The sequence below is a fragment of the Psittacula echo genome (assembly GCF_963264785.1).
Source record: "Psittacula echo genome assembly, chromosome: 5".
Taxonomy (NCBI): domain Eukaryota; kingdom Metazoa; phylum Chordata; class Aves; order Psittaciformes; family Psittacidae; genus Psittacula; species Psittacula echo.
Window position 1 is genome coordinate 78,840,928 of NC_137739.1, and position 142,877 is coordinate 78,983,804.

Sequence of the window (142,877 nt, forward strand, 5' to 3'; positions counted from 1 at the left end):
CAAGTGGTACTACAGGTGTTCCTTTCCAAATTAGGCTCCTTTCCAAGTGCAAGTGAACTATGGTGTGGACATCTTCCTTTTGCAGAGAAAGTTCCTCTGTGAAGATCTTCCTTCATCCCTGCCTGCCTCCTCTTAGAAGAGGCCAGATGGTAGGAGGGAGACAGTTCAGGTCAATTAATTTTAAAATTGTCTTTCCGTTCCCAAAAGGAATTCTGAATATCCATAAGGAGCTTTGAAAACTAGCTAATACCCTGCCCCTTACTCCTTATAGGCTGAAATGGTGCCACCACCACCGAGGATGATCACTGCCCATTAGAGTGCCAAGGCCGGCTGCTGAGCTACCAGCAGCCAGTACTGCCATCCTGGCACAATGCCATTCCTCATCGGGGAATAAGGGAACGGGGAGTTCAGCATCTCATGTTTTGGTGGGTCTCAGCAGATGAGAACCCATGTTCATGTTTTGTTCAGCTTTAAGACAAGCTCTGTGTGAATCTGATTAAAACAATTAATTTACTTGCTAACATCAAACTTTAAACCTTAAGTATGGTAAAAGGAGCCAGGAATTGGGGTCTGAGTTTCTCCTGCTAGTTTGTGCATTGCTCAGTCTCCCCGTGCCCTGATGAAGCTCTGTGAGCTCTGCCAAGTGAAGGAGGTTGGGAGCTGACACCTGCAACTGGGAAGTCTCTGCAATAACTGGCCACCAGTCACCATTTACTCAGTTGTCCTGGTCTCCAGAACAAACAAGGACTGGCTTCTGTCACTGCAGTGGACTTGCGCGCCCTGCAAAGGCTGTCCCTGGTGTCCTGTATATTTATAGCTAATGTAATTAATGCTAGCAATAGCTGAATTTTATCTGATACAGCAAAAGTGCTCCTCTGAACTAAGGCATTAGAAAGGCTTGGTATTGTCTCGCTGGAGTACACTGGGCAGGGAAGGCAAAGAGAAAATCAGGATTAGGGTTATATTTCTGGATAACTTTAGTATTACTACTATTTTAATGTTGCTTTGATGGCATACAGCGACCTTGTAATACACCTGAGTACAGCAATCAGGCCACAGCTGAGCACTGGGGAGTGCCATGCTTTGCAGGGTCCCTCAAAACCAGCCAGACCCTGCTCCCTGCCTTGCAACTGCTCTCTGAAGCAGTGCTTATGGATGTTTGCCCAGACAGTGAGCACAGAGAGGTGCTCAGAAAGTCTCTGCTGAGCAGTGCGCAGTTGCTCAGGCAGCTCTGTGCATTGTTTCTGTATTGCTTTTATTCCCTCATGTCTGTCAGCAGTGTGGGTAGAGAGACATGAGCTTGCAGTGCAGCAATGGTTATGCTTCAAAAAGGGGCTTCTGCTGGTTTGGTTCCATAAATTTGTAGGAATGTGCAACACCTACATAAAGGGACTTTTGTCTGGATGCTGCTGCTTCTGAGCTGGGAGAGTTCCTGCTTTCATTATGCCTACTCAAAATGGGAATGATTTAAAACAGTAAAAATGCTATATGTAAACTTAGTCATAAGACTAGATGAAGTCTTCAGTCTGATGTCAAAAGTGAGCAGTCTCTCTGTTTCTCTGACCGCATTTTGAAAAGCAGTGACTTTATAAATTCATGCTGAGATTACTGAGCCTTCATCAGGGTTCAGAGGAAAGAGGAACTTTCACTCCTCCTCCCTTCACATGTGCTTCTCAGCCATACAAAGGGTAACACTGTGATGTTTGCCATAGTCATGACAGGAGGCGTCACTGCATTTCCGTTCTTCAGAAAGCTTCTGTACTACCTGTGCTGTGCCCAGTGCTCCTGAGGGTTGAGTGAATCCAAGAACTACTGCAGGACCCGCAATCAATTATCTGGATAATTAGTTGCTACCTGTGTTTTACAACCTCAGCCTGTGATGTCCTTGTATCAGCAGAAGGTTTGTACCTAGAAAGCTTTTCTAGGTCTTAGATGCTTCCTCCAGCTTTTTGTCTTCATCAGATGAGGGGTTTTGGCATGTCCTAGTATTTTTTACTCTCCCAATGCATAGCCACTTCACGCTTGGCAGATTTTGCAACAGTAGCCATAGTCAGGAGACTGGTGAGAAATCCAATGCATCACTTATCTCTTTCATAGTGCTATTTATTTCAGTGTCTATCAGCTCCTTGTGAGCAATATTTTAACAAACAGGCTAGAGGGAGGATTGCTGACTTGTGAATTACTTTGATAGTTGTTTCTTTTCTTCTTTTTTGTCTTTTAACTCTGCAGATTCTATTGAGTTTGGAGGCAGTGAGACCCCAGAGATCTATCGGGGTCATCATGCATCAATCTTTTGCCGCCAGAATTGACTGTGAGATACAGATGTTCTGTTGCGTCTTAACTGGTCAAATGCAACACAGACACCATGCTCGAAGCTATTAGATTTTGGTCTCCAGTTCCTGACGGTCCTTAATTTCAAGGATTTCCTTATAGGGAATAGACTGCAAGCCCAAAATGCACCAGTTTGCTGGAAGCCTGAGGTGGGATACTGCTGGCAACAAGGCAGAGGGTAATTAAAGGAAGCGGGGAGCCCCGAGAGAGTCAGGCACCATGTTTGCTCATGCACTGCTCCGCTTGCCTAGGCTAGCAGACCCCTTTCTATGGGGCCACATTTCATTGGTCAAAGTAAGAAGAAGGCAGCATTTATGGCATATGACAGCTTGAAAAGCAATGCTTTTCACCAGACGCTGCCATACAGGGAGACAAGATTGACAACCCAGCTGCTGCATTGCTTTTGAAAGTCAGCTTCTTCCTAGGTGGTCAGTACCAGACCCTGGCTGACTCTTCTCCACTGGGACAGCCTGAATAACACAAGAAGTTTTGCTATAGGACCGAAAAAGAGATGTTTGCAGGAAGTGATGAATTCACATTTAAGAATGGCTATAGCTTTTCCAGTCTTTCAATCTTTAAGTATCTTCCCAGAGACATAAAAAAATGTGTAAGTCAGTCTGCCACCTCCAGTTTTCCCTTTCAGTGCCAACTTCTCAACAAAAGTGTCCATCAAGTCCAACAGCATTTAACACTCTACCATTCATACTGGAGTACTGCATCCAGCTCTGGGGCCCTCAGCATAAAAAGTACATGGAACTGTTGGAGTGAGTCCAGAGGAAGCCATGAAGATGCTCAGAGGGATGGAGCATCTCTGCTACAGAGACAGGCTGAGAGAGCTGGGGCTGTTCAGCCTAGAGAAGAGAAGGCTCTGGGGAGACCTTAGAGCAGCTTCTAGTGCGTCAAGAAAACTGAAGGGCTTTTGACAAGGGCTTGTAGTAATAGGACAAGGGAGAATGGCTTTAAACTGGTGGAGGGGAGATCAGACTAGATATTAGAAGTTCTTCCCTGTGAGGGTGCCGAGGCACTGGCACAGGTTGCCCAGACAAGCTGTGGCTGCCCCATCCCTGGCAGTGTTCAAGGCCAGGTTGGATGGGGCCTGGAGCAACCTGGTCTGGTGGAAGGTGTCCCTGCCCATGGCAGGGGGGTTGGAACTGGATGAGCTTTAAGGTCCCTTCCAACCCAAACCATTCTATGATTAAGAAACCATTTGCTTTTCTCCTGTCCTAAAAAGGGTATTTGATAATAATAAAGGGCTCTTGGTCCTATGACATGTTTTGACGAGGTCATTTATATCCTTCATTTTAGCAACATCTGCCTTGATGTTCTCGCAGTCTAACTGCTGGATATACTTGCAGCAACGCACTAGACACTTATTTCACAGAACCACATGAACTCAGAAATTTGCAGGCTTTGCCGAGCTATACCCTCAGCTTTACTGTGCTGGGCTTCATTTCACTGAGTGTGACAGGCACCTTAGCAATGTGCAGATTGCTCTGCAATTCATCCTGCTTCTGCTTCCAATGACCGCAGCGAGGTGAGACCTCTGCAATGCAGGGCTCCACTAGCCCCCTCTGGATACATCTGCTGTAGCTAACTGGAAGAAATGGATCTCCAGTAGGCCACATTTTCAATAATGAACTTAAATGTTCCTGATTGCTGCATATTAAGTGTTCATTCTTCAAAGATTCCTGTAAAATCCATGTCTTCCAGCACAGCCCCTGTTTCCCTTGTCCCACGTAGTCTGAAGGCTGCTGTAAGAGGTAGTGGGGACAGAATGGTGGCTGGATGCTGGTGAAGTTGGGGACAATCACAGGAAGTGTGACAGCTTGTAAAGCTTTTCCCTGGAGCTAGCAACCAGTTCTAACCACAGCCATCTACACTGGAACATGATCTCGTATGTTAACTATGTGGTAGCCTCTGCTGCAGGGAGCAGGACCAATCCATACAAGGGCAAGGCAAACACAAGATGTATCCGCTGACTTTTGATCAATGTCTTGTTTCTCTGAATGTGCTCCTTAAAACAAGAGTAGGAATGATTTTCAGGTTTTTGCACATCTCTTAGCTGGAGTGACATAATCCTTTGTAACAGGATTTGGAGATGGGCCCTGGTCTGGCTGAGTGATCACACCTGCAAAAATCTGATCTCAGAAGGTGGTTTGATTCCCTTTTTGGGTCTTCTCATTTCCATGAGAATCTTCTCCTTTTCTTCTTTTCTCACCTTTTGCAGAGAAACTTGTTGATACCAATGAAGACAGGAGTGGTAGTTTTGGGGCATTTGGGCAGAGCTGCCAGTTCCCCACTTCCCATGCCATGTTCCTCAGGGAAGCCGTGATCACCACTGTGCTCTGCTGGGTGGTGGCTGGAGCTTAGCTAGGAAAGCTGAGTTTGGTATATATGGAGCAACATTTCATGTTTATTTATTCCTTGATTTCAAGGAAACATATAAAAGACTCTTGGCAGCAATTTAAGCATCTGGCAAAGCGTTGTACAACTGGTCTGGTTCATCGTGGTGTTGGGGCTGGTATTATCCAGTTTGCTTCTAGCCTTTTATAGATGTACCAGCCTTCATTGATGGAGCTCTCCTGAGGACTCTGAGAAACAACCTCTGTAACCAGGCAAGCAGGCAGCATCCTGGGCAAGCGAGTGGCCTGAGATGTGGTGGGATGGAGAGAGACATGAGGACGATGTGCGGGGCATGGCTGAGACTGAATGCTCTCTGCCAAGCCCACCCTACCTCCTCAGCATGTTGTGCCTTTCTTATCAGCTTACTCAGTTTCCATGTCTTGTCCCTGTCTTGTCGCTTCTTGCAATGTCTTCAGAGGACTCAGACAAAATGTAGAATACCCCATAGACGTATCTAAGTGAATCATCTGTGGCTGCCCCATCCCTGGCAGTGTTCAAGGCCATGTTGGACGAGGCTTGGAGCAACCTGGTCTAGCGGAAGGTGTCCCTGCCCATGGCAGAGGGTTGGAACTGGATGATCCTTAAGGTCCCTTCCAACCCAAACCATTCTATGATTCTGTGGTCTCTATTTACATCTATTGTAGCTGTATGCACGCAGGCTTGCTATGTCTGTGCAGCCCTAGATGTTATTTCTGCAAGTCTGGTTGAAAGCTGCATGTTTGGAGCCAGGAGCAGGAGGATCAACGAGAGCTCTTTCCTCCTGTGATTGCCTTTCATGCTTGGGTCCCCTGCCATTTGGTCAGGTGAGAGTGTGAAGGTTTTCCTCCACCCAAAACCCTGGCTGCATCTAAACCCTCACGCAGCCTGGCAAATCTTCCACTCTCCTTTAGGGACATTCTCCTTAAATTACTATAATTTTGTCAGCACCGGGGCATGCTTCATTATTAAGTAGAAAAACTGCCCTAGTATCAGTGCTGCTGATACGTGTCTTGAGTTGTAACCAGGCTTCCAAAGAGAATTGCTTGAGAAGGGGTAGTTAGGGAAGCAATTTCCTCAATGGTGCATGCTAATGCACATCTCCAAGCCTGCCTGGGAGCTGCTGGAGACGGGGAGTCGAGCAGCTCTGTTGAACGGTGCCTCCTTGGGGATCAGTGTCTTGTTTCATCAGGGCCATCTGCTTACAACACAGGCTCAGTCAGCTCCAAGTCCTACAACAAGCTGCTTTCATTGCTGGCTGGAAATGGTTTGAAAAATCTGAGTGTTGTAGGTAAACATGACGTGAAGCTATGGGATACAGCCATCCAGGGAGTTATCTCGCCGGCAGGCATTTATGGGGTGTTAGCACGCATGAAGAGGGGCCCACAGCCACTGAGGCATCTTGCTGCAGATCCATCTGAGGTGTGAGCTGGAGCTGTGCAATGACTGGCCAGAGGGGCTGGGATGGGACCTCTCTTGTGTGCTGCACAAACCTTATAACCAGGCTGCCCCAATGGCCCAGCAGGGCTTAGGTCAGGCTTTGTCCTCACCACACACACACAGATCTCAGTTTTGCAAAGACGAAGTCTTCAAATACTCACTTTTGATGGGACGATCAGGTTTGGCAACACCGCGCAAAAGTATGTGTCTGTATTCAAGGGGCTATTTGAAACTTGAGGAGCCCAGTGAAACATCCTGCCTGCTGGGTTAAATAAATCATTCGCATCCCCTTCTTCCTCAGCTCCTCTTCGTCACCAATTCTCTGGACGTCACTAGGCATGAGAGCAGCCTGTGGTACTTTTGCCAGGGGTGGTTTCTGAGAACCATTAGTTAAGCTGATTTATTCTGTTGCCTCTGTGTCCCCAGGGTCCCTGTGAGTCAACTCACGGAGAGCACAGGGCAGAGCTGGCGAGGCAGCTGCCAGTGCACTCACGGCACAGCACAGCACAGCACAATGATGTTTTCAGAGCTGAAGCAGGGTCTTCTCAAAGCAACTCCTTGACAGTGGCTAAACAAATACAATGTGAGCAGCGCTTCTCACGCTAACCAGTATTTCCCAATGCTTTCACTAGCACCCAGATGCTGCCACTTCTTCTCTTTTCCCTTCAGATGCTCACTGATTCCCTGCTGCAGCTCAAGCCAGAGGTTTAAATGTGCTCTTCCTCCCAGCCCTCATCTCCCACCACTGCCTCCTGCAGCAGGCAGGTCAGCGCACACTTCTCTCACAAGGACTTGGGCTGCAACACCTAACCTAACACTAACTTAAGAAGGAATGGTTGTACATCCAGGCTGAGAGCTGATCCACGTGCTGGCATCATGCATTAAAGGCTGGAAGATGCGCATTTCCCTCCCTGCCCCAGAACGATGCCAGCAGAGTGCAGTGCATGTAGATTAGGTATTCCAGGCCTGGGATTGTCTTTTCTTCTCCCGGGCAGGAGAGATCTGTGACCTCTCATGGTGAATTTAGACCCAAGGTCATCCCTGAACCCCAGACTGGGCACAGGACTGTGAGTATAATAAATACATATTTTTAATGCTGCTGCATTTAATTTGGAAATATGTAGGTTTTCTTGTTTAACTTTTCTTATTTTATTTGTGGTTGCTTTTGGTAGGGCTTATTTGCATGAATAATACAGCTCCCCTTCACTGCCCAAGGTGAGGAAAATGCTAGCTTCCCAGTGCCCAACTCCCTCGCTTTGTTTAGGAACAAATGGAAGGATGTTTACTTACCTCAGCCTGCCTACCACCATATTTTCACTAATATTTGGGTTTCATGAGCTAGGAAATCTGGGCCATTGCATGCCGGTGGATGTACTCATCCTTTCTTCAGCTAAATGTGCTATCAGATAGCTTCCACAGAGATGAGCAACTGCTGCCTTTGAACTCAGGAACCATCAAGATTCACTAATTTGCTTAGACCACCTGCTTGGCTGATATTACCACAGGCCTCTTGTTTTCTCTCTCAAGTGGTAAACAGAAACGTAGAGGATGCCTAGATGTTGCTGTACAAGCTGCCCTGGCATGCTGGCAGTGGAGGCAGGCCAGATCATGCCATCAGTTCTGCCTTGGCCAAATAATGACAGCCCGGACACTGCAAACCCCACTAACAGCCTCTGCTTTTTGCCCTGGGACTTGCAGCCCTGCAGAAATGCTCCAGCTGGGTCTGTGAAGATCCCAAGGTTCCCCAGGAATTGCCATATCAAATAGAATTATCCTGCTTCTCTGCTGCCTCGTGTTTGTGTGGAGCTGGGGCATCTCTGCTCCTAGGACACAGCATCTACACATGGGATGCGCCATCCTTGGGGAAGGGAATTGACCATGGAGGTGTTGATGGGTACCTCTGCCCCAGCATATGAGCCCCAGCAAAGAAGACTGGCTTCCAGCCAGCTTGGAACCCTTGAGTCACATTGATCTGCATGGGCGCCCGCCCCACAATGCACCTACGAATGCAGCTGGGGATGCGGCAGGGTGTTTCTTCCATGGGTTGCAGATACACTATTTGTAATTACCATAGAAACCTCCAAATATCACAGCATATGCTGTTACATCAGGATCTCACTCCTCCACATCTGCTTCCTGGGGACATTAACGGGGGAACGGGTACTGTGGGGTTCTGAGTGGTGGATGATTATTTTGGGGTCTATTATCAGGCAGCTCTCAATGTCTCCAAGGGCACAGGACAAACTCTGTGGCTTCAGCCCTTTTACTCTCGCTCATTCATGACTTCTGCATGTGGAGGGACACCATGTCTCACCGATCCACGTGGCCTTGCAGAGGGCTGCATCTAATGTTTCATCCCTAAATACTCTGCTGTTACCACTTTAGATGTGCAAAATGCAAAACCTGAGAGGCGTTATCGGCAAAGCAAGCTTGGCAACCCTTAAATTAGCAACGTGCAAGTGCACGGAGTTCTGCCCGGAGCTCCTGGTGCTGTTTACACCGATGGTTTAACAAGCCTCGCTCTGCATTCCCATGCCAGACGTGCACGCACAGATGGTGTATCCTCGCAGCTCGGCGGGCTGTCCCTCAGATACCCGGACAGCGGGAGGACTGTCAGCACCGAGGTGAGGGGAAAGGGGCTCTTTGATGGACCATTTATTTGGATGGAGCTGGAGGATAAGGCAGATGGTTGGGTTTGTTGGCAGGGAACTCCACTCCTGTTTGTTTAATTAGTCACCAGACATACTGAAAGCTAAAGCATGTTATGTGCAAACTCTCAAGCAGGGTGAGATAGACCATTTACGCTTGACACATAGGAGGCAACTTGGTGATCCTCGTCCTGTGGTCCTGCTGTGGGAGCGATGCTCCTGGGCACAGGACTGGATATTCCTGGTGCTTCAGGCAGCCTTTATCTTTTCCCCAAAAAAAGTAACAGGTTCAGACATGCGTGTTGCTTTTTTGAGCCAAAGGAGGCCCAAACCTGGAGTTTTCCTCTCCAGCACCCACCAGAGCACATGGCTGTTTTTGGAAAATGGCCTCACCACTGGAGAGGTTCAGCCCCTGGTTTGCCACAATCACATCCCATTTCCCTCCTTCACCACCTCCTGACTCCTCTTACCTCCAAACTTCACTGTCCACAACACACGGGTACCAGGAAATGCTGCAATAGCTCCAGAAGCACAAGCCATACACAGACCCAACATTCGCCACATTCACAAATAAACCCACTTTATGCCTTTATTTGGGCTTTATATGTATTAGAATCTGCTCAATATTTGCTGTCTTCTTACAAATGCTTATTCTTGGTTTTTGGTCCCATCTCCCCTGTATTTCCCTTGGATATACCTGTATCACTCATTCCTTGAATAGCAGGGATATTGAAATAAAATAGAGTACGATAGGATAGAACAGAACAGAATGCAGTAGAATAGAATAACATAGGATAGAAAAATAAAACTAAATAATAAAAAATAAAATAAAATAAAATATCACTGCAGGGGAAATCAGTGGCCCGAAGCACAAATCTTGCCCCTCTTGGGCACCATTGGTGCTCTCAGCCTTAAGCCCATCCATTCCCACCTCCTGCTCCGGGGCAGCATTTACCGCCGAGCATCCCGACGTGCGGAACGCCTCAGCCAAATTCAGTCACGTTTAAAAAGTCCCTTTTTGCCGCTGCGGCACGCCGAAAGTACCGTGTGTGTGTGTGCCCCCCGACGGCGAACGCAGCGCTGCCATTACCCCGCGATCCACTAGATGGTGGCTTCCTCCAGCGGGAAATCCGCCGCCGCCGCCGGGCCCGGGGCCGAGGATAGGGGCTGGGGCTCCCCCCCCGACTCCACCCGCCCCGCCCCGCCCCGCGGGTCCCCCCCAACACCGGAGGGGGGGGGTTGGCTGTACCCTATTGCGGGGGGCTCGCAACCGCCGGGGAGGACGGGGTGCGCGGGGGAACCGGAGCGCGCGGCCCCCCCCCGACCCGCCCCCATGACGTCACCGCTATGCAAATGAGCGGCATGTGGGGAGCGGGGGCTCTCGCGCCGCCGGGCTCAGTCTCTCGCCGCGGAGTCGCCGCCGCTGCTCGCGCCCCGCGCGTCCCCTTCCCCCCCTCCCCTCTCCCCGCCATGGCACGGCCCCCCCCGGCGCCGCGCCGCCCCCCCCCGCGCCCCGGGGCCCCGACGAGCCAGGTGAGTGTCTGTGGGGGGGGGACGGACGGGCTCATTCCTCCCCACCCCCTCCCTTTAGCTGTGCTTTGCTGCAGTGGGGACACCCCCGGTGCTGGAGGCTTCGGCGGGGTTGCTTGTGTGTGCCCCCCCCCCCCCCCCAAATCGGGGTGCTGGATGCATGGGGGGTACTTGTTCCCCTCCCCATGCGGGTCCGTGTGCGGGGGGGGGGGGTGTGCTTATCGCGGGGTGCTGGATGTGTTGCGGGGAGGTGTTTATTCTCTCTCCTCCCCCCCCGGGTGGTGCTGGATGTTTTAGGGGGGCTCCTTCCCCCCTGCCTGGGTGCCGTGGGAGGGGGATTCCCTCTCTCCTCAGGGGTGCTGGGTGCATGGGGGGGTTGCTTATCCCCTGTGGGGTGCCCCCCCCCCCCCAAACCGGGCTGGGGGTGTCACAGGTAGCTCCGTTGAGGAGGAGGGGGAAGGAGCAGTGGGGGGGGGGGGGGGCTGCGGTGCCAGGGCCGAGGGCCAGCCTTCCTCCTCCTCCTCCTGCCGTCCCCCCCTGACGCCCCGCTCTCTGTTTCAGGTGTGAGGCCCTCACCGCCTCGCCAGGGCAGCCTTGACCCTGCCGCTGGGGTTTTCCTAAATTTTTTTTGCCTTTTTTTTTTTTTTTTTGCCTTTTTATTTTTTTTTTTTTTTTTTGGCCTCCCTCCCCTCTCCCTCCCTCCCGTGTCGCCATCAGGGAATCCAGCACCGCACCGAAGCCAGAAGAGAGGGAGCAAAACCCAACCCAGGCCGAAAGCTGCGTCCAAAACAAAACCCACCCTTTTGATTGCCGAGGAGATCCGTTGGTTTTGGTGTATTTTTTATCCTAATTTCGATTATTGTTATTTTTCAACCCTGACCCGGCGCGGAGGGGAGGAAGCGGCGTCGGGGCGGGGAGGCTCTCCCGGTTATTTATTCTGTGCCCCCGCAGAGGTGTCTCCTCCGGCCGCCGGCTCACCATGATGTTTCGAGACCAGGTCGGCGTGTTGGCCGGCTGGTTCAAGGGCTGGAACGAGTGCGAGCAGACTGTTGCGCTGCTCTCGCTGCTGAAACGCGTTAGTCGGACCCAAGCTCGCTTCCTCCAGCTCTGCCTGGAGCACTCCCTGGCAGACTGCACCGAGCTCCACATCCTCGAAGGGGAGGCCAACAACCCCGGTGAGTGTTATTTGCTGCACCTCCGTCTCAAACGATGCTCTCACGCAGGCAAAATTAAACGCAAACCCACGCAAAACCCACCCAAAAATAAACACCCAAGGGACGAGGTCGGGAGCCAGGGCTCCCCAGCCCGATTGGGTTTGCAGCTTCTCTCCTTACATTTTTGTTTTCCAAACGGCTGATGGCTGATTTCAGTTTGGTTTTTCACAGCAAACTACTTCGGTCTATGGCGTGGTGTAACTACGGTAGCATGAATGATTGGACGGTTTTTTTTCTCTTCCCTCTCCCTCCCTTCCCTCTCCCCCCCCTTCCTCCTTCCATGCAGTTTCCTGTGAAATAAGTAAGTCAGGTCACGTAGAGTCTGGATTTTCTAGGCTTCTTTTGGACAACGTGGCTTGCTTTGCTTTCTGCAGTATGCAGAAGCAGCCCATCACTACCTTAGGCGAACTGTTATTTTGTGAAGGTTTGGGCAGCTGGGTTATACTATTCTTATTTAATTTTATTTTTTTTAAGTGTAGCAATTCCTATTTCATCATTCAGATCCTGTTTGGACGCATTTTTTTCCTTGCGGCTCTGAATACCCCCTTGTGTTTCAGTGGAGCGCTAAGAAAATGCGAGTAGCCTGCTCTGTGTTACTGAGCATACAGGGTGCATTACAGAGAACGTGCGTGGCTACGAAAGTGTATTTCGGGTTTATTTATACCCCATTACAAGTGACTCAACTCCGCAGAAGTAATTGGAGTTGGAACAGGATGAAAATGGCACGAGGGATGTGCGAATGGCGCTGTGTGCTAACGCATTTGTTTATGGGTGTGTGTGCGCTGCAAACATGTATGTTCCCAAGTGTGTGTGCGCAGATGTACGTGGGGATGCGAGTTGCTTTAGGCAGTTTCTGAAATGCTGAAATGAAAGTAGGGAAGGCAGAATCTGCCTGGAAGTGCATAGTTCTGTTTCCCCAACCCCTCCAAACAGAACAGCAAAAGAAGGCACAGCAACCCCCCATCCCTGTTGAAAAGCATCCCTTTTGTTTAAAACCCCGGGGGGTGGGGGAGATATGCTGGGAGTTCTCACTTTTGGGGCTGTGTGTGTGAAAGCAGTGCCAGGGAGCATTTTGTGATAGGGGGAAATCTTGTGGGTTTGGAAATCTCATGGGCTGGCGGCAGCGGAGCCCTGGATCCTGAACAGAGCCCCTGGTGTGGATGGGGCGGGAGGAATGCAGGGTTCTTCTCCAGCTGTTCCCTATTAGAGCTCTGAGCCGGCAGGATTTGGCAGCTGCCTTGTGCTGCCATTTGATGACAAGGTCCAGCGCAGTGCCGTGTTCCACTGAGGACAGATTTAAGTCCTTCTGCAGGAAACCAAGCTGGGGGCTGCTCCGGCGCAAAGGGATCGGGGCTGGCTACAGGGGAGCGAGGCTGGAATTGGCCGTTGCCTTATATAGCTCGCAGGAATGAGAAGGAGGAATGCTGCCGAGTGTGTCTGGGCGCAATACTGCTGGTTTTATAAACAGCTGAAGGGCCAAACCTCATCCATTTGGGTGGGGAGGCCCTGGGGGGGGAGCAGGGAGGGAGCATGCTCTCTAAACTCAGCTGCTCCGGGATAGATGTGCAGCTTCCCATTGCTGGCTTTAGCACAGGGTTGCTGCAATTCCTGCTGCAAGTCAGTGTGAGCAGCCCATTTCAAATTTGGTATTTTTTTATCAGTATTGTGATTTCTCATTCATGTTGTGGTTTTGACAGTAGCCGTGTCCCCTAGGTTGGTCAAGTCATCAGAGGGGTGGTTTACCTGCTGACTGCAGAAAAGATGAATTGTGAAGGGAAACAGTGTCTTGAAGCCTTCCCAGATACAAAGTCATGTATGGCTGCCTGCATGGTGGCATTCACTCCATATAAGCCAGGGTGGAAACCAAGGGTTGGGCCCTTTCCATCTCCACTCATGCGAGCAATCCCTGCTTGCCCCTGTAATCCCACTGACCTTACTTGGCACGAGGGTTACTCCTGCAAGCAAAGCTCGGCACCCAGCCTCCTGCCTGTCCCTTAATGTGTTTGCAGAGCTGCCTGCACTTGACCTGATGTTTCTTCCAAAAATGAGATGTTCCTCCGGGGTGTTTGTAACTCTGATAGCAAAACCTGGGTCTGTTGGGTTGTTCTTCTCGCCAGGCAGCCCTCTGTATGGCTTTCCCATGGGACATACCTATGCATCCTGCAGAGAAGGGTGTGCTTTTCTGAGCTGGGCAGTTCTGTTGCAGCGGAGGGAAACGTAGCTGAGATTTGCAACCAAGAACTCTTAGAAAAACTGGCTTTGTCTCCAATGTTAACTCTTCCTTCATGTTAAAACCACCTGTATTTCTCAAATCACTCCTATTTGGCACTCATTTTTGCAGCCTGGCATTTATGGCTTGCCTGGCAGTGGAATCGCACCAAGTTGTTCTGAAAAACAGAGGCATCATCTAACCCTGTGTTACTCTTCACTGTTTTTATCCTGTTGTTTGCATAACTGATTTGGGCTTGATTCCCTCCCAGGCTGGGGGCTGAGGTGGCTTGTGTTACATTTTCCTGGAGTTTGCTGACTTGGAAATGGTGGGTCCCTGCTCGAAGGTACCCCAGCAGTGTCTTCGTAGATGTTAGGGATGCAGCAATGGTGGTGTGCAAGGGACTGTGGGGTGATAGGGTTGTGCAGCCTAAATGGGATGTAGGAGCTGGCTATAAGACATGAGGTCTTCACCTTTAGTGGAGGAATGAGTGAAGTGTTCTGTCTGGCAAGGGGTGTCACTGTGACTTCAGCAACACCAGTTTGAATGCAACGTGCTGGTCTGATTTGCTGGAGGAAGTGTCCAGATTGACTTAACAGTGGGTTAGGTGAGTTGTTTTGTATGTGCAGGACCTGGTGCTTGCCCCAGCCTTGTTGGGGCTTTGGGAAGACTTGAATGTATCATGAGTTCACGGCCATTAGAAGGAGGGAGCAGCCCTGCTGTGTTCGTTGGTGGATGGGTGCCATCCTTGGCAGTATCATTACCAACAAATGGGGTCAAGAGGGGGCCCAAAAGGAGCATGAAATCCCCACTGGCTGGTGGAGCTGGGCTCGTGAGCTATTAGGTATGTGTGGACCAGGCATGGAGCGACATTCTGAACAGAGGTGCCCAGCTCGTTCTTGCCTGGCAGAATCCACGTGAGAGGTCTGCTGTATGGCAGATGAGGTGGGGAGTACAGCAAGGAAGAAAAATAACTCTTTTTAGCAGTTAATTGATGTGGAGAAGCAAGTATATTTTGAGAGAGTTCCATCAGTTTTTTTCCAACAGTGATGCTATTTTTGGTAATGATAGCCCTCCTAGTTAGCATTGAAAACCCAGTGTGGTTCTGCTGTGAACCCTCGGAAAGTCCTGAGGACCCTCCTGCTTCTGTGGTTCTTTGGGTACCTGCTCAGGCATGGAGAGGTGGATATAACCACATTGCCCTCCTCAGATGAGAGACATCTTGCAGAAATCTACACTGGTGTCTTGGAGCACACTGGAGATTTGGTGACTACATGTAGTGTGTGGGGCTGTGCAGATGACTGTGAGACCACCTGCGATCTGTAGTGCACTTAAAGGTTTTGCGTGATTATAAAGGTAAAATAGAAGTGAGAAGCAACCATGGGAAGAAATCTGTATATGTTTTTTCATTAGCTGAGGTGTACAGCTTGTAGTTACTCTATGTGGTGGCTATGAGTAGCCTCACAGAGCTTTAATGGTTTAACTGATGAAGAATGTGGATTGCTGCTAATTCAGTTTGAGCGCGAATGGCTTGGCCTGCCATGCATGGGGAAGAATATGGAAACCATATTATCCCTGCACAGAAATAGAAGTTTCAGGTATTACATAGTGCTATTTAAAAGCCTGCTATAACTTCCTTCCTTCCTTCCAGCCTGGCCTCGCTGGGCAGCTTCGGTCCCAGCTGCTCGGAGCCGTCAGGACTTGGCGACCTTCTCCAAGCCACCAGTAAAGGTCAGGCAGCAGCGTAATGCACCCCGTGGTGGGAGCAGAACCCATGCTGCTCCTGCACCTGCCAGCTGGGCCTGAGGCACCGAGGGGCGCCAGGCATGGCCGCCTCGCAGGGTACAGACCCCATGAAATGTGGGGCTGCTGTGTCCATGAACTGTGGTCCATAGGCTCTTGGTATTGAGTGTAGGATGTGCTTCTGATCTCACCTGCTTGGGCGTCCCCTCTCTGATGGCCAGAGGTGTGACTGGGGATGTTTTTCTGGAGTGGTCCCACGTCCAGACCCACCAGTCCTGGCTTGGGAGCTGCCATGGCTTCCTCACTGCTGTGGTCTCTGCTGGCTGACAGATGCCTGAAGTCTCTTGTGGGTCCTCTGGGCATCCAGACACCCACCTGCACTGATAGTAGCAGAGTGACAGCTTTAAGCTCCTGGCCTTGAAGCTTTCTTTGCCCTGTGCACAGGACATTAACCACTTCACATGTTAAGGCCAAAATCTTTATTTCGTTTCGGCAGGCTGTCAAGTTTCACAATGAGAACATCAAAATGACCTAGATTTCCTGTCCTGGGAAGAACTGGCTGGAGGAAGAGACAAGGGTTGTAGAGAGCTGTAATGTCTTTAATTAGACCAAATGATGCAGCTAGAAAAATGGCCAAGCAGGAAGGTGCACCAGCTCAAAGGAGGGCTTGTGTGGTTGTGATTTCTCTTCTTCTTTTTTTCCCCCAACTGTACCAGCTGGTCTGTTAAAAGGTGTTACATGTTCCTCACTCGTTTTGGGTTGTTGTGGCTCCAGCCTTATTACTGTTGCTGCCACCCTGGTTGCGGATAGTCTCTCAGCTCATTGGGATGCTGCTACCCCTTCACCATGCAGTGACCCCCACTGATGGAAAAGTCATCCCAGTGCCCAGTTTGAAAGTGGTTCCCAGTTTTTAGTTTATTTTCCTTGGCTTGCTGGTGGATTGCAATGCTGAGCTATAGCATAAGTGCCCCTGGGCTGTGCAAGAGCTGGGCTATCCTGTGGCAGGGACCGGAGGGACAAGTAGGTATCCTAGGAGGAGGATGGTGGGATGAGGAGCTAATCCCTTTGCTCAGTGAGAGCAATAGGAAGTTCTGAGTGCAAAGCTGGATGTTGGCATCATGTGGTCCCTTTCCACACTTGTCCCTGCCTGGGGAGGGGTGTGAGCTGCCCTCCCAGCTCCGCACATTAAAAATCATGAGCGGGGACTTTTAAATGGAGAGATAGGCTGAGCTGTTGGACACTGGGTTCTTCTAATCTGCATGCCTTTGCTTGAGCTGCTGCCACGCATCTTGCCCAAGTTTTGTTTGCAGACTTGAGGGCTAAAAGCTCTCTGTCCTGGTACCTTTGGAGAGCAGCAAGGGGACGGATGTAGTCAACAGAGCAGTGTTAGCCAGGGGCTTTGAGCAAGGCTACACACCCAGCATTCTCTTGCAATCCAAAGATAGTTTTGTTTTTAAAGATGCTTTTCAGAGTAGCTGTGGGAAGCACTGCAGGCCAGTATTTGGCTCTCACTCGCCCTGGCTGGAGGCAGGCCTGTGGCACAGCGTGAAGAAGGCTCCCCTTTGCTCTCGCCCTGCTGCTGGAAACCTAGAGGAGACGCCTCTGGGCTTGTGCTTAACTCTTCTGTATCTTCTCCTGTTTGCTTAGAAATGCCTTCCCTCACGGTTCCTGGCACGCGTCCCTCGCAGTCGGAGGAGGAGGGAGAAGCTCCCCATGGCTAACTCCCAAAGCACCAGCAAGTACGAACAGTGAGGTCTCTCCCCTGAGGCAGAGCTAAAAGGGGCTGGGTCATGAGGTGGCTGGTGTGCCTCTTCCCGAAGGGCAGAGCTTGCCGGGGGAAACTGTTTTTAGGTAGCAGTGCTTAAAACGAGATGGAGGGAGAAAAAGGTTAACTAATGAGAGCAGTGTGGTTTGCTGCCTGGAGCATCGTGTGGTGCAAGCGGGTCTGCCCATGGGTGGGCTGCTTTCTCCCAGAGAGTTTTGCATACTTTGTAGTGTCCTTTTAACCATTTTGTCGTATAATGCAGGGCTCAGCAAGGGGCCTGATGCCAGGGTTAATTTCCCCGCTGACTACAGTTTGGAAAAATCCCACTGGTGTGCATGTGAAAGATGCAGAGATCACTTGATGCATCGTCAGACCTGAGCAGGAGTTCTCTGCCTGGACCAGCTTGTTGTCCCCACGGCAGCGAATGCAGGGAGGTTGTATGTGAAGGGGAGGAACGACATGGGGCATTGCTGCCAATGTGTGCAGTCATCAACCTGCCAAGGTACAGATTGATGGTAGAGGTCAACATTAGCCTTAGGTCAGGAGCTGAATAAGAACCAACTGTAGATGATCAGGTAAAATAATCCAGTTTGCAAATACACTTGCTTCAAATGAGATTAAGTGGATGAAGGGGGAAAGTGCTCTGCTCGTAGCTTTGGCCATTGCCAGTGGATGATCATCTGCACAGTTATGTCCTTTGGTGTGCTGGACCTCAGCATCTGAACGAAGCTGCATGCCTGACTTGCCACTTAGATTTTACGTGTTTGCATTTGGGTCGATTGCTTTTAAAACAGTTGATGCTATGGTCAGCCAAAATTTCCTTGAAGCAGTTGATGAAGGTTTCCGTGGACCAGATCTGCCACCCATCTCCTACAATTTCTTGAGCTTTGGTTTTTCTTTTTCTCATCTTCCATTAAAATACACCTTTGCTTTCATGGGCCACAAGTTAAATACCTTTTTACCAAGCTGGGAGTTATGTTTGTGGTCAGCGTAACTGAAATAGTAATTAGCGTGAACACTTGCTTTATTTTAAGATGTAGTCGTCAGTGCTTTAGATCTCCAGCTTCGTGCTTATGTCTAATGTTACTGCAGATAACTGTTTGGAGAAAGGGCACCCCTTGCACTACTGCTGCATCCAAGCCCCAGGGGTCATTGCTGACAGCTCCTCAGGGTTGGGCTGATCAGATGGAAGAGCTGATGTATTACAGTGGCTGCTGGGCTGTGTTTTGGTCTTACCACCTGATCGCTCCAGTCTTCTCCCCACTTCTTGCATGGTGCCAAGTGAGTGTCGGAGTCCATGGAAAAGAATAAGTCATCATGTCATAAGTCATCAACCCTTCCTGTCTGCAGAAATGCAGGAGTGGGCCTTGACAATGATGATTGCAGCTGGGATGAACCATTACATGAATTGTGTGCATGTGCCTTTTGCGTTTTCTTTCTATTTTCACTGAACAAACAAGGCCATTACTGTTTTACGAACTCTTGGTTATGCAGGAGCTGTTAAGCCGCTAGAAGAGGCTGCAAGCCGTCATACAGAGGATGCAGGGGTTCTTATGCTCACCCCTTTTCTCTTAAAAAATGGTGTGCTTATCTTTGCAGTGCTCTGGTCCTAAGACGGAGACCCAGAGATTTGCAGAGGTCACTGCTGAGTGTGAGTTTGGCAGTGGCAAACAGCCAAACTGGTGGCTTTCCATCTTGGCCCCAGTAATTACAAATAAAGTGGAGCGAGCAGATCCATTCCTGACTTTCTGCCTGTGCACCGCTTCCTCTTCTGCAGCAGATGTGTTAAATGGAAGGTCAGGATCTCATCAAAACAAGGTTGGGATTGTTTCCCTGTTGGAGAAGGTGATGCTGGCTTTTCTTTGGAGGGGCTTTTACGAGCAGAGGGAGTTGTGTTTTTGGCACATGGGGATTCCAAGCTGGGTTTCTTTTCCCAGAGCAGAGAGCTGGGGTTGGCTTCACCCACTGTGTGATGGCCGTGCAATTCAGTCTGCTCTGATTCTGAATCAAGAGCAGAAAATGAGCCTGGTCGGTGTGGGAGGACCAGTTCTGGAGGCAGCAACCCCATTTGCTTTGTATGTGGTAGGTGTTACCTGTGTGTGGCCGGGGCTTGGGCTTTTGCTAGCCTTTCTGTGCAGGAGGCAAGCCTCTCTGTCTAAGGCAAGAGATGTAAGCAAAGGATTTATCAGCATTGATGCCTAATTCGCAGCTTGCAGTTTTATTTGTGTGTTTGCATGCAGTGGCTCCATGGTATGGTTGTATCAAAGATTCTGGTGGTGTCAGAGTTCTAGCATGGCTTTATGATCCGGCTTTATGCTTGCAGAGCTGTGCGGATTTGCGATACAGCACCTTCTTCAGAGCTCCTGTCTGGCATAACCAAAGGCTCTGCTTGCTAGTGAAGTCTGTAGACTTCCAATCTCTGAGTTGAAACCAGGGTGATAACCTTGTATTTTGCTACTCTTAATAATGGCTGTTACCCTTTGTAGACTTTTCAGAGCCCTAATGCAGAAAACTTTCTTCTATTATATAAAAATGAGCCATGGGGCAGGAAAAGACTTTCTCCTGTGTGCACTACCACGCTTCAACAAACTCATGGTTGGTTTTGTGTTGTGAGCATGGGACTTTCTGTTCTGGGAGATACAGATGGATAGTGCTGGTGACTCTGTTGCACCAAGGACTGATCCAGCTTGTGCTGCAGTCTCAGCAAGTCTTCCCTGATACTTGCAGGAGCTGGACGTGGCCCAGTGTGTTGAGCTATTGTGCCTGGAGATACTATTTTACTTAAAGTAACGTTAATATTGTGAGTGTTGTCGACAGGATTCAGCAGCTTTGCCCTGCTCTTCGCTTTTGAGCAGGGCAGCCCTGGAGTGGAAGCACAGGGCACTTTAAAAAGCTTTTCTTCTGTTACTGATCCTTGCAAGTAATTAGTTCCAGATTTCTCTTTTCCTTTTCTTGCTCTCTTTTCTTTCTTTTGATAGAACTTACTTCAGACAAACCACAAACCTGCCTTACTTTTAACTACTTATTTCTCCTGCTCTTTGCCTACACTTTTGCCTGGTGAGGGTATGGGCATGGGCTTTAATTGTTGTTGTAATTCAGTGGGTGAATAAAACAGCGTTTGACCAGGTTTAGCTTGAAATGTTTTAAGACTTCCCATGCCACTCCATTTTTTTAGATTTTTTTTTTTTCTTGTTATCTATGTTTTCAGATTAAAACCCCTGAACCTCACAGGTCAGTTCTCCTGATTTCTCAAGTGCTCACGTTTTGCCCATTGTCCCCTTCCTTCTGCCCTCTGTCTGTAATGGGAAATGGAGAAGGAAGAAAATCGGGAGAGAAATGTAGAGGAAAAAACCCACAACTTTTGTTGTGGAGAAACTTGGCTGATCTGACATTTGCAAGCAGAACATAGTGTTTCTGCAGCAGCTGTGGTCTATACTCACACATTTCCTTGGTTTTCATAGTTTTCCTGTTGGGATAGTCCCTTTGTTTCTCATGCAGCGTACATCAGTGTGATTTTTCTGCCTTTTTTCCCTGTCAGTTCCCCTGTGTGTTCAAACTGCTCATGGGCTCAGGTTGGTTCTGGTAGCTTGTATTTCTTTTAAATCTTACAGTTCCAAAGTGGATTATTAAAAAAACCCCAAAAAAACAACCAGCAAAGTTCTCAGGCTGTTTCCCTCCAGATAATACGAATGTAGATGAAATGTAGAGTTAAAACTACCTGAGTGACCTTTTGAGATAAGAATTGTTACTGACTGGCGGAATTATGTTAAACCGATAAGAATTCATTTAAAAAGAGGAGAGGGGAAAAACCAAACCCTTCAGTAACCATAACAACTTACTCAGCAATGCACAGGCAGCACACAGCTCCTTCCTGATGCTGGTGCTGGGGTCTCAAGGATGGCCCCATGGGAATCCCATCCACCAGCCCCTCAGGGAGGACCTGGGAACCTCCCTGGAGCTGCCAGTTGGTGCTGTGAGGAGGGATGCCTGAGGTTATTTGGCTGCTTCTGTTGCTGTCAGCCCTCTGATTTTCATCATCTGTAGGGATTTTTAGCCGAAGAGTTGTGCTGCGGCTCAGTGCTGTGCTGGTGAGTCTGGTGCTTTGGGTTTGGGTGTGGTGGGAGGGATGGGTGCAAGGGGTGAAGGTGCTGGGCACAGGAAGGATGCTTTTGGGAATGAAAGGAGGATGCTTTTGATCAACCTTATTTAAGAAATGAGGAACAGGACAAGGAAGGCTCTTCCTCACCATTTCTGTGATGGCACAACCCTTGGAGCTCCATGGGGAGTTGAGTCCCATCTCTATGCCCTAGCAGAAGTGCCAGCTTCTGTTTCAGATTATAACAGTCAGGAGTCTGCTGTGAACATATGTATACTTAAAAGTCTTCCTTTGCCCAGCTGAGCCCTGCTTGGCATGTTTGCACATGCTGTTCCTGGGGATACTGTCAATGTAAAGCAAAAGTCACACTTTTGCCATGGACTTGGTTACCCTCTGTTATCAGAGGTTGCCACTTAGAGCTGAAGAAGACTAAATGTGAGCAATCGATGTGGTTTTTTTTTAATTGTTACCATCTTCCTCCCCCATCCCTTTGCACTTGTATAACCTGCATGTTCCCACCTTTCATGGAATGTGTGTGCCTATTCTCATGGCTTGCAGGTCAGGGTGAACCTAAAGGTAATTAAGGAAGAAGCAGCAGCTTGGAAAGCACAGAGACCCAGGAGGTCTGAAAGGAGAGGGATAGACTTGATAAACCAAAAAATACTCTAAATGTCTTAGAATTAGGTCTAGGAAAAAAAAAATGTTTATTTGAATACATACAAGTAGAAGAGGCAAAGGTGTGCAGCAGAGTGTGTTCAGGAAATCAATTACTTAAACTTGCTCAGATAAAAGAGTCATCAAGGCAGCATGAATTCTTTTAACAATAGCTCTTAGCACTCTGTAAAGGTGTCTTCTTGGACTGTGCGTGCTAACCTTTCATAACATTATTCTGAAGCAGTCAGTTGGATGCTGAATGCTTTTTGTAGCCGATGTCAAATCTCGGTCAGGCAGAGAGCCTTTATAAATAAAGGTGTCTACTTGTATTCAGGCATACGTGGATAATGGCTGCTGTAATTCAGCTGTCCAGCTCGGCTACATGGCTTTTATAAGTGACTGATGAGAGATCCCACTGAGAATGAGTTATTTAGAGGGATGGAGCTGCCAGAAGTGGTCTCAGTACTGATAAGTATAGCAAGTCTATCCCTGGGACAGGTGACTGGTGTTGCCCTCCTTCCACTGATGTCCCAGGTTTATATTTCACACAAAGCAAATGGTGCATTAATCAAACTTCTGTGTTGCAGTTACATTGCAGGGCTCTGCATTAATTTTCTGCAGGCTGCACTTGAATCTTTCAATTTGTCATTATTTTTTTGGTTTTCTCCCCACGTTTTTTTTTTTACGGGAGCGGGTAAACGCCCAGAGATCTCTCTGGACAAGCGACAGCAGCTGGAAGGTACCGGTTTCTCTATGGAGCGGAGGAATTTCATCAGAGGAGCTATTGTTTGACTTTGTTCTCAGCATTTTGGCAACTGTTCTTTAGATTAACCCTACAGAAAGGGAAGGGTGCTCTTTGCTGGCTCTGAAATAATTGCAAAAATGTGGGCAGATGCTTTTGCATTGTTATAAGTTGATATTGGTTGGTAGTGGGGAAGAGTGGTGTGGGATTAAGCAATGAAGAAGCCCAAGTGCTTTAAATCCCTCGTAAAGACAAACTGGATGTGAGCATTGATGTTCAGTTGTTTTCTGTTTTTAACATAGAAATAGTTCATGTTTTCTATTACATGTGTGTAATACCTGGGGGTCCTGTGGCACCAGGGGCACAGAACCCAGTCTGTGCTGCAGCCCAGCCCTGCTGAGGCTTTGGGCTTCCCGTGCCCTGACTTAGATATGGCAGGTGGGGAAGGAAACCCTCCTTCAGATCTGAAATGCGCCTGGGCTACCTGTGTTCAGGGCCCTTTTAGTATTTATTTATCCCTGCATTTACTTATTCCTATCCTGTTGCTTGAGTCTTGGCAGAGCTGCTTACATTGCTGTATATCCATGTGAGGTGTTCTCCAGCCCTTTCACTGCTTGCATCCCCTGCAGGAAACATCTCAGCAGGATGTGCCTTCTCTGGGGTGACTTTTGTTTGCTTATTTTCTTTTATTTTTAAAAAAAGGAAAAAAAAAAGAGGAAGGTTGCTAAAGCTTTTCTCAGGAGACAGCACTTCTGAGTGACATCTTGCATTCCTGGGCTCTTGTCCCCATCCTGCGTGGGAAAGCAGTGCTGTCCCTGTGCGCAGCTGATGCTCGCATGCTGGATCCTTTTCAGTCTCCCTCAGCATCGTTCAGGCTTGGAACCCTGTGCCTGAATTGCAGTATAAGAGTCCCACCTTGAGGATGGAACAAAGAGGGGTGTAGTCTGCTGCTTGATGAAACACCTTGCTGAAGGTAATGATGCTTTTAGCTGGGTTTAGTTCCAGTGGATGAGTCCAGCTCACTGGTGAAACAGATGAAAGAAAGCCAACTTCTCGAGGTTTTAAATGTAATTATTCTGACTTTATCCTGCTGAATTTGGCCTCTTAGCACTGGTGGAAAATGGGAACAACCTCTCTAATCCTGCTAGGACCATTAAATCTGGGAGCAGTCTCCTCGATGTGGAGAAAACACTTTGTGATACTGAATCTCTGTTTTCTGTGAAGGCAAATCAGGGTAGTCTTGAGTTAACAAATAGATGGTGTTGGCAAAAGTTGTTGGGGAGTAGAGGAGGCATTGTAGGATGGTGTGGCTCCAGAGAGGCAGAGCTCCTTGCTGCAGACTTGCCTGTCTGCAAAAGCTTGACATGTGCACCTTTCTTCCCTGGGCGCATGGTTCTTGGATGGTCCAGGGTTGGTAGAAATAGGGATGATGTGCAGATGTTGAGCCCTGGATGCAGAGCTGCAGCTGTATCTCATCCTGTGATCCCACTGGCTGGGATTTGCTTCCCATGGTCCTGTTGCTGCTGGTGAAAGCCCAGGATTGTGACTCTGAGCAGTGCTCACAGCAGAGTTAAGACAGTGCCCACCTTACCTGGGGATTTCCACAGGTGATCGGTGATTCACAATGTATTTTGCTTTTCGAGTGGGTGTGAGCTTGCGTATGAGGGTGGCAGTGTCCGGTTTACCAGGGTGATGAAATCTGCTGATGGTGGGTAGTGAAGAACCTGTGTAATGGGTTAGGAGGTGGCTTGAGAGAGCCGGACCAGTGTAAATCCAGAGGGATGTGTAGTTCCCATGCACCAAGGGACAACATGAAGTCACTGTGGACAAGCAGTTGCATGGTAGCCTGGGATCTTGCCTGTTCATGCTCTGCAAGCATGAACAAGTGCAAAGACATGTTGCCCATACGTGACCTGGCGTGCTCCCATGCAGGGAACCAGGAGGAGAAACAGGAGCCCATGAGCTGTGGCTGTGGGGTGATGAAGCTCCTCATTTACGATGCAGCACCCCTTCCTCTGCCAGTGCCTGCAGAGCTGAATTCAGCATTGAGTTCCATTAGTTGCCAGCTCTACAAAACATAATCAGGTTGGGTTTTGATTGGTTTTTTTTTCCATCTGGAGTGCATATTTTGGTTCACTTTACCTGTACAATTACACTTCGCTTTATTATACAGAGAGATTGAAAATGCATCTGGCAGAGAGGACTGGAAACTAGTAATCTGGCTGTTAAGAAGCATGCGATGTTTTAGGATTTCCTTCCTAGGTGTAACATAAGCAAATGCGATTCTTTGTAGCTGAAGTTTTCATAGGAAGAGCTCGTTAAATCTAGCGTGATTGTTCAAGTAAATGAGAAATGAATTAACTTAAAATGCAAGGCTAAATCCTACCACATCAAAGCAGTAGTCATGATTTAAGAGCTTGATTTTGGTTTGTTTTGTTGGCTTTTGTTTTGGTTGTTTTTCTGCATGTGAACCTGGAGCGGTAAGGTTGCTTTACCTTTCAAAGGATTTAACAAGTCGCTCTAATTTTCTTTTAGCGTTGCAGCGCTTCAAAATAATGCAAGGTCAGACTGAGCATAACTAATTCCAGTTTGAAAGCAGAGGGTAGCCTGTTTCTCAATAGGCTTACAATTAGTGCAGCAGTACTTCTGCCTTCAAGAGGGATGTAGCAGGAAATGAGGCCGCTGGAATCTCAGTAAATAAAAATATGCTTGGGGATGGTTGTGTGTTTTCTTTCGTATGACAAGAGGGAACCCTATAAAAGCCAAGGTTTAATTTAATTTTGTTTGCTTTCGTGTGTGCTTTTTGCCTGATAGGGACGCATGGCAAGAAGACAGGATGTGGTGAAGGTGCCATTGCATCCTTCGGGTTGGGCAAACCCCTCTGAGGGTCTGTCTTTTGAGTCCTCATCATGTGTTTGCCTGGGCTTACCCATGGCATGGTCCTAAGGATGCCAAGAGCTTTCCTCCCAGGGTCTGAGTTGATCTGATGCTGTTTCGTGAGCCCCGCTGCTCTGTCCCTGATGGGTTTTCAGGGGCCATCACCTTGCTATTTTGCTAACTCTATTTATTGCACCATTAAGGCTTCCTGTTGTGAATACTCGCTTCATCATCTTCATGTCAACAAAACCCTGTGTCTGTTTTCACATAGCTCTTGGTGTGTTACCCCTTCTGGCCTCCCGTGTAACAAGAAGCCAGAGCATCATCCTGATTTTCCTGCAGCAAGCCTCACAGTGTGTATGTGGCCAAAGCGTGTCTTGCTTTAGTCAGGTCACCTCTGGGGATCCTGCAGCCTGTCCTGGCTGCAATGCTGCTCTGATTAATGGTGGAAATAGCAAATAACTGTTGCTCTGTCACCTTATTGTTTCAGGTGATTCCCAGGGTCCTCCACTGCCACCATTAGAGAATGGTTTCACAACTTACCCTTTGCTGCATGTGCTAATTTTGCTTTCAGAGTCTGGACTGCTGCCAGAACCATGTGTATCCCTTTCTGCTGTACATCGTGGTCTCCTGCTGCTGGAGATGGCAGGGAGCCTGGTGACACCGTAAGCACAGGCAGGGAAAGGGGAGCTCCCATGCCCTGGCTCCTATTTATCTTTTCTTCCCTTGTCTAGAGAGACTATTTTCAAGATGTAGAGGTTGCTGGTGGTCACAGTGTTTGCTGCCACATGCCCACAAGAGATGGTGAAGGCACATCCCATTTCCCAGCAAGGGCTGCCTCATCACCTCTGGGATGCAGGTGCTGGTCCCTAAATTGCTCTGGCTCTCCCTTGTGGGATGTAGCCAGCAACCTCCCATCCCCTTGGTGCCAGCTGGAGACCTGCCGACAGCACCACACGTCCCTGGGCATAACCTTCCCACTGGCAGAACCATGGCCAAATAAAAAGCATTTTTCTTTCTCCATCTCCTACCTGCCACCCAACTGCCCAGCCTTGGGAAGGGAGACGGGGCTGTGGGCATCTCTCAAGCCATACTTCAGTCTGCTTTCATCACCCATAAAATGTCTGCACACCATGGTTTCCAAATGCAGTCAGCTCTGCCACAAACCATCGAGGACTTGGGGTTTTTCTTGTTAACTCTTTATGTGCCCCTGGCTGCTATAATTTGGCCCATTGTAGAAATACCAGTGTGTGCTCTGTGTTTGTGTGCTTTTTATTTATTTATTATTTTTCCGCGAAGAGCATATGTTGCAGCTCCTGGGAGGCAGGAAAGCAGCGTTAACTTCTCATCTCTGTCGCTGCTAATTTAAGGGGTGAGAAAGTGGCCTGGGTCTGTTTTTAAAGAACTGGGCATGTACTGATAGTACCAGTGTCAGTACTGAATAACTTGATAAGCTGAAGAATGCAGTAGTATCTAAAATTAAATCTGTTCTTAATTGCTGGGTTATAAATGGCAGAGTTTTCTCCAAATGGAGTTAATTTATTATTTTTCATTTGCCAACATGAGCCGCGGCAGCACAAACCCCACAGTTAGCATTAATACAATAAGGTGCTTCCAAAAGGTGTGTTTGGCAGTTGTAGCACGCAGTACCATCTAACAAACCATAAACTGTGTCAAAATACTGTTAAGGTGGTAATTAGAACTTCTAAAAATATGTAGAATAGATGAGTACATTCCAAATTGTGAGTTTTCAATGAAGCTCTTTCATAAAAAACATTGTTTCGTGCCAAAACAAATTCAAAGGCATTTTTGTAATTTCTGCTGGGGGAAGGAGGAGTGTTTATCCAGCCTTCCATGTTGGCTGGGCTGCTTGACTTTTATTTAGGGGGGAAAAAAAAAAGGCAGTGCAAAAAAGAGGTATTTTTGTCTGAGTGTGCATTAAAAAGTCTTTCTCCTGTCTTCTCCAGAGTGATGTGCAAAGTAGGGTGAAGGCTAGAGAGGGTTACGCCTTGGGGGTGCAAGGCTCTTTAGCATCATAACTGGAATCCAGCAGTGATGGGATCACCTCACACATTGCGTTTGGGGCAAACATAGGGTCCAGAGTGGTTTCTCACAGCACAAGGATGCTGGGGATCCTGCCAGCATCGGTGGCAAAGCTCCCCTTGCCTCTGGTGGCTCCTGGAGGATGAACCCCCTGTGTGTGCTCAGAGTGGGGATAGAGTTCCCCGTTGTTTTGCTGAGCATCTCTGCATCGTCCAACCAGTGCACAAAGCAGCGCTGCTTGAGGAATTTATAGTTCTTCCTTCTGATTTCTTTTTTTTTTTATCCTTCTAATTTTGGACGTGTTTTTGACAGCTTTTACCTGCTGAGTCACCATTCATCCTCTTGCACAGGAGATACTCCTGCCATACCAATTTCCCAAGCAGGTTTGAGCAGCCATCATTTAAAAATAAATCCTGTCAAGGAAGTGTTTCCCCCCTTTTCTTTTTTTTTTCCTCTTCTTTTTTTCCATATCACACACTGCTTTTCCTCCACGTGTTTGCTTTCTTACACAAAATGGCTATTTTATAGATGTGGTGCCTTCGCATTGCTAAGGATGGCTTTACGATTTATCATGTCCTGCCACAGCATACCGCAGCTGTAAGGTGAAAGCAGATAACAGTGTGACTTTTGAAGATAACTCTGTCTGATTCTGCATCAGCTTCTCTGGTTTTCGTAAGATGGATTTTTTCAGTGGTGAACCACAACTTGAGCACAAACTGTGTGATTCTCATAGGTGCGCTTAATACATAACTCCCCATTTGCAGCAGGTCTCCATGGCTGTTATCTCTGGTGGATGGGAAGGGAGGGTTGGTGTTTCCAAAGGTAACCCTGATAATTCAGGCTGGTTATTTTCCCCACTTACCAGGTTCAGATGGCAGGAGCATTTACAGCTAGTTTTGCCATGTCACTTAGTGCTTTATCTGTAACACTTGCAGGATGCCTGTTAGCAGCCAGACTGCGATGGCCACCTCTCTGGAAAGACTTTGGATTCATGCAGTGTTGTTCATTCAAGATACTGAAGCAGTTACTCTTCTGTTGCTTCAAGTGCTTTCTGGCCCCAAAATGCATCTCATATTTATTTGCTTTGCTTTATTAGCTGTGGTTTTGTGCATTGGGTGATGTCAAGAATATTGTTAGCTCCTTCCTATTTCTATGTTCTCACTGACTGGAGCCTGTGTTGGTGCTGCAGATGAAGGGGAATGCTTTATGGCATGCATGGCTGTTCTGCCTGGGTGGTGTATTCTTTATTTTGTGGATGCTCCCACCTTCTTCCTTTCCAGGGGATACATTGCAGAAATTAAGTATTCAGTCTATTTATAAATTTCAGTCTATATGTTAATCCATCTATATATTAATTCTCCAGGTGGTTGCATTTCACTGTAATACAGCTGCTAGTGGGATGATAATCTTAGCGAAGGTCTATTTTAGCTTTCTCTTGGTGGTACAGCCTGCTGTCATCCCGCAGGGCAAATCCTCCCCCAGGAAAGAGGAAGGGAGACTATTTAAGGAGGAACAATTTGGGAGGGAGCAACTGCAGCTGAAACCGAAGCCAGGTTTGGGAGGAGGATGGAATGGAGCTATTTCAGGAGACGGCTTGCCTGGCTACGTTAGTCTTGGGCCCAGAGATGTCTGTCCACCTCCTTTGTGTCTGATGATCAGCACTGGTTTTGACATGAGCAGTTTAATGCGTGACTGTTTCTTGACATACTCGCATGGGGAGACAGAAATGTAGCATGCCATGGCTGGTGTGGGTGCCTTGCGCAGGTCCTTGGTGGTTGGGGGGGTGTCTGGTAGGTTTTGTGGCATCCTTCGGGATTATGCTTGTGTGCAGGTACATCTTGCCTGCAGTGCGGATGTTAAACATCGCATGTGTTTTGTTGTGTGCCTGCTGCTTCCATAAGGGTTTTTATATGTTGTCCTGACGTCTGAGAGGCTCAGATCACAGGCAGCCTCTTGTCCAAATGGGAGTATAATCCCGCTGCAAACATACGCCTTGTTTTCCTTCCTCTGATTTCTTCTAGTGAGTGGCCCATCTTTTCCATAACTAAGCTTCTAATGCACTGGGGATATGGTGAATTGATTGGACAGTAAATCTTTGGCTCAAATTCAGCAGGGCAGCTCGGGTCCCCACGGGAGTGGGGGTTAATCTGAAACCCATGGGATATCTTTTTCAATTCCGGATGCGATGCTCTAACCCTTACCCCTGCAGTTTGTCTTGATGACACAGAAGACGACAAGATTTGTACTTCTGCTGTTTTTAAATCTTGAATGAGTAATTCAGTAATGAATAGCTATCAGTTCATTGCTTTCATGTGAAGGAGGAATCCTATCCTTTTAAAGCCTTTATCTAAAAATTGGATAGTGAGCTAATTTCTAATCTTGTGCAACTAACCAGTACTTGAACATAAGGCTTCCCTTTATCATTGCAGTCTCTTTTGTTATAGCAATCTTCAGCATATGGTTTTTGGAGAATGTAACATCTATCTCAGAGACATGGTGACACACTCTTAGTCCTCCCTGCCTGTGTAAGTCTAAAAATGGGCTCCCCTCCCCCTTTGTTTTTCAAGTTTCCAGGATGCTTGTGAGTACTTAGTGCTAGAAAGGAGAACAAAAGGCCCACCAACAGGTTTTGCAAAAGGAGGTTTCTAAAAATGCCTTGTCTTTCAGTGAGGAGAGCAAGTGTGCCTTGGCTGTGACACAGAAATCGTTGACATGTTTTGCTAAATTTGCTGAGGGTTTTTCAATTATTTTCTTTTTTTTTTCTTTCTTTCCTTTTTTTTTTTTTTTTTTTTCTTAACAGTTGGGAAAACCTTGTAAAACTGGGGGATGTATGGATGCAAGCAGTGGTTTTCCCTGTTTTCTCACCCCTGCTGTTTCTCATTGGGCTCTCCTTAAGTCAGCCAGCTTGCCAGTGTGGCCCATCTGGGGGGTCCTAAATCATCTCCTTGGTGTCTGCGGTAGTCCTTGTGCACCAAACCCAGGCACAAGCTTCCTTCTTCTGTCCTACGTCTTTCTGCTTGTTTAAGGTGGAGATTTTATAAATAGGGTTTTCCTTTCCCTCGCTATCAGCTTGCACAGGGACTTGAGGGCAAGTGGCTCATCATATCCTGCATCCCGGGGAGAGTCCATGGCTGCTGGGGAGGAAGCAGGGATGCTGCAACCCCTCTCTTTTCTACCATTAGGTGCCTTTGGCAGGGTCAAAGCACTAAAATCACAGTAGGGATGTGTTTAGGGGAAAAGGGGCCTTGGTGGCAAAAAGGGATGTGATTACAGGAGAAAAACCATCAGGGTTGTGGGATGGGACTGGATAGTTGGGTCTGGAGCTGCTGCAGTACTTGTCTCTCTGTCCAAAGGATTTCAGTTTCCTCATATATCAAATAGAGGGTGAATTGGGCTGTGCGGTATTTCAGCTATTTTTAACAATCAGTTTTTTTACAGTTACTGTTCATCCTTCTTCTCAGATGTCCTGCTGGCTAGTGACGTGTGGTAAAGAGGAGCAAGAAGAAGAGGAAATCCTACTCAGGATAAAGAAAAGTGGTTTGTGTCTAGTGCTGGAGTCAGGCAGTGAAGTGTGAGAAGGGCTCATACAGGATTCATTGCGGCTGCATGTTTCTCAGCTTCGGTCATTTTCCTCTCAAAGCAGAAGCCACACAGATATCTTGGGTTTTATTATTGCCATGATAACAGGAAGCATTTTCTGTCTGAAAGAAGAGTGGTAGTTTCTTAGGTAGTTTGAAGGGATAGTGGGCCTTTTGACCCAAGCAGAAGCTGCAGGGGCTCTCAGTAACTGAAGGTGATGATGGTGTGCTATGGTATATCTGAACCTTGCTCAAAACACGCTTCACTTTTCTTTTTTGCAGGGGTTTTACATGCACCACTCATTTCCTACATATCTTTTTTTACTAGTGTGTGTTGGTTTGTGTGCAGGCCAAGAGCTGATTCCCGGGGAAGACTCCTTGTTGGCACCCCGGGAGGGGCAGGATACAGGCATGCCAATGCAGCAGGTTGCGGGGGGGCATGCAGGACCCTGAGCTAAGGGATCCCTCAGCAAACTCCACTCTTCCCTCCTCTTGCTCCACAGTGGGCTGCCCTCTGGCTCTGGTGTCCTTTGGAGACCCTCCAGGAGAGCATCAGCTTGGGAAGACCTCATGCAGGCGGAGGGGATGGCTGGATTCCAGCTTCCATCCCTGGAGGTATTTAAAAGACATGTAAATGTAGTGCCTAGGGACATGGTTTAGTGGTGGACTTGGCAGTGTTAGGCTTACGGGTTGAACTCAGTTATCTTAATGGTCTTTTCCAACTTAAACAATTCAATGATTCCACTCTGGGAGGGAGATGGATGGCAATTCCATGTGTGTTAGAAAGAGGAGGTGCCTACCTACCCAGGCTTGCTGCATGGTTGGGAGCAAGGGGACCCGATGGCTCCAGGGAGGATCCTTCATTGCATCCTATGTACCAAAGGATGACTGTGAGTCATGTCCCTAATCCAGACCTCTTAAAGCTGCTGCTGCGCTGCTCTTGGTAGGTAAATGGGAAAGGTTTGGATGAAGGCACTGCGTGGTGGGTGCCCAAGCTGCTTCCCCCATCCAAGACTGCAAGATAAGCCGAAGGGAAGTGTGGGAATGTATTCCCTCCCCTGGCATGCACATAACCCAGAGGCTTGGTGGCTATTTCAAAGCTGCTCTCTGGTGACCAGAGCTGCTTCTGCTTCTCCTCCTCCCACTGGATTCACTGACCTCCCCAGCTCAATTCTGTATTTCCATCTCACCTGTGACATCCTTGCTCCTGCTTCTGAGTCAAGTCATTGGAAGTTAGGGGCTTTGGGGGCAGCTTTTGATGTTGGGGGAAGAGAAGCAGCAGCGAGACTGGCTCTTGTGGGATCTTGAGGTCTGTGCACCCACATCCCTGCATCCCCAGTGTATGACCTCATCCTGTAATTGTGTTTGGGCTATAAAACGTGCTCTTTCTGGCTTGAAAAGTCATGTTGGCAGGGACTTGCACAGCGTACAAGCATGCAGCTCCTGGGTCTGCAGGCATAGGTTGAAGTCAAAGTGTCAGCATCTGTCTTGATGCTTGACCTTTAGTGTTTTCTCTGTTGCAAGCGTACTTTTTTGTATGAAGAATACGTAAAGATCTGTGCAAAAGGCAGTCTTGGTGGGATGGCTTCAACTTTAGTCCCTGTTCGTGTCTTGATCCTCTCCTCTTTCTGGAAGAGGAAGATAATCTACCTGGCAAGGGCACTGGGAAGCTAAATTAATTCACACTGAGGTCTTCAGATAGAAAATGCTGCAGTAAGCACAAAGTGTGGGTGTAGGCACAGTGCTGTATAGCACTTGGATGGTGCCTGTTAACATACGCATAGAAGTGTGCTGATATCTTTCAGCGTGGCTTTAAAAATTGCCTGTGCCATTCAAAGTGTAAATACAGGAAGGATAATAAGCCCAGTGGTGACCTCCAGCTTCCAAAGCAAAGCCTTGTCTTTTCCTTCCTTCTGTACCCACGTCCTCATCTCTCATTACAGGTCCCTACTCAGGACATGCACTTGCAAAGCTTTTTCATTTTTCCTTGTCTGACAGTCACTAAGGATTGCAGCTCTTCATTAGGAGGCCTGACTCCCCTCCTGTCATCAGGTAGCGAGGTTTAAATGAAAGTTTCTTTGAGTAGGAAAAAACAAGGCTCCACCTGAATTTACTGAGTTATTTAGGTTTTTTTTCTTTTGGTGAGAAATAGCCTGGAATGCTCCTTGCTAGAAACAAGTAAGAGCTGAGGTGGCTGAGCTGAGTATAATAATTTATTTGAAGTAATTATAGTAATTTATTTTAAGCACACTGTGGAGGCTGCAGTAGCTTTATGATCCTTCATGCAGGTGAAGGGGGGAGAGATGGAGATAGGGGTTTCTATGTTGGCATGTGCCTGGATGCGGCCATGCACATCTTGATCAAAAAATGTGAGCCACTCCCCACCATCACCGCTCCCAATTCATCCAGCACGCAAGCAGCATTGCTTTGCCTCATCACTGTGCAGATGATGGATAAAGGGGAAATTGCACCGCAGACCCCTCTGCTGCCTTCGCACTGAGATTTCTTTGCATAAGGCTTGGTGCAGCTTCTCAGCAGGGATGGGAGTTTACCTCTGCAGGAATAGAACTCTCCTTCACAGAAGATCTTTCAAAAGAAATGTGTTTGGTCTGGAAAATACTTTCAGATCCTCAGATCCTCCAGCCAGAAGGGAGCATGCTGATCCTCCGGTCTGGCCAGACAATTGCGCTCTGTCATTCGTGCAGCCGAGCTCCTGGTTTTGGGTGAGCTGGGTTTTATTTTGGCATTTTCCATCAGCTCAGTGAAATGGGGTCAGCTCTTTCCTGACGCTCTCTCCAGTGGATGATGTGCTCCTCTGGCAGGAAGTCCTCTTTCCAGTGCCTAACCTTGCTGATGGTACATGTCAGCAGCACGTAGGGCTTTTATCAGGAGATGAAAGCAGATGCTCAGCACTGGGGGAAGAGGATTCCTGCATGTTTGGCTCCTGCCGTCCTTTCTCCCACTCTGGGAAGGCACAGTGGTGGGTAGCAGCATCCCTCCTCCCTTGGTTGCCTGTTTCCAGTGGGTCCCACCTGCATCAGGAGGGGCAAATAAATAAGTGCAGCTGGGGGTATCCCTGCTTGGAGCCACTGGCTGGCTTGGAGCCGATCAGACACACCAGTTGCACAGACTTCAGCCAGAGCCAGCAGGTTTTCTTCTGCCAGGAAGAGCCAGGTTGAGCGATAAAGGCCCCCTTGTTAATGCACATTGCCTTAAGCTGTGTTTCCACAGCTTTCTGTCTGTTTACTGAGAGTATTCAGACATATAATTCCACCGGATCTGGCTGCTTACAGAGAAGGCTGGATTATTTGTGTTTCATAAATAAGGCCAGAAAATGCAAGGTCCAGAGCACTGAAAGCCAGCTCTGCATCACTCCTGGTGCGGTTTCTTTTTTGGTCTCATTTTGTCCTGTTATTTTTGTATATTTTCTTATTTTTACCATAGCCCCTCTTTCCTCTGGACCATGTGTGCCCCATTATCCGTGTTCTCTCCCAAAACTTAGAGAAACTTTGCAAGCCAACCATGTTGCCATAGATTTCTGCCCCCTTTGCAGCCCTTCTGACTTTGCCCCATGTGCTTTGAGCCCCACTGGCTTCAGGACATGGCTGAGCAGACCTCGCTGCTGGCAGGAGAAACAGCACAGAGCTGCTTTTTAAAATCAGGTCCTGCTGCCTTAAACTACTCATGGCTCTGCAGCCAGTTCGTGCCCCTCTGGAGGAGAGTCTTGTATAGGTTCCCTGCTCACCTGGAGGGTTCTTTTTCTGGTTTAATCTTGCTAGTGATTTCTTTCTCTGTATGGTAAAACGTTATTTCAGGAGGAGCCAGGATGATGTGTGATGAGACCTGGGTGCCTTTGAAGAAGGGAGGAGATGGTCTTAATGCATCTCTTGCCAAAACCCTTCCTGGTGTGGCAGGGATGTTGGTGGATCTGCTCTTGTTTCCGTGAGCTTTTGTTTCCTCCACCACCTTTTCCCAGCTGTTCTGTTCATCCTCCTGGCCATAAAACCAGGGGAAGGGCTGTTTTACACTAGCACCTGTACGAGCTGAGATCTCTGTGTCCATCTGCCCCCATGGGGCACAGCATCCCTCCCTCATTACCGGTAGAACCCATGGGAAAAGCAGCTCTGTAAAAGTAAATGAGCAGTTTGGTTAATTAGAGCTCTCTGGACTTTTTCCAGCTTGGATGCCTGAGGAAGCAGGTGCTGGCTTGTGTCCTTGAGCTGGGCACCTCGACCACAGCTCTAGGGCTCATGCCCAGACCCTGCAGTGATAGTTAGGCTCTGGGGGGGCAGGCAGAACACCAGGTCTCTAATTATAGTTAGTGGTCCAGCCTGTCCTTAAAGCACCTTGTAAGAATTATTAAAGCAAAAGCAGTGCTGATACAAATGCAGCCATATGTTCATCTAAACAAGGAGTTATCAATTCAATTAGCAAAAGTGTTAGGAGGAACATCTGTGAAGGAGTAAGAGAGATTTCCCCTACCACCAGCACAGCAAGTCCTGTTCTTGTTGGACCATTGCTCGATCCTCAGAGCTGAACCAGACTCCTCCTGCGAGACTGTCTCACTGAGGTGCTGCTGCCTCCTTCAAAAGGAAGAAAAAAATCATACAAATCAGTGGTTTTGCTGTCTGTCCTGCTGCTCGGGTGGTTTGCAGGGCAACCAACGTGCGCAGCAGTAGCATGGCCTGTTCCTCAGCCAGGCAAGCTTCGGTTTTCCTAAGTTGGAAAGAATTGCGTTGGATAAACTCTGTAAAGTCTGGATTCCTGTCCCTTTGGAGCCAGTGAACAGATGCCTGTTGTTTTGTGGAGCTGTGGATGAAACCCTGAGAGTTTTCCTTTGGTTGTAGCATACAGGGTTAGCAGCTGAGGATGCTGCAGGTATGTGAGAAGCACTGTGCTGGTGTTCGTTACCTGCTCTGTAGTCCATGCCACTGGGACCCTCAGTGCTGAAATTCGGGAGGTTAAAGGTAGCCTGTGTGTGCATCATCAAACTCCGTACCTGCAGGATTAGCTATATCCCTTAGCCTGAAGCCTCCATGGTGCCACATCATCAGCCTGATAGGGGCTTTTGGCTGGGGACATGCTGATGGGATGTGTGGCCAGCCCTATGGATGACTGATGAGCAGATACATAGAGTCATAGAACAGTTAGGGTTGGAAAGGACCTTAAGCTCATCTAGTTCCAACTCCCCTGCCATGGGCAGGGACACCTCACACTAAACCATGCCACCTAAGGCTTTGTCCAACCTGGCCTTGAACACCACCAGAGATGGAGCATTCACAGCCTCTCTGGGCAACCCATTCCAGTGCCTCACCACCCTTACAGTAAAGAATTTCTTCCTTATATCCAATCTAAACTTCCCCTGTTTCAGTTTGAACCCGTTACCTCTTGTCCTGTCACTACAGTCCCTGATGAAGAGTCCATCCTCAGCATCCTTATAGCCCCCCCTTCAGATACTGGAAGGCTGCTATGAGGTCTCCACACAGCCTTCTCTTCTCCAGGCTGAACAGCCCCAACTTCCTCAGCTCATCTTCATACATGGGAAATCCTCCCAGTAGCAAGGCTTATAAAGTGATGCTTTCCCAGTACAAACTCTCATTTTTCAAAAAGCCAGCTTTTCTGGGGAGTTCCTTGGGTTCCATCCTGGGCTGAGATGTATGTTTGGGAAACCAACCCCATAAGCAGAAGAACAATGGGAAGCTGTTCAGACTACTTTTCTAAAGGGACTTTGTTTCTTGTTCTGAGGGAAGTAAATAAGTCTTTGAAGCTTTGCTCCCTCTCTGCCTGACTTTTCACCATAGCAATTAATATAAACATCCATTTTAAATGTATCCTCAGAGAAGAGCATCCATGGTGTTGGACCATAGATTTAGGGATGATTCAGACTGCACTCTGCAACTTCTGTGTTTGCTGGTCAGGGCTGCAGCAGGGAGGAGATGGGGCTAATCCTACCAAATAAAGATGTGGACAGACTTTGCACTTTGTATCTTCAACACATCTTGTGGCTGTGACCTAGTTAATGCTAAACTTTTATCTGCTCAGTTACAAAACTGTGGACCAGATTGTGAACTGTATGTGACCAAATGCAGACCTCGAGTCTTGCCTTGCCTGTCTTTTCCCCTGGCTTGATGTTCAGCTGGCTATCATGTCACATCCCAAGTGCGAGGAGACCTTGAAGACCATAAAATATTTGACACCAGAGATGCGTTTAGGAAGATTTGACCACCCAGGCAGAAGTTTGGTGCTGGTTTGAATTCATGAAGAGCAACATGTGAGCTGTATAACCAGCACAATCTTCAAGCAGGCTACATGCAAGAGACACTAGATGCTGATAATAGCACCAATTAGACTCGTACGGTGTTACATTGGGGTTTCTTTGTTTACTTGATGCCCCATGTGATGTTTCCAATGGCATTTTATGTTTCTGACTTCCTTGGTAGGACAGTGGTAGGATCTAGAAATATCCAAGGCATTAACAGTGCCTCTGTCTCTCTCCCTCTTCTCATCCAAAGATAATAAGAGCTGCAGGGCTTGTTTTGCTTTTCCTTGCATATTTTGGCAGGGAGAAAATAGCCTTGAAGTACAGCAAAAGACAGAAATATGCTGGAGCATCAGGAATCAAACCAGCCTCTTTGAGGATGGAGTCAGAGAATGTAGAGATTTTTCTTTCTGTCTTTCTAAAGATGTTACGACAAAGCCGTCATTTCGGGGGGATGGAGGATCATAAAGTACTTTCCTGGACCGAAGAAATGGTTCAAGCTGACAGATTTCAAAATGAGAACACAGCTGGGGGAAAGCTGAATTTTTAAGAACTGCTTGCATGGATTAAAACCCAGAACACGGCATTTGCTTTGCAGTTTCGCTGACATATTTTTCAGGCTGTGCATTAATGATTTGAAGGTAGTGGTAACTTTTTGACTGGTCCATTAGCTCTTAAGCTCGTTTCTGCTGGACAGGGTGGCTGTTTTGTCTTCCCTTCTGTGCCCGTTCACATCAGAGTGGTCACTGTGAATCTGTGCTGATGGGGGGAGCTGGCAATCCCCTAACATAGGGAGACCAGGAGCTCGGTTTTGGCTGCTACAGAGTGTCAGTGCCCAGAGATACAATACAAAGTCAATGCCCAAGACACCTTGGCCATTGAAAAGCCTTTGGAGCAAGATGTACAGGAAAAGCGTAAACTTCCTGCACTGCATGAACAATTTCAGTCCTTTTTGGCATATGCTGGTGCCAAGAATCTCTCTGCTTCGTGTACAGAAGATACATGCAATTTGAAAGTATGTGTAAGTGATTTTAGACCTGATAGTGTCACTCAGCTGTGAACACAGAGAAGATAAAAACAAACAAGCCAAAAACCCCAAGCAGAATGATGCAGCTTTGCATCTTTATCTTTTAAAGAAGACCTTGTTAGCTGGTAGCACTGGTCCCTGTTGTGGCTTTGCAGAGGGGCAGTCCACGCGGTGGTTCTGGGGGAGGCAGTGTGAAGGGCTCAGGGTGCTCCTCTTCAGCCTGGCATGTCTGCCAGCATGAAGAGAGCTGCCAGGCACAACACCATCATGTGGCATCGAGGATGTCTGACTGCGGTGATGCCTGCTCCCTGTCTGCAGCACTGCCTGCCAAGGTTGGTGCTCCTCGTGTGCCCCTCTTGGGCTCAGTGTGGATGTCTTATTTTCTGTCGTCAGCCACACGTATTCCTGCATGCTCCTGGATAAGTCACTGATGATCTGGCACAGCCACAGCTCCTGCTGCTCCTGCAGTCCTGGCTCAGCTCCACTGGAAGCTGGTCACATTGCCTGGTGCTCTGACCTGGTGCAGCAGCACAGAGTTTAGCTTGGGAAAAATATATAATGGAATGGCACAGAAGAGTCACTTTACTGCATTGTTTAGTGGATATTCATTTTTTCTACAACTGCATCTGTCAGTGGCTGTGTTCAAGCAGTAAGTGCTGTGATGAACATCAGATCCTACAGGAGGAGACATCTTGAAGAAGTGACCCAGGAAGTCTCTATTCATAATAGAAGCAGCTCTCATGTAAACTAGAGCTGGGTTAGGGGTTTTGAGGGGAGAAAGTGGCAAGAAAGAAATACATGCTGTCTCAGTAATCATGGAGTGGTTTGGGTTGGAAGAGACTTTATCTAGTTCCAACCCCCTTGCCATGGACAGAGACACCTTCCACTAGACCAGGTTGCACAAAGCCCCATCCAGCCTGGCCTTGAATGATAGCCATTTAGGAATGTAATGTCTTCAGAAAACAAATTATTCCAGATCACAGGGGCAGGGAATCTGGTGCAGAGCTTTTTGTGGCACTTCTGATGCACTCTGCGAGTTGCTCCTTCTCTGCTGTCACATCTTTTGCTTTAGTATTCCTGCAAGCGGCAGAGCATCCGTGGTGCAGGTTTACCCCTGAGCAGCACTAGATTGCATCTGTCTGCAATTCGTCCTTCTGCAGAAGGATGTTTTTGCCAATTTAAGAACAGATCTACAATCTCTCAAAGATGAGGTGGCTTCAGACGCCCACAGGTTTTGTTGGATTCTTTTTTTCCCTTCCTGGCATACAAGCTTCCAAAACCAAGCAGGAATCCTTCCAGAGGTGAGCACTGCAATTTCAGCTTTTGAAAAGCTGTTGGTTTTCTTCTGATTCTCTACATATTTTAGCTCATTAGTGATGGCAGGGAGCCTGCAGGTATTTATCACAGCATCAGATGTCTGGCTTCTCTGCAGCAGCTCCTAGCCGTTATAGTGCCGGGAAATCCAGACAAGCTACAGGGTGTAAATACAGAACAGGGCAGATAAAACAACTAATAAATAAGAAAGCCCTGTTTGTTTAAAGCATATTTTTTTGTATGAAAAGAGTAAAAATTTAACTTCAATTATGACAGTCTGCATTAAGATAAAAACATACCATGGTATGTTGCCATGCTTCATATTAAATTGTAAAGTGTTGCTTGTTCGCTGCCAGAGTTCAGGTCAAACTGTTGGGGGTGAGGGGTCTGTAGCAAAGTATCTGCAAGGAGGTTACTGAAGAGCTAAGTTTTCTTCTGTTCGGTTGAATTGACCCATTCTGTTCAGTGGCTGGTCCCTTCAAAGCAAAGAAAATCATCAGGGCTGAGATGAGGCTGGGGATGTTTTCCTTTTCAGCTCCAAATTAAGGTGAGATCTGTTACTTCTGAACTCTTGAGACCAACCAGAAAACATGTAAAAAGTAAGAATAAAAATTAAGAAAACATTAAAAAAAGCAGATAATCTGAAATACAGGCAAAATAAGCTTCCATCCTGTTGCTTTCTCGTATGTATTTTACAATGCCAGAGCTACCTTGTCATTCTGCTCTTTTGGTTTCCACTTGAGTGAAGTTTAACACATCGCTACGAAGAATGAGCATGTAGTAAATATAATGATTCATCATTCTTACCATAGTGAAAAAGGGAGGTGGGGAATGTCTGTCAAGTTTTTGTAAGTCCTTGAATTAAATGTGTAGGGATTTTGAATAACCTCCGAGTTGGCAAATAAAAGCACCAATTTTAGTGTCAAGATGATATTTAATTGAAAAGCAACCAAAGGGACATACTCATTTTTAGGCAACTAACAAAAAAAGTATAAATACAAAATAAGTTTAAAATAAAGTAATTAGAAATTAATTGAATTTTAATTTTAATTAGGTGCCTGAAATTGGATCATCTGCATCCCTGGGGTTCCTGTTTCTGTCTCTTCCCTCTTTTTTGTGTCCCCTCTGTAAGGCAAATGCCAATTAATATTTGAAAAGTGTTTTAAATAACTTCATGTCTGCAACCTGTTGCAAGTCAGTGCGACTCATGTTCAGAGGTTTAGGAACTTGCATGCAGTTGTAGTTATAAAGGGGAAGAAGCATTCAGGTCTTTTTGCGTCTTAGATGCTCAAGTTTCCTTAAAAACAGAAGGGGAAAACAATTTTGCTGTTCTACTTTGAGATACCACCTGTACTGGTTTTCTTATCCTAGCTGGAGAGAAGGGCGTATGGTTCAGACCTCTTAGAGCAAACCTTGCATGTTTTTGCCGGAAGCACTAGATGTCTGGAGATGCGATGGCTTGCTTTTCCTGACACCTCCAGGAGTGGTAGCACCTTCAGGCTGGGCAGGATCCATCTTTTGCCCTCGTGGGCTTGATTTCCATCTAGCAAGGGTCCTCTTGTGCATCTTGACAGGTTTTTGGTTAACCCTGGTGTCCATGGTGTCTCGCCAAGTGTTGCCTCTCCATAAAGAGCTCTAGGGGCTGGAGAAGATGCCTGAAAGTTCCCCTGCTGCACCCTCTGTGGTCCAGGGATGTGGGTGCCAGCACATCTTCTCAGGGCATCATTGACTTTCCTGGGGAGATCAAGATGCTGCTTCTGGCTCCCCCAGGGGATTTCACCACAGATCCTGCCTTTAACAAGTGAGGACATAACTTGTACTAGCCACTGGGCTGGTGGTGGGGCAAGGAATGTCCTCTGTCTAGACAGATGGGTCTGACTCAGGGAGCGTGTGGTTTTGGGAACGGCTGCACCAACTCCTCAGGGCAGGGCTCAGGTGCACTGAACCATTGCTATTTTTGTACCCATGGAGAGAAAGGAGGCTTGTGGCTCATTTAGACAGCCCAGCAGCAAGATGTGCAAGATGCTCCAAGGATGAGTGGACCCTCAAGTGCTCCCCCATGCTCTGGCTATGACAGACCCTGCTGTGGCATTGCCAGGGTAGTCTTGGAGAAAGAAAGGCTGCAGCCTGCAAGCCTGTGAGGTTTCTGTATGCTGGGTGCAGGGGGAGGGAACTGTTTTGGGGGGAACACCTGCACCTTTCCCACCTCCATCACATGCCTGGCCTGGGTCCCTGTTTGGTCCCCCCTGCTCCTGGAAGCTGGCAGTATGTTCTTGTTCCTTGATGAGGATGTATCTTGATGCTTATTGACTGGAAGATGCGTTTGTTGTGCTTGCTCAGAGAAGCACTGTCTAAAGGGGTATCTTTAATATATGTGAGAAGCTGTAACTTAGTGGCTTGAACTGCAAACCTTGTTATCATTGCCTAAAAGGAAGCAAAAAGTCAAGAAAGAAGGAAAATCGTCCTTGTGCTGCATTTGCAGGACCTGAGGTGCTCTGCATGGCATCTTGCATGTGTCATACGTGTACAAGCTTGCATGTGTGTGCCTACTGGGGGGACAGGAACAGCATATGGAAAAGCAGGTCTCTGTTCCCCTCACATGGGTGTTGTGGAGTTCAGCTGCTTGCGATGAGCTCCTCAAGTCTCCGCTGTTTCCTTCCACCTCTTGGAGCACCAGAAAAGATGCGTTTTGCTCAGGAAGTCAGAGTGGCTGTGTTATTTATGGAAGAATTATTTGTTTGGACATGAATAACCTTGGCGTTTGTTGGCAGCGAGTTGGAGAGCAGCTTCCTTGTCTGCTGTGTTACTGCACCTTTCCTGCCTCGGGAGACCCTGTTGTATCCCACGGTGTTTTCCTGGACCGCTTCCCTTCTTCCTGATACCTCTGTCCACCCCAGGGCAGCCCTGCACCTTCCTGAGCACTGTACTGGGGTGTCTTCTCCATCCCAGCTGTCCCACACTATCCCTGATGGTCCCTGATGGTGGTGTGTTTGCTGGCACGCAGCTCAGAAATCCTCTTTAAAAGCAGCAATCTATGCATACTGGGTAAACTGGTCCCTCCCCAAACACTGATAAAACCCCAATTTTTCAGTGCAGGCTTAAGAACACTTACAAACCTGTGTTTAGCTGCATCTTATTCATTTTGCTGGTTTCCCCATTTTAGCTCTGAAGTGAAATCATCCCTCAGCCTTGAACTAATGGAAAGTTGGTTTAGGTGCCAAAATAGAGGATACAGAACCTGAAACTATTGTTTCAAAGCACTGGAAATACTGTGCAGCTACAGTCATCGTAGGGGAGGCAGGATGGAAATGTTCACATCAGGTTTGTTATCACTGATACCGGTTTTCCAGAGATAATGGTTAAAGTTGCATTGTTCTGCAACAGAGTGGATTTGTTTGTCACTTAGATACAAGGGTTGTCGTATTTAAGCTGAATCATCTTATTTTGGCTGAGGGAAGGACCCTCAGAAGATGAATGGATTTCTTCTGCATACTTCCCTGTGCTCCTTTTCATCATCAGAGCAATGTAAAGACTCCTTAGAGTAATTGGGAATATAGCCCTTTGTTTTCATTTTGTTTCTTATTTATAAAATCAGGGGTGAGGGCTTATTCGTCCTATTCAGCTGAGAGTCCACGTGAAATGAAATCTCACAGAGTGTGGTGTAGGGTTGAGTAATGTAATGCGTAACACTGACTTGAGCATCTGCCTCCCCTAATGTGCGCATTGAGAAGAAAACAGTTTTGTTCTTTTTCTTCTTTCTTTTTTAAAACCAAGGTTTGTGGTTTGTTTGTGGAGAGTTTGGAAAAAACCCCTCTGGAGCTCCTCTGCATGCGCATGCTGTCCTCAGGCATACTTGTCTGACTGTCCTAGCTGCTAATTTAAAGGTCAGAGTCTTGGAGGTTTCCCAGTGTATATCATCTACCGTGATTATTTTTTCCATATTTAAAAAAAATATATATTAAATTTGCCAGTTATGTTTTAATTATTTTCCAGTTCATTTAAGCTCTTGCAGAGGGGTTTATGTTTGCACCAGGGGGGTACTGCCCAAGTGAGAGCAGTGTTGTCCCACTGGAGCTGCCCCCAGCACAGGGGAAGGGCTTTTTCTGTTAATTCCATAAACATGATCTGAATTCGAGTCTGACGAGGGGAAACACTGCACCAGAACATTTGCTTGTGGTTTTTTCTTTTCTCTCCCTCCCTTTCCCCGTGCATGCCTGTGAAAGAGGGAGAGTGAGGGTTTGTGCAGAGGGAGGGGGAGGCACCAGCCAAAGTTTTCCAGTGGGGAGCTGCTGGGGCTTTGGCATGCCTGATACGCCAGCTCCTTGCTAAGCTATTTAGAGGGAGGTGGAATAGCTCAAACTGGGGTAATTGGGCTTTAACCTACTGCTGTACAGACAGCAGCTTCACAAGAGGAGCAGCTCGCTCTGCCTCTCCTTTTGTTCTCCACGTGCCCTCTCCCCCCATCACCTCCATCCAACATGTATTTTCAGTTGGTGCCAAATGGTTTTGTGTTTGAGACTGGCAAAGATGAAAAGGGGAAGGGAAGGAGATTTCCTATGGGAAAGGAGTGCACCATCTCTGGGTGACAGCCCCCAAGGTGGATGCTACCACATGTTGTTTAACTATGGCAAGATTAAAGGAATGACTGCTTATCTAATTACCCCAAAGGATAATTACAGCAAGAAGCAGAAGTTGCGGGAATGAACTTTCTGGGTCTGACTCATCTGCTTTGCTCCTCTCTGGCAGAGCAGAGTGGGTGGGGATGTCCCAGAGATGCTTCCCAAGCCTGATGGTGTCCTTAGACACGGGGCAATGGCTGCACCAAAGTTATTTGCCTGGCCTCTGGAGTTACGGGAGTTGTAGTCAAGCTCATGGCCTGTTGGCTCCAGCAAACTTTGAGGGGCACAGGATTTACTCTGGGTCATGTTTGTAGTTGGACACAATGATCTTAAAGATCTTCTCCAGCCAGCATGATTCTGTGATTTATGGTTCTGTTGTACAACCCCAGGAGAATCCAGAAAAGTCCCCTTTCCTTTTTCAGGTTTGGGTTTGGGGTTTGGTGTCCAAGGGAGGCAGAGGGTTTACTGGCATGAGCCCTTGTGTAGCACAGGGCCAGAGATCTCTGCTTGGCAGTTCCTGAGCTGCGTCCGCTGCCTGTTCGAATTGGGCCATCTGCACCTAATTAGAGCAGAGTTTTCTTCCAAGAAGCTCGTTTTTGAATGAACACTGTTGAAAGGTGCGTTCATTATATAAGTACTCATTGTAGATCCTCCTGGGCTAGCCATGGGACAAGCATCGACAAAGAGATGCCCCGTCGCCCATCCAATTATTTAAATCTTCACTTCATTCACTTATCCGCTGGGCTACACCTGCTTTGCCAGACCCCTTTGTTAAATTCCAAAAGAATTAAACTCAGATATTCCCCCCCTCCCGCCCGATTTCCGTTGCCATGCTTTATAACTGGATAGCAGTGATGTACCCACGAAGGAATGCCGGGAACCGCTGCCGTTCGGGATCTTCTCCCAGCCCACGGAAACTCCGCATTCTTCGGCGAGCTTGCGGCACGCCAGCGCATTCCTGCTCCATGAGGTGGAAGCAATACTGGTAGTGTGAGCTGTGATTTCTGCGGCTGGGGTGGGGAAGCGCCGCTTTAAAAAGCCTCTTAATTATATTCTTTCTCGGCAACGCATCAGCACTGTTTTTAGCCCATTACGAACGCTGCCATTTTTCTCTTAAATCATGCCTATTAGCTGATTGACCTAGTTCTTGTTTTATTTTTTATTTTTTTACTGTCACAAAATGTTCTATTTTCAGGCTCTTTGCAGCCCTTGAAGAAGAAGGGGTGGGGGAGAAAATAAGGAGCCTAACCCTCTTTCATACCCATTTCCTCACTCGCCTGCCGATGGCAGCATTCAGTTCTTCACCTGGAGGCACAAATACAAAGCAAGTCCCTGCGCAGCCCAGTCATAGCTGCTGCTTTGGACTTCTCCCTAATCCCCTAATTTCCTGGGGCAGTGATGCTGCCAGCAGGACTTGCCCCTAACTGTCATGTTGCTGTGCTGCATCCATCCCTCGCTGACGCCCAGTGTTACGGTTGTGCTGCAGACTAGCCTCTTGGCTCGTGTGGACCTGGGAGCAAAAGGGTGCAGCTCCACATGAGCCGTTTTTCCACACGCCCACTGTGCAGGAAAAAGCAGGGAGACTGGGATGCGAAGGAGATCTGAGGGTGCTCACAGGGGCAGTGAGGGGCAATGTGAAACCCTCTGCCAGAGAAGAAGAGCGTAACTGAATTTGTTGTGTGGATGCAGAGGTGACAGCGAGGTTTTCACTGTCTTCGTGAGGGTCTCTCCAGGTGAAGGTGAGGCTTCTCCTTGCTGTTGCCCCCCACGGTGCTGTGGGTCATGCTTCCCTGGGGTGCTAAATGCCAGGGTTGCACGTGGTTGCATGCCTTGAGGAGGGAAGAATGGGAGTGCTCCTCCCTCAAAGTCTCATAATAAGCTCCCTTGCAGCAAAACCGGGTTTGGGGGAAGTGTGTTGGCTGCAGGCTAGAAGAGCAGCTGCTGGAGACACTAATCTGGAGTCAGATGTGTGTTAGGGTGATGGACTCGCTGGGTTTGTCATCAATATGATGGGTGTATTTATGGTAATTCCTCCCCTTGTCCTTAAACCTGGCAAGTCAGAGCCCTGCTGTGCGCCAGCAGCAACCTGCCCTCGTTCAAATGCTGATGAATGGAAAGCTGATTTGTCCAGTTTCCATATTAAGCAGTGGTTCCTTCAAGGAAGCTGTTGCACACAATCCCTACTCACTATGGGGGAGGTCAGGGTCTCTTTGGCCAGGGATAAAGCAGTGAATAAAAGATGTGCTGCCTGGGGATAAACCTCTGTGTTAGTCCTGTCTCAGCAAGATAGCGCACCTGGGAGAAGTATATGTGACAGCCTGCGTTCAGGGAATGATTAAGGAAATTCAGTCCATTTAGTTTATCCAGGAGGACGCAAAGAATTGATCCGTGTATAAATACTGACACAAGCGGTTTCAGCAGCAGTCGGTAGCCCATTTTAAAAACACAAAGGGTTGGAAGTGGATGCTGAAGAAATGCAGGCTGGAGATGGAGTTTGGGTTGTTAGCTCCTTGTGTAATTAACCTTTGCAGCAGCTTACCAGGGGCTCTGGTGGATTCTGCATGTGGTTCAGGTTGGGAATGTCAGCTTCCCACAGGGTACCTGCTGTAGATGCTGTGGGCCAGCATGCAGGACTCCCTGGCTGTAAAGTTCTCTTAATTCGGCAAATCAGAGTAAATGACCACAGTACAGCCCTTCCTGGCCCCCATCTCCACTGGCTCATGAATCTGTCCATAGCCTTGTAGTGTGTTTTTTTGGTGGGTTTATCTGTTTTAGCTGGCGTGGGAGGCATCTCTCACCAGACCTGCTGCATGTCTTGCCTAGGCTCCAGCCTTTTCTCGAGATGCGTGTTCTGGAAGTACTGATGCCTTTTTGGGGAGAAGACTGGGTGTTACAGCCTTCTTCCAGGCCCTTAAGTTACCTGGTGGTAACTGTGATCTCTCTTTACTTCTTCCCTATGAAGTTCCCTCTGTGCAATGCGTGGCGGGACCTTTCTTCACACTCTGTGCTCACATCTGTGTGTTCTAGACAGGTTGTACTTCTTCCCCTCTGTATGCTGTGACAAGCAGATCAATAACTCTCTACTTTCAATAGGGTTTTTGATCCCTTCAGCTGAGGAAGACGCTCGCTCATGCTCTCTCAGGTGCCCTCCTCTCCCCATGGGGAGTGTGGTGTCGCAGGAAGCATTCCAGCTACAGCACCACACTCTTCCTCACCGTTTCTCTTGCAGAAGCTGCCAAAACAAGCCAAAAGCAGCAATGCCCAAGAAGCCTGTCGTGGTGCAGCTGGGAGGGAAGCAGCAAGCTCACCCAGTCATTCCCTAGGGATTGCCCCATGCAGATGATGGGTGTTGCACGTAGATTCATCTCACAGGGCTGGTGTTTTGGAGTCACAGCCTTCAGTAGGTGTGAAAAGATAAAACAAAGAAAATCCTGTTGCAATGGCTTCATCCATCCCCCCAGCTCTATTCTTGGCCTGCCGTGATAACCATGAGCATATTTTTAGGTCTGCAGTCATGTGTTTGCTGTATCTAACGTGCTGCCGTGCCTCCTGCCCAGCGCTCACAGGGATGCAGGCTTCCCTCACAGGCTGCCAGTCTGAGGGGTCCTTTCCCTGGTAAGGGATGGCTAGTTAAAATAACCCCAAAACATTAAAGGGCTCCTAGCAGCCTATTGGGGGTTTTTAATTTGACTTGTTGAAGACAAAAACATCCCGTCTGCAATAACACATTCTGTACGAATGTAAATGTATTGTAAGAATACATTGCAATACAGATGTGCTCTATCTTTAGATGTTTAGAATGATATTTTCTTAGGAAACTTGCCTAATTGTCTGAAAACACACATACATACACTAGTTGAGACTGCATATATCAAGTCTTTTTGTTCCAACATCTTTTAACCATGGTGGTTTGGGATATTTATTCTAGCTATTCACAGGTAGCTGCCTGCCTGAAAACTGTGGTTAAAATAAAATTATCAAGTTGTTGGGGTTTTTTTCTCCTTGTGCCCTAGAAATAGGTGTTTTCTTTTGAAGGATGCTCACGATCTGAGCTCTGACTTCCTTTCCTGTTGAATACATGAAATCCACTCAGAGGGACAGCCTTTTTTCTCCATGTAGAGTCTTACCTGCAGGCTATTGTCTTACCTGTGCAGACATGAAAATCTTAAGGGAAAGGGCAGCATGATACAAACAGCATGTCAATAAGTATAAACCAGAATATATCCATTCAGAGTGATGGAATATCATTCATAAATGACTGGGGGATCGCACATACTCCAGAGGAGCTGCTCCAGACAAGCTTCGTACATGCCAGGCAGATAGATGGGAGTATAACATTTGCTCAGGAATAAGAAATGGAAAAACCTCACCCCAACCTTTTGATACTAACTCCTCTAAATCACGTTTTTTTGACTTGTTTTAAATATGATGCAGGCAAAATCTGTTTCTCAAGAGTGACTTATGCTGGAGTTAAAAAACAGACAGCAAATTCTGTCTGCCTGCCAAGTAAAATTTGGATTGGCTATTAAATCCAGGATTTTGTTGGCTAGCATTGTATCTGATTACATTGAAAGTGTGGGAGCTAATGCTTTTTAAAGCTTTTTTTCCAGCCTTTCTGATGTTCAGCCGTATCACCTCCCCACCAGCCCTACACCTTTAATCAAACCTGCATGCTTCAAGAAGTTCAAGAAATAAACTTTTTGTTCTATGTATTTATTTTTAAGGAAATGTACCTGTTCTAGACCAAGGCTCTTTAAAGCAATTTTGCTGAACTGAAAAGGTAGAGAAACCTGTTGATTGTAAGCATCCCATGGCTTTCGTGGTTTCAACTGCTAGAGGTGAGAAACTGTCTCAGCAGGTGTAAATTACCCTGTTTCTATTGAATGATGTGGAGCTGACAGCCTGGCTCAGCCTAGGAGGATCTCTGCCCCTCTCTGTGCAATGGAGCTTAACTTAACCTTTGCAGAAGGTGCATGGGAAGATGTACAGTCCTCCCTTGCTTTATAGGGGGAGCATCAGTTGATGTGTGCAGGATTCTCAAGGAGAACAAGCAGAGCAGATGCCACTTGAACTGGTTAACTTACAGTTTTCTGATTGAATGTTTTTGTATTAAGTATATAAAGTTACTGAAGGCAACTCCTATATGAGCTACTGGAAGCAACATGAAGATGACTTATCTGTCTTTCTGCACTAGTAGTGTTGGGCCATTTTGGATGCACTTGTCTGCTCTTAAACTCTATCTATGAAGGAGATTGTCCTAGCTCTTTAGTCCAGTGCTTTGGTAGCCTTATTGCAAAGATTTTCCCTAATGCGTAAGGTAATGCGTCTTCATCACACTGCACTGCATTATCTTTGTTTTCTGGAAGGTAACCTTTCATTACAAAGTGAGAGCAAGTCTCTGGGAGATGTGGTTTCTGCAGAACACCTGAAGCTGTGAGTAGGAGACTGAGGGAGTCAGGCTTCTCCTTCTTAACTGGAACTAATTGTCTGGGATCTGTGAATTTTGTTACTGTATGTGCTGGTCCTCATGGGCATGAAGATCTCTTCCATGAAGTGCATGTCTTCGGGGCTGGAGTTATCTTTCTATCCTGTGTAATAATACCCCTAGCAAGGCATGGTCTTGGCTGAAACAAAGGGTTTGGTTTCCTACAGTAATGCAGTGAGGATGGTGAAGATGGCATAACACTTTGCTGGAAGACATGAGCATTCAAATGACTGAGATGGTGATAGCTAGGGAGGATGAGCAAATGTTGGGGTGATACTGTGAACATGCTGTTTAAGTCAGGAAATTCAATAGCAAGCTGAGATGTTTGATTACCCTCTTCATCCCCGGGCTAGATTTTGTTTATGAAAGACAGGTTTCATCAAAGAGACGCTACAGTCATAGCCTGAGATCAAAAGCATGTTTCTGAATGCTGGTTGCTGAGGATTTATGTCATTTCATGCAGTGATGGAGTTATTTGCTGCCTTCATCCCTTCCTATTCCTCTGCCAACACTGAGGGTTTTCTTCAGCTCTGAACGTGCAGATGTGATTCCCTGAGATGGAGCGAGGTTGGTGGCAGCTTTCTCTTGGTGTGACGTGTGTGGCCAGCACTGCACCACAGTCTGCTTTGGGGCAATGTAAGACAGTTTTGCCCAGGTCCAAATCTCTAGTGCTCTGCAGGGCCATGACCAAGGTTGGGGACCATGTGTTGTGCACCGCAGAGGTAACACTGACTAGCTGGTCCGCTTGGCTTAGATGTTCGTACAACAGTTGTCTCTCAGATGGGTCCTGTCTCCCTGTGTTGGCTCATCAGGCACAGTGTTATCACAAAAGCAGTGTTTTTCAGGAGCATACAGCACCTGGGGCTCTGCCTCAGATATGCAGCAAGGGGAACTTTCCTGTTGTTGGCTCTTGGGCGAGGTCTACTTGCTCTTGGTATTGAAGTTTCAAGGGAGTTAGTGCTCACAGTTTTGGTCTCTGGTTTGGCTGCAGTCATGTTGCCAGGAGGCTTTTTTTTTTTCCTTTAAGGCGTCATCCCATGTGCCATGAAGGTGTCTGGGACCACAAAGCTTGTGAAATAGGCCAGGAAAAAATGACAGACATGTCTTTACTCCAAATCATGCATTGGCTGATCAGATGCTGTTTCTTATGGTGGCAGCCGTGGCTTCTTGTAGAAGTTTGGGGAAACTTGCCTGACAAGATAGCTGGAGAGCCCCATAGAAAAGAAGGTGCTACAGGACTGAAAGCTGCCAAGGGCAGCCCAGCACCCATGCCATGCCACTTGGATCTCAAGAGCTATTGTTGGTATTCTCTATGTGAGGTAGAGAGGTGATTTGCACTGGAAGGTACAAATCATTCAGGGCTTTCTGGGTTGCATTAACCCATGGTCAGAAAAGGACCAGGCACCAATCTATGGCGTTGCAACTCAGTGAACAGCAGAGTTGCAAACCTGGATGGCATCCTTCAGACATGTTCGTCAGCATCAGCCTCACCTCCCTCATGGTTTTGCCTAGAAAAGTCCTTCAGAAGAGGCTGGAAGATAAACCCCCACTCTGAAAGGCTAAGAAACTTTTGGGGGAGAAATGGTGTGAAGAAGTTCCAGCTGCGTTCATCTGGAGAATCCCAGAGGACTTAAACTGTCCTGTTCAGGAGAAGAAGGTGGATCTGAGCACTGCTAAGGGAAAGCCGTTACAAGAGTGCCCTGATGTTACAAATGAATAATGCAGAAACTCTGAACAAGCAATATGTGTATAGGAAGTATTTGGAAAGATGTTTTATCTTTAGAAGCAATGATGTTTCATTAGTCTCACTGAGTAAGGCCAAGCCATAAATTATATTCATGATAGATGTATTCACATAATGAAAAGGAACTTCACTTGGACTTCACATGAATGGAGATTAGAAGAGACTGTATTTACAGGCAAGCCCATCAGTCCATTAGAAATAGTGTGCTGAGTGGTCAGATGAAGGAAGGACTCGGCCGTGCCCCAGAGCCACCTTTGTGTCCTCTGACACCACGGCTTGTGTCTTTTGTGCAGCATCATGGAAAATGCTCTTTCAAAACCAAAAAAGAGTTAGAGAAAATCACGGGGCCTTGCTTTCAGCATATGAATATATTAAAACCAGCAGCCCATGCAGTCCAGACCACAACAGAATTTAGGGGCCGTGGTGCAAGTATCCAGGAAACTGGTTTCGAATGGTAAGGCCATGTATCTGTAACCCAGTAATCCCTGATGCTGGGGGAGCTGGAAGTGGGTTGCATTTCAGTGCGGTGAAGCTGTTTAGCAGGCTGGAGAAACTGATTTTTCCTTGCAAGAGCTGGGTGGGGGAAGAAAAACTCCTTTAATGCAAGCTTTGGACAGGATGCAGCAGCTGATGGGGCTGTAGAGTACCTCTGATCTAATGGGTTTACCCAGAAAATACCTCAAGCAAAAGAGGATGGTAGAAGTGTTCTCAGATGTTGTGTTTTGTTTTGTTCTCAGCATTTGGATGTTATTTTCCTCTCTCAAAGCCCAAACCTCCCACATCCCTTTGCCACATTTGCATTTTCTCTCCTCCGGCAGGCAGATGGTTTGAGGTCCCTGGCTGGAAGGGGTGAGTTCCCACAGGAGCAGCAGGGAGGCTGATTCCCAGCCAGCAGTGCAGAGCCCTGTGAAACACCAGCGGTGGGTGATGCCATGATCAGCAATGCATGTGTCCTTCTGGACATCACCCACCCAGAGGCAAGAGTCACAGGGAAGTGGTTCTCCACCACCTCATTGGGCTGTTACTTGCACTGGTGAATAGGATGGTTGACGATGGGGGAATGGTTTTTTAACCCAACTCTGCATTTGTTCTGTATAGTGGAAAATCATGGTGATAAAGAGCAGTGGAAAATGGCAACCTTGATGTCAGGGAGGACAGCAAAGGTTGAAGAGCTTTGACTTTGCTACTTATCTTTCACTGACAAAGTGTCCTGCCATGTCTCCTGTGCCACGAATCAAAGGCACAGAAAGCTTCAAACTCCTGTCAAAGAACGTGAAGGGAGAGGAAAGGCCAGGCTGAGGATGAAGGAGATGCTGGCGAGCTCCGGCCATGCAGCTCTGCAGCTTCTGCAAGTAGTTCACTGAATACTAACAAAACAGCAAGATCAATCCATCCACATCAATTCCTGTGAGTGGGAGTCCTCACTGCTGCTGTCGGCCTCTTAGCATGGCAGGGCGGAAAGGATATTAGGAATTCATGCAGGTGGTAAAAATCCTCTGGGATTTGGGGAAAAAATAAGTAATATTCTACTTTATCCTATCCTGTCCTGTCCCACCTTGTGCTCAGCAGCCTGATCCCATCTGGGTTGGCATCAGTGACATGGGCAGGCACTGTGGGACGGGGAGGGTATAGGAGGGGGGCAGCAGGTAGTGCTGGCGCTGCAGTTCAGGCAGGTCCCTGGCAGCTACATCCCAGAGGGAGCAGCAAGGCACTTCTGGCCTTTGTGCTGCCTGCTGCAAGAGCTGATCAGGTTTCACCCCGAAATAACTTACTTCTGCAAAGAGTGGTGGCCATTATAAGGCCTGAATCCTGAGCATGGCCTCGGATTGGTTGCTTTATCAAGGTAGAAATTTACTGCATTTATCATCTCTTCCCAAAAACTGTTCCAGTGGAATTTGGTGAGACTGGGAAACTGGGGCTTCTCACCACCTTCCCCATCTCTCCCTGTGCTGCCGCAAGCTGGTGCTGCTGGGGCTGGTGCAGTTTCATGAACTGATTGTCAGCATCTGATAGAGAAGCATCTCTGGGAACTGCATTCCCTCCTGCTGCGCTTCCATATAAAACTTCTCACTGTTTATTTTGCAGCTTTTCTTGTCATGCTGCTTCATGTTGAGATCTTCAGTTTGTTGTCTGGTGACTGTATATGCGTATTCCACAGCAGCAAAGGGACTGCGGAAAGTGACAGGTCAGGGAATTTGTTTCTGGTGTCCAATTTTCTGCCTTCAACAAGTCTCATGCTGTGTTGCTGTTTGTAAAGCAGCCGAGGAGTGGAGGCTTTGCAAGCTTAACTTGTGCGAGTGCTTTCCTTTATAAGATTGGCAGCATGCGGGAGAGCTGCAGGCCCAATTTCCCTTTGCTTAAGACATTTCTCCTCAAGGAGTGAACCTGGGGTAGGTAGTAGTAACTAAAGAGCTGCCCACAGGCTTTAGTGAAAGGCTACTGGCTGCAAAAGCAGCCCTCTGTGTGAAATGCTGTAGTAGGTTTATTTTAGGTAAGAAATACCACCTCTTCCTAATACCAAAAGGAAGGAAAAGTAAAGGAGGCTGATGATAACTCACAGTAGCGTAAAACCTATCCGTAAGTTTCCCTTCACACCAGACAAGGAGAGTTGAAGATCTGGAGGACCTAAGCAGTTGTAGGACTCCCTTTGAGCTGCGAAGTGGTGGAGCTTCGCTCTTCCAATGGGGAACCAGGATATAGAGCATATCTACCCCTGAAATGGAGGTTGCAGACATCTTGCTGAGTGGGACAATGCTGTTGCCATATTGCGACACAGTAAAGCCTTTCTCTGGCTCTTCCATGCTGGGTGGGTGCAGTTTGCACCTCTCCAGCCAGAGTCCGAATTGCTGAAGGTATTCAGCAATTGGGTCCTTCCGCAGGGTAGACTTGTGCAGCTGCATGGAATTGTATGAGGATGGAACAGAACAGAACAGATTAGAATAGAATACTTCAGTTTGAAAGGACCTGCGGCAATTGTGTAGTCCAACTGTGTGATCACTTTGGGGCTGACCAAAAGTTTAAAGCGTGTTATTTAGGGCATTGTCCAAACACCTCGTCAACACTGACAGGCATGAGACATCAACCAGCTCTCTAGGAAGCCTGTTCTAGCATTTGACCACCCTCTCAGTAGAGGAATGCTGCCTAGTGTCCAATCTAAACCTCCCCTGTGCAGCTTTGAACCAGGTTGTGGCACCTTGACCTTCCCCATGGTCCCCTGCAGCATTATGCTGCTACTCGCACCAATTGCATCTGGATTTTTGGTTGTTTATTGTCTTACTGTGTTTTTCCAACTTTGCTTCTAGCCAAGAAAAGCTTGTAGCACCATTTCTGAGGATCCAGCCATACACTTTTCTCTCGTCTCGTTTCTGCATGCTGTTGTCAGGGATGCAGTTAGGGCTTGAGGCATCACAGGAACAACTTACAGGGGCTGCAAGGAGTGGTGAAGCAGGATTTACCCACTGCAGAATCCCAGAGAGTGTTGCATAGCTCAGCTAATTTACTAGATTTCTGCCCGCTTACTACAGTGTTGCTTGAAGAGCGTGATTGCTGATCTGCTGTAGTCAATAGCTCTTGAGGGTAAGAGAAGGGTCAGCAGCTTCCAGAAATCCCATCACTTCTCATGTTCATAACTTCTGAGTAGTGTGGGTTGAATCTTTCCATGTGGGTTATTGGAGCGTGTTGCTGCTCTTCAGGGAAAAACAAGATGTAAGGACGGGGATTTTTCTCTGCAGGAAAATCTTGTTCTCTCTACTTCCACGAAATACCTGATTTCCATTTTGTCCAAAATTCCTTCCCAAATGTTATGGAAAATGAAATTTCAAATCCTTCTTGTGGTTTTTATTTAGTAGTTGAAAATGGACTTTTTAGCCAGGCAGGGGAGATTGAGGAAGGATTTTGGTTTGACAGAAAACTTGATTTACGTAGTAAAAGCTTTTGAGGTTACAGTATCAAAGTCATCTTTGCCCACAGCTGGGAGAGCAGTTGGTTTTCTACATTAGTTTTAAGGCTCAAAAGTGTAGTGTTAGAAGGAGACTTTACAATCAAACAGAAATTGTTCTGCCAGAGCCATGCAATATTTCCCTAGGTGTTTAAGGATAATTCTCACTTTCTGTCCTCCTTTGCTATCTGCCCTAACACTGGTGGTTAGTGTTGGTAACACCAACACTTGGACCACCATTAGGTGTTGGAGGTACATGAACTGCTGTCAAACATTTCCAACACCTGTTTTTAGTATGTAAACAGTGGTAAAATAGGGTTGTTTGGGATTTTTGGCCTCTGTAGTGTAATCTGGGGACTTCAATGAGCAGCGAAGTTATGACAGAGGAACCCGTGCCTTCAGCATCGTGCATAGGCAAATCAACCAGCTGAATAGTGGGAACGTGTAATTGCAGGGACCGGCGTTCTTTGTCTTTAAGTTAAATGTCCATGTTGACCCATGTCATGTTGTATTCACGGTGGAAAGAGCATCATGGAAACTTTCCCAGTGAAATAGCTGTGATTGCAGTGCTGCCAGATCATTTTGGTCCATGTGTTGTCATTCCCTTTCCACCCCCTCCCCCCCTCAATGAAGCTTCGCAGTTCCTGGGCTGTTTTCGTGAAATATAAATAAAAATTGGGTGAACAGTAGTTTTATTCTGAAGGAACAATGTTGCTCTTTGTTCTGAGGTCCTGTAGCATTTTGTGGGTATATGAGAAGCACAATGTGAAGCTGGTTATAAAGGAAAGACAAGCTGGCTGCCTTTATATGCCAGCCGCGGGCAGCACTGAGACACAGTGAATTCCCCAGTGAAAGGTGTGTTTTAAGCTGGTGTTTCTGTCTTGTGAGTGCTTATTACAGCTGGCAAACATACAGGAAGTCAGCCGAGTTCTGGTACTGCTGCTCTGGTACAAGTTGTTAACTGGTGAGAGTCAGCTTTTCCAGTCCACTTTTTTTTTTGTTTGTAAAAAAAGGGGAGTTTCACTTTGCTTTGAGTGTCTCTGTTAGAGATGCTGAGATTTTTCCCATCTTCCCTGAGTCAGCCCCCAGCTCTCCCCTCCCTCCTCTTTGACGTTGGCACTTCAGGGCAGGATCAAAGTGTTTGAAATTAGAAAGTCTCCTCCTTACGGTGGTGACTCATCCGCTGGCTTTGGTCAAGTGCTTTGCACTGGGTGATATGAATAGCAGAAAGGGGAAGGGATGGATGTCTGTGTTTCCTAACTCCTACAGCTTCTACACCCAGGGCATGCAGCATGGAGGGTGTATCTGCTCATCCTCACTTCATAGCCAAGCTATCATAGTTTTTTCTTCATCTTTACTTTAAAGCCAAAGCAAAATATGTCAGATTTTACCCAGGGAGGAGATCTCGTTGAATCTGAGATCTGATCAGATCAATCAAATTGTTTGATCCTTCGTTTGCTGCGAGGAGTGTGGAGCGATGAGCAGCCAGGTGTTTCCCCAAGCTCCCGCAGGGCAGAGTTGTGGCCAGCCAAAGCCAAGGCTTGATTTTTACACCTCAAGCATTTCACAGAAATGTTCTTTTTTTAAGTCCTGGATATGTTTTCTCTGTGAGGAATTTGGCATCGTAACAGGCTCTTGCTCTTCGGTGTGTTGGGTGCATGCAGTGCACAGGGCTCCCCCCTGCAGGGATGTTCTCTGTTGTCTAACACCAGTTTGCAGCAGTAGACTACATGTTTTTGTAGCTCCTGAGGTTTATAACAGCTTTGTGCAACCTGGATTTGTGCAAGAAGCCAATTTGTCATGGAAAGGGTTTCCTGGGGGGCAGCTGTGCTCTCCCCACCACTCCAGATGCTTGGAAGGACCTTAAAAATGAAGGGGAAATAATTACTTCATTGCTGGCAGATGCACATATTCAGCCCGTTAGTGCGCACTGCTTGCAGCCCTCCTGAGCAGTCCTTGACTGGACACCTTTGCCTGGGACATGATGGAAGATGCAACATTCATCCCAAGAGGTGGGCTCTGAGCCCTGGCACAGTGGAGATCCCTCGTGGCCTTGCTGTGATGTCGGGGCTTGTCTGTGTCACCCCAGCCAGGAGCATGTTGTTACATGCTCAGACCCACCTGAAGAAGCCAACATGGGGCCACCAAGGAGGTTCTCCCCTCCCAGCTCCTTTTAGCCCTGGAATAAAAGCTTTCTTGAGGGGTGCAGGCAACTACTTGAGGTTCAAGATGAAGTGATGTTTTTAATCACCAGTGGCAGCAGCGATGGACACAACACTGCATACAGTCTTCTCCCTCCCATTCTGGTCTCCTCTTCCTGCAGGGACTTGGTGGTGCCTGGCAGGACCAGAGGCAACTGGAGCATGAGGGGTTTCACAGCATTTTATGCAGCGTTTTGCTAAGAGCAGCAGCAGATTGTGACAGTGACTTTCATTCATAGCACTGAGATGTGTATAAAAGCAAAACCTTCCTTAAAACTCCTTTTTCTTCAGGCATTGCATTTCCTCTTAATATGTGGAAATTACATTATTGGCCAGTGTGTGGTCCCAGCATTTATTTTTAACATTTTCATGTCTGCTGTGGGACAGGAAGTGACAATAGCAGTCCGTAGCATCCAAAGATAGGAACTAGTTTGTTTTATCTTTACTTTGGCCATGTTAAATTTTGCTGAGCACACCTTGGCTGAGCTCCAGGGTGCTGGACCAAGCCCACCATATTCAGAGAGAAGTGAATAATTACTAGTTTGTGGTGGTGATGTGGGGAGGAAAGAAAGAGTGTTTGCAAAATGCTTTGAAGATAATGACACCCCCCAGTTTATGAGTGGCGGTGCTCTGTGGTTAGAGGACCAGACAAGAAACACCATTTCCAATGGCACCCAATTTGGACTTCCTTTAAGAAGGGAGTGGTGAAAGGGAGGGCTTAGTCAAAAATAAATGAGCATCTCAAAGGCAGATGGTCCTATTCACAGACCTAAAATTACACCAGCGGAGGGCCAGGCAGGATGAAAGGAATTAGCATCTGGTGGCAAAGGGAGGGCCGTGTCACTGCACAGGGTGGGTGACCAGATGGCCAGGGCTCTGTCGGATGTCCTCCTGCAGGCGGTTCCAGCCTTTCCCCACTTGCAGTATTATCGTTATATGTATTTCTTTCTAGGGAGGTGTGGATTCCTCCAGAACAAACACAGTCTGGCTGGCAGGAGGCTCCGTGCTCCCATCTCCCAGTTACCTTTTATGGACCTGTTAACACCTTGCTGCTGCAGCCTCTGCGAGCCGGCGTGAGTGAGTGCCGAGGAGCGTTTGGCTCAGGCTGGGATCTTTCGGCAGCACAGCACGCCGGTTATCCCAGGGATAGGCACGCCAGCCCTGGCGGGGGAAAAGCCCATAATGGTTCAAGCAACCGGTTTCTCAATAAACGTGCAGCCGGTCACTGAATTTCTGTGGACTCCTTGCATTATCCTAGCTGAGAGTAGGTGCAGTGTCCCACTGCCTGAGGCCACTTGGGGTACAGTCCTCCTGCATCCTGGATGGATGCTCCCCAGGTGTTCCCCAGAGAAGCATTTTTGGGTGCTGCAGAGGGACCAGTGCTTGTTTAAAGAAATTGTTTTCCCTTCTCAGCTGGAGCTCCAAAAGCCTTTTGTAGAGCAGTGCTGTGAGTCGCATCAGCAGGCTGATCTAGGTTAAAATGACCTTTTTTAGTTTGTTCTCCCCCCTCCCAATGTTATTTTTAGCCTGGAGGAGGCCGATGACCTGGTTCATGCCACAACCCCATGAATGGTTGCGTTGGAGGGGTAGGAGCGTGAAGCCTGATGTGCATGCTGGTGTAAGAGGAACCTGTTGCACCCAATTCCCTGCCTCAGCCCTGTGCCATGGGCGACTGCAAGTGCATTTCTACAGTGTGGCTTCAGACAGTACTTGAAAACTCAGAAGGTTTAAAAGCATTGTTGCAATGAAAGAGAAAATCCAAGAACCAAGATTTAAATCCCTCTCTCCCCCTCATCACGTCTTCGGGGGATTTGGGGAGGGTCTGGCTTTGGTCCAGAGTTTGTGAATGTTAATTCTACAATATGTCATCCCATTCTGCAGAGGACAGGGCAGAAATCTCTGGAAGAAGTCTCTGACTGGTGGGGGTTTGCCTTCCTACGTAGCCACATTTATTTTTATTTCACTTTTGAGCTAGTATTCCAGGAAAGCCCATTAAAAGCTGGCAGCCGCCTGCTAGCAAGCAGCTTGCCGGAGCTCAGCGCCGACGTGTGATGCCGGAGAAGCCGCGCCGACGTTTGGGGATGACTGATGGTGCGAGGTGTCGGTGGAAAGGAGGGGAAAAGAGGGATGTTCTCACTCCGCTGAACTTCCTTCCTTTGTGTTTCCTATTAAGCTGAGGGAACCGCGCTAATGCGGCTGCTTTTGCAGCCTTCCAAGCTCCGACTTAATTGTGGATGATTTCATCCTGGCCTTTTTATGCTGAAGCCAGTGGCCTGCGTCATGCAGTGGTGAATTTAGGCAGATTTTATTTGCATGTGAGTCATTGAGCTTTTCCAGCTGAATGTCACCAACTTGGAATTTTTGCCTGATTTTGTTGCTGGTTTTGTCTTTTGGTGTTTTTCCACCAGGCTTTTGCCCTACCCCTCGCTGCCTGCACCCCCTCATCCCTACACACACACACACGCACACCCCCCCACCAGAAAAACAGGAAAAGGCTAAATGTGAGTTTGAGTTGGCAGTGAGAAAGGATGGGAGTATGAATGTTTGGGGAGGGGGGAGAAAAGGATGCTTTATGTCACTGGGAGGGAAGGACTGAAGCCAAGTCAAATTGAGGACTCTAATTTGGGAGCGGTGTTATTACAGGTCAGAGGGAGTCAGTTACTGGCTAAATTAGGAGAGCTGTCACATGCAGGAGCTGTAAATGCTGCTCACATGGCTGGGGTGCACAGGCCGTTGGACAACTCTATTTGATTTTGTTGACAACACTTTAACAAAAAAAACAACAACAAAGAACAATTAAAATATCTGTTTATTTTCCCTCAAAATATAGGCTCCATAGCAGTGGCTCTGCCTCCGCTGCCTGCTCGTCCTGGCCCTCGCTTGCCCTTTGCACAGAGAAGTTTATAAATAGAGCAACTCCTCCATTATGTGCAGCTTCAGTCTCTTTATTTTTATACTGGAATCTGTTCAATGATTAACAGTTTAAACCATGTGCTGTGTATCAATACCTTACATACCCTTCATAACTTATTTTTAGTAGTATTTTTCCCACTTCTAAATCCTGTATCCATGTTAGGCACCACAGTTATGACATTTGGATAATTTTTTTATTTTTTTTAGCCTTTGAAGAAACTTATCTGCATTTCAATTGAGGTTTTGCTAAAAGGCATTTTGCAATTGAAATTAAGAAGTCTTCCATGCCTGTAGTTGTGCCTGTACTCTCCTTGCTGAAAGCCAGAAAGATCTAGGCATTTTTATGGATTAGGCTCAAAGAAGAGATACAGAAATCGCTTGTTTTATTTCTTTGGCTTCTTGCATACTAGGAAATTCCACTGAAAATCTGGATTTGAGGGCGTGCGGAATCATATGAGCAATATAACCCCAGCGTAAGTGAAAACAGGCAGTGAACTCTTTTCCCACCTGTACCCCATGTCCCAGAAGCACCAAAACCAGCAGCATTTTGCCATTGGTGAACTCGCAAGCTCCAAGAGCCGATGGGAGTTCTGGAAGCAGTCTGCAGCCCCCAGTTTAATTATACATTTAATCCTTGCTGACCCGTCCCGTTGCCATGGGCCAAGCTGTCTCTGCGGCCGACTAAGCTCAGTTAACTTTGCATGGCAGCCAACAAAAGCCATTTGACCCAGGATCTTGTCAGGATATCTTTGTCCATCAGACCTGGCACGACTGCTCTGATATTTCTGTCTCCTCGTTGCATGCATAAGGGCTGATGGATTCCCTGCCACTCCACTGTCCTCAAAAGGGACAGCATTTCGGTGTCATTTCTGCTGCAATAGCTTTCTTCTATCCACCCTGTGTGGATGGTGCTCTTGCTTTCTGCTGCTCTCCCATAATAGTGGGTAGAGGTGGAGAAGCACCTTACCTGATGCTGTCTGAACTGCTGATGGTTCTTTTGCATTTTTGCATGCTCTCTGTTGTCAGATAGGACCCAGACACAATTTTCCTACGCTTTCAAAAACCATCCTCCCCATCTGAGGCTTGGGAGCATGATGCCTCTGATGCTCTGGAGCTTGTGTGCTCCAGTGAGTAAAGAGAAACCGGTGCTGTGAGTCCTTTTTGGGTGTCAGGCTGGTCTCACTCTTCAGGGTAGCTTTCATAGGAGGTTGGTTGGCTTGTCTACCAAGCATCTGTCCTCCTGACCTTTGGGTGAGAAGCAAGGAGGTGGTACCTCATCTTTGCTGATGCCTCATCTGACTCTCAGCTCTTACTTCTGACAGTGAACCACCTTCTGTGTTTTTCTGTCCAAGTGCTGAGCACTCAAACAGAACTCATGGGAATTCCACTCTTGTTTCACATCTGCTGGCACCACTGTCATTGATGTAGTCCTCACTCCACAAGACCATGATGGCTGAACCGTAGCTTGTGATATCAGTGGAGCAAATTCATCTTTCCCAAGGTATTCCCCATGCCAATGCCAGCCACATTGCGTTGAAGAGCTAAAATGCCATCATACATGTGCTGTAGGTTCTCTTGGCACCTATGGGGCTTTTGATAGGTTTCCCAGCATGTCGTCTTTGCTCTGAGTCAGTAAAATACTCTCAGTGTTGCAACGCTCTACACTAAATTAAAAGTCATGTTGCTAGGGAGTGTGGTGATAATGCATGGTATTACGCTCTGTAGCAAAAGTGTGCAGCAGATAAAGCCTAGAAAACAAATCTATGAAACCTCCCATCAGATGCAGAGGATCTGTGGGGAAAATTGAGTGTACTTCAGCTTGGTATTAAATAGGTCATGGAAAAAGACTCCCTCTCCTGAATTTCCTGAAAGTCTGCTTTGGGCTGAAAACTGTAGTGGCTGCGGCCAATTTAGAGAAGGAAAAATCCCCACTCTTGTTGCTGTCTGCAGAAGCATGCTTAATGATCGTGCCATGCAATTCTCCAGTGCTAAAAATATGTTGCTTCTGGGTTTGTACAAACAGCCTCCTAATAACTGGAGCTCTGGCAAGCACGCAAGGTAGAAGGGGAAAATAGTGTCAGAAATGTGAAAATCTTCCTCTTTCTACTCTCTCTGCAGCACAGTGGAGCTGAGCTCTTCTGCCTGTGGCTTGCAGCATGAATTAAGGGATGTTTTGTTGAGGGATCTTCCAGTTTGTTCTGCTTCTGAACAGAATAATGGGCATTTTGGTCCCTTTTGAGCTTACAACTTGGATGAAGAACACTGAGCTTCCTGTGCTGCTGTTCTGTCAGGGTTTCATCAGCCTGTTTGGGGTGACAGGATGAGAAGATCTGATGGAGGGTTGTATTTTGAGGCTGGCTTCTGTGCTGAAATTCCCAGCTCTTGTTCACGCTGTCCCTGCTGTGAGATCAAGAAGTGCAGTCCCAGCTTGGGATGCTTGGCCTGGGGATATCCTTTCCAGTCATTTCTTCCACACAAGGAAGGGGCTGATTCTCCAAATTGTACGCTTGACAGGGCTGCCGTTGCTTTGAAGATCTTGATGGAGAGGGAAGCTGCCAGTAATAGGCAGCTGAACTTGCTGCCTGAGGAGAACTGCCTTTCAAAGGGCAACAAGCTGTGTAGGGCTTGTGTCTTATCCCACACAAGTTTTTTGGGGGAGAGGGGGAGGTTGTTTCTTTCTTTCTTTTCCCCAGAGCAGCGTGTCATACGGTCACCTGCTCCTTAGCCTGGCTTCCCAAGCCAAGTTGTGAGAAACTGTTCTTCAGAAGTGATGTGCATTCAAGATGCTGCAGCAGCCAGCTCCCTGGTGCCCATCCACATCCACCTCACCTCTGCATCGGGCTACCTGTGTTTCAGAGCACTGCCCAGCAGGGACACACCTTCTATGAAGCCCAAAAAATAAAGCCTGAGATGGCTAATGTGCCTCAATCAACCCAGCTGTGCCAGAAAACCTGTCCTGGCTGCCTTGGCAGTGGGTATTGAAGAACTTGTCCGTTGCATGCAGGGATGCTGGGGGCAGTTGTAAGAAGGTTGCGTCTTTGGGCCAGAATTATTTTCAGAGGTTAAATTTGCACTGTTAAATTTAACAAGTCAAAGGGATATTGTGTCATTAATTTACATGGAGCTTCTCAATCTTGGTCATTAAAGATGAAGAAGATGCTCATTTGTGAAGTCCTCTGTGCTCCTGTCAGTGCTGAATCCTGCAGTATAAACAGAAACACTTTGCTTTTGGTAGCTGTATGGCTCTCACCTTTGCTTTTCTAAGGAACTGGTATTGTCTGCATCAGGGACTTCCCTAACCACCTCCTTTTGTGGGAAATGCTGGGCCTGTTGCTTCATTTTTATGGCATTTCTTTCCTGCATCCACACTGGTCTGCTCACCTCCCCTCCTGCTCAGAGCTTCTCTGCAGCAGCCTCTGGAGTGGAAAAGAAACATTAGGAAAGTACTTAATGTATTTTTAGCCTCTTAGAATGTGATGTAGCTGCTGGAAACACGGAGGAGAGCCAGCACCATGTGAACTGATAGGTTGCATCGCAACACTGGCAAATTTTCCGTCGGGTGCTGGTGCTCCTTGGCACTGTCGTGGGGCCAGGGTGCAAGGTGGGTCATGGGCGCTGGAGATGGGAGATCATGCACGTGCCTTGCATGATACAAGGCACAGATTGCCGTCTGTCTGTCTCTCCTTACGGGTGCTGATGAACAAAAGCTCCTTCTGCCCTTTGAAGAGGTCATCTGCACTTAAATCTGCATAGAAGCCAACCAGCTAGGGAAAGGGGGAATTCAGTGTTCGCCTTTTTATATCTCATGATAGACCAAAGACGCTGGGGTAGCACTGAGCCATGCAGCCAGCTTGGACCTAGAGGTTCATAGATGTTGGGGTGGGTGCTCCAGGAGGGAAAGTGCAGAGCCCCGATTGCCGTAAATAGCAGTCCCCAAGCCCCCCTCATGTCCAGGGCTTGATTGCAGACCTTCTGGCTGTTCCCAGCTCTTAGATAAGGCTTGTTAAAGAAAAAGAGCTTTGCCACTAGTCACTAAATTTCTCCCCAGATCAGGCTGTTAGACCTGTGTGGAAAGGAGCAAAAACAAAAAGCCAGCTTCAAGGTTTTCTTGGCTCTTCCTCTGTCAAATCCATGTTATCTGCTGGGATATGAGTGGTTTTGGGGACCTGGCAAGAAGCGGTCCCTGGGGTGCAGAGCTGTCCTCTCCTGGACACTGCAGCACAGAGACACAGGAGGAGCCAGGAAGCCATGGGTGCCAGATCCAGCAGGCACAATGCTGTCTGGTACAGCTCCCGTTGCCTTCAGATGTATAGGATTAGGTCCTCCTGCTCCGCGCTGAGGTCAGCTCTAAAGCAGACATAGATTCAAACCTGTTTGAATGTAGCAGAGGGAGGTTGGCAGGGTTTACACACTGCGCTGCAGCCTCTCGGCTGCAGATGTGCTTAGCAACATCACTGGTATCTTCTTGCCTGTGTTAGCCACAGATTTGCTTTGATTTTGGTGAGACAAGGAGCAGGATTCAGGTTCACCGGCATTTCAGTGTCAACTTGCATCTCTTGTCTTGTACAACTGGGAATAACCTTCGTTGTTGAGATTTTTTTCTTCTAATTAGCATTAGTTGCAATAATGAAAAGGCACATGCTGAAATTCTTACTATTTGACCTCTCATTTAGCAAGAAGGCTGCCAGGTTTAACAGTGAGGGTGTTGATGTGCTCTGGATGAGGTACAGAGAGGGTTTCCAACGGGGTTCTCACTTTGTTTTCTTTAATGTTGGTCTTTCAAGTGAGGCTGAGGAAGAGAATGATGTAAATTTGCCCAAACAAAGTATTTTGAATAGGTTGGGGGGCAGGTGCTAATTACTGCAAATAATAATTTAAATCCCTTCATCTGGAAACAAGCTGTAACTCACCTTTAGTCAAGCTGCTGCAAGCAGGAGCCAGGACAGAGGTTTGTATCTACAGCAGTGTAAGGAGAAGACTGGTGTGACGGGTGGTGTGGAGCTGGACCATCTCACAGACCAATAAATCCTGTTGCAGGAGGCTGGGACTGTCAGCAGCCTGCCCTTTTGCAGTAACAGGTTAACTTCAGGTTGAAGTCTCTTCGTTTTTCGCTCCTCTGCTTTAACTTTGCTGCAGACCATCCTGTGTGAGATGGGGTATGGTCTCTCCACCCCACGCATGCTTTTCACCAAGCCAAGAAAGACCTGATTTACGTGGGTATGAGAAGTCATAGAGCCAGCGGAAGCGTTGCAATCGGATCAGGATTAATGAGCATAGAGCCAGAACCTGCTGAAGACAGGATATTTAGCTTTAGCTGAGCTTACCAGAAACATGAGTGGAAGGTGACTTGAGTGCCGAGTCCTGAGTACCTGATATGAGAAAAAGCAGGACATCAAGGAACATTTTAATTCAGGCTGGAATTATATGGAAGTTGAAGCCAGATAAATTCAAGCTTAAACCAGATAAATTCAACTGGAAATGAAGGCAGACTGAAGTGCTTGGGAGACACTGGAACAAGTAGCCAAACGGTTGAGGTTTGTCTCTTGCTGGTCATTCACTGGGAGATGACATTTTGGCCAAACAGAGGTTGTTGGGCTGCGTTCATATGCAGGCTCAAGTTTCCTGACCCCTTTTGCCCTGCTAAAGACACCCATGCAGGTGTAGTAGGTGTTAGATACCAGGGCTGACCCTGGCCATGACCTCAGTTACTGCAGATTTTGCTGATTTTGATAGAAGTGCAGCGTCTTGCATGAACATATGGAGGAGCTGGTGGGTAGTGATGCGTTGATGGGTCTTTGTGCAGCAGGAGGAGTCTGGGCACTGATTTTCCTCCCTCTGGTGAAAAAGTGGGTGCCTCCCCATAGCTCTACCCATTGCCCAGAGCTGGTGCCGCATTGGTAATTTTGGAAGTGGTAAACAATGGGAACCTCTTCTGGGAGCTGCTGAGGAAGGCCTCCTGCAAAACCTTCCTGCAAGCCCAGAAACAGCCATCACTTGCACCAGGGCTACTGATTTCAGGCTTGCTTGAAGCAGTTGCAAGCTGCCTAAGCACATATTGGATTTCTGGTTTGCTGCTGGCCATCCAAGACATGAAAACGTCAATGCTGGCCATCCCTAGGAGGGCTTGGTTGCCATGCAGGAGTACCTAGTTCCTCCCTCCAATCCCTAATGCTGCAGCGTGTCACTGGAAAGATCAGGGATCCCAGCCTAAAGTTTTGATGCAAACTCTTAACTTTTCTCCCAAGTACATCTGAGAGTGCCGGTCCATTCAGCCCTGCTGTGAAGGTGCTCTGCTTGGTGGGTGCCCATCAGATGTGCACGTCTAACTCTTAGTCGTTTCTTGCTTGGACAAATTATCTGAATGGCTTTTGATAACTTTTTGTGGAAGATGTTGTTAAACTGAAACAATGGCATAATAAAATAGTAATTTAAGAGCAATTTACTGACAACTGGAGCCCTTAAATACATTGACTTGCAATTGTGGAGCAATGATATCAGGCCTGCTATTTGAACGTACTCTGTCTCTCAGAAAATCCTTGGGCGGTTTTTAAAACACTCCCGATCTTTAGCTGTTGTCCTTGTTACTCATGATAAGCTGCTGTCTGGTTTGTAAACTACACATCATTCATCTCACCCGCTTCATCAAAACCCCAGTCAACATATTTGCTTCACTTCTGAAATGAGATAAGTCATACATGACAACAGGAGGATAACCCAATTCCTGCTTTCAAAATGAAAAGGTTTATCTTGTTTGGGGTTGGCTGGTTTTTTAGGATCTTTTTAAGCATTTGAGGGGGATCCCATATTGTCGTTGTTCCTTGGAGACATCTCATCTGGTGAGATACAGGCTTTCATATGCCTGTGCTGACAGCTCCTGTCAGACGTCCCTCCCAGCAGGGCTGGAGTTTTCGAGGTGGGGGCCAAAGGTCTTTTCCAAAAATCAAAAACAGAAGGAAAAATTAGGCAGTCAGGTACTTTGAGGTCTCTGAGTGCAGGCACCGGTGTGCTGCCTGCATTGGTTTTTGCAGGCATCCACAGCGAATGTGTATATCCCTGCCTTTTTCCATGCAGGCTGGCTTTGCGTTTGGAAAACTGCGACTGTTCCCAGTACATCATCAACAGCTTTGGGAGCTCCATGTGCCTTGCTGGCAGTTGAAATAACGCAGTCATCTATCAGGAGGAGGCAGGTTCAAGATAAAGGGAAAAAGTTCTTTTATGCAGTGCAGCACTAGAGGTGGATCCGTCACTAGTGGACATGCAGGCAGTTAACAGTTTGCAGGGATCCAGAAGTGATTAAGGAGATTTGTGACAGAGAAATCCAATAAGCACTTATTAAATTGACAAGTATCGCCTCTTTCTCAAACCAGAAAGCCCCATGTTTAGGGATAGTATTGGACCTATTCATAGCACAGCACAGGTTTCAGTCTTGGAAGCAGGACCCGACTATATTTGGTGCTGTATTTATACACAGGCACTCTGCACATGCATCAGCTGTGCTGTATAGCAGCAAAATTGTATTGGTTAAGTAATCCTACATTAGAAGGTAGTTTCACATCCCACCTTCATTCATCCTCTTACCCAAGAGAAAGAGTCCCCTAATAAAAATGGGAATTTTCTGCTTTGGGGGCACTGGCAGCTCCCATCCTTTCCCATTACAAGGGGTCATAGGGCTGGGATGGAAGCTGGATCCTTAGGGTGCTCATGGTCAGTTGTTATTTCAGCTCATCTCCAAAAGGAGATGTCAATGCAATGGCAGCAACAGGCAGGACAAGGATTTTGGGGAGTTTAAAACCAGCATGATGGAGTTTCTAACTTTGGGGCTTTCTGTATGCTCAGATTTCAGTAGTCAGTGCAAATACCAATAGTCTTTCCTGCCCTTCCAGCAGCAAAAGCCTTGTGATGGAAAGCATCAGGCATCCTTGAAACAGCACCCAGGGGAACTAATGAGTCTGTAATGTGATTAGTGTCTGTGACCCCGTTAACCACTGCAGGTAGCATGCCGGGACCCTGGGACATGCGAGCCCAGAACTGGGACACATCCTAACCACAGCTAACCCCAGGGGAGCTTGTTGTGGCAAAAAAGGGTGAGTTACTCCAGATGTCTGGGAGTGCATGGCAGCAGGTAGGGAGCTGAAGGGGGGATCCTGTGATACGGGATAGGGTGGAGAGGGGCTTTGAGGGGGTCACCAGCCCCTCTCCCCCTGCCCACATGCAGCTCCAGGTTTCTTCCTTCCGTGCCACCTTCTCCAGATCTCTCTGTGTGCTGGCATATAGGATTAAACATGACCTTCCACCCTATCTCAGAGAGAGCCAAACCTCTCTCGGATCTAATTATTTTCCATTTTTGTTTAATTGTGCACATCTTGCTGCTGGCTGAGAAGGAGAGCGGCTCCTGCTGAGGCTGGGGCAGGGAAGGGCACCCTGCCCCTTGTGAGACACAGGCTTTTGGATCAGTGTTCCATCTTTTGGGGTTGTGATTTCAACCCCCCAGATCTCTTGGAGGTCTGAGGTAAGTTTCCCAAGAAGTTGCTCTGGCACTATCCTGTGGTTCTCCAGTGCTGACCTTCATGCTCAGCTCTCCCCCGTTTAAGGAAGAGGAGTCCAGCCATGGCCACCTAACCTCCCCCGTCCTCCTCCTTCATCTCTGCACCCAGTTTGCACCAGGCTCTACTTTTAATGCATGTATTTTGCTACCTAGTTCCTATGTACAAGTGGCACCAACTTCTTTTAGAGTGCATTGCGTGCCTTTTTCTAATGATCTTTTGATTTCTCAGTTTATCCAAGCTGCTGTAAAATCCCACAGCCTCTCCCCAGAGACTGTGCCGGGCTGGGGTTTGGCTGTGCCAGCCTGCAAATGCTGCTAAATCTCCCCAGTGTGAGGATGGCAAGGGAATGGGTGACATCCCTCTGAAGGAGGAGAAGAGAAAATAAGTCAGGTTTTCAACCCTCTGAGCAGCTGGCTGAGAGTGGGGGAGAGAAGGACAAAGAAATCATATTAGGCACGACAGGAAGCTTTGTCTGTAGCAGTTACATCTACATATGGAAAATACGGAGATGCTCTAGTGCACCTTGAGTCCCACTACACTCATATATGCTTCACTTAGGTTGAGCATTGCTTTTGCAGATCTCTTTTTTTCTAGCTCCAAAACAACCTCACAGCATCCCCACGGGGCACAGGAGCACACCCAGAGACCAGAACTCACTTCTGCTTCTCCACCAAAGCTGTGCCACGCCGTGTCCCTTGCACCTCTCAGCACAGTGGCAGGAGATGGCTTGGGCACGCCGTCAGCCGCATCAGGAAGCGGCTCAGCAGGAGGGATGGGTCTGTGTAGAAGCAAATAGCACTGCAGAAAGTTCCAGCGAGAGCCGCCGGCGTTTCCAGCAAGCCATCTAGTGGCTTCCTCTTTAAATGGTTGCATGCCTTGAAACTGGGAAGGCAAAGCTGGGGGAGTGGGTGTTGCTCACCAGCGCAGTTGTGTCAGGGAACCAGCATGCATGGCTCAGTCCTAATTGGGAAAAGGCCCTACAGTAATGGCCCTCTTCTGGGTCTCGGGGAGATGGAAGGGTTGGTTGGGTTAGCTGCTGGGCAGCAGCGTGGGTGTTCTCAGGAGCAAACTTCCTGGGTGATCCTACAGATGGACATCCAGATCTTCATTTTACTGGTGTGGGTTTGGTTAGCCTAGCACAGGGAGAACATAGGGATAGTCAATATTTCAGAGCAGTTTAATCTACAGTATGGATAGGAGACAGCAGATGGGGAGGGAGAACATAAAGTTTGGGTGTTTTTTTTAATCACATGAGAAATCAGAGCATTTCACTTGGTGAAGTTTTGAGCAGTAGGTTTAAAGCAAACAGAAGTCTTTTTTCACCAGATGGTGTAGCTGCGGCAGTCTTAGGCACAGCCTGCTACGGGGACAGAAAGTTTGAAGACTTCATAAGGAGGTTTGGTAAACACTGGAGGAGAGGCTGACCTGGGGCTGGGAAGCGTCATTCGGGTGGTTTGGGTACATCCTGAGCTATCCTTGGTTGGTGTTTCTGTTATCTGTTCAGAAAAACATCCAGTGATGGAGATTTCACAGCGTCTGTAAGGCAGGCTCTGCCTGTGCCTCACTAGTCTTACCTGTAGAAGGTAGTTAGTTCATGTTCAACCTCATTCAACTTTGCTGAAATTCAAACCTATTACTGCAATCCCCCCAGGAGATGTGAAGAGCAGCTTGCCTATGCTGGTCTTCACTTCTCAGACAGATGACAGGCTGGCTACTGCAGTTTTTATGTACAGCATGACATTTTGACTGATGCTGAGCCTGTGATGCTTCCTGACCCCAGCCTCTTCCCTTCCTGGTACTGCACAGTGATTTGTTCGCACCTGCATGCAGATGTTTTCACCGACTTAATGCAGCTGTTTTTTCTGACTTCTCCGTGTCTCAAGATTGTTTGACTTCTAATCCAGTTTTCTAGAGTGTTTTCATTTCTCCTAGCATGATACCTGCATGTTGAACACATTTATCGCATCATCCATATCACCAGTGACATCCTGGGTAGTGTCACGGCCGGGACAAGTCTCCTTGCTCAGCACATCCTCCCAGTCTGACAGTGAATCACCAGTAATGACTCTCTCCATATGGTTTTCTGATGAGTTGTGTGCCCACATTAGAGTAGTTTTTCCTAAGCATGTTTCTCTGGTGTGCTGCTGAGGAAGCCATGTGCAGCAGCACCTAATGAATATCAAGATATATGGCACTGACTGCTTCTCCAGCTATTCACAGGCCAGTTACTCTGTCGCAGAGGGAAATTAAATTGTTCTTGACAAATCTGTGTCGACAGTCACTTATCATCTTGTTATCTTCTAAGTGCTTACAAATAGGTTGTTTCATTATTTGTTCCATCAGTTTTCCAGGAGTTCAAGTTAAGTGACCTGACTTTTTCTTTTGTGTGTTTTGCAAAGCTAAACCCTATGTTTGCTTTTTTTCTGGTCTTCTAAAACCTCTCCTATCTGCTGTGAGCTAACAAAGGAACAATAGCTCTGTGACTGCTTCAGCTGAGCCCTTTTCTCTATACCTTTAAGGTAGCTTATCACACCAGGCTGGTGGATGGACCAACACCCTGGTTTGGTTATTGCCCTCCTGCTGCGATGCCTCTTCCGTTTGCCCTTTGTGCTCTTACCTGTCTTAGCTCATTTGAACCTTTTCTATTTTCCAACCAGTGCTTTTAAAAGGTTAGGTTTATCCACGAAGTGCTTTTGTGTAGTATTTTGTGTAATCTGCGTTAATACAGACAATTCGGGCCGAATCATGACTTTGGTTAACGTTAAGACAACAGCAGTGAAGCTATGTGGCTGTAGAGATGGGTATAATTAATCTTTTTTAGTGATTCTCAGGAGCATCTGATAATCCTCAGTGTCCAGTTCAACACACCTTGGTTTTCAGAGAGTGGTGATCCCCCTGCCTGAGAGATGCTCACACAGTAGCATCACACATGCAGGCATCCCTTTGTTGTGTCATATTTACCCTGCCAGGGTCTATCTGTTCCTTGTATTAGCTGTATTTGCCGATTTCTCAGTTCTCTTCTTCTTTTTTTCCTTTCTATTCCTTCAACAGGAATCATTAACCAATGGCAACAGGAATCCAAGGATAAAGTGATTTCCCTGTTGCTAACCCACCTGCCTTTACTGAAGCCCGGCAACATTGAGGCAAAAGTCGAATACATGAAACTCTTGCCTAAAATCCTCGCCCACTCGATTGAACACAATCAACACATCGAGGAGAGCCGGCAGCTGCTGTCCTACGCCTTGATACACCCTGCCACCTCCTTAGAGGACAGGAGTGCCCTGGCCATGTGGCTCAACCACCTGGAGGACCGCACATCGGGCGGCTTCGGCAGCCAGAACAGAGGTCGGTCGGATTCGGTGGACTACGGGCAGACGCACTACTATCACCAAAGACAAAACTCCGACGACAAACTCAATGGATGGCAAAACTCTCGAGACTCGGGCATAAGCGTCAGCGCTTCCAGCTGGCAGGACAAAAACCTGGCGTGCGAGAACGGCCATCTGCCCCTCTACTCCTCCTCCTCCGTCCCCACAACCATCAACACCATTGGCACTAGCACAAGCACCAGTAAGTACCTGCGGGAAGCTCTGGGAATGGTCACGCAGGGCCATTCTTCACAGCACAGTCCCCCCATCCCAGTAGAAAACCCTGTTTTGACATGGTTAGCAGTGGGGCTAGGTTCATCTGGGCCATAGAAAACTCCTTTTTCTTTTTCTTTCCCCTGCTTTTTATTCCCTGCCTGCCTTTTTTTTTATTCCCTCTAGTCCTGTGGGGTTCTAAAGACCTGGCAGCTGGAGAGGAGGGAAAACCAGCCAAGCTGTAAGAGCAAAAAAATGTGTGTTATCGAAGGGAGCCCCTTCTATTTCATTTAGCTCCATGAAGATTTGCAATTCATGTTTCAGGAGTTCCTAAAGCAAGCAGGGATATGATGCTTCATGTCCAAAAGTGAGCTGACGGACTTGAGTCCGAAAGTGAGTTGAGGATTTACTGGGAGGAAATGGGGTTAGTGCCCTGAAATGCAGGCATCATTTTTGGAAGCAAGGCTGGAATCTCTCATCTTCAGGGCACATCTAATAATGTTCCCTCATATGTGCAGCACATGGAGGTGTGAAGCTCGTGGTGATCAGGGGGTTTAGACACACAGTCCTCAGTGTTTCCTGGGGATGATGGGTAGCTCTTCCCCTGTGGAAGAAATCCAGGCTTTTGTGGGAGGTGGAGGGTGCAGAGCCCAGCCCAAGCCCTCGGCACTCGGCGGTGCTGAAGAGCACTGTGGCTGGAGATCCCTGGGTTTGTGTGAAGGTGTAGTGCAGCTATAACTGTCTTTTAAAGCAGCCGTTGATGCCTCCAAGCCATCCTTGGGAGAGGAGGACAGAGCATCTTCTAGCAGCGCTCAGGAGCTCCTCTGCCCACCCGCTCCCTCTGTGGAGGGCTGTCATGCCCGCCTTCTTGTTGCTTTGGGTTACTGTCACTATTCCACCTGCAAGGCTGGATGTCCTCCTTCACTTTGGGGCATTCAGAAGGTCTCCCTCTAAGATGCTTGGCATCTCCCTAGATTCAAAAGTTGCAGAGAGTGCTTCAGGGAGGTGAGGCTTCTTGTGGTGAGGGCGCTGGCTTCTCTATCAGCATGTGGAAAGCCACAATTAAATAGCTAAAAGCTTTAAAATGGTCACTTAAGGCTTCTGGGGTTTTCCCTTTCTTGTAATAAGCACTTTTGTTAGGTGGTGTTTCAAATCAACAGCGATACGAAATACTGCTCTGGGTCTATTGCTATAGCACCCTGGTCTCTGCCTCTCCAGTGCCCATCCTTGCAGGCAGTGCTGCCTGCTTTGCCAAATAGGGATTTAGCAGAAGGGTCTCAGCCTCTCCACTGACTCTGAACATCACACCCATCGCAACCCCTGTCTGTGAAGCCCCAGTTCCTGCTGCCTTGGGGATGTTCAGCTTCTCCAGAGCTGGGTCCCTGCACTGCAGAGGAAAGCCGTTTCAGAATGACCAAGCTGCTTGGGAAAGGCTTAACAAGGAGGCAGGGTGAGAAGAGCGGTGAATGTATTTGCAATTGGTCTGTTAAGCCTCAGTAGGGATTATTTGGGGGGGGCTCTTCCTTGTGATTTTTGCGTGCCTGGCAGTTCAGAGGCTTTGCACACCATGGAGGCAGTGGAAAAGTTCATGGGTTCAGTAGGGATCTGGTTCCTCACACCGAGATCTGGAAGCAGGGAGGTCTGATGGGTGCAGCAGGTTAATCATTGACAGTGGCTTTAGCTTCGCAAGATGTGTTATGTCTTGAAGAACGCTTTCCAAAAACCCCTTTGTGTTTGTTTCACCCTTTTTGCTCTCAGACCCGCTTCTTGTCCAGCAGGGACCCCAAGCATTAGCACAAGGTGCCGAAACCCAGGCAACAGCCAAATTACTCAGCAGTGCCTGAACTGCTGCGCTGCTGAGGTTTTTCCTAAATTCTCCACACCAGAATAAGGTGTGCTCAGCAGCACAGTGCTGGGATGGGAGCAGCTGTGGGTCTGGCAGCAGCCCTACCCTTTACTCTGGTCTTTTGCTGTAATACTGCACCTCTCCACATCTCTGCTGCTTGTTTTGCTGCAGCATCCCCTGCCGTAAGTCCCAGCATGGCAGCCCTTGGACAGTCTGGTCCTTCCTAGCATCCAGCAGTAGATGCTTTTCATGGTGTCAGGACAACTCATTCACATTGTCTGTGAGATGCAAGGTTTGTAGAGTTTATTCAGGGAAACTTTTCCCTGAGCATTGCAGCAGGGTCAACATGTATTTCTATGGCTAAGGAGCTTTGCAGAGCTATCTGAACGCATCTTCAGTACAGTCTAGTAGTCCTAAATGTTAAGCTGTTTTAACTCCTGCTAATGTACTTTGGTGGCAGCATGTTCAGACAACCTGTGGGTTGAGCTAGAGATGATCCAGCTGCACTTCATGTGTCAGCTCATAAGCTTCCTTAATGCAATATTTGCTTCGTCACAAGCACAGTAAGTCCACAGATGCTATAAGATAAACACGGCTGTCAGCCTTTGTCCGAGTCGATCAATACGTCTATTAATCTTTTATTCCAAAGCAAAGCCCTCAAACCGTCACTGTTTCTTTAGGGTTTGCTGTTATTTTTTAATTCTCCCTCTTACTTGGAGGTGTTTATCTGGGCAGGGGCTTAATCTAGGGCACAGCCTTCCCTGAACCTGTCCCCACAAAGGCGCTGCCTGTTCCTCATGCTGAAACGGGGCAAAGTTCTTTCCTAGAGGAATAACGTGGTGATCTTGCCCAAGGTACTTTCTTCTGGCATTGTGGCATAATTAGGTGTAACACTATTACAGCACAGGGTTTAAATAGAGGTGGCTGAAGCTCACATGGTAATCTGCTTTGTGCTGTCCTTGTCTTTGACTCGACCTAGACAAAGGTTCAGGCTTTGTTCATCTCCAGCTCTCTCTCAGCAGTGCTGGCTGGTGTTAGCCAGGCTTGAGGAGATGTTGCTGGAGTCCTCCAGCCTTTGCAGGACAAGTTGGGAGTGCTCTGAAGGATTTACCACAGTAAGGGTGATCTAGGAGTGGGACCAGTGCTGTAAGTGATGGGTTTGGGTCTGGAGCGATCTGAGGGTATGGACTCACCAAAGAGATGGAAGTTCGTGCGCTCCCTCCCATCCATTGCATCACCATAACTGCTTTCTCAGCTTGAGCCACAACCTTAAATGAAGCTTTAGTGTGCTGGGAGAAAAGGAGCCTCAGTGCGGGACTGGGAGTGCAGGTGGGCAGCTGGCCAGTGCTGCTCCAGGCGTGGTGGGACAGGGTGAAGCCCAGAGCCTGGCTCTGCAGCCACGTCAGGCAGCGGTTGCAAAACGCCCGGTTGCACAATGCCTTTGCAGTGACATGGGGCCTGCAGATTCTGAAAGGACAGGGAAAAGCAGCTACATTTAAAGCTGCAGACCAACAGCTTCTTGTGTGGGGGCTCCAGCTTCTTCCTTTCCCCTGTGTAATTGGTTCCACCCGAGTACCATCTGATGGCATGCAATGCTGGGCTTTGGTGATCAAGTGGAAGTGCAGCATAGCTTAACCCTGTGTTTTTTGCCCTCTCAGAAGGTTATATGTGCAGAGAAGGATAGTCTGCTGTTAAATACACTTGTCCAGTGCTGAGAAGGTGGAGTGCAGGTACACTGGTCTCATTTGGACCATAGGTCGTGCAAGCAAGAAAAGAGAAAGAAAAGCACAAGGTTTGGTGATAGTGATAGCAATGCCAGTTGGCCATAGTGAGCCTGTTGAACTGCAGCTAAAGAGGTAAGGATTTGGTTCTTGGCTCTGACATACATCTGCTGGACAAGTGTCTTGGTCCTCTACTCCCAATATATAACCTGGGGATAACAGTATTGCTTCTTTCATCAAATATATGGTGAGATTTTCCTGTGCTCTCACCTCTGGTATAGTGCCAGGGCACTTAAACTTGTCATGGAGAGCAGGTTCCCAGGGACAAGTCTCTGCCCAGGGGCAGGAGGTCTTAATTTTACTGGAGGAGCATCTTGTTCCAAACATTTGAATTAAGAGCCAGAAGTTGTAGGCTCTTTCTGGCAGAGGAGTGAGGACCTACTTACTCCATTAGATGTCCAGAAGAGGCAGCTCAGTGCCAAGCACAGGCAGCACTTTAGCCAGGGTGAGTGCCTCCAGTTGTCACCCTGCTTGGGGGACAGAAGCTCTGCCCAGACACTATATGGGCTGTAGTGTTGCCATAAAGCAATGGCGTGTTTGGTTCCCCAGTGGGGGACATCCCTGGAGAAGGCAGGCAGTGCTTGGTTTTATTGGAGCTTTGTGTGTCTAGGAGTCTGTCTCCTGTGTGTCCTTCCAAAAAGAGGAGGAGGTCCCTGGACTGGTAATGGTGGTATCTGAGTGCATGGCCAGTAGTGCCTTGCAGTCCTGTTTGGGTGGGCACCCAGTGTGTCCCTGGTGTGTGAGCCCTAGTCGCTTGGAGTGGCACCAGTGTCTGGAGATGTGGTGTTCATGGTACCAGGGGACATGAGGTGCATCACAGGTCAGTGATGGACAGATACAGTCAGAGACCTTGCTATGGAATGTCCTGCAGAGAAGTCCCAGGCATTGGAACTGTGTTCACACAGGAGAGATGTTGCAAAGTCTTTGGTATCTCAGTGTTGCTGTGCTGCCTGAGTTCCCCTGTGAGTGAACAGTGAGGTCCTTAGACCAGCAAAGATGTTTGCCAGTCTGCAGCAACCTTCTGCTTCTGCACAAATGAGAAAGAAGCTGGGTGATCAAGCCTGCTACACCCTTCCCATGGTAATTTTGCTGACGACTGGGAGTGTTTGTCTATGGGGAAAGAGCAGAGTGAGCAGTGCAATGCAGGAGAAATACTCACCTATATAATCTCCTTGTCCTGAAAAAGACAAATCTCTCATCCTGTCCTAGAGCTGAAGAGAAGGGATAAATCAGCGTACTTCCTTCCGTGCACACCAGCCCAGGCACCTGCCAGCTCTCACGAAATGCTTGTTTCAGTCATGCTCCGGTGGCAGTAGCAAGTTGTACTGGTGATCAAACTTTCCATAGCACAAGAAATGTTGAGATACTGGTGGCAGCAGGGCACCCTGCAGAAGGAGGGACTCTTGTGTGTAGATCCCACCAAAGGCTGCTGGCTGTGGGGCAAGCCCAGAGTCAGCTTATGGAGACCCTGCCATCCTGGGAAGTGTTCCCCTGCCTCAGAAGAGACTCAATCCCAGCTACTGCCCTACAGGCAGGTCTGCAGGCATTAAAACTGTATGTTGGCATGTGTGTGCATGATGTGGCTTGCTGGATTTTGCCTGCATTTGCCCCAGTTATGGACTCCCTAGTGAGAGAGTAGATGAACAAGGTGGTGAAGCTCTTCCCCAGGTCATGGGTGAATTGCGGGGGAAGAAATGACACCAAGAAATGACATCACTTGTCATGAATGCAGTGTGAGTTTCCTGACTCTTCCTCCCCTACACTGTTGTGCAACAGCTTACTGCCTACCACCAGAGACAACCCTGTCATCATATCCAAACTGAGCTTGATAACGGGTACTTACATATTTTAACCCTCAGGACCACCCTGGTTTGTGTTGGGTTGATGGGCAGCTTGCAGGTACTGTGCTCTCCTCTGTGTAGATTTGCAATGATACCTGAAGGGGATTGTGTGGCCTCAGCCCATGTTTGACTTACACAGTGTACAAAAGGCTAAATAAGGTTACAACAGTGAAGCAAACAAATGTACTGTTCTTGCTGGGGCAGGGAATTAGCTTTGTACTCAGAAATTGCCTTCAGAAACTTGCTCCTCAGTTTACCATGCTGTGGACTGAGAGTTGGCACCCTGCACTCATCCTGCCAGATGGGGACACCTCTAATGTTTGCTTTTTTTCTCTTTTACTTACGGACTGAGAAAAGCCCGTTGGCCTTCATTGCACTTGAGCTTTTCAGCAGTGGTAGATGGGGGCATTTGTTGTCTTACTCATGCCCTCTAGTGTTGTGCATTGGAGAACATTTCTAGGAGTCACCCACTTTGCCAGGGTCCCGTTGCTACAGTATCTTGCTAATTCTGTAGCTTTAAAACAAAATCAGAGTCGTTGTACAAACATGATGTGTTAGTGCAGTGGTTTTCTCAAATCCATGGAGAATATACACAAATACAACAGCAAAAGGGACTGAGAGTGAGGACAATACAGAACCGTAGAATTGCTTAGGTTGGAAAAGACCATTAAGATCGTTGAGTCCAACCATAATCTTCTATTCCAGCTCTGAGCAGCAGATACAGATTTCCCATCCCCTCTATAAATTCAAAGCACTTGGTCCCTGGGAGATACGGCCCACAGCTCTGCAGGCAGGGAGATGAATGATCACCTGTCCTCAGCCTGGAAGCCATCAAACATTAGTTTGGTGGTGTCAGCATTGCTGGGGAAAATCTGCTGCTGCTCTGGAGTGGTCACTGCAGAGCTGTGTTTTATAGCCAATGGCCCTTCCTGCTGTTGAGGTGCTCCATTTTCCATGGCCCTTGCCCTCTGGGTAGAAGGGAGGTGTCCAAAGTCAAAACAGAGCAAGCTGTTCCCACTCTCTCTGAGTTCATCTGCTGGCCAGGATGGTTTTAGTTGATGGGCCAGCTACATGTGCTCATCCCACCACCATCCCAGCTCCCACACTGCCCAAACCTGGCTCCCAAGCAGGGCAGAGGGGATGCGGATGACTCTGGGGGATTGAGGTTAGCAAAGCAGAGCTGATGTTACCCCAGGCATCAGACAGCACAGAGACAGAGATGGGGTCCTCTGTGCCATGCCCACTCTGCTCTCATGTGGGAGTGAGTGACGACGGGGGGCATATGTACAGCCTACAGAAGGCAGCGCTTTTGGGCTGTGAGCCAATCCTGCTGTAGGCAGGGTGCTGAGCGAGTGATGGATACCTGCTGCCAAGCAGAACGAGTAGGCAGAAAAGCAAATGCATTTCCCATGGGTGTGCTGCAGTGGGTGGCTTTTCACATGAGCAGCAGGCTGGATCTTGTGGTCCTTTGTCAGCCATGATGCTCAGAGGCAAAAATGTCACCAAAAGGTGAAGGGATCCTGCTGCTGTCCCAGAGGGAAAGAGGGGAGGGAACCTTGAGGCTCAGCTCAGTGACTTGCACCAGGTGATACCATGGGTGGCATGCATGGATGTCATCAGTTGCTTTTGCCTGCTGGTAGGTACGGACTGACATGGGTGCCCCTAAACCAGCCCTTGGAACACCAAATGATGCTACTGGGCGCTTGAGATAATCTGTGTAATCTGGTCTGCCACAGCTCTGGCATTGTTAATGTTAGAGACGCAGTGACGGTAGAGGGGAATGTTTGTCTGCATGGCCAGTGAAGAGGAGGGAGACCACTGGGTACCAACGGGTGGCACATGGCTCTCCTCTAGGAGGGCATGCTGCACATGAATCCTCTGGGGTCGCACCATTGCTTCCTCTAAACCTGGTATATGCAAGGTTTGATCTCTGCATCTCCTTACACATCTCCTTCCAGGAAGGAGATGCTCCTAAATTCATGTGCCCTACTCAGAGACCAATGGCTCCACAGCTTCCTGGCTGGATTGAGGCCACATAATTCGGGAACCTCTATTGCAGCAGCACCCAGGGATGCTCTCATACCTTCAACTTGTGAAATCCCACTGACCATAAGCACTCAGGGCAGGGACAGCGTGCCCTGGGTTTGCACGGCCGTTAGTGCATTGCATGTCCATTGGCAGTGGGGGGTAGGACACCATCCTTGACCTGCAAGTCGGGATGGGGGGAGCTTGAAGCTTGCAGCTCCAAAATGGCCTCCACTTTCCTTACAGCACCCTGGGTATCTTTGTGAGGGGTGTTAAGAAGCAGCCACAGTGGTTTTGTGCATTCTCCTATAGTCCTTGGGATTCCTGTCACCCATGAATCATGCTTATGACCTGGAAGCAGGGCAGAAGCCACCAGCGCAGCTGATTGATGTTCTCTGGGCTGCAGAGGAAAATCAGACATCCCCAGTAATTCTCTCAGACCCTTCAGCAGTCTCCCGTGTCGGTTGACTGGGAGGTTTTGTTGATGGATGCACCCTCCTAGACCCTGGTGTTTTTTACCAGCTGCCTTGGTGCCTGTCTGATACTGGCACAGGTGACAGTAAGCTGTGGTTACTCATTGCATAGGAGCTTTTTGCTCTCCCAAAAGAAGCTTTGCCTTTCCCATTGTCCTCTGAGTCCCCATCTGCAGTTTGCATCACAGCCAGAGCCACTGTGAGCATGGAGCCAGGGGCTCCATCTAGAAGCCAGGTACCCAGAGGTGCTTCTCAGCCCCTCCACTATTAACTTGTGTCCATAAAGTGTCTGCTGAGTAATACCTCTAGCTGCCTGGAGCTAGGGATTGCTCTCATCAACTCATCCCTGGGCTCCTGGTTGCCAGACGGCACTTTTCCCCATCAGGCAGCTGCAGAAGGGGAGGAAGGGTCCATGCTGGCAAGGGCATGCAATCCCCCCTAAAACCCTTTTTGCTCCTCCACATCAGCTTCCCAACACCACCTTTCCCCAGCCTTCCCTCGCAGCCTCAGGAAAATCAGATTTGTGATATTTTCCTGAGCATCCTTGTGGGGTTAGAAACCCCCAAGAGAATTGCATTCCTATTGCTCATCCTTTGAAACCATGCAACTCTGGGCTATGGCAAGTAAAGAAATGAAGACAGATGAGCTGTCTTTCCACCAGCCATCAAACAGCAGCTGCAGAAAAATGGCAGGAGGGCACCAAGGAGGGAAGGGAGTGCTAGGGCTTGGATTCATCTGAAGCAACTCCAGTTTCCTTCTCAACGGCACGGGGACTTGCTGTGTTCTCCTGACTCAGTAACATGCTGCTATTTAATTAACTTCTGACTTCTGGTTTAAAGGAGCAGTGCACAAAATAGTTATTTACTTCATTTGGGAATTCTCTTAGTTGTTACCATAATTACAGCTTCCTCCTCTTCCCTTTTTTTTTCTTTTTTTTATCATATATTTTTCTTAGCAGAAGGAAAGGAGGGAGGGAGGGGGAATATTTGCTGCTCTCCTTGTGGTTATCACATCCTTCAAATTACTAAAAGAGGCTGGGATAATAGGTCTGGTGATTATATATAGGCACCATCTGCTCTGTAGCTGCTTCCTATCAAAGTGCAGTTAGGAGAGTGCAAGAAGGATATTTTCTCTCCAGCTATATTAAGACTCTGTTTCCATCTCGGCTCCAAAGCAAAGTTCTCTGCATGCAAATGGATCAAGCGCGGTGTAATCAATGGCTCAGTTTTGGCAGCCTGAAGATAGTTTTTGTATTATTATTTTATTTTCCCCTCCAGTTTGCTGTTCCCATTTGTTATGCAATTTTATGTGAGGCTGGTTCCTCTGCATTTGATGTTTTCTTGTAACCATAGTCCCCCCCCCCGTTTGCTGAGCAATACAGTCTCATGATAGCTGGCGCAGAGATCTGTGCCATAACTCGAATGCAAGGCAATATCTGAGCAGTCGGGAATGTTTCGGAGGATGATGAGGGCAGATTTTTAGGTTGCATATGCTGTCGGTATGTAGCGGAGGTGGAAAGCTGAGCTGAGTTAATTTGGAGCAATAATGGGAGAGAATTAATACATGTTTTATGACAGCAGCCGCGGCTGGCCTGTTGCTGCTGGGGACTGTTGGGAAGCATTGCAGAGCTCAGTATTTGGGGCAATACTGGAAGTCCCAATGTGTCCCTGCTAGGCAGTATCTTTTGTATCTTCTCATGTGGGGAACTGGATTCTGCATTTGCCCCTCAGTGGCTTCAGAGACCCACAAGGTGCCTCTCCTGTCCTGGAGCTGGTAAGATTTTATGCTCTTAGAAGAAGAAGATAGAGGGGAAGGAATAAGGCATCATCAGCCCAGACGTAGGGTGCTCAGGATGGGGTGTGCAAGTCCCCAAGAGCTGGAGGCCAGGAGATGGTAAGGCTGAAATGCAGAGGAATTTGTCTTGCAAAATCCAGGCTGTGTGTCTACAAGAGGGAAGGACTAAATGGCAATTTTGAATGAGAGAAAGTGGGTAAAAAGAGACAAGGGAGGAGAAAATCCCAAATAATTGGTGAGAACAGGAAAGGCTATGGGGCTGTAGCAAAGCCCTGTTTCCTTCTGCGTGAAATTTCCCTGATGATGGTGGGGTGATGACTGTGGGATGTACATCATTTAAGATGCATGTTGTCCTCCTGTATTTTGCCACTGCTAAAGGCACACTGTCTCCCTTTACTCACTCCTCAGATTTGTAATGATTCTTTAGGGATTATTTCATCCCAATTTCTTGGGGCATTTACAGACATTTTTGCATTCACCTCTTCCACTCGACTGGCTTAAGACCCTTTTCTTACTCCAGTTTCCCACAGGTTGCATATTGCTACATAAAGGATGTACATATTCCAGCTTCCCCTCCTGAAATTATTATAACCGATAGAGGGGTTTCTCCATCTGAAGTGTAACCTGTGGTAGGAACTGATGCTATTGATGGTCTCACCAGCCACATGCTCCTCAGACCAGGGATCCTACTAGCAGCTGATGGAGGCATTGGGGAGCATGGGCTACTGCTTGAGCAGAGCAGATGCTCTTGGACATCTCTTCTGGTTGGAAAAGGACCATAGGAAGGAGAGTTTCTGCACCCCAGCACTGTTTATCTGGCCTGATCTGTGAGCAGAGGAGGAATTCCCTCTAGGAGCCCATAGGAAAAAGAAATCAGTGAATTCTGGGGTAATGACAGAGACTGGGTTCAGCGCAGCAATGTTGTTACTGACTGACCGGGATTCCCCAGGGACGAACACTGTTTGTTCTGTGGTTTGTGTATAAATGTATGAGAGAAACCACATTTATTGGCTTGGAGATCAGGGCGCTGCGTTTACCCTGAGAGCAGCGTGGTTCAGGGCAGCACCTTCTTGCAATGTGCCTCTCATCCTCCACACCCCCTCCACCGATTCCCACCTCCCCCAGCCGCCATGTTGTGCATCCTGTTGTCTACAAGTTAAATCACAGTTGGGATTCACACCTGGTCTGTCTTGCTCCAGCCTGGTGAGAAGCCCAACACAAGGACCTAGAAGGCAGCTCCCTAGCTCCTGCTCCTTGGTGAGACAAGCTGGGCTTCTTTCCAGAAATGTATCCCGTTGGATTGCTGAAGCCACCAAGAGCTGTGTTTGCGTGTCTTTAGATGCAGCCCCACTCCTGCTGCACGCAAATGAGTAAATAACAATAACAGCAGTTCCTGCCAGGGCCAAACATTGGATCCACACATGCTTGCGCTGTGCAAGGGCTTGTGAAACCCTCTGTGACGGTCAGCGGAGACATCCCCTTCCCTGGCTGTGCCTGGATGGGGCCTCACATGCACTGCTTGGAGAAGGCAGCAACAACTGAGTTATTGTTTCCCTTTCCAGTTTCTTGAACAGGAAACTGTGTTTATAAACGTCATGTCTTAAAAAAAGTTTGCTTGACAGGCTTTTCTGCAGCCTGTGCTTCTTCCTAATGTCTGCTCCAGGCAGCATTCTGCTTATACATTTCTTTTTCCCTAATGCACGTAGCTACCCAGTGGCTGCTTGCATTTAGGACCCTTCGTTTCACCCCCCGTGGCTTGTATCAGCCCCTGATTTAGAAGCAAGGACATGGTTTATCCGGCATCATACAAACAGCGCAGTTAAAGTCACAGCCACAAAACCCAGGGAAGGGGAAAAAGAAAAGGCAGAAGAAAAGGCTCCAAGGGTTTAGGGGATGTTGAGCTGAAAAATGTTCCATCAGGTTCTGCTTTGGCCATGCTGGAGCTGCCTGCAGCGGCATGGGGAGCGGGTGAATGAGGTGCTCAGGAAGGAGGCTGGGTGCCAGCCGGGCAGCGTGACCCTCCGGCAGCTGTTTCCAAGGGTCCTCAGCACAGAAACTTTGGAAAAGCCATGAGTGTTGGTCTGCCAGCGCGGGGAAGTCTTCCTGGAGGAGAGGATGCTTCGTGATCAGGGTAGCAAGGAGGAGGTGGAGGAGAGGACTGAGATGAACTTGATGCTTGCTTTGCGAGAGGGATTGCAGGAGTATTGCTCAGTATTTCCCCACCATGGGGGTGCCTCCGGGCTGTGCAAGAGACCATGTGGCTTTGGCAGATTAAAAACATCCCCACTTCCTATAGCAAGTTGAGGTCAAGCTGCTAATGCAGGTATCTACAGACCAGAAAATAAACTGTACATGCCTTATGATGCACCATAACCAGATCTGCAGAAGTGCTGTTTTTAGACTTAAAAAACCCATATCCAAAAGAGTTCAGCATGCACCTTCCAGTGATTTTTCCTTTCTCCAGCCATGGGAAGGATGTTATTCTGAATTGAAATCTGCTGTATGGACTGTGTGCTGGTATAAAGGGTTGTGAGGTGGTTGTAAAGGTCCTCTGGGTCTCAGGGACCTGGTGGGGACCATGTAGTGGTGGAGGGCACGCCAGGTCCAGAAACGATCTGAACACTCCTCTGTATCCATCAGTGCATCTGGCTCTTGCTGAAAGTGCTCACGCCAGCCCTACATGTGTCTTGTGAAGGACTTTTGCTGCACTTTAAGCCAGATTTAATGAAGGGTGCATTGGGGCAGAGGAAAGGTGAGCACCTCGCCAGCCATCGCATGCCATGTGAAGGAAGGTCAGCCTACAGAGCCCAATTCCTCAGCTCTTAATTATAGCAACAGGTGGCTTTTCCCTTCTCAGGCTGAAAAATTGGCCTGAAACCCTGAGAAACCACAACACAAATGTCTGATGCTGTTCCACATGATCTTCAGCGAACAAAAACCTTCTTGAAATTAGCCCTTTTCTACGAAAATAGGCAACACCACTTAAGTGACACATCACACAGCTCAGCTGTTGGCAGCCCTTGGTTCACCGTGGACCATCCAAAAAGCACGCTGGATACACTCCCCTGCATCTCTCATTCATTCAAAGGGCAAAAGTACTTCCTAAACCAGAGTTTTTCCCAACAAATTCAGGGTGGCTTCTGTCCACTTAGCTGTGCAACCACAGCTGGGGACAGCAAGCACATATCGGGCTCTGGACAGTGCTGCTCTGGTGCTCAGCCATGGGGCTGCATTTCAACTGATTTATCTTTCTTTTTGTTTCCTTTTTTTTTTAAATGCTAAATACGTTTTTTTCTTCCAGGTGGGTGTTATGACATCTACAGAGCCCCATATCGGTGCTCTTTTGGGGGCACAATTGCAAAGCCAATTGCTGAAATACCTTGGCCAAGACCACCTGAAATCCATCTATTTCCCCATCAGGATGCATCACAACTTTAGGAAACATAACACTGCTCCGAAAACAATCCCAGGTCCTCACTGACATCCTTTTCTGCCAGGAGACTTTTGGCAGATGCTTCTATAGTTATTTAATGGGACGGGAGGAAATTCTTCACCATAAGCCGTTCCCCTGCTTCCCTGTATAGCATGATGTTAGTGTTATGTGCTGGTAGAAGAAAACTCTTTCAGAACTAGGAACAATTACACATTGCAGGAATCCACAGGGTTTTGGCCTCATCCATCAGCTGCGTGTGGCACTGGCTGCTTAATAAGTGCAAACAAGCTCTGGGTTTTTCTCTCCCTCCTGTTATAAACCCTGTACTTGCTCCTTTTCATTGTGCTTCTGGTCAGCGGAGGTGGCTTTGATGGCAGGTTTTCCCCCAGGCTTTAGCTGGGAATTAAACCCCACTTAATTTTTACAGCACAGAGCACAGTACACCTGGCTGGGGGGTTTCCACTAAGGCTCGTTTATATTAGGAAATAACATGTGGAGGAGCCACGTGTGGTTCGGATGAATTCCTGCCAATGCAGAAAAGGGGGTTAGTGCTGTGGTGCTTTAGGAGGAAAAGCAATGAGGACAATGAATTTCCTCAGGTTTTGTACAGAGTTAAGAAATGTGATTTGGAAGAAAAATAGAAAAGTTTTTGCTTCAGTTTCATGTGGACTGAAACGTCATTTTAATTCCTCTGCCCTCAGATTTCCCTAGAGCAGAAAATCTGCTTTTCATTTCATCTACCCTGCAATGAAGCTTAAAAGCTCTAATTTTGAGAAATCAGTGTCTTTCTGCAGAGTTTGTGCTTGTCTATAGAAATGAGTCCTTGTTTAGCAGTGCAGCAGTTTCGTTAGCCATCACAATGTGAACCCCACATCTGTACTCAGGGGCACATTAAAAACAGCAATGTTGGCTTGGGTTTGATGCAAACCAGAAAGGACCTTCCCCTAGCACTAGATCCAGAACTTGTCCTGGTTATCTTAACAGGCAGTGAGACACTGCTCGGCTGAGTGATGATTAATCCAAATATCTTTTTGGTTTCAGTTACCAGGAAACAGCCCCCATGAAGTTTAACTGATTTCATTAAAAGTACCTGCAATAAAACATTAAACAAGTGGTTTACATCCTAAATCCATGTATTAAAATACATTAACTGCATTTATGGTTTAACCAGCAGTTTAGTGACTTTGTGGATGATGGAATTTGAATTTTGTTAGCTAACAGGCAAATCTTTTAATATATTTTTCATAACAGAAACAAAAATAGTTTGTTCATATTCCTCTTTTTTTCTAAATATTCAAGGCCAGGTTGGACAGAGCCTTGGGTGGCATGGTTTAGTGTGAGGTGTCCCTGCCCATGGTAGGGGGGTTGGAACTAGATGATCTTAAGGTCCTTTCCAGCCCTAACTATTCTATGATTCTACGATTATCCCTACTAACCAAGGGGCCTGAAAAAAGGATACCTAAATCTTTAAGGAGATAACTAAAACTGAACGAGACAGTATGGAAGAAGAGCAGTGAAAAACAGAGACTATTCGTTAACAATTGTATTCAAAAATCTATTTAAGTTGCAACACTTCTAGCAAAGTGTCAGAAAATCTGATTTGGGGTGTTTAATACTTTAGCATGCCGAGGACATATTTCTGTACTTCACTGAAAGGCAAGTAAATACCTACTCATTGTAAAGCCTTTTTCAAGAAGTTACTCCAAATCACAGGAGTTGGTGCATCACTTTCTTCCTAGCAGTGTAAAAGTTATTTGTTAAAACAAATTAAACTTGATAGTATCAAAATTTCAGCCAGGAAATACAAACCCTCATACAACTGGGAAGGAAAAACAAATCCAAAGCTTTCCAAAGATTATTTATTCTTGGGGGGGTTTCACCTTCAGAGAGGTGAAGACCTCTTTGTCATGGATGTATTTTCACCATTGCCTTAGGTGTTTGCTTTTGTGGACGGTTGCAAGGCCTGTGGTGGGAAGCACACCTGATGGGTGGCTCAGCTGGGATGGTCTCATTGCTGATGATACCTCAGCTAAGTGCAAGATCTTAGTAGGATTCAGCAAGGCTTAGACATTTCTATGGATGATAAGTACCTCCACAGTGATGTTAGGCAGATGTGTAAATGCTCATGCTTCGGGCATAAGCCAAGTCCTGTCCCAAAGGAGAGACAGAGAAGTGTCCCCTGGGTCTGTGTGAGGACATTCCCACCCTTGGGATTTTTATGCTTATCCCAGCAGGATACAGGTCCGGATGATTTTAGCAGGGTGAGTTTCATGACCTCAGTGTAGTCACTTGCAAATTCACATTGCGCCTGCAATAGCAGCAGTGCCTTCCCTGCAAGGGGGACACCCACCTGGGCTCCAGGGTTGGCGAGCGGCAGCAGCCAAGCAGCCAGCACAGTCCCAAGCTCGGGTTTGCTGTCGGTCCATGACTCCACATGGCGAAAACCTCCAGAGCTGTTTGATTTTTCATTTTTTCCTAGAGATGCAACCCACGCAACACCTTTCCTTAAGCAGCCCGACATAGCTCATGTAACCCCACCTCCTTCCAGGTACTCCCATCCCCTTTGCTTCCCAGGAGGCAAAGCAGAGAGCTCAGGATAGGGCTCAGGTAGCCGCGGGCACTGCGAAGCCATCATCGAGGCACCGTGGCCAACCAGCACGTGTTTTATGATGTCAGGGATTTTTCTGGGGGACTCTGTTGCATCCCGGGCCGCGAGGGGGGAATAACCTCTTTGATTTTTATATATTTTTTTATTTTTTTTTTATTTTTCAGTTCTCTCAGGCCAGACACACCACAGCCCTTTGAAACGCTCTGTGTCCCTTACCCCACCCATGAATGTGCCAAACCAACCTCTAGGACATGGATGGATGTCTCATGAGGACTTACGAGCTAGAGGACCCCAGTGCATCCCTTCTGATCATGCCCCCCTGTCTCCACAAAGCAGTGTAGCCTCTTCGGGAAGTGGTGGGAGTGAACATTTAGAAGATCAGCCTTCCGCTCGTAACACATTCCAGGAGGAAGGGAGTGGGATGAAAGGTGAGTGAAAAACCAGATGCCTCCCCCCGCCGCGCCACCACCCAGAGGCAGGAGGGGAAAAGCTGTTTTCCCGGCAGCACGGGGCTCGGTTGGCGGTTTTGGGCGAGAGTGCTTGTAACCAGACGGGGCCTTTCAGTGTTTCTTCCCAGCTTAGGAATTTAGGCTTAGGGGTATAAATTAGGTTTTCTTATAAGCAGCGGCTGGTTCTGAGCTGACGTCTTACAGTTGGGTGCCGGTGAGCTGGTTTTGCCCCAAAATCCTGCAAGCTGCCAGCTTTCAAAAAAGCTGGATTTTTTTCCATAGCCTCTGGCTTTTGGCTGTGAGTGGTGCTCTTTTCACTTTCCTTCACGGTGAAAAATAGCTTAGTGTAAGTTTAGCAAGCCACGTGTGATTTACCATTGCAGTGTTTGGTACCCACCAAGTATTTGGGGAAGTTTTGGCTTAGGATACTTGCTTGCAGTGTACTTATCCTATGTATTTCTGTTGTTTTTCCCGTACACCTGCATTTCAGAGAGACTCTTGCCAATAAACACATGTGATCCTGTTGGTAAACAAGTCAGAAATGAAACCGTTGCTGCAGTCAAAGATGAAAAGCAAACTTCAGGCTGTAGAGGAATAAATAGATAAAAACTGATCAAATGCAAACTCTGTATTCCTGTGAACAGACAAAATGACTGAAAATGAACCCCCAGCTATCACAGGCTGATTTAAACAATTGCAGTTTTCATTGATGCAAAGCAACTCAATTGTGTAAAGACCAGTGATGCATCAGAATAAGGAAATAGTCATACTTTTTAATAGTCACAAGGTCTGATTTTGTTCTAATTACAGACAAATCTAGATACGTATAAATCTCTGTAATGTGGAACTGCATTTGACTTGGCACTTATGATTGATGTGTGTGAAATGAATGCATGAAAAAGCCCTCATGGTTCCCTTGTGAGATAGATGCTTCGGGCTAGCCAGAATTTGCCCCATAGCGTTGCTCTGGGGTGGGGGCAGTGGGCTGTAGGTGTGACAGGAGAGTTTTCTGAGCATGATGACATCCTTGCAGAGCCAGGCTTTGCTTCTCAGCATCTCTGCTCGCTAACAAACCTCTGATCAGGTAGCACAGCCAGGGAGTGTTTCATCTCGAGCTGCGTTGCAGGCTCTTTGCTTACCTGTGGGTCTTTGCTTACCTGTGGCTCTCACTGCTGGCATGACCTTTTGGCTGGAGCAGCAGGTAGACAGGCAGGCTCAGAGGGGTCACCATGAGCATGTTGAAGACTAAGCTGTAACCAGTATGAAGTTCCCCATGCCTGGGCCCAGATCCTGCAGTCTGTGAGGCCAGGGAGACCCTTTTTGGGAGCAGGTGGTGCAGAGGGATCTGTTTAACCCTTCATTTCTTCAGGTTTCTGTTGATGGAGCTGAGGAGGAGTCCGTGGGGAGCTTGGCTCCCTGTGATCCACAGCTGCAGCTCCAGGACCTGTGTGGATAGAAACTTTCTAGTGCAACACAATCAATCTGTACAGCCAAATCTGCAAAACCCAAAGGTGGTATTGCCCAGGTTGTCCACGAGCAATAACCAATTAAATATACTCCACTTATTAAGGCAGCCCATTGCTGCTGCATGGAATACTCCTGGGGGAGACACTGCCCTTCCTCGGGCCATCCCTTCTCAGGCATCATCCTCCACTGGAGGAAGGTTTGCAAACATCTAAACCTGTTTCCCCTGTTACTTAGCCAGTGCTTTTGTTCCACTGTCTTGGAACATCTGCAGCCTCTCATGTCTATGACTGTTGTGTCTTCCCCCCTCCACTGCATTTTATTCAGACTGAACGAATCCAGTTTCTTCCCAGATGGAGTTTTATAAACTTTGGGTTGTTCTTGCTTCTCTCTGATGGTTTTTTTCCCAGGAAGTCCATATTTTGTTGGAGCTGTGCTGCCCAAAACTGGACTTGAGAGCGGAGCAGAGACTTGCTTGCCATATGGACAGCGTTCCTGTGGCTATATAGCTCATCGTCCTCAAATAACATACCGCCATGGGCTGCATATGACCCATTGTATCCCCACAGCTTTCCTGCAAAAAAAAGTACTGCCCGTTCCCTGCCCTCAGTTCGTGCTGTTCCTTGTTCCTACAGAAACGCACAACTGTGCATTTTTATTGGGTTGCATCTTATTTCATCCAGACCGGTTGCTCAGTTTGCCAAGTCCCTTCTCTGAATTGCAGCCACGTCTCCCCCTGTGCCTGCAGGCTCTTGTGGCTTAGTGTCACCCGTGTCTCTGGTCAGCTTCCTTCTTTAACACATCCAGGAGGATAGTGGGGAAACCAGACCCACAACAGACCCCCATCCAGTGTGGCTTAGCAGTTCATCTCCGCTAATGTTACCTGTTCCTCTCCTTTCCATCTGTATTCATGCCCTAATGTCACCTATTTTCTCTCCTTTCCATTTATCTTCAGGCTGAAGGAGAAGTGCCATTTGACTTTTTCCTGGCCCCTGGCTTTTCCAGGGGCAGACATGGACACTTTGTCCCCTGTGGAGCCTGTCTCTCTTTCCACTGCATAGGTCAGGGAGCACTAGGAGGAACGTTTGGGTAAAGCTGAAGGTTTCTCCTGTGAGTATGTCTATGGCTTAACACAGTGTGCCATAAGGGCACTTCTGAAGATGTCCTATGTATATATTGGCCTGTGTATACGTATATGGTGGTGTGAATTTTTTCTTCCTAAATTTCCATGCCAGCACCCAGATACACATGTGGCAACCAAACTCCAGTGTTTAATACTCATAGGAAACAATGTGTTTGAGCAGCATGGAAGTCCTCGCTTTGCTGCTCGCATCAGACACAGCATTTCTGACAGCCATGCCATGACTTTGCAGTTAGCTCCCACTAATCAGTGGTTAAAGAGTATCTCCACAGGCGAGTGGCTTGCTGCTCCATGGGAAACGTTAGGAAGTTTGACTTTCCGAGGACCATGAAACTGCCTTAGAAGACCTTGTACTTCTTGATGGCCTTTTCCCAATGGGAAGGGGGAAAGCCCCACCACCATCCTTCTGTGTGCTGTATTGGCCCCTTCTCATCAGCCTGCTACTGGGATTGCCATTCCCACTGGCAGGGGGGCTCTGGGGCTGTCTTAGCTCCCCCAGATTTAGGAGGTTGTCCAGGGAGGCTGATGGAAAGAGAAAGAAGAGCTGCTTCTGCACTCTGACCCTCTGCAGCGGCTGGACCCTCTGTAAAGGTTGGAGATGGGCTTCCTGCAGGGTTTATATCTATATGAAGTTGTATCTCTCTTCTGAAAGTGTCCCCATGGGCTTTGCCACTGGGAACAAGGGATCAGGAAGGCTTTTAATATGTCATCATTAAAATGGTGTGGTTTTGTGTTAAAATGAAGTTGGGATTTGAGCCTGCCAGTCCTGCACTGGAAACAGTGGGCTTTCTGCTAACAGCTTTTATGGTTTTTTAAACAGCAAACTGGTTTAAGAGGCTGCCAGTAGTAGGTTTTAGGACAGTTGCATGTCAGGACATTTGGAAAACAGTGGAAGTTCAGCCCATCCATGCTCAGTTGCTGCTTTGACCCCATGGTTGGTGTGGGGTTAATCTCCTGTGCATCATTTGAGGGATTTCATTGAAATGCAAATCCTGTTGTGTATCAAAGTATGGCAGGCGTGAGCAAAACACAGCATTCTGGGGCTGTTTGCATCCTCTGCTTAGACGCGAGTGGGGTTTGGGGTCAGCCCAGGCAGTGGGCAGCAAGAGACTTCTAGCAGATGTAAGAATTGCCCTAGGGGACCAAACCAGCAGTCCGTCTTGCCCTGTCCCCTCCAGCGACAAGGTGTTGGTTCAGAAATAGGTCTGTGATGATCCTTGAATTGTATCTGGCACTTAGGAGTATAGCGCTTTCTGGACAGAGACCACCCATACCATGGGATGTCCCAGCAGTGGGACTGGCCTCCTCACGTCATCTGATCCCTTTCCAAAGCAAGTTTGGCCTCAGACTTTGCAGTTAGATCAGCCTAGAAAACCTTTGAGGTTGGCTACATTAGTGAAGGTTATTGGACATGGCCATGCAGGTTGTCCTCATGCTGGCTTCTGGGATGGTGAGCAGAGCACCAGCACCCATGCGGGGCCCAACCCAGCAGGGGAAGCACACAGTGGGTACAAATCACTCCGAAAATGGTGCAATCCCCTGTTCTATCTCCTCCCTCAGTGGGCACATTGGGCAGAAGAACCCCATCAGGGCAGCGTTGCCACCAGGCATCACTTCTTCCCCTGGGGGTCTCCTGCATCGTCAGCCCCTGCCTTATATGGGGTCGTGTATCTGCTTAACACATGCCCCATGCGTTGACTGAGGAGCAATCAAAGAGAGGGGAGGTGTTGCTGCTAACTGGTGTTTAGCCCCAAAAGAGACGTTTCTCAAGGCCTCACCTGCTCTCTCCATTCAAGGTGTGGGAGTTCGGGCTGAAACGCTGTTTCTTCATTGTTACTGTACCCAGCATGGGTTGAGACAGAGCTCCTGGGTGTCTCTCTGATGGGGAAGGAGACAAGGAGTAATGAGCGGAGGCGGCTGGGAGCAGAGTGCAGGAGCTCGGTAGTCTGAGGCCAGGCTATTGTCGGGCTGTAGGTGCTAAATAAAGCAGTTTGTGCCAATTTGGCACAGCATTTGAAGCCTTTAGGATGCAAAGCAAAAGCATCATCACGGGCACAGTGTTGTGCTGCAGCACAGATACCTGCAGGGTCCCCGCACCTTGCTGAGCACAGGCCCTCCAAACCTGTGAAACCCTGAGTAACTGCTGGGCAGGTGGTAGCAAAGGAAGCTCATGTCCCATTGTGTTCTCTGTGGAGGATACCCCATCATGGGGTCTGGTGGGGTTTTGCATGTTGCAAAGGAAGGCTTTACCTCCTGGGTCCCTCATTGTGAAACCACATTGATGTCAGAAGGGTAAAAGTATTTTGGGTACCCAGCCAGCCAGGTGTGGAGGTGCTACGTTGCAGACAGCAAATGGGAAGGAAGAAGTCATTTCAGTCAGTGCATCTGAGGTCCCCAAGTCACCTTTTGAAACAGAAGGGACCATCTTCAATGACACATCATTTTTCCGTGCTCAAAAAAACCCCATCTCTTTATTTCTCTTTAAGCAGCCATTTAAATTTTCAGCACGTACCGTCTTCCCTCACACCATAAAGCAGTGTCTGCCATCTGCAAAACAGCCATTTGCTCATCCTAAGCTCCACCACACCGTTAGCTTTGGCTGTTCCCGCGTTCCTGGGAGAAGAGCAGCGAGGAGCTTGGAGTGCAGTGGTGTGATGCCAGCTCCCTGTGGGCTAGTTCCTAGTGGCTCAGCTGCAGAAACTCAGCCTCTGAGAACATGTCATCATCTGGGGGCTGGTTCTTTCTGCCATCAATATGCATAGCTCTATGTCCTCATCCAGGGGCTGGTTCCTCCTGCCACCCATATCCATAGCACTGTGTCTTCCAAAAGGTCCCTGAAGTTCAGTAAGGTGTGTGAAGGAGCAGCAGATGGCGGGTAGCACCTAATCAACTCCTCATGTTGGTGTTAATGCTATTGCGTGTGGTTAAGCAGTGTCATGAACTCAAAGGGAGCTCTCATCTCCTTACCTTTGTGCTGCAGATGTCCCAGCCTGGCTGAAGAGCCTCCGGCTGCACAAGTATGCTGCCCTCTTCTCGCAGATGACGTATGAGGAGATGATGGCCCTCACCGAATGCCAGCTTGAGGCACAAGTATGTCCCACATCAGTCGTAAAGCAATACACGGCGGTCCTGACACTTGCGATATTGGTAGATGAGATGCCTCCAAATGCCTCTTTTTGTGCCTTCATATGGAAGGCTTTTTACCTGTAGGTGGTTGGGAAGCAAACGGAGAAAGGATAATCGAGTCCTGGGGAGTGAAAAAAACCATGCTGTACCTGAAAAAGGCCTTGTCCCAGATTTCTCACGGAAATCCCAGAGTGAAAGTTCCATCACTGGGGGCTGCATTTGCATTTTTTCCAGTTGGGATTAAATTCAGGAGTTTCAGGGGCACAGTCAACAGTACCCAACTCCTTTAAAGTCAGCGGGGTTTTGGTGGCTGATTGCTTTGTTAACCTTTGAAAACGCCACCACTTTCAGGTTTCCCTCTCTGTTATCCTCAGGATGAAGGGGGCCGGTCAGCACCTTTGCTTTCACTGGGTGAGATGTACTGGGGAGGGACAGGCTAGCTGGAAATCTCTTATCGTCAGCAAGTCTCTAAGTGATTTTCTGTGTCCCCCGCTAATCTCTGCACTCAGAAATTGCTTAATTTATAGCAGCCCTTTTTGTTTAGTGGAGGAAGGCTTTGGGGTAACCTGTGCAAGTGTTAACATCAGGTTTTGTTCTGGTTTTGCAGAATGTTACCAAAGGCGCAAGACACAAAATAGTGATCAGTATCCAGAAGCTAAAAGAAAGACAAAACCTGCTCAAATCTTTAGAAAGGGTAAGTAATCACAGCCACTTTTGTATTTCCTCTTTTTCAAGGGGGCAGGAGTTAATTCGGTTACACATGTTGTTGGGATCTTATGCAGAAAAATCTGTTGTTGGCCTAGCTGCATCTGAATGATGTCTCAAATACTCCTGTACCAGATGCAGGTTTTATTTGGGGCTGTATTTTGCAGAGTGGTCTTAATCCACCTCTGGCACTCACACAGCTGGGACAAATACACCCTACAGCACTGGTACAAGCCCTAATCCGTTCCAGGGTGCTTAGAAACACCTGAGCTTCAAGTGATGGAAGATACCATCCCAGCGACACTAATGGGAAGGTGGTTGCTCATCTGCTGAACCAGGGTGCAGGAGCTTGCATCAGCCCTTGCCGTCCTGTCTGCTGCTGGAGAACCAGCTGGGCAGAGCCTTTAACCACTTCTTATCCCTCGGCCACTTGGTTACCTCTCCCTTCTCAGTGCCACTGTCCCTCTCATGAGACCTCCTCCATGCATGGGGCCAGCACAAGGACCCCCACCCTTGCTCCTACCTCTCCATCCCCAAATAGAGATGGGATTGCCCAGTGTCTGTCAGGTTGAGGGCCACTGTGTTTTTCTGGAGCATCATATGGACAACCTGTCCCCAAATAAAAAGGCAGATGCCCCCATCAGTGCCTGAACAACATGTTGGATTTCCAGCAAGAACAAATAGAATCTTCTGTATCACTTCAACAAAATCTTAAACTCTGCAGAAACGGCTGTCAGAGAAGCACCAGCACCACAGCCTTGCTGGGAGCAGCTCACCCAAACTCTCACTATTTATTATCGCAATATTATATTATATTTAATTGCACCATCTTCAAACAGCAACTCACAGAGCCTCCCACTAGGGGCTTTTAAATACTTACGTGGTGTGTTGCTATTTATTGGTGTTTTTGTTAGCTCAGTGCTTCACCGTTTATTTATAATACAGGATTGTACTCAGAGTATGGCAGGAGCTAATAAAGCCATGTTTACCTCCATATAGTAATAATAACTGCTAAATCCAAAAGACAGCCCACTGGATTGAGCTTGCCTTGGCAATGTGTTTTCCAGACAATTGAACAGCCTCTCTCCCTGCGTCTCTGCCTGGGTTTTGAAATTGGTATTGATTGGCTGGTGTGGTGCGGGAGCTGGAGCCCAGTTCAGGTGACACAACCAGCCACGCACACTATAAAATACGGGAGATAAGTGGCAGGAACTGCTTCTGAGCCCTTGTGGGTGGTTTGGGCCATGGAGCTGGGATCGTGTCCCACTTTGCTGGGGCTCAGAGCTGCCTGTGAGCTGCTTTACTTGGGAGGAGACATCGCTGGTTTTCCAGGGTTCCCATCCAATTTCTTTGTGCTAAACAAGAGCATGTGTGAGACTTGGTTTTTCTGGGCAGTGTCTCTCTGCTAAAGATTGCTGCTTTCTTGGGAAGAGCTGCTCCACCCCTCTCCTCCGGTTAGCAGAACAGGATGTTTTCCCTCAAAAACAGTGCCCAGCAGAACAACACCAGGTCTTTGAGAGAAGTGGAGCTGAGACACCTGAAAGCAAGCTGGGGGTGCAGCAGGGATGTAAGGGCTTCAGCTGGCTCGCACACAGCCTGTGTGCCCATTTTATGTCTCTTCCCTGGGTGCAACCAGAGCTCGCTCCAAAAAGCTGCCTTTTTCCAAGTGGCATCTCAGGAGCCAGGCCGTGCTGAAGCCTGCAACAAGCTGTTCTGGTCCAGACTACATCAGAAGCAAAACGCAGTTCTCTCCCATTAGTGGGATGAGGATCTGACCATAGAAAGGGAGATCTTGATCCCCACTATAACCGAGAGTAAGGCTGGAATGTACCCAAATTCTCTCCCTTCTGGGTGGACCTCCCCCAGGATCTCTAAGATGAATGTTTTTGCTATAGGGATATAAGTTTATCTGCAGCCTCATGATCTCCCCTTCTATGTCTGACCTACCTACCCTGCACCCCCTGAAACCTTCCCTTTCTCCTCTGCATCTGCTTCCCCAGCCCATCCCAGTATGGGCAGGGATGTCCCCACTTTGCTGCTGCAGGATGGGCTCTTGCGTCCCAGTGTGGTCCTGAGCTCTGTGATGGTCCCACAGCATAGTGATGCTATGGCAAGCTCTTTGGGGCAGAGCAGTTGGTAGGGAGCCAAGCTTGAAGGCAGTGCTGGAAACTGGAGACAAGCTGAATTGTCTTGATTGTGGAATTACTGGGGAAGGACCAAAATACTCACTGGTGTGGGCATTGAAATCTCACAGGCTCAGTTGCTGTCATGGAGTTGCCATCTTCCTGGTGGAGATTTGGAAATGCTGAAGCTGGATTGCCACTGTTTTTGAGTCCCAGTGGCTGATGGGGCTCATTTATCTCTGGGGATTCAGGTCTGAACACATCCATGGATAATCAGACACAGTGCCTGCACAGCTCCTCTGCTCTAACCAAGACTCAGTGAAAAAAACGTGGCTGTTGACCGTGGCCTGCAGCAGGGTCCTGGAGCAGGAGCGAGGCCATTGGCCTTGAAGAGGTTCTCCTGACGGGTACCAGTAAGGGTTTGGTTGATAGCTGGTGTTCTGTTGTCTCTGTGGAGACAAACCCTCTCCTCTCCACTTGAATCCGCAGGACATCCTGGAAGGTGGCAACTTGCGTGTCCCGCTGCAGGAACTACACCAAATGATCCTCACCCCCATCAAAGCGTACTCTTCCCAAAACTCAAGCACGGAGGAGCACAGCCGGGACACGGACTCGCATCACCCCTCCTCCCTGATCGGCTCAGACAGCCAAGGCTCTGACTGCAAGGACTCTGCCGCGGGCGGGATGCAGCAGCACCATTTGCCGGGATGCGAGGGCGAGTCGGGGGGCGCCCCTTTGCCTGAAGGTGACCTGCCTGGACAGTTCACCAGAGTGATGGGGAAAGGTGAGTGCCTGTCGCTGGTGTCATTATTATCATCATTATTATCATCATTATTGGTGTCCTTGCTAAGGAGAGCTGCTTCAGGGCAGGGTGTGTGCAGTGGTGGTGCTGGCAGCAGCCTTTCCCCAAGCTCCTGCGAGCTCAGGTCTTAGGGGTGATGATTTCTGAGGCCCCATTGTGCTGTGGTAAGAAGTAAGAGGGGGGGGAGGTAGGCAGTGATTTTGCAGAGGGGCAGTGATGGAACAGGCTGTTTGCCCCAGGTCGGAGATGGATAGCATCACCTCCCTGCCCCAGGTCAGGGATGGATAGCATTCTCTCCCTTCCCATTCAGAGTCCTTGGGGGCAGCACGCCAGTCCAAAGGTGTTTCCAGCAGCATCCCTCAGACTTGCTTTGCTTGTGGGGTGGGTAGCAGTGGCGTATGGGCTGGACACGAGCCATCTCGAGTACAGATCAGTTGGGTCCAAGTCCCTTTTTAAGCCCAAATTTAGACGCAGGACATTCAGAATACTGGGGTGCCGTTCTGTGCCTGGTGCAGGGTGCGTGTCTTTGCATTAGGATTAACACAGTGGAAGGTGCACCAGAGGGATGTGAGCCTAGGGACTGACCTCCTGTGCCATGCAAAGGGCTCTTTGAGCAAATTTGTGTGAGCTTGGATGTGTCTTAACCCCCGTCAGTGGCACCTGAGATGCTTGAAGGCAGGAGGGGAGTCTCATCCACAAGTTCACACAGGAAACCAGGAGCAGAAACAAACTTGTTGGGTTGCCACAAAGAAATATCAGCCCTGTCCCCATTTCACACCTTTTGTGAAGAAAACAGATGAGATGTTATCTATATGAAAACTTGGTGCGGAATTTCTCACCAGCTAATTGACTGCATGCACAGACAAACGTGGGCTTCTGGCCCCATTTTAAACCTGCTGCTGAATTCAGCCCATGACACAATGCCTCTGTCATGCACAAAGCTGTACGTATGGCACAAGCTCTGCCAGGCTGAGGTGTCCTCCTGGACCGCAAGGCATCCCTGCCTGGGGGTTATGACAGGAGAGACTCTGTGTCTCTGTCGTAACAGAAATGAGCTCTCTGTGAACTCATTTCCACTTGCATTTATGGCATTAATTCCAAAGGAGGCTAAAATCCATCGGGAAAGGTGAGAATCTGTTTGCAGTGGGGCAGATTTTGGTCAGAGGAGCAAGAGCTTTTCCAGCACCGGCTCTTGCATAGGAATAGGGAATAATCCTGTGCCTCTGATTTGCTCAGGTCTAATTTTGGTGACTCCAGTGGTGTTACTCTGGATTTACACCATCATAACAGAGAACAAAATCTGCCCCTAAATATAGGACAGCACGGCAGGAATTGGGGAAGGACGTTTTCTCTTGCTGTTGAGAAGACCTCTCTGTGGGACAAGGGAAATGAGACATCCAAGGCATTTGTTGCCCCCACCCCTGAATCCCAGCTCGATGTCCCCATGCCCGTTTTTCTTCTTTTTCTTCCAGTATGCACACAACTTCTAGTTTCTCGACCTGACGAAGAGAATATAAGTTCCTATTTACAGCTCATAGACAAATGTCTAATCCATGAGGTGAGTCGTGACGGATCATCTAAAACTGTTGTTCTCATCACTTAGAAACTGTTTCCAAAGTGTCTGTTTATGTAAACCTCTTGGTTTCTAACACAAATATTTTTGGGGGGTATTAATAGTCATTCTGTCAGAACAGGGCTAGAGCAGGCGGTAGCTCCAGTGTGGTGCATGGAAATGTTGCTCCCCTCTCCACGCTTGCTTAATTGCCAAGACCTAGAGCTGGGAAATTCATCTGGCTTGTGACAGTCTGATCAGCAGCTAGATGAAAGAACAAATCTCACGATGAGCGTGCAGGCGGTTTCTATCAGAGTCCCAGCGATCCCTTGGCGTTGCTGCCTCCTGTTTTGCAGCACGTGGTCTTGGGATTTTGCAACAGGGATGTCTGTTCCTGCTTCTGGCAGGTTTGCCTTTGCTGGGTGGTGGCTTGGGATGTGCCTGGTGGCAGGGAGGATGGCTGGTGTCCCCGGTGTCCTGCAGCATCTTGTACCCATGCCGGCTGCACCTGGAAGAACAAGCTGCTTCTCATTGCTTGCCCATATGGCAGAGGTCGGGGGGAAATTGCACACCCTCTCACAGGAACTGCAGGCTTTTAAACGTTTCTCAGTTACTTGTTTATAAAATTGTATGCTGACAAACAACAGAAAAGCCTCCTCTGGAGAGGGCTGGTGATTGCAAACCCCAAAACATGCAGCACTGTGCATGGAAGAGGAGAGGGGCAGCTTGCAGCCCCTTTCCTTGTAGCTGAAGCTGGTGCCCAGGCTGTGATTATTTGATCTATGCATCCCTGCAGGGCATAGCACAGGGCATCTTGAATCGGGGTGAAATAGCAGGATACGGGGCAAAGTACAAGCCGTTCATCATATTTTTTGGAGTGTGTTCCCAAATGTCCCTGTTGATCCCAGTGGGGGTTCCAGTGCATTTTGCTGGCAGTGCCTGCGGTGTCAGCGACTCCCTGTGCAGTGTGGGATGGTTGTGCCCACTCTTGGGATTTGCTGGCAGATGGGTTTAGAGCTGTAGGTATGGTCCTCTTGGTGCTCTACAGAGACACAGGCGGTGGAGAATAGCTGTAGTGGCTGGAGGGGAGAACATGTTCTCCTACTTGCCCCCTGACATCAGAGCCTGGAAATGGTGCCTGGACATTGCTGGGGGAGCAAAGGTGACAAGGAAGGGACAAGGATGGTGGGGGCAGAGACCTGGAGCTGGAGAGCAAAGCCAGGAAGATGCGGAGCTCCAGAGGGACTTGTTTTCCAGGAGTGCCTGGGAAAGACGTGGTGACGCAGCGTCACCCCACCAGTGCCAGCCTGTGTCCCGGGACCACTATCTGTCTGCGTTGGCTCCAGCATAATCAGTGCCAGGAGAGAGATCTCCTCCAGAGGGCAGTTCGAGCAATCAAGCAAGGCACTAATTAGCCTCCACATTGTCCTCCAGAGACCTGCACTCCTCTCCACTGCTGGCATGGAGACGCCGGGTGTCTAAAGTTAGCTGTGGTGGGCACGTGGATGTCCCCGTAACCCACACCAGCTGCCTGGAGGTCTGGGGTGTTTCAGGAGGAGGTCTCCTCCTGTGTGGGTGACCTTTGGGTGGGTGGTGGGGCTTACCCTGGGTGACCTCCTGCAGAGGCTGTTGGCACCAGAAACAGTGCTGAGCCCCAAGGAGGAGGATAGAATGCAAGATGCTATGGAGCAGCTCTGCTTGCCACATCCTAGTTGGGATTTGGAGATCCTGGCTGTGTTATAGCCACATCCAGGTGACAAGTGTCACCACCCGGCGGGGGCCATCAAACCCTGTGGGAGCTGTGCTCACACCCCAGCAGCAAGCATGGAGCCAGGTGCCCATGCTGCAGCAGGAGTAGTGGGTCTGGCGCTAGGATGGGCAGCATGGAAGCTTTAGGGGCAGAGCTGGGCACAGGGGACGCTGCTGGAGCATTTTTTCCTCCTGAGATAAATAAATCCAAGAGAGAGACCAGGGTTTCCCTCTTGACTTGCTTCTGGGTCTCGACTCACACCACTGCCTGCTCCCCTGCGTTTCTTTACCTGCATACCCACATACGCATCTCTGCTCGCTTTATCCAGAAAAATATTCATACATTTCCTATTTTTCTCTTTTTTTTTCCTTTGGGCAGGCGTTTACAGAGATCCAGAAGAAGCGGCTGCTGTCATGGAAACAGCAGGTGCAGAAACTCTTTCGGTCTTTCCCTCGGAAATCCCTCCTGGAGCTGTCAGGCTATCGGCAGCAGAGGAGGTATGTAGGATTTCAGGAAGGGAGGGATGGATGCAGTGGCAAGAGCATCTCCAGTGCGACCAATGTCTCCCAGCAGGGAGGGACTGTTCCTTCTGGGTTCAGAGCCGTATTTCGGGAGGGAGGAAGCTTGGAAAAGCTTCAACCCCAGGCGCTGGCTGGGAAAGGAAAGCAGCAATAAGTTTGCTTGTGTGTGCGGACATCGCCTACCCTACCGATTCCCACTGTGTCTCCCTGGCTCCAAACCCAATGCTTCCCAGCTGTGCAGCATCTCCCCAGGTGGCCGGCTCTGCCCCTGCCTGCTGCCCTTTGCTCATTACATCAGTGCTGGAGTTTCACCAAAAAGACATCAACTGGCAAAAAAAAAAGGCTCGAAGCCTGCAGAGGGTGCAGAGCCGGGAGGGCTGTGTTGTGAACACTGTGTTTGCTCACTTCCGAGGCGATGCTGGGTTTCGGGTGATCCTAGAAAGCATTGGGGTTATGACAAGAAGGGATATTTTTAGATCAGTTTTAACAATATCATCAGCCTTTTGTTTCATTCTGCTAAGTCTGGTTTATTACAGTCTTGTGCAAGTTATTTTTATCAAAGAGAAGCTGTTTCGGAGAAAGCTGGGAGCATTGGGGCAGCCGGGATTCAGAAGGAACAGGCACAGAACTGGGGTGTTCCCCAATGCCATGAAACAGAGTATTTTGGAATGGAGCAATACAAGCAGTTTCAGTGTTCATGGCAGGATTGGAAGCAGAATAGACAAGAGCAGAGATTTTTGATGACCCGTTTGGCATGGGATTTCACCAGTGCAGCAGTTCAGCTGCACATCCAGGATGACTGCAAGAACAAGATAGAGCTGATGGCTTGAAATGATCCCAGTCCCTTTCCTGGGGCTGCCCACGATGCTCTCCAGTTTCCTTGCTGCTTTTGGGTGTTCGCATTTTGTGTTTCTTCTGCTCCTGGGAAGCTGCAGGCAAGAAAGGAGCATGCGGCCAGTCCTCCTTTTCTCATGGGGATTTAATGGCAAGAGCGTTTTTTGGATGAGGTTTAAAGAAACCCTGTCATACTCCTGCCTTGTAAATTCATCCAGCTTTGGGATCCCAGCAGCCTCATGTCATCTGAAGCATGTTTGCAGCCACCCACACAAGCAAGAGAGATGAGGGCTGGGAGGAAGGTGAGCTGGAACATCTGCAAGGGAGATTAAGTGCTGGAGAAGGGCAGGGGGGAACAAGGAGCATGAAAGCAGCCAAAGTGTGGGTTTGCAGAGTGCTCCTAACCCTTGGCTGTGCTTTAACCTCATAATGGTTTTGCAGTCCTGCTGCCCAGCTAATGGGGCAGGGACACCAGGCTGGAGGAGACCCAGCTCCTGCGCTGTGTGTTTCCAAGGGTTACCTCATTATTTCTGTGTCATTCCTCTGGTTTTAAATGCAAGCAGCCCACACGAAGAGGGATTCTGATGTGTGTGGCCCTCCACACCAAGGTGTAAAGATGGTTTCATGTCCTGAGATCAGTGTCTCAGGACGTTTGGGCCGTGTTGTCTTGTGTCTGGATTGTTTTGCTCTGATTGCAGGGAGCTGAATGAGGGCTTGCAGTGCAGAGATGGGAGCGGGTGCAGAGCCAGTCTTACCTGTGCAGGAATGTGCCTTTTGCTCAGACCCTTCCCAGGAAATCCTGCATTTGTTAAATGGTTCTAACAAAATTTCACAGAGAAGTTTCAGAGACGACCATGTTGGTAAAAATGAACCTCCTGGAAAGGGAAAAGGTCCCACCCTTCAAATGTTCCCAGTAGAAAAAACCCAACAGCATAAGCTGAACCTTTATCAGACGCTAGAGAATCCACACATGAGAGATCTCTCTTTGTACAGCTCAAAGGCATGAAGGGTTTAAGCCAAAATCCAAGAAATCAGGTGCCACCAGCTCCAATGCCCAGGGAATTACCTGTGTTATTTTAGCTTGAATTTAGGAACAGGCCCATTTTGCAGGAGTAAAATAAATTCCAAAAAGGAAAAATAATGTGAGTGTGAGAGCTGCAGAAGGGAGGGATGGGGACTGGCAGGCAGGAAGAAGAAAGGGAGCTTCTGTGCTATGCCCAAACCTCCTGTTTCCCACTGCACATACAGGCAGGATGGAGAACCATCCTCAGTGGGATGCGAGGGCTGGGGCAGAAGCAGAGTTCATGGTGAACCCATGACCATGGGCTGGGTACAGGGAGGATGAGCATTATTACAGTGCTTTGCAGCAGCACCAGAGCACCCAGGGGATGTCTGTCTGTTGGTCCAAGCACACCAAACCAGCAGCTCTGCCTGTGCTCTCGTGCAGGGGCTGATGTCTCACCCTCGGTGCTTTCTCTCTCCACAGCCGAGGCTTTGGCCAGTCCAACTCCTTACCGACAGCCGGCTCTGCAGGAGCGGGACTAGGACGGCGCAACCCCCGCCAGTTCCAGATCCCCTCCCGCAACCTCCCCACGGCCCGGCTGGGGCTGCTGGGCCCCACTGGACTGCTGGGCACCCCCCAGCGCAGCCCCGCCGCCAGCCCTGCCATCCTCAAGCAAGGCAGACAGGTTGGTCCGAGTCTGTGGCATCTCCAGCTTTTCCATCCCTTCCCCACAAGCTTCATTTGCTTTTCCTTCTTTAACTTGTCCTGATCCCCATTTTTTCCCCCTTTGCAAGCAGATGCTTGGATTGCACTCTCTGTGTACTGGAATGCAGAAGAGGGACAGGGATGGGGGAGCAAAGAGGTGGAGGGGCGGAGAGATGAGCCCAAGGGGTTTATGAATACATGGCACAGAAGCTTCTGGTTTACATCTTCTGGTTTACACCTCTCTTTCTGTTTGCTTCCCACAGAACCTCTGGTTTGCCAACCCCGGGGGCAGCAACAGCATGCCCAGCCGGAGCCACAGCTCTGTGCAAAGGACGCGCTCGCTGCCGGTCCACACCTCCCCACAGACCATGCTGATGTTTCAGCAGCCAGGTAGGAAGCAGACGTTTGCTTTTTCATGTACCCACAGCCTAGCGGAACAGGGGGAGGCTGTGTGAAAGGAGCCATGCCCATGAGCCTCACCACAGGCACATTGCCCATGCCGCCACAGTGCACTTCCGCATGCTTGCAGCCATACTCAGTGCTGGCTGATGCAACCCAGGCAGGGTATCTCTGGCACTAGTCCGGTTACTGGGTTCATTGAACCAGAGACATCACTGGAGGGAGTTTTGACCCTATAGATAACATCTTAGCCCTGTGTATAACAGTGCTGGTGCCTTATGTAGCTTGCTTCCAGGGGGCTTCATGTCAGACAAGGAAGGCAGTAGCCCATCCCTCAACTTTTCTGCTCATGCATGAACATGGAGACTCAGTGCAGGGGGACTGCCTTTATGCACTCAAGGGAAATTGTTTTCACAATGCATGTGAAGGGAAATGGTGCTGAGTCAGTGCTTCCTTCCCAAACACCACAAAAATGCTCCTGTATATAGGAGCATGCTCTGGTTCAGGAGAACTTGGGCTCTGGAGCACTGGGACATTCATGCCTTTTTCTCTGTGTGTCCTTTCATTAGACTTTAAGCGTGCCTTTTCTTACCAACACTCCATAACAACTCATACCACAGGACAAGGAGTTGCACCCCCCAGTAAAGTAAACCTCATCCGTAAGCTTCTGCCATGGTTTCAGCTTGGCAGCTCCTCTCACATCATACGCCTGCAGTGTTTTAACTGCACAATTTAGGCGACAAATGTCCTGTACAGCAGAAGCAGTGTCTGTTCTCGGGTATTGATTAAACACCGGGACAAGGGCACATTTCTGCAGGCGCTGAAAAAGAATAAATGGGTTTCTCTTTGCATGTTAGCCCACAGTGAATGAGGGCATAGGAGGATTAGGGAGCCAAAGATGTGGACCCAGTCGTGAGGAAAATAAGCAATAATGTGGTGCTGGGCTCCCGAACCTCTTATCATCAGGCTGGGAGGAGCCCTCAACCTTCCTGGATCTCATCCCATGTTCCAGTGGCAAGCAGGAGATGCTGTCCAGCACTATCTTTGCTTGTGCACATCTCCCCTGGGGATGTGGCAGTGGGGCTGTGGGTGACTGAGCAGGGAGAAGCCAGGCAGCAGCTCTGCTGGTCTGTGCTGCCATCCCATGTCGGAGTGCTGACCCTGACACACACTGATTGCAAAGGCACCTCCCGACCCCACTGTGAAAGTTTGGCTCATACAAAAGACTCTGTGGGGCCTGAGCATGGGGAGAGCCTGGGGTTGCCACCTCCCAGTGCCTTCACTCGTTGTTTCCATCCACATTCTGCTCCAGTGCCGTTGAGTTTCCCCACATTTACCTCTTACTGATAAGAAGCAGGGAAGCGATGCCTGTTTGTGCAAATGTCTCTTGCCAGAGGTGGATGCACTGGGAAGTGAAGCGCAGCCAATCCAGCCATGTGGGCAGCCCTTCTTGGGGTATCTTTCAAGTGGTTTTTTACCCCACGTGTACTCTGCCAGGTCCCTGCCAGGTCCCCTGACCAATGTCTCCTCTCCCTTTCTCCCTGCAGAGTTCCAGGTGCCGGTGACTGAACCTGACATCAACAACAGGCTGGAGTCCCTGTGCCTGAGCATGACGGAGCACGCGCTCAGCGGTGAGCACTCCCTCCTCCTTGGGCTCTTCCAGCACGTCCACACTGCCTCTGCTGAGCCTCCCAGCACCTGCCCCTGCCCCATGCCACCCAAAAGCTGGGACAGGCTGTGGCTGTGAGGGGATGGGATGGCGGTGGGGATGGATGTGAGGATGCTCCCAGGGATGCTCCCGGGAGGGTCACACATGGACACTGGCTTCTCTCAGTGAGGTAGCCGGGGCAAGGGGGTAAAAACCGAACACAGGGATCGCACCCAGCACTAGTGGAGTCCATGCTTATTAGCCACTAGTTAGCTTGCTAATAATCATTAGGATTAGCTCGCTAGTCTGTTACTAGCTCTTGATAAAGCCCTTGCCACCGGCACGCTCGAATGGTTCACAGGCTTTGGAGTATTGTACCCTTCTGCCACCGGCATCCCTCGTTTGGCCGGGGGGGGCGGGAGCCCCAAGGCATCTGGCTGAAGTCCTGCCAGGGGCTGTGCCAGGCGCTGTGACAGCAGCACTGGCAGCTCCTCCCCCATGGCTGGGGCAGCTGCAGGTCCCAGCCCAGGCAGGCAGGTAACGGGCAAGGGGAGGTGGAAAAACAGGCAGGAAAGATGGAAAAGGAACAGCAGTGCGATGGAGAGCCCGGTGCAGCAAAAAGCACTGGCACCAGAAGCTCCCATAGCCCCTCGCTGATGTGCTGGACCCCAAGCACAAAGGATGCCTCCGGTGATGGGACAAGCATGGCCACCAGCATCTCTCAGACGGTCTGGAATAACCAGCTTGGGTGCCACCACCGGCAATCCCCAGGCTGCATCCAGCAGTTGAGGCCGGGAGCCCTCAGGGAGGATGAGTACCAGCAGGCTCCCTGCAGCGATTCAACAGCCCATCCCAGGGAGAGCAACGCGACAGCAAGTACTGTGAGAGGCAGCAGGGCCCTGGCAGCGCCACGGCAGCATCCCCAGCTGGGAAAACAAGGACACTTCTGTCACCCGAAGCGGTTCTGCAGCGTGTGCCCAGGCGAGGCTTAGCTGTCTTGTTCCTCTGCAGAGTACTGTTCCTCCGAGTTGTTTTTTCCAGGTCGCATACCCTGAGCCTCTCCAAACCTCGTGCTATAAATAGCTCTTAAAAAATAAACCTTCGGGGGAGAAAAAAACCAAAAAGGCGTAACAAACCTGTTTGTTTTCAGTCTTCAGGAGGGAGGTGGCCGTGATTGATGCCCTGGGTAGCATAACAGGGAGTGCTCTGTTCAGGGGCTACCCCGGGAGTTGGTCCCCCCACTGCTCTCCGTCCTGGGAATGGGGGTTTGGGATAGGGGATGGTGGGTGGTTGGGATGGAGGAGGGCTGGAGGGTTGGATTTCTGGCCCTGTAAAAGCTGCTGTCACCTGGGGGGTGGAGAAGAGGGAGCTGCTGGCGGCAGGGTCTTTGTGTGACTCTGGGGTGGGTTGCAGACCCCTCGCTCCTAGGCTTAGGGCTGTGGCTGTACTTGTCCCTGCTGTCACAGGACATTGGGGATGGGGGCCCTGGGGAGACAGAAACAACTTCTGGGGGTACTTTTCCTGCCAGAATCCTCAGAAGAAAATTCTGGATTCTCTGTGACTTGGGTGTTGCAGGGCTGAGTTAGTTGGGGGGCAAAGCATCCCCCCCCAGACCAGCTCCATCCCTGTCCCCCCACTGCTGGACAGTGGGTCATGGACTTGTCCTGCTGTAAGGAGGTCCCAGACTCACTTCCACCTTGCAGTTGAGTCCGGGCTGCCCAGAAACACCCTCTGCTCCTGGGAAGGGTGCCATGGGAGGTGGCAGAAGACCTGGATGGGTGCTAGGACAGTGACACTTGGGGGGTGGCTGCTGCGTGGTGGGGACAGACAATGGCATGGAGGCACTGGTGGAGTGCTGACACCCCAAAACCTTTCTACACCCTGTTGGGAGGGTGGGGGCAGCTCCGAGGCATCACCTCATCCTAGGGGCTGTGTTGGGGGTGCTCTGGGGTCCATCTCTCCCTTCCCCAGCTCCAGGGGTACTGGTGCAATGTGAGCGGTTGCTCCTCAGGGCTGCCCCTAACTCTCCTTTCCCATTGCAGATGGTGTCGACCGAACCTCCACGATCTAGAAAGGCATCGCGACAGGGGCGCTGGCCGGGAGAACAACTGCTGCGGGTCCAGCGGCGAGGTCGGGGCTTGCAGGGAGCCTCAGCGATAGCTTGCATCCTTTCTCCTCTCTCTCCTCTCCTCTCTCTTTCTCTCTCTCTCCTGTTTTAATTTTGTGAATGTGTAGATTGTCCTTGTGAACATATCATTAGACTTGGAATTTGTGTTGTCATTTATTACATCCATGCTGGGGGTGGGGGGGAAGCGTGGCAAAAAAATTCAACAACGATGATGAAAAAACATGGGGAGGGTTGGGGGGGGCACGCAGCAGGAGAGTGCTGACAACAGAGGATTCACCGGAGCACCATGGGCAAACTCTGTTTCTGGACGAGGATACGAATGAGTACCGAATAGCGCGCAGGTGTGCGTGACCAAAAACCCTTTGGGGAGGATTTGCCTGTCCTGCCAGGGGCTTTGGGGCTGGTGGTCCCATCTCTTGAATTTCGCTGTGTTCAGGCATGGACTGGCCCAGCGAGCCCAGATTTAAATAATAATAATAATAATAATAACCCCAAAATTTCCTTTCAGTTTAGCCAAGAGCATCCGCAGTTTCAAGGCAGCGTTGTGCACAGGGCAGCGAAGGGTCCGCGGGTGCCTGCCAGGTGTGGGGTCGGTCCCCCCATCCCTGCACCCTTGGTGTAGGTCAGGGATGTGGAGGGGGACATCTCGCCCAGCGGAGGGTCCTGGGGGATGTCGGTGAACTGGGGGGATGCTGGGTGAGTTTCCATGTCTCTTGCCTTGCCTGCGCAGGTACCGGGAAGGTGCTGCTGCATCCTGGCTTCACACATCAGGCCCCAGCCTGCCAAAATCCATCAATAATGGGTTTTTCCAGCCCTTGGGGGTGGCCAGTGAGGGTTGAAGGAGGCTTGGGAGCAAGCATGCAGTTTTATTTAGCCAAATAAAACCCAAGCCCCAAAAGGCACCAAAATGCAGCTTGGCTGCCCTTCACCTGCCACTGTGCTGCTTTTTTAATGGAGCTAAATTTGGTCCAAGGGCATTAGATGGGTAAATCCAACACAGCGCTGTTCAAGCCTATGCTCGGGGCCAGAAAAGCCACCTGAACCCACAGTGATGCTGGGCATAGCAGCAGCTTCACTCCTGCCAGTCCTGATGCTGCTCGGAGTCCTCTGATGGAATAACAATAAGTTTAAAGTTAATTAATGAATGGAGGTGATGAATGGGAATGAAAGCCATGGCAGGTGCAGTGGTGTTCCCAAAACAGGCTGTGCTGTAAGCACTGGTGGGCAGCAGCGTGTGCCAGGACCGGTGTCTGAGCAGGAACCGGAGCATCACATGGGCGGGCAGGGATGGGAGATGTGTGAATCCGTTTGCTATGCAGCAGTTCTAAGTTGTTTTTCTAAAGAACAAACCGTGCCAAATGCAGTGTTTTATGTTTGCTGTTCCTGGTGTCCTGCGTCCCAGCAGGCAGGAGATGGGGAGAGTGTGTGCTGGGGGGAGTGGAGAAGGGAAAACCGAGGGAGGTTGGGAAGAGGTGTGAGGAGGTGATGGCAAAGCAGGGGCCGGGGGAGGCTGAGCCGCAGGCACCGGCTGGTGCTGGGGACCTGGGTCCCCCCCCCGAGCACCCCCGAGGTGTGAACACAACTGCCGTAGCAGGAGCCTTCCCCTCAGGGAAGGCTCAAATGTATTTACGGAGCTGAGATTCTATTTATTCCTTCGCTGGCTATAGAAGCAGAGGTTATCTGATTGTTAAGAGGTACTGTTTTGGATATATTACCTATTAATTTGCTATGGCTGGTAACCATGATAGTGTCTGTTATTAACAACCACCAAATAATTCAATTATTTTTTCCTTTTGTTTAAAAAAAAACAGAAAAAGCTTATTTTCCATTGACAGTGTATAGGTTAATAACTTGTGTTTGCTGTTCCTTGTTTTTCTTTTTTTAAAGTAAAAAGAAAATGAAGAGAAGTGGCTTCAGTTGCGTTCGGGAAGTCCTGCCTGGCTCTGGGATGCCTGTGCTGAGTGCAGGCTGCAGAGCTCCAGTGAAAGACGTTTAAAAAGCAAATTAAAAGTAGCTTGAATCATAAAATAAGAATTATTTATAAAAAGAAAAAAAAAAAAAAAAAGAAAAAAAAAAAAACAAACCCCAACAGTTGCATGAGTGAGGCTGTGAAGTCAAATCTTTAGTAATAAAGCGGCAGTGCCTTTCTTTTTTGTATTCACCCATTCACCCCACCTGCAACTGTTTTGTACCATGTGCGCATCATGGCGAGGGAGATGCTGCTGCCACGGGGACCCCCGGCATCGGGGGGCATCCCCCTTGTTCCCCCCAGCTCTCCCAGAGACAGCCCCTGGCCCCCCAGCACCCGCCGGGGACCTCTTACTGGTGCTGTTCCCCTGAGCCGTCCCCGGGTGCAGCAGGAGGCCGGCCAGCTCAGCGCCCAAGTGTCCTTGGGTCCAGCGGATGCTCCCCGCGGCTGTGACACCCAGGGAAATCAAATGAATCCCAACCTTTTGTTCCAAGGTGTCCTTCCCCCCTCCCCAGGGACAAGCCCTGAGCTCGACTGGACTTGAGCTGGGCTTTGCCTTTGCTTGCTCAGCTCATTAAAAGAACCTTGGGAGGAGGGGATCAAGCCCGGCCAGCATCCAGCAGGAAAATCCAAAACTGTGATTGACGCCCGCGAGCGGCGCGGAGCGAATCTCGAGTTTGGTCAGCACTTAGGGAAACTATTTCTGTTGTCACCTTTCTCCATGTCGGGGTGCGGCCGTGCCCCAGGTTTGGCTTTCTGAATGTGCCTGATGGGAAGTGGGTCCTGCAGACGTCTATAATTTGCACACAGCGATGATAACACTAAAGTTGCTTTTATACGAGTCATCAGAGTTTGCAAAGTGAGTTTTATTTTTTGTATTCCTTTATCTTTACTTAAAGGTGAATGTGTATTCCTCTGGGAGGAATAGGGAGAAAAAAATACACAAAAACAAAAAAAACAGGAATGTTAATAATGTTCAACAGAATACTTCCTCCCTTATTAATATATATAACCCTTATGTATTTATGCATATTGTAAGCTTACTTTAAAAAGCTTTGACCTCTCTTCTGTTGCATGCCGTTCCCGGGCAGCCTTTTATTGTACATGCATGCCTTTAGTCCTGTTTTTTCTGTACAAAGTTAGTGCACAAAGAACTATTTTTGCCTCGTTAATGTTGCCAAGCAATGCATATTTTTTAAATCTCTTTTTTTTTGGTCATATATGGAACTAGCATGTTTGTTACATGTAAAAGCTTCCCAATATAAAGAAATACTAATGTTTGGAGATGCCGGTCTTTGCAAGTGTACAGTTTTCAAATGTTGTTCCCAGTGAAACACCCTTGTGATTTCAACTTGCTCCGATGTATTTATTACTCATTTCCTCCCATGTAACTAGGAATCATGGCTATATTTCATATCAACGTTATATTGAAAGTGAAGGGAGATGATTAATACAAGGTTTTGTAACACTGGGGTGTGGTGCCTCCTTATTTATGCTGGTTTTGGCAGACGGCCTCATACTTAAGGAATCAAATAAACGGCCAGCCCCATGGGGTAGGAGAGCAGAGGAGGAGTTGCCCAGGTCCGCAGGGGGGTATTGTCTTTATAGAAAGCCCACGGCAGGGCTTACAAATCCCCGGCGTTCCCCACACAGCCGCTGCTGTGTCCCTGTGGGACACCCACGCCCTGGGAGCTGGTTAGATACGGGATTTTCTCTTGAAATCAGCGGGAATGGGGGCTGGAGCAGCTCGGAGGCTGCAGTGGAGGCACACAGAGGAGCTGGCTTGGCCGCGAGCCTCAGCGTGTGCATGGAGATGTTCGGGTCAGGTTTTTAAGGCTGGGCTGATTCTGGGCTTAAAACTACAGTTTTCAGACCAGCCTTGGAGCGGAGCAGTGCAGGCAGGGAAGGATGCTCTGAACTTGTGCTGCTGCTGGCCATGGACACTAGGCCTCCTGGGCCTTTGGGGGCAGGACCATGGCTTCTGGTCCAGTGTTTTCTCAGCTGGACTCTGCATGAGCTGGTGCCATTTGCGGCATCACTGTCTCACTGAGGGACATCCCTGGATCATCCCATCCCACCCCTCACAGCAGCAGGAGCAAGGTGCTGGAGCTGGGATTGGTTACCTCCAGGAGTGGTGGCTGCACAACCTCTCTGGGCAGCTTGGTGCAGGGTCAGACTATGCTTATGGCTAAGCATAAGCATTAAAAAGCATTGAAGCATTAAAAGGCTTTTTCTGATATTTAAGTGGAATTTCTTGTGTTTCAGCTTGTGGCTGTGGCCTCTTGTAGCTTGTTTTAGCCCCCTTACCACTGAATGCTTTAGTAAGATCCCCCTGAGCCTCTGCTTTTCCACACTGACCAAGCCCAGCTTCTGCAGGCTCTGCTCAACCAGTCCAAGCTCTAAATCACCAGCTTGGCTGCTGGCTGCACTCCTATGTCCCTGTCCCTCCTGTCCTGGGGAGCCCAGCCCTAGCCCAGCACACCAACTGTGTTGCACCAGTGCTGAGCAGAGAGGCAAGATCGCCCCCTCAACCTGCTGGAGATGGTCCTGTTCATGCAGCCACCCTTGCTGCAAGGGTTGCTTGCTGGCCGATGGTCAGCTTGGTATCCACCAGGGCTCCCAGTTCTTTCTCTACAGAACTGCTTTCCACCCAGTCAGCCTCAGGATGCAGAGGGTGTGATGAGTTATCTCACACCAGGGGCGCGACCTGGCCCCTTGCTGGACTTCTGAGGTTCCTCTCAGCCCAGCTTGTCCAGGTCCCTCTGAATGGCAGCGTGAACCTGTAGGGCAGCAGCACTCTCCCACTTTTGTGTTACCTGCAGATGTGCTGAGGGCAGGCTCTGTCCCGATGTCCAGGTCTTTAATGACAAGGTTAAAGAGTAGCTGGCCCCATTATTCACCCCTGGGGTACACCACTATTGACCAGTCTCCAGCTGGACTTTGTGCCAGTGAACCCAGCCCTCTGAGCCCAGCCACTCAGCCAGTTTTCAACCCACATCAGTGTCAGCTTACCCAGCCTGTACTCTATCAGCTTGTCCAGGAAGGTGTTGTGGAACACAGTGCCAAAAGCCTCACTGAAGTCAAGATAAAGCTGCCACGGCTCTGCCCCCGTCCACTGGGCCAGTCACTACACTGCAGAAGACTTCCCCTTGTGAAGCTACTCTGGCTGCTCTCCATTCACCTTCTTGTCTTTCAGGTGTCTGGAGATGTCATCCTGGATCAGTTGCTCCACCACCTTCATAGGGGTGGAGGTACAGGTGACTGGCCTGCAGCTCCCACGAGCCTCCTCCTTGTCCTTGAGGGAAGGAGTGACTTCCCCTCTCTTCCAGTCATCAGAAACCTCTCCGATCACTGTGCCCTTCTTCTCCCAGGACCTCTGCTTCCACCTCTTGTACAGTTCCTTTTAATGTCTGAGTTGTACCAGGAGCTTTTTGGGCATCCAATGTTGCCTCTGACCTTCATGTTCCCCCGCCAGTACCTACTGAGTAGCAAGCATGGTGTGCCTGTGTCAGGACAACATCATGGGTGCCCTCCAGAGACTTCCTGGGTGGCCTGGACCCTGCTGCAGTGTCCCTCCAGCAGGTATCAATGTGCGTTAATGTCTCCTGTGATGAGCAGAACTTGGAAACATGGAGCCTCTTCAGGTTGCTCGAGAGCTTCGTCCTCTGCTTCACCTTGGAAGAGGCTCCTAGCAAGCTCCCCAGATGCTGCTGCAGCCAAGCACCCCAAAGCATGCCCTCATTTAAAGATGCTCCTGATCACTACAGGCAGGGTCACCCCAGGAGGGAAAGATTCATTGTGGATTGTGGTGTTTGGTCCCATCTGAATCACCCTGCCCAGGAGAGCACCCACATCTGTAGCCCGCAGGCAGCAGCTCCCTGCATCAGCCCTCCCAACACGGCTAAGAAAAGCATCACCTAAACCCCAGAGAAACGCCATTTCCTTCCATAAACAGTTCGCCTTTCCACGTGCGTGTGCCTGCTCTCCGGGCCTCAAAGCACGGTTTGTTGCACTACTAGAGAAAGAAAAGGGAAACCAAAGAGTCCTGGGATGGAAAATCAGAGCTGGAGCGGCTGAAAAGGTTCCAAGGGAAGTCCATGGCAGCCGTGTGGTTAGGGAGAGTCTGCAGGTCCCACCGGCGGGTGAACTGGAAAGAGGCTTAAAAAAGGAAAATCAAGAGAAGAAAACAACATTTCAGTGCTGCTGAGAGCTGTTGGGTGAATCCATACCAGAGACCAAAGGCTTTAACAACTTGTGCTCCTGCAGTACACCACGCCAGAGCCCCATTCAGCCGGGGGAAATGGCTTGTGTTCTCCTGCCCCACAGAGGCTGCAGCCACATCCAGCTGGCAGCAAAGACAGGAGCTGGTGGCCGCTGTTTTAGCAGGTGCTGGGCTGTCTCGGTCTCAGCAGCATCCTCAGCAGGCATGGGATAACCCCAGGTTATCTTATTAACAGGGTCTTCTCTATGCCTACCTTTAAGAGTGATGGAGAAGCAGCCCCAGCCCTGGGAGCCCATGCAGCCACCCAGATGCACCCCCCAAGGGGGTGCTCTTGTCCCTTTGGCACTAATTCCAGGCTCCCAGTGCAGGTCCAGCTGCCTTGTATTTAACAGCAAGGGGAATAGCCAGAGGAACAATTTATGAATGTCAGTAGGCAGGGATTTCCCTTTGCAGGAGAGTTTTTAGTTTCAACCCCCCTACCTTTTAATCAGGCAGGGGACTTGGCACTAGGTGATCTTAAGGTCCTTTCCAACCCTATTCTGTGATTCTAAGATAGAGATGGCTTTATCAGAAGAGCTCCTCAAATTCAAGGAATAATTAATTCTCCAAGTCTGTCAGCTGAGACTGTACAGGAGAGCCTAGATGATACTGGCGGGCTCATCCAGGTATCCCTGGCCAGCCAGATGATACCAAATTGCCGCTGCCATGCTGCTCCTCAGAGCCCACAGCTGGCAGCCCATACCAGCAGTGTGACAGCTTTGCTCCACATGGCCTCTGCCACCTCCTCGTGAGCAGCAAGCGATGCCACTTGACCCCAGGAAGGAAAATACTCCTACAGCTGCACAGCTGTTGTATCCAAACTCAAGGCTGCAAGGGGCCAGTTGCTCCTCTAAGCAGCCTGATGCTCTTCAGCTGAGACAGATGCTTGACAGCACCTCTAGAGAGTGAACTCACCCCAGGGCTCAGCAGCATCAGCAAGTGCTCTGGGGAGCTATTTTTAATTGGGATCTGCAGATAGCTGATCAACACGTACCTGGCACAGGCACCTCAGGGCCACAGCATCGCTCATATGGGGCAGTGGAGATGAGTGACCTCTGCATTCACCCTGCAGAGCACAGGTCCTGGCATGGGATCAGAGGCAATACCCTGCATCTATAGAGCTATGTATGTCCCCAAAGAGAGAGTTTGCACACTTATGAATATGAGGCTACCCCTCTGCACCTTCCAGCAAGGTGCCTAGTGATGGATGTTTTTCTAGTAGCAGCACCTGTCCCTGTGCAGTTTGCAGGACAGAATCCAGAGCTGCACTGGCTGCCATGGAGCCATTGGCACCAAGGAAGGGAGCAGTCATAGAAGAATGGACCATGGCTTCACCCGAAGTCCAGTACATGCAGAGCCAGGGCCATCAGCAGTGCTCTGGACAGGCAGCAGAATGGTGCGTACAGCCCTGCCTGGGAGATCAAAGCAGCATTTTCCCTCTTTTCACTAAGCAAAACACCCTGCTCACCAAGCCTAGTCAGGAGAAATTGCTCAGCTCTGCCAGAATTCCCACTTTGCTACAAAAAATAGATTTTTGGCCCTTTTTGATAATAATCATCATAATCATAATGCTGGCAGGTTGGCCCGTACTCTGTGACAACCCAGCCCCATCTCCATCCCTGTGGGGAGGTGGCTGCAGTCAGCTGGTGCTCCTCAGGGCAGCATCACCCAGCAGCGGGATGCAGCAGAGATGCCCTTCTCCCACCCCACTATGCTTCCCGGCGTCGGGGTGACCCCTAGGCCTCCCTGAAAAGCATTTCCAGCCCCCATGAACACTCTTGCTCCTCTCCCGCAGTGAGCAGAACTTGGGGGCGGGCTCAGCAGAGGGAGCCACAGACTGTGTGTCCCTGGACAGGCGGCTGCAGAGGCTGGGATCCAGCCCGGCACTCTTTCTCCTCTCTCCACTGTCACTGACCTTGAGCATCAGCCAGCCGCAGGCAGGACCTTTGCAAACCCCTGCCAGCTACCCCCCCCACTGCTGCTGCTTCCCTACAACAACCTTTCCCATCCCCTTCTTCCCTCCAGACTGTACCAGCTCCTTGCAATAATGCTCATTCCCCTCCCAGTTTATCTCCCCTTGTGATGAGCAAAGGAGAAGAGATTGGAGGAAATGAGCACAGACTTGAGGTGCCCTGGGCTGGCACCCCCGGGGCTGCACAGATCTAGGTCCCCATAGGAAACATTTACATGGCACTAAGGGCTGTCACCCTCTTAAAAAGGGTGTTTTAAAAAACACCATTTTAAAACCAAACAGAGATTCTAGATGCATCCCACGGATATATTAGGAAGGTGACACCACTGGGGTTGATATTTATGTTTTCCAATAATTGATGTATCTACAGGCCATGCCTCTTAAGGCATTTCTGGCTAGAGCAGAAAATGCATGCAAAGGACGGTCCCTTAGTGCCTGCAGTAGGTGAAAATAACAGGTAAACCCAAATCTACCCTGTTTTACCATAAAGATACCCCCCTCAGCCACTTGTTGGCTAGTCTGCTCATAATAACACTGCTAATGCTGGATGTGGATACCATTAATTATATGAAAAAAATAGATTTTCCCTTCTTCCTGTGCATTGATGTGCTGCAGCCATTCACGCATCATCCATCAGTGCATGGACTAAAGAACTGTCAGCTGTACAGTGAGATACAACTTCTCAAGGGGAACAGTGGGATGCTGAGAGGGTGTGCAGGGACCCATGGCCAGGGCAGGACAGAGCCAGGGCACGAATTGCTTCCCATAGCATCTAGTAAAGGGTCCCCCAGGCTACATGTGAAGGTTGGGTGAGGGCACCCACCCAGGAATTGCTCCCTTGGTGGCAACTGTACAGCCCAGGCAAAAGAAGCACCATTGTTGTTTGCCTTAGTACTTTTAAAATAGCCTAGAGGCCTGTGCAGCTCAGTTAGCCCCTCTTAGGGTGGATTTCTAACCTTTGCTTTACCGTTGCCATCGCAGTATGGAGCAGCAGAGAAAACAGAGGTAACGTGGTACAGTCCACTGTGCCAAAAATGCCTCTAAAAAGCCCCAACACCAAAAACACAATGCAAAGTTCATTAAAAAAAGGAAATAAATTCTTTCTGATTATATTCTTTGGGTATCTTAGCAAGATTTATTTGAACACTGTGATTTATTTGCTGTCCCTGTCAGCAGCACAGCCCAAGACTTATAAAAAGAGCTTTAATGTTTTATATCCTCTTAACTTCTAAATCATAACTGCAACTTTAAATACAACTGGAAGGCAAAGCTTTTCACAAAGGTTATTTCCAGGAGCTGGCACAAGGGCTCAGCCAAAGCTCAAAGGACACAGCAGTTTGGGGGCTCTTTCTTAATACCGACAACTCACTTGAGAGAGCAGGGCCAGGAACCAGAAGGCAGGTAATGAGCAATTTGAGCTCATTAAGCAGCTATGAGTCCTACTCCAGCTTGCAGCTCCCCACTGCTGAGCACTCAGAGCTGCAGGCTAGCCATCTGTCAATGCTTTCCCAGCGAGCTGGTACTGCCCAGGTTCCTCCTCCCTCCCTCTTTAAGGCTGCGTTTCCATGAGCTTCCTTAGGAACAGGTTAGGTTGGGCTGGGAAATCTCACATCTTCGAGCAGCTGCATTTGTTTTTCATCACCTACCTGACCAATCCTATGTGCAAGAGGGTGCTTTGAGGAAGAAGTTTTCAGACTTTCCATGAAGATGCTCCAAGGGCTGGAGCACCTCTGCTATGGAGACAGGCTGAAAGAGTTGGGCTTCTTCAGCCTGGAGAAGGGAAGGCTCCAGGGAGACGTTAGAGCAGCTTCCAGTGCCTAAAGGGGCTACAAGAAATCTGGAGAGGTACTTTTGACAAGGGCCTGTAGGGGTAGGACAAAGAGAATGGCTTTAAACTGACTGAGGGGAGATTTAGATGAGATATTAGGAAGAAGTGCTTTACTTTGAGGGTGCTGAGGCGCTGGCACAGGTTGCCCAGAGAAGCTGTGGCTGCCCCATCCCTGGCAGCGTTCAAGGCCAGGTTGGACAGGGCTTGGAGCAACCTGATCTAGTGGAAGGTGTCCCTGCCCATGGCAGGGGGTTGGAACTGGATGAGCTTTACGGTCCCTTCCAACGCAAACTGTTCTATGACCCTATGAATCTGCACCTAGAGACAGAACCCAAGGGGAGAGGACCAAATGGCCTGTGCCAGGGACCTGACACAGGCTGGACATGGCACAGGGACTCACTGACTGGTCAATCCACAGCACATGTGCAAGAGGAGGTGGGAGACATCCAAAAGTAAACCACAGTGATGAGGGAGGGAAACCAGAACAAAAGATACCTCAAACCAACCCCACAAACCCCAAAACAGAACAGAAAGAAGCTGAGGAAAAAAAACCCTGAGGAGCCATGCATACCACTGGAAAGTATCAGGGAATGAATAGAGCATGTGATAGAGCAGGTGAGATCTTGGGAGATGCGGTAGGTTAGGGATGGTGGGATGTCACCTTAATTGCAGGGTTTGGATCTTTGACAGGTTTGGTTACCGCTCTCTTCTGCTTTGTTGAGGGTTTTGGTTTTGAGCTGTAAACACTTTCAAGCTGAGTATTTTTCCCCTCAAAGAAAAATTGTTTTCCCATGATCACAAAACCAGGAAGGCTCCTTCCAATCCCACACCTAAAAAAACAAAACAACACAAAACATAAAGAGGAGGCAATAGAAAATGTCCTGCAAAAGCACCCATTTTAACAAACAGGCCATTTCCCACCACAATCTCTGGCTTCAATATACAACCGTGAGAAAGACAGAACTCAGCTTCACCACAAAGACAATTCTTGACAATGCTCCTGGGGCTTCCCAGGGGGGTTATTTCCAAATAGGACAGAGCATTGGGGAAAAAAGAAAACAAAACCAAACCCTCCCGCAGCTGGAGGCTTTCTGACTGGCACAGCATTCACCCACAAAGCTACGCTGTGCCAGCACATTCCCCATCCCCGCCTGCAGCCCAAAACCATTTCTGGTTGCCTGGTTCATCTTGTGCTTCAGCAGAGAAGTAAGAGACTTAAGAATCATGGAATCATTTGGAGAAGAGGAGACTGAGGGGTGACCTTATTAGTGTATATAAATATATAAAGGGGGAGTGTCATGAGGATGGAGCCAGGCTCTTCTCAATGGCAAACTATGATAGGACAAGGGGTAATGGGTATAAACTGGAACACAAGAGGTTCCACTTAAACTTGAGAAGAAACTTCTTCTCAGTGAGGGTGACAGAACACTGGAACAGGCTGCCCAGGGAGGTTGTGGAGTCTCCTTCTCTGGAGACATTCAAAACCCGCCTGGACACATTCCTGAGTAACCTTATCTAGGTGTTCCTGCTCTGGCAGGGGGATTGGACTAGATGATCTTTTGAGGTCCCTTCCAATCTCTAACATACTGTGATACTGTGATACTGTGATCATGGAAGGGTTGGAAGGGACCTTAAAGCTCATTCAGTTCCAACCCCCTGACACGGGCAAGGACACCTTCCGCTAGACCAGGTTGCTCCAAGCCCCGTCCAACCTGGCCTTGAACACTGCCAGGGATGGGGCAGCCACAGCTTCTCTGGGCAACCTGTGCCAGCGTCTCAGCACCCTCAAAGTAAAGCACTTCTTCCTAATATCTCACCTAAATCTCCCCTCTGTCAGTTTAAAGCCATTCCCTCCTGTCCTATCCCTACAGGCCCTTGTCAAAAGTCCTCCACATTTCTTGTAGCTCTTTCAGTATTGGAAGACTGTTACAAGGTCTCCCTGGAGCCTTCTCTTCTCCAGAAGAAGCTGTGATGGTTTTGGCTGGGATAAGGCTGATTTTCACACAAGCATTTAATATCTTCCTTTTCTCTCTCCTTTCCTCATCCAAGGGGCAGGAAAGCCTGGGCCAGTTCACCCCCATGAGGGGTTGGCAGCTTGCAGCAGGTCACGCTCCTCTGTTGGTGCAGTTACAGCTCTAACCGCAGCACAGAAGGCATCCACCCCTTGGAAGAGCCTGGTGATACAGAAGAGCAAACATTAAGAGCTACAAAAGGACTTCCCTGGCACACACAGGCATGGTCTGCTTTGCTTCTGGTAGCTCTGCATGCTGAGAAGCGACAGGGCAGCTGCATGCTGTCCACGTGTCTACAAACATACCCAAGTGCAGTCTGTGCAGTCTCCCTTCCCTCAGCACTGCCTCTTGGCAAAGCTTTGGTTACGATGCTCCTCAGGAGTCTCCAATCTGTAAACTTTGCATTTCTTTCCCCTGTATCTCAGCAATATCTGCATCCTGAGAGGACAGCAGGAATGTCTTTCAGACAGCTTCCCCACCTTGAAGGAGCACTACAGCTTCTGCTAGCACAGGCTGAGCTCATTGCTGTGCATGGCACACAGTGGGGTAACCCAACCAAGACTTCAGCTCCAAGGTCTCGTCACACCTACATCTTGTCAACTGTTAGGACACATTCGTTCAGGTAGCTTGGCCAGGAACCAGATATTTCCTCAGTAAAGTGTGACGAGGCATCCAGAATGGCTCAAGAAGCATACAAGAGGTCTGTAAGTCTATGTGAGTCTCAATGTGTTCAACAGCTACTCCACAGCAGCCCAATGGCTGCCATCCTGCCCCATTGATTCCTCCGGCACCGAGGACCAGAAAGATGATGACACAAGTCAACAAATGGGGACTTATCTGGGTACAACAGCAACTACTGTCCCAGAAGAGCAACCCAACATCTCACCACAGGCTTGGAGCACCTGGAGTGAAGAAACCCCCACCCAAGGAAACAGAGCTTGTGCTACTTCCTTATGAGATGCCATCACCTCCAAGTCACCAAGGATGCTACCACTCCAAAGGATAGTACTGTGCTTTAATATTTTAGAGACAACAGACATGTTTACGTGGTACAACAGCAGGCTGTACGTCCTAGACATACATACACACTAGGTGTAGTTAAAGCTTGTGTATTTGAACAATACTAATGTTCCAAAAAATGCACCAAGTCTTACGACAACAATGTGAGCAAAATCCAAGGCCACAAGTATAGAGAGGTATGTTTTAAGGGCTACAGGTCACATGGAAATAAAAAACAGTGGTGGTGCAATGCAAACTTTATCCTGAATAGAGATAAGGGGTTAAAACACAACTTTTCCCTTACCTCAGGAGCAAGAGTGAGTTTCACAGAGACTTAATTTCCAAACTAAAGCAAGCAAAGAGAAACAAATATACTGGTGTGTGCCCCTTTGGTCCTCAAATTCTCTTTCCTGTTGTTGAGTTAGAGAATTTTACTCTGAACTTCAGGCAAGAAAGATTTAAGGCTTTTTCAGCTGGATATTTGAAACATACAATGAAGCAGAAAGCGGCAATATCTGCTCTCAACCATTTCAGGAGAACAAATACCAAAGAGTTAGTGTATTTTATAAATGTGCAAACACAGCTTGTTTACACTAGCAGACAAACACTGTTGCAGCACTTAACTCTACAGACTCCAGAACAGAGGATATTATAAAAGACTTTTCCCAATAATGCTGTGAAGGTCATCAAGGTAAAATTAGTGTAATCAAGCACATGAGGTGGTTGCTCTTGAAAGTTCTTTAGGCCCAATGGAAATTTGACCAGACATTATTTTCATTCCATTTCCAACATGGGTTGAAGCAAGAGGCAGGAATGTTGGTTAAGATGGAGCTTGCCAGACCAGGAACTGTCTTTTAGGTTCACATACAGAACATCTTGGATTCATATTCGGCATAGCAGATACCACTATGGGAACCGTCTCTGTGAGCATCTGACACCCTGGCTGACATTTTATTCTTTAACTTTTGCCTCCTGTGCTTAGTTTGGGCAGGGTGGTTTTCATTTGTGCCTCATGTTTTCCCAATTAAGAGTTACAAAACACCCATTAAAACTGTAACAAAGTATAAGAAGTTCAGCCAAGTCCAGCTGACTGAACCTTTTGTACCAATACTGCCACATACAGAGGTTGCCACACAGAAAAAAATGTGGTTGAATTCACTTTGATGGCCCTGAAAATGCTTTTCTCAATTGCTCTTACAAAATAAGTCGTTGCCATTTCAGGTTACTTTGCCCTGAAATGACCTGCTGCCAAGCAGAAGAGGTACAATGGTGCTGTGATTAGGATTTCAGTGCTCACCTTTGGTCCAACATTTATGAGATGCAAATCTTGACATGCTTGAATTCTTCATTTTCAAATTACCAGACTACTTTTAGCTTCTTGATCTAACCCACAGAAATCCAAGAGGGAAAGCTCAAGATATAAATATCACTAAAAACCTCTTTGGATCTCTTAGCACTTCACAGACTGGATTTTTTCCCTCCCCCCTGCTAAAGTTTGCTTAAAAATAGTAAGAAAATAACAGTTAAAAGTGGTCAGAGATTCTGAGGCACAGATAAGAAGGTGCATAAAACACTGTATACTGAGATAAGAATGTGCCCCAAATAATTTAGAAGTTAAATCCCTGCACGTTAAGAGGCTAGGACAAATGTGTTTTAAGTTTCTCAAACAAACAAAACACACACACAAAAAATGAGGGTTAATACTAGCGAGAACATCAAACACCACCAGAGGTAACATCTCAAAGAGGTATAACATAGACATCCAGATTTTTAAACAGCCACTGCAGGACTTGTAATAAAATATAGTTAGAGAGAATTCAGGACCATACTTTTCAGCAGAGGTGCAGTATCTGCAGCATAAGGGGTCCTATAAGGATCCACAGCCTTTCCATCATTTCCTGTGCTGTTCCCCATTTATTCTAATAAAGATAACTATTTTATAAATATCCATTTCACTCTCAAGCCCCACTTATCTCCTAAGAGCAGAATATTCTGCATTGCAGATGAAAAACATTTCCAAAACCCTATTCGTTGCTTGTAATTCTGTGACACTAGCATCTCTGGAAATCCAGGAGGCGCCTACCTCATCATTACGTTTTCATTTGCCATCAGAAGTCTTTTACCGCACAAAGACTATGACAACAATTCACAACAATTTAGTTTAAAAGTGTAGGAACAAGTAAGAACAGACAGTGACACTGGACAAAATCTCCAGAGTGCATTTAGAGAATAACACAGTTTCAGCTCCTGATGAGTGTCAAGAATTCTTCACGGGTCTTTGGATCTTCCCGGAATACTCCCAACATTGTGCTGGTTACTGTTTTACTGTTCATTTTCTGTACCCCACGCATTACCATACACATATGCCTAGAAGAAATGAGAGGGGAGTCGATAAATCAGGCATATTCAGAAGAAAGAATCCCACAAATTTTTCTTACATGGTCACAGTAAATTCTGGGGAAGTAACAAACCCTCCCTATCCAGAATGGGCATCTGCCAGTAGTACCTCAGCTGTCCTCTATGGAACAGAAAGTCAAATTCCCAGCCCACAAGTGCTGCCTTCTCTCCTCCAATCCTAGGAAAAATCCCACCTTTCTCAGGTGTATTCTGATGATAAGGACATGCCTGTTGCTAGTCCCAGGCTTTGCTTTACTTGAGGAAGCAGAAGGTACACTGAGGCAGAGCACAGACCTAGTGCAGCTGGGACAGCTGACCACACTGCCAGTTGCCACATCTCTGCAGCAGAGCAGGTAGGCACCCACTTCAATGGCTCCAACCCACTGGGCCATCTATGGGCAAGGATTATGACTACTGTCGGTATGCACTCTGCTTCGTAAAGAAGGATGTTACACAGCTACCACAGCCAAAGAGGCAACACACAACATCTGCAGCACACAGCTGGAATCACATGCAGGCCATACACTATCACAGAACAGCTGAGAGTAACTTACGTAGCTTCAATAACCACTCCAACTCCAGCGGGCTGTAAGGCTTCTGTGATGGCTATTGCAATTTGTTTGGTAAGGCGTTCCTGGACTGAAAGAACAACAGGGTGTTCAGAAGCAGTGTTAAATCTGACCAGCATCCATGCACAGCCACTATCTGGACAGCAACACTGAATCCTCACTTCCAAGTGCGCCCGTTCCTCACCACCCGTACACAAGTATTGCTCTTTCTAAGTAATTTTTATTAGTACCAAATCCTCTTTTATGTTTTTAATCCTTGAACAGACCTTTTATTCGCTTGTTAATACTGGAAGTCATTTTGCACTATACCTTTGCAGGAATTGCATTACCGTGATTTGTTACAATGGCTCTTACATTTCCTACTATGCAGTTAGATTTTCTTGCTTCTCTGTTTTCTCTGAACTTTAACATATTTGTTCACTGGTTTTACTGCTACACTATTCATTCCCTGCACACAATTTCTCCTTCTAAGAAAAGGAAATGAAGATTAAAAAATGAGCAAATTAAGGGAACCTACTGTCCTGCAAAGCTTAAGTTCCTGCAGCTCTAGCACTCCCTATCCACTGGTCCAACACCTAATGGCCACTGAGACTTCTGTCACCAAGAACAGGCCAAATTTAACTGCAGGAAGAGGGCAGGCTCAGCCAAATCCAAGGTCTCAGGTCCTGCAGCTTCCTCCACTTCTCAAGGACAAGAAGGCAGGCAGTCCATGACATGGCAGCTCTCACTTCATCTCTTTGAGAAAGCCAACAGGATGCTGGGTTACATCAACAAGGACACCACCAGCAGAGATAAAGCTGTCATCGTCCCATCTACTCAGTGCTTGTCAGGCCACACTTGGAATACTGTGTTCAGTTTTGGTCCCATATATACAAAACTGGACACAAGAGGAAAATTACAGAATCATAGAATAGTTAGGGTTGGAAAGGACCTTAAGATCATCTAGTTCCAACCCCCCTGACATGGGCAGCGACACCTCACACTAAACCATGTCACCCAAGGCATCATCCAACCTGGCCTTGAACACCGCCAAGGATGGAGCATTCACAACCTCCCTGGCCAACCCATTCCAGTACCTCACCACCCTCTCAGTAAAGAATTTCTTCCTTAGATCCACTCTAAACTTCCCCTGTTTAAGTTTGAACCCGTTACCCCTTGTCCTGTCACTACAGTCCCTAAGGAAGAGTCCCTCTCCAGCATCCTTGTAGGCCCCCTTCAGATACTGGAAGGCTGCTATGAGGTCTCCACCCAGCCTTCTCTTCTCCAGGCTGAACAGCCCCAACTTTCTCAGCCTCTCTTCATACAGGAGGTGCTCCAGTCCCCTGATCATCCTCGTGGCCCTCCTCTGGGCTTGTTCCAACAGTTCCATGTCCTTTTTATGTTGAGGACACCAGAACTGCACACAATACTCCAAGTGAGGTCTCACGAGAGCAGAGTAGAGGGGCAGGATCACCTCCTTCGACCTGCTGGTCACACTCCTCTTGATGCAGCCCAGGATATGGTTGAGTTTCTGGGCTGTGAGCGCACACTGAAGCTGGCTCATGTTCATTTTCTCATCGACCAACACCCCCAAGTCCTTCTCTGCAGGGCTGCTCTGAATCTCTTCTCTGCCCAACCTGTAGCTGTGCCTGGGATTGCTCCGACCCAGGTGCAGGACCTTGCACTTGGCATGGTTAAACTTCATCAGGTTGGCATCAGCCCACCTCACAAGTGTGTCGAGGTCCCTCTGGATGGCATCCCTTCCCTCCAGCGTATCAACCGAACCCCACAGCTTGGTGTCATTGGCAAACTTGCTGAGGGCGCACTCAATCCCACTGTCCATGTCACCGACAAAGATGTTGAACAAGACCGGTCCCAACAGCGATCCCTGAGGGACACCACTTGTTACTGGTCTCCAGCTGGACATCGAGCCATTAAAATCTTCCACAATGAGAACAATCAGCCACTGGAATAATCTCCCCAAGGAAGTGGTAGATTCCCTAACAGTGGACACTTGATATTTGGCTGGACAGGGTGCTGAGACATCTAGTCTAGGTCATGCTTTGCCTAGAAAGGTTGGATCAGATGATCCCTGAGATCCTTCCTAATCTGATATTCTATGATTCTTCAAACAAGAATTCTTGAAGGCATCTCTCAAACTATTTGTAGGAGAGTTCACCTCCAGTAGCATCCAACTAGTTTAGTTATTCCTGGCAGCTGTATCTTGTAGCACATTTATCCTCTGAATCAGTTACTGGCTACAACTATTTTTATAGGCAGATGTTACACTTCACTGGAAATGCAGAGGCTGAGGAAGATGACAGATGAGAAACACTTGTTCAACAACACAGTGGGTTTTGTCACACTAAAATTTGCTCAGGTGTACTCCATGTACAATTATCAGTGCCCTGATCTGGCTAGCAAAGAAGTGCACACAACAAAGCCAAAAATTCGTCTGCTTACCTTGTAATCTTCTACTGTATATTTCCACAATCCTGAAAGAGAAAGGAAAAAGACAGTATTATAGTTATTCCTATCTGACCATCACTATTAACTTGACACTACCAAACAAGTCCACCGTACTGATCTGTGTCCTTCCTGGAAATCTGTGCAACACCATGCTGCTGCTCAGCCCCATCCGGCATTGCTCAGGACATCACTCAGCACATCCCTCGGCACATCACTGTGTTTACTGATAGGTTCCCCTTACCCAGAGGGTATTTCAGAGGCAAACCTGTCACTTCTTCTTAGAGCTGCTTCTATTTGCTGTTACTTTTGAATTACTTGTACCACCACACCCCTGCATTACACAGTTGCATGGGAATCCATGTCCAAAGAATCCCTGAAAGCTAATCCTTGAACTGAGGTCAGACTACCTCCTTCTGCTTCAATCTAAACCAAATGCTGTTCTAAGGACTATTCAGACACTGGGATTCCCAGAAGGCTATTGAAATCAAGCAAGAAATGCTTTCAATTCTTGCATTTAACTGTAAATGTAACAAAAACAATGAGACAGAATTGCATTTATTTACAACAGATACTCTCCACCCATATATCACACCATCCTTCACATTTCAATGCAAGGATCACCTTAATACTCCCATCGAACATGACTTCAAGTTTAAGCCATTTGCGGGGCAATGCAAGTGATACTACCATCATTTATTGCCACAGTGCTGTAATCCACACATTTAAGAACAAAGTCTTATAATTACTCTGTAAATCAATGGGTTATTCATGCCAACCTCAAATGCTTAATTACACATCAAGTGGCCATGTAAAGTTGCTACAGAAAGCTTCAATACCCGTCTCATCAGGCTAGACAAAAAGCAGACACTGGCTAGCAGCCTGAGGCACCAGTTACAAGAAACATTTCTGACAACGAGACTTGCCTGCTGCTTTGGAAAGAGAATTATATGCTGAAGACTCCCCTCCAGAAACAAAATGGTTGTGTTACAGCTATTCTAAACAAAGCAACCAAATACTTAGATGAAATATATGGATAGGAAACAAACTTATGCTCAGATATTTTTATACTGCTGTTACATGTAAGAAGTCCTGTAAGCATGTTTATGTAAAAACAATTCTTTGCATTAACATTTTCAAGCCTGAACTTAAAATCCAAAGAAATATGTTTGTTTACTAAATGCAGGTCATCCACAACTACATAAACTCACCATATCAGGCTAATCCTATTATGAAAGATTAGGCCTACAGTACCAGCAGCATCACAAATCTTTGTTTGAACACTGGTTGCATTATGAAGGGCACAAAAGAAAAGCACTATTTGGCCCACCAATCTTTTCATGGTAAGCACACAAAAGCAAGTGAGAAATGAGAACATTTTGTTATACAAGAATCTAATCTTTTCGTTATTGCAGTATACAGGAGTCTTACCCTTGAAAAAGAGGCAAGATTTAACCTTTCAGGCACAGTGCAGGAAGCCTTTCACATACTCATGCATGTTTCTATAATGAGAATACATAGTAGGAAAATTGTACGCTTCTAGCACTGTGTTGCCACTTGCATAAAAAATCACTGAAAACAGTTTTGAGCTTTTTTACACCTGCAGTTTAGAGGTAACAAGAGACCAGAACAAGCACAAATCAACAGATGCACATTACAAATGTGATCCTTAATCCTCCATTCAAGCCCTGCAGAAATGAAGCCAAGTGCTAAAGACAACCTCTTCAGCAAGGATGTTCACCCTCAGAAATCCACCTCAAATAAACCGTTGCACCACTTAAGAAGATCGAGCCACATGAGTGCCAGCCAACACACAAGCCATGAACAGCCACACAGACATCTCCAAAGTGTAAGCAGGTACAGAAGGCAGTCTTTTGCCCAGCAACTGCAGTGCTGATCTTAGAACCTCATCCTACAATTTCAGCAGCTAGGTACAGCCACAGAGAACATGCAGGAAAATAAATTTAAATGTCAAACTGCCCATTTCAGCCTTTTAATCAGAGAAAAGTCCACTCCTATAAGCACTAGACAAGAAGATACCCTCCCTGTAATTTGTTACCTTAACAAAGATGTGACCTCCAAGGGTCCTTCCACTTCCAAACCAACTTCATTGTTGTGCAAGCAGAGCACAGAACAGGGCTGGCTGACTTTAAAACACTGTAATGTCATATCTACCCATTTCTTACCTGCTAAGAAAACCCAGCAGGCATGCAGATTTACAAGGCTAATTCTCATTAGTGTTACTGGAACTACAGCAAGATTAACAGACATATCAGGGAAAGCACAAGCAAAGCCTGTGTGGACTTTTTGAACTACAGCCAATTTTTCAGATTCATTTCTCAGGAAACCCTGCCACTCTGGTCCCCATAATGTGCTTATTGAAGGGATCTACCATCCTCTTCCTCATCAGAACTAGAAAGTATCACTTTATAACAAGATTCAGAGCAACAACCGCTCCAAAGGAAAAAGCTGAGGAAAAAGCTATTTTGTGTAACAAATGGATTTCTCAAGTGCATCATAACTGCTTTGTTTCTTAGGCACTCTCATCAGGTCTTTCACTTGAGTGAAAGAAAGAAATGCCAAATTTATCTGAAGTCGGCCAACAGATGAAAGCTTTAGATTCAGTTTCTATCTATAAAGTGTGCTCATTTGCAGTGTGGAAGTTTTGGATTTTTGTTCTTATCGGTCAATATACGCACAAGTATCAAATAGTTAAGAGACCCCCACTGGTTTTTGTGGCCTGCCTTAGAACATGACCAAATTCTTTGTTGTTCTTGTGTCAGTGCTTCCTGCAGACACCAATGCTTTGGATGCACTACAGCTGTACTACAGTCAACTGATGTGAATTAACACAGAGCTCAAAGACTTATCTGTCCTCTTCACAAAAAACATAATGCTGAGGATTGGTCTAAATCCAAATCCAAATCCAACACAAACTGAGCTGAGCTTTACAGGGGGACCAGATTAGAAAGATTAGCACAGTTAGCACAGCTTGGAATCCTTTTTACAAATTAGGATCACTTTCATTACATTAACACTTACCTAGCAAGCTTGCTGAGGCCAAGTACTTGTTTGTTAGGAAGATAGCCAATATGTACCTAGACAGGAGAACAAACCATTAACAGAATCAAAACCGCACTTCCAAATGCCTATGAAACTCATGCACAGAGAATGAGATGTGCATTCGTTCTGGAACTAACTATGGAACAGTCCAGAAGTCTTAGTATGTGAGAGGAACATGCCGCCATGCAAGGCTGAAAAACTGTGGAGCTAACAGAGACTGCAAATGCCTGGTGAGGTCAGTGTCCTGGTGAAGAACAGCTAAGTTTTCTGAGGGGGAGAAAGATCACAACTCTTCAAGAGTTCCAAGTTCAGGAATGCTACTACATTTGGGTACAAAAAGCAGTCTATTACTCAGTACAGCACTATTCATATAAAATAAACATGGCTTTTCTTTCAAAACCTAAAATGGATTTAGGGAGTGGGAGAGAGAGTGATTGTACTTCACTTCCAATTAAAGTTCTGATGGCAAGAAGTACTTTGCCACCAAATTCAGGCTGCACTTACTGTTGTTCGGGGTTTTCTTCCCCTGCTTTAGTAGTACCATACATCACTGTGCAATTAAGTCAACTTCCATCCTACTCAAGTATGGATTTGCTGAATATTCATACTAAACACAGTTGCACTAAGTTGGAATAAGTTCAGTAGAAAAATACTCAGATACAAAGGTATCTGAGGGGAAAGGCATTTAGCTTCTTGGTTTTAGAAAGCAGCACAGGCTATGAATTCAAGTGGGTTTACAGTTATAATAGATTATAAACCAGCATTGTGTCACTGTACCAAAGACTTGAAAGATTAGCCAAGATACAGTAGGGGAGTGTCAGTGTAGGATTCTGTCTTAGTGCTTTGCCAAGAGGCCCCATCTCAGAATCCTGTATTGCTGTATCTGCAGTCAGAGGTACCACAATGCACCTAATTACCTGGCTAACATGCTCATTCCTATCACTTCTGTTGGGTAATCAACCTACTGACACCTGAAAAGACATGAAACATTTCAAAGTGAGACATAACTTAGAAGCAAACGTTGAATCCTGTTCCCCATTGACTGTTTTTGTGAATTTCTTAGTTCCATTTAAGATAGGACTGCAAATTCAAGACCTACTGGTCGGTATTTGCAGCCTGTTTGATGTACCCAACAGGAGAATGGTTAGTCTGAGAATATTTAGAGGCATACCAAGTCATTTAGCAGACCATTATACGAGCAGGACCGATTCGGTGTTTGCGAGGAGATTTCTCCAAACCACACAGGCTAAACAGCTAGATGTAAAAAGAATGCATATATTGCCGCAGGAGTAACAAAGAGGATAATAGGCAAAATAGAAAGCTTGCACAGAAAAAGAAGTTACCTTTATTTCCAGTATAAAATACTAACAGTGAGAAAAAGCAGAGGAAATTGAGTTGACTCAACTAAATAAATGGCTGGTTTCTGTTCAGGTATTTTATTTTTGGGAGACAGTTTACTTGGAACATATGTGGTACTGATTGAATTTTATAGACAACAAAAGCATTTGCTACTCCCTGGCCTGTGAGTACTTTATGATATAACAGATGGATCAGAATAAGCTCCATCCTTCTGTGCTGATACGGGAGTGAAGAGGCTGAAATATGCTGAAGGGACTACCCATTCTGAACTCTTCGTCACGTTTACAGTGGTTAACTTGAGAGTTTTTATTTACTTTTTAAAGTTGTTGGCATCACAATTTCAACACCCTCTGGAACACCAGCTCCTTTCATGGGAGTCCCAATCTAAGCACCCTCCTGCTAGTCAATTTTGACCACCCTCTCCCTGATGGGGCTCGTTTATTTAAGACAGGGCTACTAATCAGAAGCTTGTTCTGCACACAGAGGGTTCCCGAGGTGAATGTGCACCAGATAGCTCTGAGCCAGAAGCTAAATCCGTGACAGAGCCAGTGTGCAGGGTGAGCTGGTTTAATATCAAGATGTCTGCCCTCAAGGCTTGCTGCTGCTTCATGAAGAAGAGCTTTGATATTAAATGTCAGAAACCATTAGATTACAGAGACTAGGAAAGGTTGAGCATTATATTTTAGGAGCTTAAATACAAATAAAACTCACATTAAGAAGGTCTTTCTTATTTGTATTCTGAAGATTAACTTCCAGAATCATAGCCGTAAGCAGTAAATACTTAAAGCCTTAAAAGCTTTGTAGTTACAGCTACAAAAGGTCTTTTACATGTACTTTAGGTCTTTTATCATATATTCCCACATTTGTTTTGTGAGGAAGAGTTACCTTTCCAACAAATGGAACGAGATGATGCTCACACAATGAGAACATGTCTATGTCCTTCACAATTACCATCTCATCATGATCTTCATCAAAGATGGCGTCATTCAGAACATCTGAAATTAAAGATTCACATTAGAAAAAAAATAAACACAGAAGCATGGAAGGTTCTTCCAGCCAGTATCTGAGAAGTCTTGTAGCAAGAGCACAGCTTTCTCAGTACTACAGACTTAAGGGATAGGATACAGGAGGCAAGTAAAGACTAACATCACAAGTACGCTTCAGTTTGAATATGGTCATACAGTTGCCACAGTGCTATGTCAAACTACTACATGCTACACCAGAAGTCAGCCTGTAGTGTTTTATTTAAATAGTAGGATGAGTCCAGATCAGAAGGAGTCTAGTCTTAGCAGAATTATTGACATGTTAAGAGGAGGAGAGGATGCCTCAAAAATGGGCTTTCATTAGTGCTTCCACATACCACAAGCAAAGCTGAGCCTGAGGTTTGAGAAAAGCTAAGCCATCACAGCAGTTTTTTCAAACACTTCAACACCAGCATCACTGTTTTCAAGGAGGGTTTGCACTTAAATAAGATACTCTTATTTCATCCTGAAGCACACCAGTCAGCAGCTGTTTAGGTACAGACAAAAGTTGAAGAGACAGATTTGTATGCACAGATCAGGGAGCGATTCACTGTGTCCCAAACTGAAGGCAGGCATGTGTATGCATACTCCGGCCTAATTCTGCACCTCAGAGTTAACAGAATTGAAGTGGAGAAACCCACAAAGACAGAAGGAAGAAGAGAGAGCTCAGTAAGAAAAGGAATACATAACGTGACACTTTGCTAGCATCAAAATTTAGCAGGACAGATCCTCAGTTGAGTTTCCAGATTTAGCAGTCCTCTGACAAGTCCCCTAGCAATCCTGACACAGGTTAGAGCAGATCACTATAATCTTCACAAAGATTGCAGGCAGCTGGACCATGCTTGGAGAGGTTAAAAGCAGAACAGCCTGAAGAGACCAAGCCTTTTGAAGGACAAGAGAAAAAAGCTGTATAGAAAAGAGAGATTAGAGATAACAGCAAGAGAGAACAAGCTGTACAGAAGGGCTGATAATCAGAACAAGGAACTCTGCAAACAACTTAGCCTGAAGACACACTGACACTTGGAGTTACTTTCGGGAACCAGTCACATACACCAGGACGAGAAGGAACCATTTGCTTAGGGACTGCCCTGCTTCAGCCGCAGTGGAGCTCAGCACCTGCAGTGGCAATTACACAAATCTAATAGTCATGTCTGCTCTACTTGCCTTTATGCCTTCCCCTGACATGCACGTACACCTAATGGCCACCATCTGTTGTCAATAATGTATCATCATCATGGAGCATTTTAATTTCCTGTTTGCTATCAGCACTACACAGGTAACCCTGGAAACTGTGCACAAGATGTTCTGCCTGCGATGCATGTTCTTTCCTGGAATGGCTGGCAACCTGCAAGACAGCAAAGCTGAACCCAGAAGGCTTTTGATCAGGTCAGAGAGCAGCAGTACGGGGCATGAAAGAGCCCAGGAAACAACTCTGTAAAGGCTCGTGAATTTGTTCTTCAAATTTCAAAGCCTAGTTTACACCAAGCTGGCAAGAATTCTGATTACATAGGAGCATCATGTGGTTGTATAACTATGAATTCAGCAGGAATAGCCAGAATCCAAAACAGAGCAGGCTCAGAGAAGAGGGAAGAGGAGACAGAGCAGCTGTCTGGGTTCTTAGTCCCCTCCTGCAGCACTCTGCAGCTGTACCATTTCTACAGCAGAAAGGCAAACAGAGCTCTCGCAAAACCTGCTACTATGAGCACCATTATTAAAACAAAATGCAAACAGAGCCACAGAGCATCTCCAGAGTGATTGCTGCTGTTATTAGACCACAGCTTGGCTCATACCAGCCTTGCCAGGAGTGCATCAGATGTCCAGTGTTAGATAAGGATTTATGTCAGCACACTCTCAAAGCAGACTGTTCAGAACAATCAAACACAGCCATGCTCTCATTCAAAGTCATGACAATGTGTGACACAGGGTAAGGCTAAAGCTGTAACAGAAGGTACTTCAGCCATGAAGTCTCATATATATCTACATATATATGCATAGGCACACTTATTTATATATAAAATATGCATGAATAGGTCCTTACAAACTTTATCTAAGGAACCTAACTCCATCATGGGAATGCTGAAGACTCATGCTGTATCATGGAGGCAGCTGTTATCCTATTTTAAAGCTGGTAGAAGAAGAAGGTTAAGTGACCCATGAAGCATCACACAGGTAATTTCAGAAACAAAATGCATCCTTCTCATGGCTAAAGCAATCAAGCTTTAGAGGTGTGTAAGCAAACAGATCCGTGTGCTAAGAACATAACCACAGAGCTGGAGGATGCTTCATGTTTCTCATTTATACGGGTCTTGCCAATTTTGCACCTTAGATATAATATTGTAGCCAGAGCACAGTTGATACCTGCTCAGCTGCACAACCTCCGCAGCTGTGCCTGCAGCATGCTGATTTTAAGTCAGCACTTGTTACTCCTTGCAAAGGAGGACCAGAACCCATAAAAGAAGAAACCAGGTTAGTGGTTTTATCTAACTTGGTCTGCCTTTTTGTGCACGCGTGTGTGTCATTCAATTTGCAACAGCCACAAACAGAGCCCCAAGAAGCTCAGCCTGCATTCTGCAGCACACGTTCTGGACAACTTAACAGAGCTGAAAGGACAGAAGGGAAAACAAGCCCTCAGATTAACCAGGCCAGAAACAAAGCTGAGGATAAATTCAGGCCTCTTTTGCCATTCTTTCATTTGGAGGCCCCAAAGCATTTATTCCTGACACTCAGGACAAGATCCAGAAGTCATGTTGTCTCTCCTCAGGCCTGTCCCAGTTCACACAGAGCAATGTGGCTGTTACAGTGGCTGCATCTCTCAGCTCTAAAATACTCACCTGCCTTTTTAATGCACCTGCATCTTCCCCATCCCTTCCTCCTGTGACACCAGGACCTTCAAAGCAAAAGTCTACAGGGTTTTTAGAGGGATGAGGGCTTGAAGTAAACATTGCTAGCTTGGTTTCCTAACAAAGCGAGGCACCTGAAGCTCAGATGGGCTCCTCAACAGCCTGCTAGTTAACACAGAAAGGAGATTCTTCCTCTCAAATGAAGCAACACTTTCACTCCCTCCAAGTACCACCTACGTAATCACCCACATCAGTAGGATAGGATCAGCATTTCCTCCGCTAGCAAGAGGATAAGCATGTTCATATATCATCCCTTGGCCTCTCATAGTCACACCTCCTTCACATTGCTTTTATCAGCAACAGCTCTGTTCAAGTGCTGCCACTAAGCCCTTTCCATAAGCCAAAGAGATTGCAAATATCCCCATTTTCATTTTTCACCACCCCAGAAAAGCTAAGGGAATTTACTGCTTAAGTCCTTAAGCCTAGACATATCATGTTAACTAAAAGCTAACATCCAAGTTAAAATAGATGGCTGGGAAGAACGGAACAAAACCAAACATTTTATGTACTGTCAGGGTGCTCTCCGGATTATTCCAGCTGATTTTGCCTTCAACACAAAGCTCAAGTCCTGGTATAGAAACTTCAGTGAGCTCTTAAAACTAATTAGTCAACTCTACAGCAAGCTAACTACTGAAACAGCAGAATTAATTCTGCTGCCTTTATCTTCAAAAAGAGTTGATAAAAGCAAACATCAGAATTGAATGAGAAAGACCTTTCAGGATTTTGCGTCAGAGCTAAGCAAAAAGACCTGTTGCTATAGAAACTATTTGCATGGCTTTAATGTGACACAGGAAAGCAAAAGCACCTCTGGCAACCAAAGACACAAGAACCCACCCAGCATATGGCTCAGTAGGTGAAGGGAATGAAGGATGGCAGCACTCTGGAGAGCAACACTGCATCAGCTTCACAGCACTTCAAGTGTCCCATTTTTATTATGCCTGGGAGACAGAAGAATGATATAGGCTGTTCTACGAGTTAAAGTACTTCCCCATGGTGCTAAGTTGCCTCACTGCTCCACTTCAGAGTAGTCAGACTGAGGATTGTTCAGTGTCAACAGAAAAAAAGGCAGCCTCAGACAGTCCCCTGAGCTCATGAATCCTGCTAGAGACATAAGGTTCTCCCGATACCCATTACACAGCTGGTCACTGACAGCGCCTATGCTCTCTATGGTGACCTGTAAGTCACAGCAGGCAGCTGAGGCCATCACAGGAATGAGTTCAGGCCAAGGGAGGCAGACATCCTGTGAGAGTGGTGTGGCAAGTCACACCATAGCAATGCCTATTAGTTTGGACAAACTAAGATACAGGCTGAGGTCAGGTACCTTCTGCTCTCTTGGGAACACAGACAAAACCAATAACAGGGTACCTAGAACAAAATAGTAATGGGCCATGGTTTGGAGGATACTCCAGAACAGCAGTGCCATAAGCCAGACACCAAAGGCTAGCCATCCAATGAGGTATAACCAGCTGGGGTGTGTTGGCAGCCACCTTTGAATGTGTTTCTCAAGTGCCTCTTCATCTGAATACAGATGTAACTAACAGAGCAGGAGACATGAACTAACAGCTGAACGTGTGATGGGGAAACCAACAGACTACAAGGGCAGAATTAAATCTGGAAGGAAACTGCTGTGAAAGCCTTTCAGTTGCTTCTGGGTAAGCAGTAAGTTTTAAAGTCAAAACTGAATTACTTTATTTATTCATGTGATGACACTACAGGTAACTGTAGTTAGAGAAAATATTCCAGAGAAGAAACAATTATTGCAGGTTTTCAGTATTAAAAAGGTACCAGGAGTTTATTATGCACACAGAGAAGAGAATCAGGCTACAAAAGCACTCAGTCATATAGTTGGTACTGCTGCAGAAATTTAATGACTTCAGGATAATAAGAAAGAGGGTAAACTGGGTATGCCATTTGCTTCAAGAAGTCTTGAAGAGCTCTAGAAAATAGCCACAGCCTATGATGCCACATTATTAAATAAGCAATAGACTTCAAGAGCTGCAGAGAAAAATTAGATGGGCATTATGTGGCTTCCTTCCTATAACACACCTTCCTAGCAGAAACCTGACAGAGAAACCTCAGACACAGAGGAATCTACAAGTTTGTGACTAATATTTCAGATTTCATCACTGCCACATCAAAGGACTAGAAACAGACATTCAGCTTCCAACAGGAACATTTGTTTCATAAACAAAACTTAATTCCTCAGTTACCAGAACAGAGGTGAACCAGATGTCTAATTTAAGACATACCATAGAAGCAAAGATGGAGAAAAAGCATTATTGCTATTCAACTAATTCTGGCCACTATTTGTACGGATTTATTCTCCTATGAGACACTTTCCATGTTGCTGTGGGAGACTCAAGTCTATTCGTAAGCGATCAGTTATTGCAGACTCTCAGATAAAGCTAAGATTAGGTTCTAGGAGTTGTTCTCTGCCAGGAGGTTTATTAATATGTGGGAAAGCGGGATTATGGAGATACTCATTAAAATGTATCAGGATTTCAATAACAATTTCAATGTCTCATGTCATAGAAGGTGCTGAAAGTCCCCTTGTCCACACTTTCTGAAATCAAAACAGAAGAAAAAAAAAAAATCAGAGAAGACAAAACACTTTGGAAAAGCAACATGATCAGGAGCCTTGAGTAGGTAAGATCTGAGATGTTAAGACATTTATTACAGTCCCAACAAAATTGCAAACAAGCTTGGTGTTACTTGAGCATTAATGGGCAGGGGAGATCATCCTGGGAAGTCCAACAGTCCTAGTTTCCAGCAGAAGTTTCACTGCATGAAATACCTCTTTCAGCATGGTAGGCTTCATGCATGTGGGGGTACAGGTTGAGGAAAGAAACCCCCAAGAATCTTACTCTGTACAACCCAGTATATCCCACCCTCTGATTTACAAGAAAGAAGCCATTGCTATACCACAATAATGCTGATGCTTGAATTACTAATAGGTTATACTGTTGCATCTATGGAAAGAGAACTAGCGGTATCTTTTTTTGCAGGAAAGAATAAAGTAACTCACCAGCTCTTAGCAAAGGGCAGCGCTGTTGATCAAACAGTCTTGTTTGTTTAAGACACTGCCTGTCTATTTTATGTAGTGATGCTTAGCACCTCTCATCCACAGCAAACTAAGCAAGCTTGGAAAATTTATGAGCTTACACCATGGCTGTCATCTGTCAAAATACCAAATCCACAGACAAGATGATGAAGAAAGAGTATTAAGGTTGTACTTTCACCACAGGAAAAGCAACATTCACACTGTTCAGTTAGTCTACTCCGTAAGACTTAACTAGCTAGTACTTGCTTTAAAATAAAAGCTGCACAGCAGAGTCACTTAGCTTTCAGGGAAATAAGGCATGCAAGCAGCCTTTCAAACCACAGAGCTTCAGAGAGAGAAGTTACCCTCTCCCAGATTTCCGATTTTCATTTTCTTGTTAAACATGCTGAAAGGACAGCAGAATCTGCTTGAAAGCTAACACACCTACCAAAAAAAAAGTCTTCCAGCCTTCATTCATGTAACAGCTAGCACCACTACCAACAAACACAGTTTAATGAGTATGCTGTGTTCCTTAGAGTGCTTATGGATGATGAAACCAGGTTAACTTCCCACTGTAGACACAGGCAGCTTGTTCAAACTGTGCCTAATATTTCCTATGGGATTACACAATCAGAACCAACCCCTTTATGATTTACCATTTGAAGTTGGCATCATTGACATTGACTGTAGCTAACACTTTCTGTAACTTAGCAGTTAGCTCTGCTTAGCAAGATGTAACCAAAGCTGAAGACTTCAGAATCAAAGTTAGTACTGTCTGCAATCTTGTATTTCCATTTATTCACTCATTTTCTGCATCTGCACACACATGTGCTTTGTAGCATTTATAGAGACCCACAGACAGCACCTCCAAGTATGACATTAAGCCTTTGGTAAAAGGACAGACAAATCTCTCAAGGTACAGCCTTCGTGTGGCAGGCAATTGCCTGAACCAACTCTAAGAAAGCTAAAGGCAACTGCTATCAGCATTCCTGCTGTTAGCCTTTATCAAACAAGACGACAGGTTATTGTTTTGTTATATAATTTACTTCCAGAAGTACGAAGCTGATAGATCTGACTCTGGAAAAGAAAACATGTTCTTGGATACTCATGCAGAAGCACTGCATGAAATTCAGAAGTGATATTGTTAGTATCTTGTCTGCTCTGCCATCCTCACCAACACATTAAGAGGTTTCCCTTGGAATGGCTGTTGGTCTACACAGAAACCCAGGTGTGAACTGCTAGCACTTTTTAATCTGGTCCCCAGGTGGATTTCATTTGAAGTCACTGGAGACATTCTTGCTGCTCCAGTGGAAGTTTGGTGACTTTGTATGTCATGTATAGAAGCAAGATCTATATATTTGAATACATTTTGTCAAAGAAAGGCTGAAGCCTTTGGTAAAGCGAGGATTAATACAAGAAAAGACAATCTAGAAAGAACAGGAGACAAATCTACACATTTAGCAAGTAAACTCTACTAATGGCTCTGAAATACAATACTGACCAGCTGCAGAACACAGACAGCAAAGACAAATAAGGGGTAAAGCAGGAACACTGTTATTCTGCATTATGAAAAAGAAGCTGGAAAACAGAATCAGCTTCTGTGTTACATGAATCTGAATGAAGAGAAGGGTCAGAATTTAGATGTAATCTTCCCTACAACACTACAAAGCTATGGAAAGTACAAAAATACAAATAAAATCAGGTGTCAGGGGAGCAAAACAACAAGATCCAGGAAAGATCAAGTAACCAACACATATAACCATGCCCCAAATGTATTATATTCTCAGACACACAGTAACCAAAAAGATCATAGAACAGTTTGTGTTGGACAGGACCTTAAAGATCACCCAATCCAAACCCCCTTGAACAGACAGGGAAACCTTCCACTAGATCAGGTCCCTCGAAGCCCTGTCCAACCTGGCCTTGAATGTTTCCAGGGATTGAGGATCCACAACTTCTCAGGACAACCTGTTAAAGTGCCCCACCACCCTCATTGTAAAAGATTTCTTCCTGAGATTTGGTCTGAATCTACCCTCTTTTAGTTTATAACCATTACCCCTTCTCCTGTCACAACAGGCCCTACTAAAATGTCTGTCCCCACTTTTCTTATAAGCCCCCTTTGAGCACTGGAAGCTGCTCTAAGGTCTCCCAGAAGCCTTCTCTTCTCCAGGCTGAACAACCCCAGCTCTCTCAGCCTGTCTCCATAGCAGAAGTGTTCCAGCCCCTAAGCATCTCCATGGATTCCTCTGGACTCACTCCACAGGTCCATGTCCTTCCTATGCTAGGGACCCCAGAGCTGGATGCAGTACTGCAGGTGGGGTCCCACTAAAGCAGAGCAGGAGAGTGGGAGAATCACCTCCCTCAACCTGCAGGTCACACTGCTGGTGAAGCAGCCCAGCATACAGTTGGCTTTCCAAGCTGCACACTGGCAGGTCACATCCTTTTCATACAGCAGTACCCCCAAGTCCTCCTCCACAGGCTGCTCTCAACCCCTCCACCCCCAGCCTATGCTGATACTAGGGGTTGCCCCAGCCCAGGTCCAGGACCTTGCTGTATAACCTGGGCCAGCACCTCACCACTCTCACAGGGAAGAAATTCTAATGGCATCTAATGTAAATCTATCCTCTGTCAGTTTAAAGTCATTCCCCCTTGTCCTATCCCTACAGGCCCTTGTCAAAAGTCTCTCTACAGCTTTATTGTCAGCTCCTTAGGTACCAGAATGCTGCTCCAAGGTCTCACCAGAGCCTTCTCTTTTCTGGAGTAGATTACACCTTTTTTTCCTGTTATATATGGAAAATTAAAATGCCATCACAAACTAATGGCTTTTCTCCTGCCTACCCAAGGCAGATAGGCAGACAGACTCAGAAGGCTGATTTTAAATCCTGCAGCTATACTACCATTCACTATCTTGGCTCATCTTCATCAGCTGAAGATAGGTGTCTTTGCTTCTAACCCTGTATTTGTACAATCACCACCACAAAGCTTCTACTTGGCAAGCCTTTTATGGAAAGATGGGAATTAAAGATATTGTGTCTGTTACCCTCTGCCTGCTGGGGGGTAAACCTGAACACTGCTCCTCAACATATCCCACAAACCACTGCTTTTACATCTGCCTATCCAGACAGTTCCACATAAGGAGCCAAATAACCTGTAAAATAAACCTGAGAAAATAAGAAGTCAGGACTGCTTTTTATTGGCTTTCGGAGTTGTTTTTTTGTGTTTGATTTTTGTCGATTTGCTAGATGCTGTGGACTTGTTCTTCAGCTACAGCACTTTTTTCTGTGTCTAGTAAAGAAGACTTCCTCTTGGAAGACTGAAAGCTTGGCATAGAATCATAGAATAGTTAGGGCTGGAAAGGACCTTAAGATCACCTAGTTCCAATCCCCCTGACATGGGCAGGGACACCCCACACTAAACCATGTCACCCAAGGCATCATCCAACCTGGCCTTGAACACCGCCAAGGATGGAGCACTCACAACCTCCCTGGGCAACCCATTCCAGTGCCTCACCACCCTCTCAGTAAAGAATTTCTTCCTTAGATCCAATCTAAACTTCCCCTGTTTAAGTTTGAACCCGTTACCCCTTGTCCTGTCACTACAGTCCCTGATGAAGAGTCCTTCCCCAGCATCCTTGTAGGCCCCCTTCAGATACAGGAAGGCTGCTATGAGGTCTCCACGCAGCCTTCTCTTCTCCAGGCTGAACAGCCCCAACTTTCTCAGCCTCTCTTCATACGGGAGGTGCTCCAGTCCCCTGATCATCCTCGTGGCCCTCCTCTGGACTTGTTCCAGCAGTTCCATGTCTTTGTGCGTTATGCAAGAAGATGTGAGTAGCTGGAAAGTAAAAGGATTCTCCACCTGAAGAAGGAATGTTGTTAGTATCACAGCTTCATTTCCCAGAAAAGAGCAGTCCAAGAGTACTGCACCCAGCTGTGACACTTCCTACTCTAAGGGATAACACAGCTCTCTCCCAGGCATGAATATTCAGAGGCAGGAGCTATCCAGAACTACTCTGCAC

At 47.8% G+C, this 142,877-nt stretch overlaps 2 protein-coding genes across 3 annotated transcripts in view; one reads left to right on the forward strand and one right to left on the reverse strand.

Moving 5' to 3' along the window:
- Positions 1-10,809: 10,809 nt before the first annotated feature.
- On the forward strand, positions 10,810-109,124 carry SAMD4A (sterile alpha motif domain containing 4A; the record flags this gene model as incomplete). 2 transcript variants are annotated; one of them, XM_080619166.1, is made up of 12 exons in its annotated part: positions 10,812-11,503; positions 72,346-72,864; positions 88,841-89,104; positions 94,711-94,820; positions 95,464-95,550; positions 98,174-98,468; positions 99,959-100,044; positions 102,167-102,285; positions 104,630-104,831; positions 105,115-105,241; positions 106,798-106,881; positions 108,941-109,124. In XM_080619166.1, exons 1-12 carry the CDS (start codon positions 11,308-11,310, stop codon positions 108,967-108,969), a joined length of 2,118 nt encoding a protein of 705 aa, XP_080475292.1. In that variant the 5' UTR covers positions 10,812-11,307. The 2 variants fall into 2 exon arrangements, with proteins under 2 accessions (XP_080475291.1, XP_080475292.1); XM_080619165.1 differs by lacking the exon at positions 108,941-109,124 and having other exon boundaries at positions 10,810-11,503; positions 106,798-106,997.
- Positions 109,125-124,307: 15,183 nt separating this feature from the next.
- Positions 124,308-142,877, reverse strand: part of GCH1 (GTP cyclohydrolase 1) — a gene marked incomplete at its 3' end in the record, with an annotated part of 20,632 nt that continues 2,062 nt past the window's right edge. The window contains exons 2-6 of the mRNA XM_080617932.1: positions 132,786-132,895; positions 130,521-130,576; positions 127,476-127,507; positions 125,019-125,103; positions 124,308-124,434 (exon numbers count right to left, since the gene is read on the reverse strand). Coding sequence (XP_080474058.1) covers positions 124,308-124,434; positions 125,019-125,103; positions 127,476-127,507; positions 130,521-130,576; positions 132,786-132,895 — 410 coding nt within the window. The remainder of the gene's footprint in view (positions 124,435-125,018; positions 125,104-127,475; positions 127,508-130,520; positions 130,577-132,785; positions 132,896-142,877) is intronic.